At 34.8% G+C, this 106,065-nt stretch overlaps 5 protein-coding genes, 1 long non-coding RNA gene and 5 pseudogenes across 7 annotated transcripts; 5 read left to right on the forward strand and 6 right to left on the reverse strand.

Moving 5' to 3' along the window:
• Positions 1–5,217: 5,217 nt before the first annotated feature.
• Positions 5,218–8,947, forward strand: LOC120142999 (syntaxin-21-like). 2 transcript variants are annotated; one of them, XM_039157431.1, is made up of 7 exons: positions 5,218–5,525; positions 6,188–6,281; positions 6,639–6,778; positions 7,305–7,376; positions 8,128–8,285; positions 8,399–8,499; positions 8,628–8,947. In XM_039157431.1, the coding sequence occupies exons 1-7, from the start codon at positions 5,308–5,310 to the stop codon at positions 8,691–8,693; spliced, it is 849 nt and encodes a 282-aa protein (XP_039013362.1). In that variant the 5' UTR covers positions 5,218–5,307; the 3' UTR covers positions 8,694–8,947. The 2 variants fall into 2 exon arrangements, with proteins under 2 accessions (XP_039013362.1, XP_039013363.1); XM_039157432.1 differs by having other exon boundaries at positions 5,219–5,525; positions 6,188–6,275.
• LOC120143001 lies at positions 6,230–6,486 on the reverse strand. The gene is made up of 3 exons (XR_005517905.1): positions 6,460–6,486; positions 6,389–6,408; positions 6,230–6,350 (listed from the first exon to the last, which is right to left on the reverse strand). It is a non-coding gene; the product is annotated as an uncharacterized LOC120143001 (long non-coding RNA).
• A 2,067-nt stretch (positions 8,948–11,014) lies between the features above and the next one.
• Positions 11,015–17,146, reverse strand: LOC120142998 (annotated as a pseudogene).
• On the forward strand, positions 15,071–16,017 carry LOC120143105 (proliferating cell nuclear antigen-like). The gene is made up of 2 exons (XM_039157517.1): positions 15,071–15,254; positions 15,344–16,017. The coding sequence occupies exons 1-2, from the start codon at positions 15,071–15,073 to the stop codon at positions 16,015–16,017; spliced, it is 858 nt and encodes a 285-aa protein (XP_039013448.1).
• Positions 17,147–21,483: 4,337 nt separating the features above from the next.
• LOC120143156 lies at positions 21,484–33,931 on the reverse strand (annotated as a pseudogene).
• Positions 33,932–49,528: 15,597 nt separating this feature from the next.
• On the forward strand, positions 49,529–56,457 carry LOC120143008 (annotated as a pseudogene).
• Positions 56,458–57,363: 906 nt separating this feature from the next.
• Positions 57,364–61,148, reverse strand: LOC120143157. The gene is made up of 4 exons (XM_039157549.1): positions 61,069–61,148; positions 60,452–60,461; positions 58,736–58,938; positions 57,364–57,812 (listed from the first exon to the last, which is right to left on the reverse strand). The coding sequence occupies exons 1-4, from the start codon at positions 61,146–61,148 to the stop codon at positions 57,476–57,478; spliced, it is 630 nt and encodes a 209-aa protein (XP_039013480.1). The 3' UTR covers positions 57,364–57,475.
• Positions 61,149–63,611: 2,463 nt separating this feature from the next.
• On the forward strand, positions 63,612–65,653 carry LOC120143010 (late embryogenesis abundant protein At5g17165-like). Its single transcript, XM_039157440.1, has 2 exons — positions 63,612–63,897; positions 65,144–65,653. Exons 1-2 carry the CDS (start codon positions 63,791–63,793, stop codon positions 65,409–65,411), a joined length of 375 nt encoding a protein of 124 aa, XP_039013371.1. The 5' UTR covers positions 63,612–63,790; the 3' UTR covers positions 65,412–65,653.
• Positions 65,654–70,612: 4,959 nt separating this feature from the next.
• LOC120143007 lies at positions 70,613–81,283 on the forward strand (annotated as a pseudogene).
• A 371-nt stretch (positions 81,284–81,654) lies between these two features.
• On the reverse strand, positions 81,655–90,837 carry LOC120143158 (annotated as a pseudogene).
• Positions 90,838–91,934: 1,097 nt separating this feature from the next.
• On the reverse strand, positions 91,935–94,140 carry LOC120143009 (putative F-box protein PP2-B12). Its single transcript, XM_039157439.1, has 4 exons — positions 93,835–94,140; positions 93,331–93,449; positions 92,163–92,615; positions 91,935–92,055 (listed from the first exon to the last, which is right to left on the reverse strand). Exons 1-4 carry the CDS (start codon positions 94,123–94,125, stop codon positions 91,950–91,952), a joined length of 969 nt encoding a protein of 322 aa, XP_039013370.1. The 5' UTR covers positions 94,126–94,140; the 3' UTR covers positions 91,935–91,949.
• Between the last annotated feature and the right edge of the window lie 11,925 nt (positions 94,141–106,065).

The following is a 106,065-nucleotide window of genomic DNA, read 5'->3' on the forward strand; positions in this document are numbered from 1 at the left end:
GAGATATAATAAAATCTGATCTTATAACTATTTTTGATGTATTTTGTAGACAGACTATTTATTTACATTATGTCATCAAATCAATGCTTGAAAGCAAACAATGTCAATAAACATCATTAAAATATAATTTTTATTGTATTTTATCAATAGATTAACGTTCAATTCAAATACCTTTAATTTATTAACATAAAATAATATGTTTAAAATATATGAATAGTTAAATAACTTTTTCATAACTTTCAATAATTAAAGTATTCAACAAAATAATATCATATAATTAAACTATCTTTGATAACTTTTATAATCCTTTCTGATGCAGCGTCGATGTCCGAGGGTATGATTGGAATATTGGTGCAAGTGATGTAAAGATTTAGGTAGATCCGGGTGTAGATGATTTGAAGAGGCGTGGGCGTTGACGTGTAAATGGACGTGGTCATGAAATTTTCATTTTGGGTCATCTCGGTTTGCTCGAGGTTAAATCTATATCGTAGTAGTTAAGTAATTTCAATGTAATATATAAAAAAATAATTAAGAAACTGTTTGATGTAAGAAAATATATTTATTTTTTTAATAATTATTGTCCATTTTTTATAATAACTAATATCTGATTTATTGATAAATTATTTTGAATCGGATACTACAAAGATAAGAACTACACTTTCAACACAATTTACTCTATTTGCAATCGTCAAGATTCGAACTCCTGATCTTGCTTAAGAATCTAGTGTTTGTACTCATCCCATTTAAAAAATTTATATTATTAATATTTATTTTAAATGCTCTCAATCATTTGACAATGAACGCTCAATCACCCTGCTACAGTCGTTGGTGTTCGAACTCATGATCACTAGGAACAATAACGATTCTTTTAACCATTGAGGTAAGATGATTCGTGAAATAATTTTATAAAACTAAACATTCATTTATTATTGTAACCCCCTATACCCGGCCTATGTATTACGATCAGATCTAGCGGATTACAATAAAAAATTTCTAAAAACATTCTTTAATAACTTAAAATCTGAATTATAATTATACATCTTTAAAAATATATTTTATAGCATCAAAATTTAAATTCAGTAAATTAAAGTCGAAAAAATAAAATATTTCAAAATCAGTATCGAAGCAAATCTAGCATCAGTAACAAAAGTAGTATTTTCAAAATATATACACATGTAACCCAAATTAACTACAGCTCGAAAGATAAAAACATAACGAAAAGTCACTGTAGTAATGAATTAAGATGACATTTTGGTTATTTAAGGGAGGAAATGAATTTAAAATTCATTTCCTTATTAGGTATTGTTTTAAAGGAAATTTGGAAAGTTAAGTCAACAAAATCATATATTTTTCTTCTTCTTCCCCGTGTTAAGGCTTTCCTTCATAGCCAAAGGTAAGGTTTAATTTGGCTAGCTTTTCTTTTCGTTTTTTGTTGGTTTTTGAATCATTGAGTATTATAGAGGCTTAATGAGGGGTTAAATAAGATTAAAACTAAGATATGGATAAAATATTTGAGATTTAAGAAAATGAGTTTTTGAATTATATGTTAAGATATGAGTTTTTATTGATGTTTACTGGTATATTTGACTTGTCAAAGAAGTAAATAAGAGATTAGAATCCATGGATGGGTTTAAAAACATGTTAGAAAAAGTGGTATGATTCTTGAATTAAAATGTTCTTTGGAGAGTATATATTTTATAAGAAGCTAAATGAAGGAAAGTTAGTTGTGATAAGTGAAGAAGAGTTTGATAGTATTGTTGGAGGTAAAAATAAGGGAAATTGACCAAATATGGGTAAAAAATCGGGCTGAAAATGGAAAATCTGGATAAGGGTATCGGTACTGGAAGAACAATACCGATAATATAGGTTTAATTTTGGAAGAAATCAGATGAACAATATCGATACTAATGCGATTAGTATCAATACTGATGTGGGTATCGATACTATGAGGAAGGTATCGATACCATTGATTCCAAAATGTAGAAATGGTATCGATACTGTAAGGGGAGTATCGGTACCACAATATAGAAGTATCGATACCATGGTAGGGGTATTGATACTATTGAGCCATGAATTTTAAGATAGGCTGAGATTGTTATAGAAAATTAAAAAAATAGTACTTTTGAGTATTGTTAAAGTATAAATGTTAGGGAATATACTAACATTTGGTATGATATGTGTCTTTAATGGATGTTTGAGTAGATCGCAATCAAGCTCCCGAGTCAAGCAAAACGAAAGGCAACGATAAAGTCGCTGAGTAGTCAGATTTGCGTTTTGGATATAATAGCGAGGCAAGTCAGGTGAGTGCAGTTCTTATGTACTTATATGTTATGGTAGTCATAGATGCATGTTGCTTAATGTATGTATTGTAATTTCCGTATTGGCACCGTGTGTGCGACATAAGAAATTCATAATAAGTTTATGAATTTTCGTATTAGCATTGTGTGTGCAACCTAATAAATTTATAATAAGTCACTATGTGTGTAACTTAAGAAATTCATAATAAGTTTATGAATTTCTGTATTGACACTGTGTGTGTAACCTAAGAAATTCATAATAAATTTATGAACTTTCGTATTGACACTGTATGTGCAACTTAAGAAATTCATAATAAGATTATGAATTTTCGTATTGACATTGAGTATACAAACCACTTAATTTATAGTAAGTTGTGAATTACCGTATTGACACTACAGTTGTAAACTATAGAGTTTATAATGAATTGAAAGAGTTAATTGATATCAGAATTGTTATGATATACTCGTGTTTAGAATTTTTCTTATGATTACTTATGCCTCACTAAGACATTACTTAGCGTGTATGAATATACACGTTCAATATTAAATGGTTGAGAGTTATCTTTGAACATATATTATCTTGTACTTATTCATATTACTTTAGAAATATTAAAGATATTATAATAAATCAAGCATTCATTATGAGATTCGAATGAATGGCTAATAATTGAGGCTATACTTATTTAAATTGGATAAATGTCTAATGGCATTTTTTATTCTTCAACTTTAGAAAATATTTTAGTATTTAATTGTTTTGTCTACTCTTACCTTTATATCTCCATTTTTGTTTAATTGAATCAGATAATAAAATTTGTTGAGATAATGTTTAATTAATTGTTATTTTTTGTTTAAAAATAAAAATAAAAATAAAAATAAAATAATAGTATATGTATTATTATTTGATTAATTTAATTTAAAAATAATAAGATTTCAAGAATTAAAAAATTTGAAAGAGAAAATATTATTCAATCAAGAATACTGCATATGATATGCAATCACCTAATCATTGACAAAAAAAATTATATCATTGATCATTTAATTATTTAATCATTTTATTTTTATCGCCGATCTTTTAGTTTTATTAATCAGATTACCTAATTATATAATTGTTGTCAATTAAGCCACTAACAATTAACAATTGACGGAAATATTGATGTGACAATTAAAAAATAATATAATTATACATTTAGTCATTAATATTTATATATTATATCAGTTTGGTCATAATTTAAATTTAATTTAATAAATTAATCATTCAATCAGGAATCGACATGATTCAGATCATGAAACGTGTCGTTAATGACACATGTCACCACCTGATTTAAAGATTTTATCTATTTATTTTAATTTAGTTAATAAATTAAATTTTTTATCCAATCAAATGGTGACACGTGTCATCATCCGGTTGGAGGAAAATTAAGTTACAAAGAAAGTATAAATGGAAGGGTTTGGGAGGAAAATTAAGTTAATAACGATATAAAATACATATATTTCTTTATATTTTTTAATATGTAATATACATATATCATACAAAGTCGATGGACTCGGCCAAAACTTTAAAATTAATTTACTAATTGCTAAAAAAATTGAATTATTCAAGTTACTAATTGAGTTGTTCGAGTTGTATTCCACAACTCAATTTGAACTTAAAATTTTTCGAGTCAAGTCGAGTTTATGAAAGTACAACTCGAAATCAATTCGAATTAATTTTTTTCAAGTCAAATCGAGTCGAAAAAATTAATTTTTTAAGTCAAATCGATTCTTGCTGAATTCAGTGATGGTAAAGAATTGTTAGTAATGCTTACATTGTTAGTGTTATAATAATTGAATACGGTGTGATTATATGCAAAATTACAAGGGAATGTATATTTGCAATAACTAAAAGGAAAGAAATAGTTGCAAAGGGTAGAAAATGGCCATGTTAGGTGGTGGGGAACTCATCAAAACAAATTGATTGGAGGTTAAATTTTCTAAAATTATGTTAAATTAAGATTATATTAATTTAACGTGTAAATAAGAAAGGTTAAGATTATTATTATTCTAATTAAAAATAATATTCTTTAAAAATTATTGATGAATGAAAAAACATATAATCTAAATTTTCTTTTTAGTAGTATGTGGTAATTATGAAATAATATATGTTCATAATATCTTTTAATTATCGACAACACACACATTTTACATATATAATTGTTTGAACCTAGAACTTTAAGGGATAACAACACTCATTTTAAACACTGAGACCACTCAATGAGTTCATTAACATTTGAGTTAATTGCATTATATGTCCCCAAACACTATGGCTCTCATTTTAAATTAGTCCATAAACTTTTAGATATTTTAATTTAATCCCCAAACTATGACTCTCATTTTAAATTAGTCCTTAAACTTTTGAACATTCTATTTTTATCCCTAAATTATGACCCTTTTTCTAAATTAATCCCTAAACTTTTGAATATTCTAATTTTATCCCAAAACCCAAAACTCGTCCAAATATGTGATTAGTTTCAATCATATTTAACCTAAATTTTGCTTTTCTTCAAACATATAATAATATAACTTGGACTAACGATTTTATTATCAAGGAATGTGATTAGTATATACGTATAATTTGAGATGAAATTAGAATGCTCAAAAAAGTTTGGGGACTAATTTAGAATGATGGTCACAATTTAAGAATGAAATTAAAATATTAAGAAGTTTACAGATAAATTTAAGGATCAGTTTAAGGACATATGATGCGATTAACTCAATACGTGAAATTTTAATTTTTGTATAAAATCCGAAATGGAATCCAAATTGAGTTTTGACTTCTTGTTCAACTTGAACAACTGCTACACCAAACAAGTTTTATTTTTCCTTTTTATGTTATTATATATATATATATAAAGACTTGGACGCTGTTTCGTACGGTATTTTGGCTTTTGGGTTCCTTCAACTTCCCCTCTTCTTCCTTCGTCTTCCTTCAACCTAACCCATCTTCCTCCCGAATCAAACAAAACCAAAAGATATGAGTTTTCAGGATCTTGAAGCGGGTCTTGCAAGGCCACACCCAAACAATTACTTGAATTCTTCTCAGCGAAAGCCAACGCAAGATACAGAACACGCTTCGGCTTCGCAGTCGGTGGCGGCTGGGATTTTCAAAATACGAACCGCTATTTTGGCCTTTGATCGCCTTGTTAATTCCCTCGGTACCCTTAAAGACACCGTTGAATTACGCAGCAAGTTGTAAGTTCTCTTGGTTTTTTTTCAATTTGGAAAATTTTGGGTGTTTGAAACTTAAATTCGACCATATAAATTCTAGGCTATGAATGAATTTGACTTTTGATTTTAATTGGAGCTTGGTTTTCGAAATCGAATCGAAAGAATATATATTTGGGCTTTCGTTCTGGATTTCGTGAACCTCTATGATCTCTACCCATTAATTTACTCTACAAATCCCCCTTTTTTTGTAAATTGGATCCGTGTTTTCTATTTTTACTATCGGGAGAATTTAACTTGATTTACTTTTCTTAGTGCTCTGTTTTTTCATATAAACTTAAAATTGACCGTATAGTTATGGAGCAAGAAAGTGTTTGGCTCTTGGTTTTTTAAGCATATTTCAAGATTGAATTAAAGAACATAAATTTGGACCTCCTTTCTGTATCTTTGAACTTCTGTATCTAATAGGGTAAAATTTTAGCCATATACAACTAACAAATAATCGAATGAATGAACGAATACATGATTGATCTATTTTGCCCTTCATGTCGCTGCAATTATAACCTGGGGCACAACATAGATATCTTGGACATGAATCTTTGAATAGATCAGATGGAATTTATGGAATTAATGCAATCAATGACCATGCTTCCTCATCGGCCCTTAATTCTTTTTGTTATCATTGTCAGGCATAAGACAAGGCTACATATTGGGCAGCTGGTCAAAGAGACTTCAGCTAAACTAAGGGAAGCAAGTGAAGCTGATCAAGATGCAGAAGTTAGTGTAAGATAATCTGCTTTTTGTTTAAATATGTTGGTGAAAAAAAATTATGGCATGCAGATGCAAGCCAGTCTTTGTTTTTGGGGGTGCGGTGCGGAGGGTTCAAAGACACTTCTATTGTGTGTTTAGCCTCTCATCACCCATCAGCACTTCATTTCACCCTTTGGTGACACGGGTTTACTTGTTGGTTTCCCCTTCATTCTCTGCTTATGATTTTGTCCTCACATCTTTTGACTAGATTGGTTTCTGGAAATGTTTTTTACTTCCTCTTATAGTTTTTGCTCTCATTTTATAGCTTGTGTTAGAATGAGGGTGGCGGTCTAGATTTCTCACCTGAGTTTCTGTTTTGTTAAACTGCAGCCCTTGAAGAAAATTGCTGATGCTAAGCTTGCGAAAGATTTTCAAGCAGCTCTTAAAGACTTTCAAAAGGCTCAAAGGCTTGCAGCTGAGAGGGAGACAGCATATTCACCTTCTGTTCCCAAAGAAGTTCTTCCTTCCAGGTACTATCACCGAAATTTCTCTTATGTGCATACGGCTGCATAAATGCACATTTTCTGTTGCTTCTAAAGATGGTCATGCATTTCTGAAACTGTCAACACTCGATATAGACATCCATATGTGCATGTTCAATGTGATTCCGATTGTTTATGCCCTGGCCCTTGGTACAAACATCTTGTCTTTTTTTAATGGAGTGGAAAGTTAATCAACCATTTTATGGGTTTTCAAATTGCATTTTGAACACATATAGCAACAATAAAATGTGAAGATTCAAGCATATTACTTTGAAGAGTACTGAGAAATGACTTAGAAACGTTTCTAGTAACCATTTTATAGTCTCAATTGTTGTTGAAGTATATGAAAGATGAAATTGGAATGTAAGTGTGACTCACAAGAGGTGTTGATATTACATTTGGTGTCCTGCAAGCTTCTTTGAGCTACTTTTAGATGGTACAGAGTTGACCATACTGTGTAATTTAATTACTGCCGAGCTGTTATCATTTCTACAAGACTGTTGAACATATGCAGTTATGATGCCTATGAGGTGGAGAAGAATTCATCTAAGAGTCTAGAACACCAACAGCTTCTGGTTACAAAAGGGTGAGCTTTATTTACATTGTATGTCGATGCTATAACCTACTTTTGTGACGCTTGCCTTTTTGCAACGGCTTTCTGGATTTTACTTAATGTTTTCTATTGGTGTGGTTGAGAAGCGTGAGTATTGTGATGGCATAACCTTATTATTTTCATCTTCTTGCTTTAAAAAAATGTTCTCTCCATTGTGCACTGAAATTCATTATTTTGAAGTGGCAACTTTTATCCTGCTTTATATTATTAGAAACTTTGACCAATTGAGAAATTCTTTAGCTTAACTCTGTGAATGATGTTGATGATTCTCAAGAAATCCTATTTGATGGTTTCTAATTCCATAATTGTTACTTCTGTTCTTGCCGATTCTAGAAGCTAATCTGTCACTTCCCAAACTGATCAGCCTTATTTATGTTTATAAAAGTTGCTAATGTACGAGACTCATTTTAATGGTTTCTTTAGCATTGTGGGTGAAACTTTTGCACTGGATTTCTCCAGTAGCATTCTTGGAGGCTTTAAATGATGGAAGCCCGACTTCAAATATATTCTCTTTTTTATTCATGCGATTTGTTTACTTTGTTGGTGTAACAAGCATTCAAGGGGAAAAGCTATTTTCTTATATTGTTTCTCTTTTCTCTTCAATTTTTCATCAATTGACTTTCTTAAGTTTCCATATTGAGAAAAAAAGATATATTCACAACCTTTGTAATTTGCTTTCCTGGAAATGTTTATAACTGTCTTCTTTTTTTTCTCCTGCTAACAGACAAGAAGTTGTACTGTTGGAAAATGAAATCACATTTAATGAAGCTATTATTGAAGAGCGAGAACAGGGGATCAAAGAAGTTCAGCAAGAGATAAGTGAAGTGAACGAGATCTTCAAAGATCTAGCAGTTTTGGTCCATGAGCAAGGAGCCATGATTGGTAAAACTTGTGTCCTTAATATACTTTGGTTCGAATGGTTCTCTTTCTCGCTCAGTATTCTCCAAGCTTTGCCTGCTAACTTCCCAAGCTGTTGTAATTTTATTTCCTCGCAGATGACATTGGTTCGAATGTTGAGAATTCCCATGCAGCAACTGTTCAAGCTACTTATCATCTTAAAAAGGCATCCAAGATCCAGAGAGCAAATTCATCAACAGTAAGTTCGATATATCCAAATCATTTTCCCACAACTCTCTTCCAATATCGATAATTTGTTTGCATGTTTTAAGCAAATCTGTGACATTAAAGATAAAACATGATAATACCTCAACCTTTTCCTTGCAGAGGTGTTTGCTGGTGTTAATCTTTGGGATCATTCTCCTTATTTTCATCGTAGTTGTTGTAGCATAAGCTATGAACGCATTCAGTTGGGGTACTATCCAAACTATACAGTCGTACGTCATCTGTGTTACTAAATTCTTTATGCTGCAAGTAAGATCATCCATGGAGGTTCTTAGTTTGCAGCAAAGCATGTAAAATAGATTTCTCCGTTTGCCTGATTCAATAAAAATTTCGAAGTGAACATGTATATTCGAATAACAGGGTGATGGTTTTATCCGTAGTAATACTGGCAAAAAACAACTCCCATTTGTCTTAGCCTGTAATTTTCTTGTTTTCAATAAGGTTTTGTTGTCGAGATATTACCCATGGTATGCAAATTTTGTTATAACAAAAGCACAAAATGGAACTCATTTTTCGATGGATTCAATGCATCTCATCCAGATATATATCGAGTGGCTTTTAAGTTATTAGGTGCCTCAAGCATCTACACTAATTATTTGGATATTGAGAGGTTTATAAGTTATCACATGCTCACTAGAGCTGTGGGATGTGGATTGCTATAATTATTTTGTTCTTGGTGATGGTACATATTGGTTTAAATCATACTCTATTGAATTAAGGGTAAAGTATATTAATGGTCTGTTTCTTTCTTTGTTGAGTTGCAAAATGATCTTTGGCTATTAAAAATTACAGAAGGTCTCTCAACTATTTACATGTATCAAAATTATACAACTCTATGTTCTTTTTTGAATATTTTGACGATCTTGGGGTAAATAGGATCCTAACGTTCGATTGATTAATCATTTTAACCATTTTTTTAAAGAGTATTTTGACGTCTAACATTTAATTTTAAAGAAAAAAAGATTAATTTTTTAACGTTAATCATTCATTGACTAATAATTTTCATTCTTTTTGTTCCAACATAAAACATAAATGACCAAAATATTCTAAAATAAATTCATATTCAAATTCTGGAGATCTTTTGATACTATACGAAAGTGATCATGGCGATAGAAATCTATGTTGAATTATTTAAGCTCAGCCACAGTGAATATATCACGAGACTACTTTATAATGGACCGAGGGGCATGGGATTAGGGTTTGGGACCACTGCCTCCATCGCCTTTACTTTCCTCGAGATCTGCATATCTAATCCTCAGTATTTGTCTTATCTAACCGCTCATATGGATTTTAGGGATTCAGCTCACAACAGTGTAACTTAATTACGTCCGTGTTAAAAAATAATAATAATTATTTTTTAGAGATCATGAATTTTATCATCAACGATTATAATAATATAATAAAATATTACTATTAAATGATTAAGGATATATAGAATAAATATTTCTTTGTAATCATTTTAATTTATAAAATAATTTAATTTAATTTTTTAAGATTAACTACATGATTGATCACTTATGTTTGTGTTTGTCAATTTTTTCTCATTGATTTTAAAAAAATTATATATGATTTCTTTTATTTTTATTTAATTAAGATATGATTATCGCAACTTTAATTAAATAAACTAAAATTTACATCATTTCCACGTAGATTAGGTTATCACTTAGATTCGAATTTTATCTACTTTTCCTCATTGATTTTAAAAAACATAATACATACGATTACTTTCGCTTTTATTTAATTAAGATGTAGTCACCACATGTTAACTATCATTAGACTATTAACGATTTACTGAGTTGATATGATAATTAAGTAAAATAATAAAGACATTATTTCCACGTAAATTATACGTGGATTAAGCTTTAAGAAAAATAATCGATATAAACATGAAATAAGATGTCATCAACCATCTCTTTTCTTCAAATCCCTACAACAGTCTCCTTTGAAATACTTTTCTTCAAATCCCTAAAACAACACCCTTCTGATATCCCTAACAGACCTTAAAATCTTAAGAAGGAGAAAAAGACAAGCCGACAAAGAAAAATATTATGAAATCAAGCAATGACGATTTTAATTCGTTCTCCACAACCACAAGACAAACACATGATCTTATGCTAAGAGGGTAAATTCATAAAATTATAGGTGTGAAAATAGATTATTAATTGAAAATAAAAAAAAACTAAAATAAATATAATTTTAAAATTTTCAAGAGAGCAATTACCCCACTTCAGTCCATCCTAGCAAGATCAATCAATTTTTTTTATATAAAAAAACAAAGTAAAGGGAGATATTAGAAATAGAAGATGTCCTTCAGTCAACCTAATTCAACCTATCAATCTTTCATTTAGTCAAACCTCTAAAATGGGAAAAAAAAAAGACATTGTTAAAACCATGGTTCACTTTTCTCAGTTCTTGCAGGATAATAGTTCGGGGATGGCTTTTAAGGTTTTGCATAGATTTCCAATATCAAGCAAGAAAAAAGGCAGAAGGAAGCAATACCCAAATATTCTCTTGTGATTTGCATTTCAAGTGAATCTACATTCTAAAATTCATCATGGCTAAAAGTGGTATTCCACAACATACCTGATATATGCATATATTTGTACTATTGCGTATGTTTCATTGGATAACAGCCGTTTGGATATCATATTGTTATGCTACTAGTAAAATAGCATTGAAGATAACTCCTTTTAGCAACAAAAGTTTATCATTAAACAAAAGATTTTATTGCCAGCTTCGTAGATCATCATAATCATCAGCATTAACCCCTGCAAAACCATGGAATAAATTGAGAACACAAAAATGATTTGTTTCTTTCAAGTTGTGCTGATAACAAATTCAAGATTGCAAAAAAGGGGGCATTTTGCACAAGACCTTGTCTAAGTAAGAATGAAAAGTTTAGGATAGGATTGAATTATTAAAAATGAAAAATACATAACAATAAATTCAGGTCGTAAGGGCACTATTATTTTTTAAGGAAGACTTGATATGCATTTCAACAGAAGTTAAATATGATGCAGAGCATTATTAATTATTTTAAAAGAACATATCACGATGCCCGGGGGATAGGTGCAAGAATTAGTACTATGTATAGCACTCCAGGTCATAGCTAAATATGGTAGATAGATTGTTTGAAGATTTACCTCACAACAGCAAGAAACACATTTACACAATTTCTAGGTCATCAACCTCTCTGGCTATTTGATGTAAGAAGGCCCATTTGCTCCGTAAGATGATTCATATGTTGAATCCCATCCCATCCATTATCCTCCCCTACGAGTAATTCATGTTCACCGGTTGCACCATTTTCGGGAGAACAAGAGTTAATTTCATCTGTGTCTCCACTGGGGGGACTTGTTGTAAGAAACTGTTCCCAGAAAACATCACTAATTGCCGGAAGCTTAGGGGTTCCATCCAGCAAGATGTCCATATCATGATCAGTAGAAAGCTCACCCGTTTCTATAGATTTTGCACAATTCAAAATGGCTGACACTGGATCAGCATACTCTGCATTCCCTCTCTCAGACCCTCCTCCCAAACTTGCATCAGTAAAGCCAATATTATTATCACTATCAGGCACAATTGCTTGCATTTGAGGGATGTTTGGAAAAACTGCATCATTTTGTGATTTATGCAGATTTATGTCCAACATTTTACCTACCTCAGTATGCTCACAAGCGTCAGGAAAACTTGATTCTGCTTGCAGATAAGATTGTCCAGAAGGTGGAGGGACTTCTGAAAGTGTCACTCCAGAAATCCGACTGGAGCAGCTCCCACTGTCTAGTGCATTGGAAGAAGGAATACCATCAATCATGAAAGCACCAGAGTTATCTATCGAAGGTTCCAGTCTAGGTGATGTGTTCATCTTCAATATCTGGTGCAGCATTGCCTTTGCTGCCTCATTAAGTGAAGGTTGAAACTTTACAATCTGTCCTTTGGGAGATATGGTGCCATTTTCATCAGTTATGTCTTCCTCATCCTGCCTGGGGAGTCTCCTCTTTTTGTTTCCACCAGTAAGCTGCCTGTTGCTTTCATTCTGATTTTGTACAAGCTGGTTTAAGAAACCTGGACTTTGCATGGCCTTCGCAAGAAAAGACATCATTTGCTGCTGTCTCTGCTCCATCACCTGTACACGCTGTCCTACAGCTTGCAGCTGGTTATCTGTGGCTTGTTGCTGCTGTCTCAGCCTAACAAGTTCCTGCATGAGAACATTCTTGTCCCTCTTCAGCCTTTCAACCTCCTCTTCGAGTCCAAACTTCCCTACCTCAATGCAAGCTCCAACTGTTGAGCTCTGTACTTGAGGTTGTTGATTACTATGGACATTAGTAGGTTTTCGCCTGCTGATAGTTTTCAGGAGTTGCTTCTGACCTCTTAGGAACCCCTCATTTGCAAATTCCAACGGTCTGGGTCAACTTTCCTAAAACCCTAAAGGAAAAAAAATTATGATGATCAACGACAAGAGTAATCACATATATTTGCCAAATAGAATGTAGGAAGCCCACATATGCGTAAAGCAGGATTGAATTTTAATATCTAATTGAATCACATATCATCCATCTTGTTTGAGCTTCAACGCCTGACCACAATCAGTTAATAATTACAAGCATATACTTAAACCTGCAGATAACAAACACAATTACAACTAGATGAGTTCTTCAGATCAAGAAAAAGAAGAGGTCAGAACAATTCAATCCATAACATCCTCCCTCTCAAATGAATTAATTTCAAATTACAACCCATGGGCCATGTGCTTACAAATAATATTCTCCTAGTTTCTCCTTCAGGCTTTTGCTCACTTGTTGGCTAAAATGCATTTTCAGTGTCAGAAGACATTGAAAAAAAGAAGAAAAGCTAATCTGAGAAAATCGGGAAATCAATTTTTGATTTAGCCAATCCCCTGAATTTATTATCTTTCTCAGAAAATCCTTAAACTTAATGTAAGCTTAAGATGCCTCTTGACTTATACTAAGTAAACAAATATAGTTAGATCAAACATGGCAAGAATATAGAAAAAGAATAAACTTGGTCAAAAGCATGGAATATAAATGCATCTCCAGAATTTATAGTATTTAACTGAAAAACATCATTAAGGACGTTTAGAATTTGTTCCAGGATCGTGAAATCAATATAAAAAGCCATAAGGAAGAAAAGTAAAAGGCACCTCTGTTCCTGATCTGAGAGCAAAAAAATCATACATGAATAACTAAAGTACTTTATCTACTTCAAATTCAACAGAAAAGATTAGTACGAAATAACTGCAATTAGTATAATTCTTTTGATAGTAAAGTTGGTCAAAATATATAAATGGCTAGTTAGCCATATGCTCAATGGTACATTAACTGCAAATGTAGTCATATAAAAAAGCAAGCTAGTAACTACTACAACAGGATTCCTGCAGCTATGAAGTTAGAATGTGAAACTAGACTTCATCGCCATTACCACGGGGAAGGTAGAAAGTAATAAGTTTAGTGCACTCAAGTTTGTAATGCTATGTGCATCGATCACAACCAACTCAAACAATGTTATTGCTAAACAAAGATGGAATATAATCTCTCCTTCAAGAGAACAATTAAGTGTGAGGATGAACCAAGAGATGCTCACTACAAAAACCATTGAACTCGGACAAGAAGTTTATTTGCTTTTTCCAGCTTTATTTTTTATAGGAATATGCATTCAATGGACTAAGTACCAAACAATAAAACCTCCAAAGTAGCATTAGAAGTCAATACTTTTAGCCACAACCCTCATACCAAAATTTCCGAAGTTAGCCCCAGCAACAGACAGATAAAGAGTTTATCAGTTTTTACTGTTTACATTTCATCTCAATTCTTCCAGGTTGTATTCCATGGTAAACAGTTTTCAACCAAACATCTCTATACCATCGCCAATTCTACATGATAATAGGAACTGCATCGATTATCAAATTTCAAAATGCACAAAGGAATAATCTTGTTGTTACTAATCCTATACAACATAACCAGCATATTATGATTGAAATTCCCTTAGTTTATTTTAACAGATCAACATCCCCGTTCAATTCAGCTTACACAATTACTATACCATAAATTCATGATCCAGCAGCAATATGGGTTCTAAAATCTCTCCTCCAAAGGCAACTCCATCATTAAAACTATTCACGGTTAACGTCAATCTCATTTACACACACACACAAAGCAATATAATAACAACAACCCAAATTCCCAAATGTTGAGTGAATGATGTAAGCTCACGTGAATGAAGAGTGCTTGTGTAATGTCATACATGGGAGCAGGATTGTAGCTGATGGATATAGCTTGCATACCTGTCAAGTCTGTTAGGAAACTATTCTAGAAGTTGTTAGTTTGTTAAAGTTTGTTATGAATTTACTATAAGTAATTAGCTTAGGTGATGTATAATGCAAGCTTAATGAAAATACTTCTGATATTCTGTTTGATTCGAGCTTTGTTTTCTGCAATACTCAACATGGTATCTTTCGCCAAAATCCTGGGAATTTTGGTTTCACGCTTCTAAACTGCCAACCTGGAACTGGCAAAACTGCCATCGCCATGGGCATCACAAAGTTCCTTGGCCTTGAAACCCCTTTCTCTGTGCTCTATGGCAGTGAAATCTTCTCTCTGGAAATGTCGAAAACAGAAGCTCTAATGCAAGCGTTTCGAAAGTCCATCGACGTAAGAGTCAAGGAAGAAATCGAAGTGATCGAAGGCGAAGTTTTTGAAATCCAAATAGACGGTCCGTCAGTTTCTGGGGTGGCTTCAAAAACTGGGAAATTGACTCTTAAAACGACGGATATGGATACTGTTTATGATTTGGGGGCGAAGATGATCGAGGCATTAGGGAAAGAAAAGTGCAGAGTGGGGATGTGAACTTCGACTGTTCGGCGACTGGATTCTTGTTACAGGCGATGGGTTCGAGCCAAGTGGCGTTGGTGGCTCTGTTGCTCAGATCGGAAGGGTTCGAGCACTATCGCTGCGATAGGAACCTCTCAATGGGGACTATTGCTTTCATGTTCAAGAACCCAAAACAAGATAAGATAGCGGTTTTTGAGTTGAAGCTAATTGATATTGATGGCGAGCACCTTGGAATTCCAGATGTTGAATACCAAGCTATTGTTAGGATGCCTTCATCTGAGTTTGCAAGGGTTTGTAAAGATCTTGCTAGCCTTGGTGATACTGTTGTTATCTCTGTAACCAAAGAAGGTGTTAAGTTTTCCACAGCTGGTGATATTGGGACTGCAAATATTGTTCTCAGGCAAAACACCAGTGTAGATAAACCAGAAGAAGCGACAATCATAGAGATAAACAATCCAGTATTGTTGACGTTTGCATTGAGGTACATGAATTCATTTACAAAGGCTACCCTGTTGTCGAATACAATGTCAATCAGCCTGTCTCCAGAACTGCCTGTTGTGGTTGAGTACAAGATTGCTGAGATGGGTTATATCAGGCTTTACTTGGCACCTAAGATTGAAGATGAAATGGATGGATTAGACTAATCCATTAGCTAATCATGCAGTAGATAAGTTTAGAATAGATAAAAGAAGGTGAATAAGAAGAACGAAAGAATGCATCGCACTTCCGATCAAGTCGAACGGAAGGAAGTATTGACACTTCCGATTCAAGTCGAACGGAGAAAAGCGTCGGCACTCCCAATTCAAGTCGAACGGAGGGAAGCATCGGCACTTCCGATTCAAGTCGAACGGAAGGAAGCATCAGCACTTCCGATTCAAGCTGAACGGAAGGATGTATCGCACTTTCGATTCGAGTGTTCTTTTCATCAAGAAGGTTGAGAAAGTAGGGAGAATGTTGAGTGAATGATGTAAGCTCACGTGAATGAAGAGTGCTTGTGTAATGTCATACATGGGAGCAGGATTGTAGCTGATGGATATAGCTTGCATACCTGTCAAGTCTGTTAGGAAACTATTCTAGAAGTTGTTAGTTTGTTAAAGTTTGTTATGAATTTACTATAAGTAATTAGCTTAGGTGATGTATAATGCAAGCTTAATGAAAATACTTCTGATATTCTGTTTGATTCGAGCTTTGTTTTCTGCAATACTCAACACCAAACATTCCAAAAACAAAAAGCAGAGCATGAAAATTTAAACGAATCCAGAAACCCTTTAAACTTCAAAAATTGTAATTCTCCTCCAGGAATCACACCATAATGGTCTTAGGATCGAATTCTTAACATGAGAACTAAAAAGCTAAAGATCAAATCAGCCTACAGATGTTCAAAGAATTGCAATTCTAAAAAAGAAAGAGAACCAAACAAGAAAAAACATAAAATCAAAGAAATACCCACATATGTATTGAGCTGTCTGACAAAGCTGGAGAAGTTATTATGCTTGAAATACTTGGGCAGAAGGTCCCTTGAAAACTCCGGTACTTTCCATACAACGAAACTGTTGTTACCACTACCCCACGAAATGACCGAGTTCGTGGAAGGGTCATCCACCACATCGTAGGTTTTGCTCAGAAACGGCGGCACCGTGTTGCCGTTGGCGGCGGCGGTGGTGTTTGCTGCTGAAATTGATTCGTGAAGAGAATCCATTTATTATCTTTTTAATAAAAAGAGAAATCAAAGAAGAATTGGAACACAAGTATTCCAAAATAGTGGGTTTAAGATGAGATTTGTAGACAGATAAAAGGGAAATGGGGATGGTCGCTTTTAGGGTAGTTTTCATTTTATTGTTTGGATAAAGAGAAAAGAAACAGAAAATGAAAAAAAAAACTGACTGACACGTAGCTGTTTTGATAAAAAAAATTGATTTTCGATCGTTGCAATTATTAAAAATTAATAAACTATTTTGTTGAGTCATCAATTGTTAAAACTTATAAAATGGTCCTTTAATTATAAGGATTATCGTTGATACTTTCAATCATTAAAAATTATAAAATTATCAACTATTAATATATTCTAAATTCGTTATTTTTATTAAAAATTTGACGATCGTCTGAGTTGGACGTTAATCTGTTGATTGAGATATAATAAAATTTAATCCTAAAACCGTTTGAATAGTTTAGTCGTTGAGATTATATGATCAAATTTTATCACATATGAATTATAAGGTTATCCAAAGTTAATCTAATCTCTCATCCATTGACAGTACAATAGATTTTACCAATCTCCCCACTCATTGACAGTACAATAGATTTCATCTAGATAATAGGAATTGAATTTTCTTGATGATTGGAGCTCATACAGTTGGAAATCTAGGCAAGGAAAACGCAACGAAAATTACACAACCTAGATTCATCCTAGGATTTTATGTATATCACACTAGTTACGGTAAAATAAATCATGACATTACTTTAATCTTTGGTTTAAAAATCCTTCTATGTTATCTTTGATTTTATTTCAATTTTTAAAGGTATTTTATTTCTAAAAGACGATAACCCTCTACAAGTATCCACACACGAACGAAGCATTTTTATAGAATGCTAGTTCTAATATGTTTTTTTTTCAAAAACAATTTTTATGGTTTTGATTTTGGGCAGTTATAAAGAGTGATTGACCTTACCCTCGTGTGTGTGTGTGTATATGTGACTTAAGTAGGGTTAGGCTGAACCCTTTGTTTTTAATTAATTAATTTAAAACTCCTTTTAAATTAAAAAACAATTAAATCATATCCGTTATTTGATAAGAAATTTAATTTCAACCAAAACTTAATAAACATGTTTTTAATAGTTTTTCTGAATCAAAAAGAAATATAATAAAAAATATTTTGTCAAAATAATAGAAATTTAACTTCTTAAATTTGAATAAGAAATAAACCTTATAAATATAATTTAAAATAATCTCATTATCTTAAACTATTAGGTAAAAAGGCACCACGGTCCCTAAACTTTAAAAGATATCAATGTGGCCCTCCAACTTGATAAAAGAACCCAATGTGGGCATTTGACCAATATTTTCTGTCATTGATCATTGGTTCCTTTTATTCTTTTTGGGTAAATTCACAATTCATCACTGAACTATTTTCTTATCTTTTATTTTGGTCACTAAACTATAAAAGTTTTTAATTTCAAAAATCCTAGAGACTTCAGGGGACTAAGGCTGTAGTTAACCCATTTTACCCCATTTCTCTAACTCCTTCACTCTGCTTCTCGCCGCCGCCGCATTATTGCTCCTAGGTTTTTATCAGAAAACCCAGATCAAATAACTCCTGCGTTTTCATCATAAGAAGGTAGAAGAACAATGTTTAATTGGCCAATATTCAAGATTCCACTTTTTTAAACAATAATAGGGGAAAAGAAAACAGAATCCATGAACTCCACAGAGATGAAATTAGAGGCGGATTACCGGATATGATGATGAAGAAAGGGGGGGGAACAGAATCCATGAAGAAATGGAGCTTAGCAGGAGGCTAGGCCTAGAGGGAAACCAAATAAAATTTTGGTTTCAAAACAGGAGAACTCAGATGAAGTGGATGATCTTATTTTGTTTTACTGTACAATATTGATGGTTGAATTGATCTACACTCGTGTTTGAAATTCTAGACCCAATTGGAACGCCATGAAAATGTAATTGTTAGGCAAGAAAACGATAAACTCCGTGCCGATAATGACTTGTTGAAGCAGGCCATGACTACTCCTGTATGCAACGGTTGTGGTGGTCATGCAGTGCCCGATGAAATATCTTATGAACAACACCGGCTTAGGATCGAGAATGCTCGATTAAAAGACAAACTTAGCCGGACATGTGCTCTATTAAACAAGTTATTAGGCAGTCTGAAAACATGGAAACAGGGGAAGCGGTTTGGGGAAGAAAACATACGAAAAAAAAGGGAGAAATTGATATTGTTTTCCAAATTATTTTAGATTTACAAAAAAATACTCATGATTAGTAATTTATCTTTAAATAAAAGTGACAGAAAATAGTTGAGTGATGAATAGTATAATTTATCCAACATGAATTAACGGAATCATTGACCAATGACAGAAAACGTTGATTAAAGGGTCACATTGAGTTCTTTTTTCGAGTTGGAGGGTCACATTAATCCAAAAAGTAGGATAAGAGCTACATTGGGTTTTTTTTTTAAATTGTCTTTTTACCTTAATTATTATTGATAGTAATAACCAAAATCATTCTTAATTTGTGACCCTATATGTTCAATTAACGTTGACAGTATATAAAATCACATTTGATCCTACATGTCATAAGTAACCTCTAGCAACACATTATGATTATCCAAGTTAAATGAAAAGCTCATGATCTGAGACAACCTTAACAGAGTTCATGTCATAATCCTTATCTCATGATATTTTGATAGAATATAAGACATGAAAAATTTCAACATTATATCACTCCATCTTCAGTTTATCGATACTTAATTAAACTAATTAAACAAATAACATTGATCTCTATCAATTCATTTGAGTACGATCATGTATTTCTTAGTTTCAATCATTAAGAGACCCTGAGATATCTCTTTTACAATAAGAGGGATAAATTTCATCTTAATAACTTATATCTCACTACATGATTCATATCATGTTCAAACATAAACTTTATACTTGTCCGATTAAAAACAACGTTTGATTATGTCAAAACATAATAATCATCATGTTAAGAACCGTAGTAATTTCAAGTCTAATACTTTAATGACATAACAATTTAAAATTAATATATAATTTAATTCATGTATTAATCTTAAAACAAATCGTTCCGATACTTATTCTCAACAAATGATATGTTTGAAATACAATATGAGAATTGCCTCTGCCTATAGAGAAACTGGAAAACGTACCCTCTTGAACTGTCTTACTGAGCATGACATTTAACGATTCTTCAATGATGTTGAACAGAAGATACGATAACGGGCACCTTTGTCAGATACTTCTCGGTGTTGAATCTCTCGGTAGGAACACAATTAACAAGAAATAAAATATTTTCATTTAATAATTTTGTAATAAATTTATATTTTTCCTTCAATCAAATTTTTTAGCACGAATAATTTAACGCAATTTTTAGTTTTGTCCGTAATATTTATATTTTTTTAAAGTCAATTGGGATAGGACTTAAAAGGGTAAAGAAGACTCGTGTTGGGAATGATTCTTTAAACGACTTTTTTTAATAAACTTTTTAAACGTAAAAACATCACTTTTTGAACTTTTTGGGTTGAATCAATAATTACTTTTCAAACATAATTTTTTAACTGAAAATGAGGTGTTTAAAATCGATTTTACGTTTCAAACAAATTTTTGGATCAAAAACACTTCCATAAACATTCTCAGACAAAAATTCAAACTTCACTTGAAATAAAAAATAATTCCACTTTTAATAAAACATTAACTACTAATTTCACTTGCACCTTGGGGGTGTAACTCATCTGGTAGAGCGCTCGCTTCGCATGCAAGAGGCACTCCACAGCTCATCTTACTTCCTTGAGCTCAAAGCTAAACCAGCTAAAGTTGTTTGCATGGTTCGTCTCATTTTTCTGGCTCTAAAGGGGTAAATAGACGCTTTGCTTGGCTTCCATTTTCTTTGTTGTATTTTCCAATGTTTCAATCCCATATGACATGATTTTGTAGTACTTCCGGATTGTGCTACATATGGGATGCCTATTGCCATTGTTGAATTGATCTGAAGTGGTCATTTTTCTGGGACGTATTTGGTTCGATCGGCCATTGGCTCGTGCCTCTTCACCTTAGTGGTTATTATTCTCTCTGCTGCCTACTCTTCGTATTTTCAGTTGGAGGGTGGTACACGAAGCTTTCTTTTCGGGTGTGGTTGGAGATGATGATAATAGGTTCCTTATCCGGATACGTTCGGGTACTTCTTTTAACCAAATGGATGCGGCAGGTTAGGCTGGAAACAGGGTTGTTCGAATAGCCCAAAAGACGGCATTGAACTTGAAATATGAGTACGGTTAGAAAGTGATGATCTATATTTAACAAAGTTCATTACCATCACTCGAGGCCGATGTTTAAAACAAAAGACATGCACTGTAACCAAACAGTGTCTGAAACACAAATAATGGCATTCAACTTTAATCAAATCCCAGAAAAATAAAACAAAAGCAGAAGAAAAATATTCTGCACAACCCTTCGAGTTAGTATTCCCTTTTCAACCTGTAGGATGAACCAACATAATTCAAAACAAGTCATCAGCTACCAATCACGTCAAACACCTACATATTCTACACATCCGCCGGTAATGACATGCAGTCGGTCCCCCTGTGTGCAGCCCACCCTTTTTGACAAAAATAGAAAACCTTGGGAAAGTTGACAAACAATGGTGACAAATGTTGCTGTGTATCTGATCTGATTACATTCAGGGATACTTACTGGTCATAAAACAAAAGGATGCAACCCTCAACTCCCGAGTCAAAATTAAACAACTAGCTTTCCGTACACGAAATTAGCCACATCTATGAGTCCAACATTTCATCTTGTATCTCATTTGGGGCAATGAGCCCAGGGATAGAACGCATCCGCTGTCGCTCTCTTTCCCTCTGTACAGCCGCTTCTTCTGCATACAGATCTTTATTGTCCTGCAGGAAGTAGAACAACTACATGATCAGACACTTCATCCATCAAATCAAAGCAAACTCCATACACAGGCGATAAATTTCAACTAAAATTAACAGTAGATACAAACTCCAATTATAAACATTGACCCTTTTTCTTTCAAAGCTTTACCTGAGCTGAAATTCTTTCGATTGCACAAGGAAGTCCCTAATGTGATTTTTAAAAGTGGACAAATCGTTTCTCGACTCAATAATCCATTCACAAATTGAGTGACCTGAAACCCAAATTAGATCAGTGATGCTCAGTAAATAAAGGAAAAACTGATTGATTGGAAGTGAAACTTTTATTATACCTCAGCTGCAGTCATGTTGGGGAATGATGTACTTAGAAGTTTTATTGTGTATTCACGAACAAACATTCCATTATTTGGATATTGATATGGAACCGTTGCAGCATCCCATAAGGGCTCAGTCAACAAACCACTCTCAACCTGCAAATAACATGCCAAAGACTAAAGATTAAACCAATGCAAATCAGAGCAATCGAGGCACAGTAAAATACTTTACCAGGCAGAACAGATGCTGTAAAATCAAGACATGCAACTTGAAGCCGGGTTTGTGAAATGTGTCTGTCAAGACCACAAATATTTCTTGCTCAATTGACAAGAAATACGTTGGTAGAACTGGTTGCAAAATCGGAAGCCTGTCACAAGGTGCCAAAACCAATACCTCAGCATCTTTATAAACACAGTTATCAACCATGAAAACTCCAATATCATCTCACCTGAAAGTTTTTCAGCATCTCCAATAGAAGATTAAGACCAGTTTCTGCAATATTCCTCTCTGTATGCCGGAATGCCCAAATGAATCCATAACTAGCTTTAATTGCTAAGGCAGATGCAAGGAGAAAATGATAAACAACAATTGCCTCTAAACTCTTTCAAACACCCAAATAATAATAATAGCTGGCATTAGATAGTTTTATTGAGAAAGTAAAAGCTTACACCAACAATGAATTTAAACATTTCATGCTCTTATTAAACAACAGCTACAAGAAATTAGAAAGAAAGAAACTCAACACCAACCTGACTTGATAACCGAATAAGTGCAGGAAAGCAATGAGTGGCAATGGCACGAAGAAGTGAAAAGAATTTGAGGCGATGCTCTGGGTAGTCTTCAAATTTTTAGTTATCATCTGCAAGGATCGACGAGAAAAAATTATAGGCAAAGTAGTACCACGTCCTAAGCTTTAAAGCGGGCAGACACAACACCATCTCCCCCATCCCCATGAGAAAGATTCCTCCTCTCAATAATACATGCATAACATAAATATAGAGATCAAAGACTCGCCTCCAGTGTGCACTGAAACGCAGCTTCAAATATACGGGGAACATCATCTATCATTGCAGCTTTATACCTTCATGCATAAATACAGAACCAAAAAAAAGATTTGTTATTAAATATAACAACAAAAAACATAAGGGGAAAAGCATTATTTCAGCAAGAACCAGTATGATAACAGAAGGTAAAATACTTCTATGTTTTAGAACAGAACAATGTACTAATCATTGAAGCTGAGAAGAGCTCCAGTACGTCACCAACACAGGTATTATAAATGAACCATTCTCATTTATAAGGGAACAAGACAAATATAGCTCTTTCAGCAGCAGAAATAGCAAGAAAATGTGAAAATCAGGCTTTCACATATCATTTTAGCCAAGCTTAGAAGAAATATCAACATCAAACGAGCATGATTCTTTGGTAAAATAAGCAGTAGTCAATAAATCCATCCAACCCTCAATATTTGATTTAAATACTCAACAAATTGCAATTGTATCATATGTACCATATGCATTCATCACCATACTTGTTTATTATTGTGGCAAAAAGGGAGAGAACTTCAGATTCTCTAGCATCAGGCAAATTCCTAGCATAATCACCAAGAACTGGATCCATCATCGGGGGCACAAATTGCTTCCCGTTGTGGTTGATCTTCGGCCTTGTCCAAAAATGTCTCAATGAGTTTTAGAGTCTCCCTCTTAACAGATCTGCTTCATAAAACAAGTTAAATAAACAAGTTTTTAATCAAATAAAACCAACAAAAGCAAATCCACAAAATCAGTCGCACCGTAGAAGTTTCACATAGGATGTTTTGAAGCAAAAGGTCCACCTTCTGCAATGCTACTCGATATAAGCTCACTGTACATTCTGTCCAATTTATTACAGTACCATAACAAACCATATAGCAAGAAGAAAACTATCAAATTTCCATGCTCAAACTAGCAATTTGAACCACTAAATCAGATTTACCTGTATACATTAAGCATGTCCAGGAAGATCAAAGAAATCTGAGATAAGAAATATGTTCCAAGAGACTGGCAACACTAGTATTTGTCTGCAAAGTGAAAAAACTCACTTAAATTTCACTAAATACCAATAAGCATGAATTATAACTACAGCATGTAAATCTGAAATACAGATCTTCAAGGAAAGAAGCACCAGTCCAACAAAGAATCCAGTCATCAGATACATGGACATAATGCATTAAGTTTCAAAGCCAATAAGGATCTTTCCCTCCATGTAATGCAAAACTTCTGAGAACAACCCTTCTAAATTTCCACTATTTAATTTGCACAATGAATACAAACAGAACAGAAAGTATAGTATATCTTTCAGCAAAAGTAGGCCACTGCATACAATGAGAAAAATTAAGTGTATTACAGACAATAAATGCTAACACATATATGAAGAAAATGCCTCATGAAAATAAAGATACCTGCAATATTTTCAGCACAGTTCTTATCACATCCTGGTCTTTAAGGAAGTCAACACTTTGGCGTGCCTGCCCATAATTTCACCCCATTTCTGCATAACCAGCAACATCATAAGAAACAGGGATCCACAACACCTCACCATATTATCATGCAATGGCACACATGCATACAGATGCGAGAAAAAAAAAAAGGAAACCGTTCCTCTATCAATGAAAACCTGATTGGGGAGTTCCATCAGTCTCTGCAAGTACTCATCCCTCTTATGGGGATCGGACTCTGCTTGAATCATATGACCAACCTGAAATATAAAATAAAAAATAATAGGGAAAATAAGCTCATCCAGCAACATAAAAGACATGCAAAGATCTAATAGTACAGGCATAGAAAAGTAACATACAGATTCATAAAATGAATGAATCTGGTGAGGCTCTAGATCAGTGACTGTTGTTGCAAGAGCAGATAGAAGTTCAGACACAAATGGTTCATTTTCTCCAACCTAAATTTACAGATACAGATCAGCAATATAACAGTTATCGACCTATATAATAAGTTAACAACCATAGAAGCGAAATATTAAAAGTCAATACCTGCACAATCACAAATTTCCGCTTGCACTTCTGAACAATTTTCAAGAATGTATCACAGGCCATATCCTGAAAGCACTCAACTTGTTATATTACGATATTATGGTATGAATACTAGTTACAATCTTGATTATCATTGGCAGCAAAACTATAACCCAATGAGATGATACCCAAAAAAAAAAGAAATACAGCAAAACTCAACCTTATTGCATATTTTCAGTTACAATTTGCAACCATCCTACAAATTACAAACATATACTAAAATATTGAGCACATCAGCGCATTAAATGCACAAGTGCTGTAAACACAAATATTTACACTCCCAGAAGATAAAAATTTAGTTAAGATAAGAAGTTTTAAAATATAGCACTAAGAAAACAAGCATCAGGTAAGTTCCATCACACATTCTGAGCCACCAAAGCACGTCATAGTGTGGCCAAAAATAGCCATGTCATTCACATAAAATCACATGTCAAAAAATGCAAAAAACGATGTAGACAATCCACAAATACTCTAGATATATGTTCTTACATAATGTTGCTAGCAATGACAGCTTTATTGTCTTTCCCCTTAGTGATTTCACATAAACTCAGCAAATCACGAATGACCAACACAAGACCTGTTTTCCTGCCATGAACACCAAACATGTTAAAATAATATAAGCAAAAGAATGCAAGGGAAGAGGTGGCAACTCAATGCAAGTACACAAATGACCACATTACAATGACCATCTGACTAACATTTCTTGGTGTAGATAGAAGGATACCTGTCTTCCATCATGGAACCAGAAATAGATCCTATTGCCCAACATAATGTGTTCAGTTGTTCCAAGTCCAATCCTCGCCGCTTAATTGCTTACTTAATTCCTAAGCATCTGCATTACATAGATAATTAAACAAATCCATATTGAATTTACGAGTTAAAAATCTGCCATGAAGTAAAAGAAAAGAATGAACATAAATCGATTATGCAAAAGATTCCAAGTGAAAGTGAAAACTAAAATCCAAGAATGAACTATTTTTTTTAATAAGAGTTGAAGGTCTCGTTAAAAGCCCCCTTCATGCTTTTCAAAATACTGTCAAGTATCCAAAAAGTAGCAGGAGGAGGAAAGAGTACCTCGGATTTTATTACAACATGAAATCAATACAAGGATATCAAGTACAACATAGATTCATTCTCTTCCAAGAATGAACTATCATAGAAGAGGAGTGCTTCGTTCTCCATAGATTCACAACATTTGAGAATTGACTTCTTTTTTACCATCCATATGCAACAGAATATCTAAATGGCATATTGTTTCAATTGTTTAAAGATAAAGAAATGTCATTTTTCTAAGTGAACTCGGGAAAGTTACATAAAACATAATTAAATGATTTAACTTCCAGAAAAACCAATTATAAATGTCTTGTAGTTCCTTACCTGCTTTTCAGTATCCTCATGATCCAAGTGAGACAAATAGATCAATGTCTCCCTAATCTGCAGCATATAACTTGTTAACAAAGAAATCCAGAAGATGATAACAAACTCAAAAAAAAAAGATTATCCAAGACATAGACTTCAAAACAAAATATTATTATTAAAGATTTTTAAGTTTTTGCGCTAATACGAAGAGCAACATCATTCAGACAACAAAGAAATTTAATCTACAGGCATATAAAATACTAACATGAAAAAATGAATCTTACTAGCTGAAGTTACAAATAAATGCAAAGACCACACTAAAACCACCGTATGAATAATCACAACATATCATTCAATCCAATTAGCCATAATAGTAAATACATTTTTAGGGTGGTATAATCGTAAAAGTATGATGCCTTCTGACTAATCGTAATGGTAAACCACCTATGAATAAATCACAACATATCATTCAATCCAATTAGCCAAAATAGTAAATACATTTTTAGGCTGGTATAATCAAGGATATGCCTTCTGACTAAGAATTGGATTTGGTAATCTAAATTAAGCATCGTATTTAATATTGGTTTATCACCTTATATTGAACAGAACATCGTTATCTTTCAACGTCTCTCGAACTATTGCCATTTTCATCTTCAACTATCAGAACCTCCTCAGGCTTAGCCATACGGCAAATCATGAGCTCTCAACTTCGACATTGTACCAGCATAAAGTTGTCTTCGTTGCAGAAGCTGGGCACCAAGGCCATCAACCATGCCAGGGAGCACAGGCACTGCCAGATTCAATTCATGACAAGAAATGACTGATCCTTTCACAGTAACCAAGAAGTGGCAAATCTTCTAGCAATTCATCAACATTCACAAACTACAAGCAACACCTACTCACAAAAATAATCACGAAAAGGATACGCACATCTACAGTTAGCAATCCCAATTTCACATCAACTTCCACATATATGTAGAAATCATTCCAAACAAAATAAAAAAAAATGGGTGAAAATTATCATATCTAGCAATTCATCCAAAATATTAGCAAAAAATAAGGTCACTATGAGCTCAATAAGATTTTCCACATATATTTATAATATATAATTGTTGGATGTGAAGCCACTAATCTAGCAATTCATCCAAATTAGCAAAAAATAAGGTCACTATGAGCTCAATAAGATTTTCCACATATTATTTTATAATACATATAATTGTTGGATGTGAAGCCACTAATAGTTGTGTCCATTTGTTTCCAGTTGCACTCTCAGAAACCATGAAAAGTACCAACACTTTTTCCCAAAATGGTTGCTAAAATAAAAGAGTTGCAAGATGTGCTGCGCATAGAAGTGAGAAAAGTTGAGCTGTAATGGAATCACAGTAGTTTTGTACATACCAAATCCATTAAAAATGGATTTAAAACTAACATAATTTATCACAATACGTAGTCCCATCATGTTTGCAGTTACAGCAGGATTATCCATGTTATGACTTGCATCAAATAGCTCCAAAACCATGGAGTTTCCAATAGTCCAAGCAACCTTTTAACAAGATAAGAAAAATAAAATACTTTAAACCAACTTCTGAGAGGTTAAGAAAGGAACAAGCAGATAGAAAAAAATCTAGTATATCAAATTGCCATGATACCTTAAAGACTTCGGTATCATCAACATAAGATATGTTGATAAGGTATTCCAGACCCAGTAATAGTGGAGAAATATGTTCTTGCATTGTCTCTAGCACCCGAATGTGAAACTGAAAACAAAGAATTTAGCAAACATAATCATCAAAACCAAGTAAAACTAAGCTACCAAGTAAATAATCATTTTATGCTTGACCAATACATTTAACGAGCTTAATCAAAGAAAAAGAATCAACTGCAATAATCACGTTTAGGACAATAATATTAGTAATTCAGATTTTTCTTTTCATCAAATGCATTAGGGAGCTCGTCAAACACGTCAGGTTTAGGACTTAGTGGGCACTAAACCAACCCTATCTCATTACCATTTTCCACGTTATGAACGGGAAAGCTTTGTTGATTTTATAGGCAACTTGCCTTGTAGAATGAATGAGGAATAGTGCCAAATTCTGAATGAACGCCTGAAGCAACAACATGATAGAATAGTTGACACAAGAAAATCTTGAAGTAAATAGAAGTGCACATTAGAAGGAACCATCTGACTAGAAACATACCTGTTCTTCACTGGTTCCATGTGCATAAGCCTCAGGGATGTCAGTAGTGGGTGGGAGAATAGCTAAAAACATCCCAGAAAGCATTGTCATATTAACAGAGGAAAAAGGAAAGAATGAAAAGCAACAAAAAATATAAATATCACCAAATAAACTAAAACAGTGAGTTCTGCAGACAAAAGTTCTAACTGCAAAAATAAACAACTTTAGAAGTACATGTTGACAAACCTGCAACTGAACCATGAATACTTGTACATGTTAACATATTGCGCATTATAGTAGTCCCCAAAATTTAATGCAGCAACCTGCAAGCATCCACAAATAAGGAATAAACTTCCACATTCTTAGAGTGAAAACAATATTAGTTTATAACAATATTAGTTTATAACATCTACGAAAAATATTCTTTAAAAAAGTTTTACCTCTGTTAGACATTGGAGGGTGAGATTCCGGTATGACGGCACAGGGAAAAATTTTAAGCGTCTCCAGCTGTAAAGTAAATAAAAACAGCATGAGAGGTGAAATATTAACAGAATAAATAATAATCTCATCTGAAAAAATTGCATGTACAATACATTGAAACCCAAGTAATTTGAGAAACCAAGAACTGATTACCAGTGTTGATTCAAATATATAGCCGAGGGGAATCCACGAAAGAAATGCATGCAAGGTGGATAATGTAGCCCCGTATAAGCTCTGTTCTTTGAGATGCTGATAGAACGTATAAGCATAACTCATGAATGAGTTGAAACTCACTGTTAAAAACAAACAGACCGTTTAGCAAGAAGACTTGCACAGATAACAAACATATATCAAAGACATAAACCTAGCTGGAAGAATAAATTATCATCTATGAGACCTCCAATTGCTTAACACATCAGAGCAAGATAAATAATATAATTAATAATAGTTAATGAGAGACCTTCAGCCCTCCTTTTCTTTGTGCCAATAAAAAGAGATCTTCAATTTATAGTTCATTTAACAGATTTACAAGTAAATTATATATATATATATCCATATCAGGTAACTAAAAGGATAACTTGATATTTAATGGACTGTGGACGGAAGTCATTTTGGTCCTGTTCCTTAACAGACCAGTTCTTTACTTCAGTTAGAAATATCTCAGATCTTGTTGCCTATTTAATGTGAAAACTCACATCATATGTCGACATGTGAAATACAAAATCATGAAGGGGGAGGGGACACTATCAATTCAAGAATAGATATCTTATAGAACTGGAAGAATGTACAAACAGAGATCGTACAAAAGAAAATTCGAGAACAGTATAGAATGCCAACATTAATAAAACAGAAAGATATTCACAAAAGTATAACATTAATAGCTCAAAATTTGTAAAATAGTTCCACCTGTTTAGAGATTGTTTAAGCTCCTTGATCTTCTGTTGAGTCATTTCACCTCTCGAGAAATCAAAAACTTCTTCGCTTAGAAGCTGATCACAGAAGAGCTCATATTAACATCCAAAATTCTGCAAGCAGTTTACAAAGAAATAACTATAGTACAAAAACTTACTTTCAGTATCGCCATGCAATTTTCACAAATTGTTTCACTAGTTTTTGCTGCTGCAACAAGATCAGGAATGAAGCTTCGCCATCTAGCCGGCCAATCATGTTTGAGGATCTAGAAATTCAATAGGCATGTAACTTTCTATACAATAATAACAGAATCTAATGTAGCCATCAATTTCCTCTCATTTTGGATTCAAGTAGTGCTTGAAACCATTTAAGGAGAAACTCACAAGAAGGTTAAACAAGAGGCACATATATAAAGAAAAAGAATACTCTTTGGCGTTATACTTATAGCAATTGTGATTAATAAAGAAAAAGTACACTACGAGGTAAGCACCAGCCACTACTTGCCTAATTTGTTACACGCTCAATGAACTCTAAAGCAAGTCTGTCCCTCGTGTATGAAATAATGTTTCTTGAGGCATATAAATTATACCTGAACCAATATGATATTTAGCTTGTTGACATATAGCCTTTCTGCTCGAAAGGATGCCTCGTTGCTCGACAACTAGAACATTAGAAACCATATGTAAGAATGAATGTTCAAAGAAGAGAATAAAAGGTATTAAAATATATTTTTTTTTGGCAAAATACTACAGACCTAAAGAAGAATAAAAAAGTACTCTCTTTACCTGTACAATGACTTCAGAAATGTAATTTTTCATTCCATCTCGCTGCTCAACAGGCAAGGCATTCCATCTATACTTTATAACACCTTCAAGAACCTGAAAATGCATAAAATAGGATCCACAAAATCAGGAGAATTGACTCAACTTCAATTATTTAGCAATAGTCAAGTTATTTGTTAGGAAAAGTCGACCCAGAGCATTAATCATCTAGGCAGCTATTTTTTTTTGATAAGAATGACAGGCCTCCTTAAAAACCTCCTTCTTGATCAAAGAAGGAGGAAAAGAGTGCCTTAGAAACTTTATTACTCCTCCGAAATTACATAAGATTTACATAAACACATACTGAAAAAACACACAGACTAGCTACTCAACAGAACCAAAAACCTAAACTCAAACGATAAAACGCACTGGAAACGACTAAACATCAACCAATTCCCATCTTTGCTAAACTATCAGCCTCCCCATCTAGGCAGCTATAAGGTCAAGATCAACTTACAGATAAAAGCACAATAGACCATACACAACAGAGGAATGTGAACTATAAATCATTTCATTACCTGCAAGGCAAAGAACTTGGTATTAAGGCTTTGTTTGTTGCAGGATGTGAACAACTTGAAGCCACATATCAGGATTATTTTGCAGGTCTCGCAAGATCTGATCAGCTTGTGCTCTCTGTAAATTGATGTACAATTTAGGAAAGGAAATTTCAAAAACATGTAAAGATAAAATGAAGACAACATATAATTATTGAGTTATGAGGCACGACTTATATGGGAACAGAAAACCAGAATAAGACGTGCAGCTAGAAATCTCTAACCATGTTGACTTCAGAAAGGCCAGTTAATTAAGGGGATAAAATACAAGGGACGCTGTTTTTCATTACTTCTATCATAATTATCTATCTGAATGGAAGAAATGTATCAAACCAAGAGGAATAAATTCAAATGTAAAAGGCCAATCCTAAACCAGGAAAAACATTAGCTAAAAAGCTTTAACCTTTATTTTCTAATAGCTTGAAAGAATCTTCAAACTTATCAGTTACAATACGAAAAAGGATGATTTAAAATTAGCCAGAATTGAAATATAAAGTTTTGCATAGTATGGAACTTCCCAAAGGCAACAATCCGACCATTAAACTCCTTAATTACGCCTAACTCCGGTATCCTAAACCACTACCATATTTTGACACATTTAGCCGCAAAATCAGAAAGAAATTTCGAATCTATTTTAAGAAGTGCATTCACATTGTCACTGACATTAAACCCTATAAATCAAAACCATCCCACATTTCACGGGGGTAATCTTCGCTTCGAAGTAAATGCCCAACCATGCTAAAACCCAGGAAAACAAAATCCTCCACACACACACCCTTAACCAAACAGAAATCACTTAAAATAACTATATTTCCTAGTTTAGTGCCGTAAAAGGCAGCAACGGTAGTCAAGTAAGGAGACATCAATCGGCTGACTCATCAAATCACCCTTTCAGCCGCCATAACTAAAATAATTCACTCACTCACTCTCCCAACAAAATGAAAATCCAACACTAAACCTCTTCGACTAAAAATGTTAGTGAAAACGAAAACCCTAGGACTGCACCAAGCCAAACCCTAAAACGAGAAGTATGACAAATACCACAAAACAAACAGGGAAAAACAAAACTTCTAGAAAGGAGAGGAGCGGAGAGGAGGTTTTGAATAATATTAGAGAAAATGAAATTTTATATATAAATGAGAGAGGAAAAAAAGAAGATAGCTTAAAATTGAAGCAGCGCGTAAAGAAAGAGGGAGTGAGGCGGACGGAACTTGGAATAGGTTTGAATTTTTTCTATTACGGTAAACTAAGTATTTAATCACTAATTATTTGAACGGTTCCGTTTAGTCACTAAATTATTATTTTTTAAATTGTATCTAACGTTACGTTTTAGTTCATTTTAATAATCCACCATTGAAAAAATTAACGGTGATACTGACATGTCACCATAAGATAATGTCACATTATTATTATTATTATTATACAACAACAACAACAAAACCATATTCTCATATATGCAATGGGGTAAGAGGAGGTATGGTAGTAGGCCCTAACGCCAGGTTGAGAGCAGCTTCCGTGGAAGACATCCGGCAGTCAGAAAATTTAAAAATAAATATAAAATGCAATGCATGTATAAATAAATACTAGTTGAACAGTTTTCATATGCAGACTTCTTATGGCGTCTGTAATGGGAAGTAATCCCTGCAAATAAATCCCTGCGTAAAAATCTCTGCATATAGACAGAAAAGTAAGGCTCGACTAAATTTAAAAGAGGAAACATGAAGAGAATGATACACAGGAGTCAACGATAACCACTAAACTAAGGCAACACTATAACCATAGTTCTAAGCCATAAATTCAATGACAGATATAAAAAGTAGAAGTCATGGAAATTACTACAAAGGCATAAAAGAAGAGATGATACCTATGGATGTGACCCGCACTACCGGCAACCTGGTATTAAGTCTCCATATTTCTATCAGAGGCTATGTCCTCGGTAAGGGCTAAATCTTTCAAATCAGATCTCAAGCAGTCTTCCCTTCCGCTTTGGTCGTCTTCTCCTTTTGGCACCGTCGACTGAATTGACTCTACCCTTTGACCACATATGACAGTTATCGCCTAAGGACACCAAACCACCGTAGTCCCTACCTCATTTTTCGGATACAAGCACCACCCCAAGGACATCTTAATACCAGAGTTGGTGTCATGTCCACATAGTCCTACCACATGCCATCGAAGCATCTCATTTATGCGGCCTTCATCCTCTTTACGTGATCCTTCTTGTTTGCCCAACATTCTTATCCATACAGTAGCGCTTGTCTTATTGCCATTCTATAAAATTTTCCCTTAAGTTTAGAGGCACTTTCTTGTCACACAAAAACTCCAGTAGCAACCTCCACTTTAGCCATACCGCCTTTATATGGTGTGTAACGTCATCATCCACACCCCATCTTTATATCATAGACCCTAGGTACTTGAAACAATACTTTGAGGGGAGAACGTGTCCTTCTATGATATACTTCTACATGTTCATCATTTTGGTTCCCACTGAAGTTTGAACATAAATACTCTGTCTTTTCAATATTGATCCTTAGACCTTTTTCTTTCAAAGCAGTCTTCCAGGTAGCCAATCTACTATTCAGCTCAGTTTTTGTTTCAGCAACTAAGATAATGTTCTCAATTATCTAGAATGGGGAGAAAAATGATTTCATTAATCCATCTCGAGGTCTCCGTCAAGGTGACCCTATTTCACCATATTTTTTGTCTTTTGTATGGAAAGATTGGGACATCTGATCCAACATGAGGTGGATGTCGGGCATTGGAAACCTATAAGACTTGGTAAAGATGGTCCTAGAATCTCACATTTATTTTTTACAGATGACCTGTTTATGTTTGGGAAGGCTTGGGAATCTTAAGCTCTTGTTATCAAACGAGGTCTTGAATGTTTTTGTAATACTTAAGGAGCCAAAGTAAAATACGAGAAGTCCAAGTATTTTATTTCTCCTAAATCTCGGGTTCACGTTGGACGAAATTTTGGATGTACCCTCTAAATGGGTTATACCAATGATATGGGTACGTACCTTGGGGCGCCTTTGATATATGGTTGTTTTACTAAGAATACGTACCGTGAAGTTATTGATAAAGTTAGTTTGAAGTTAAGTGGATGGAAATCGAAGTCCCTCAACATCGCGAGGAGACCGACTCTAATTAATTTGGTCACGTCTGTTGTAACACCCCCAACCTGTATACCAACCCGGATACGAGTCAGAGTGTAACACCCCCAACCCGTATCCGACCCGGATACGAGTCCGAAGTGTCACATTGACTTTTTAAACCTTGACTCTTAAGAAAAATCCCGGGAAATTTAAAACTTTATTTAAAACAAAATACAGACTTTCAGAGTGCTCGTACTTAATGACTTATTACATGCCAACACTTTATACATAACCAAAAACATACTTTGTAAAATATTTCTGATCTGATCTTTTGGTAAGGAAAACTGACCTGTCTTGCCCCGCATCACTCCTTACTCTTCTCGAAACCTACGTGTGAAACAATCACACGCTAAGTCGAAAGACTTAGTGAGGCATAACAACTATAATGCACTTTAAAACCTATATTGATACATGCAGTTCTGTTCTATCATGTTACAGCAATTTCATGTATTTTTCATATCGTTATAATCATATCAGATTAATTGCAGTAATACATGCATACACATAATTCATCATTAACAGTTTATCATATAATCACATACTATTTCAATCAAACACTATACACACACAACATCATATCATTTCTATAGCATTTATCATACCACTAACTTATATTTGTTCATATCTCTGGATTAGCCCATGTACATATGTGAGAACTATCGATATGTGAGTCTATAGAGGTTGTGCACTATGCTGTCACCACAGCTCGTATAAATGCACCGAAGTGCCCCGTAGAATGCACCGAGTGCCGTAGAATTGCACCGTAGTGCCCGAGAATGATGTCCATAAGGACCACGTAGAATTCCTTAAGAATCATATACATATGCTAGGGATCAAGTATGTGTCTTTCGAGACTTCACACAGTTCCAAAGAATATACATATGTCCTAAAGAACCGAGTAGACCCTCGACTCTTGGCATGCCAACTATACCCCTAGCTCTCATGACATAACATGGGCGTTATCATTTATTTCATTTCAAATATTCCACATAAACTTGTAATTCACTTTCACATATCACGTATCACATAGCTTCTTTTCATATGATCACATAGTCCCGTAGTTTCACTTACACGTAGATCATTTCCATATAATTCACATGTCACATATGTCATGTTTCATATAATTTCTATCATTTTCACCCAATCACCTTATTCATATAACATACTTATCATATCTTCACATAAGATCATACTTCATATAATATATCGAAACACCTAGAACACTTTCACGTAGCTGATAGTCATAAGTCTTATCTCATACATATATTTGTTTTCACATATATATATTTCATATCATTTCTTATACCATCACATAATTCATTTACATCCATAACTATTATGTCATTATAATAGAAATATATAAGTCCATATCACTTAGAGCACATATATACTTATAGTCGCATTGCTTATATCTTAATCTTAGCCTTCTCTTAGACCTATATATATATTCACATGTTCAGGTAATCCACCATTTCATCACATAATTATGTATTCATATAACTCATTTCATTTCATTTCATATCTATATATATATATATATATCCTCAAGATTTATCCTAATATAAATCATATAGCACTCTTATAATTCATTTCATATTCATCTATGTCAGACTTATAAAACATCTCACTTCTATATTCTTGTATATCTAATTTGTTTACTTAATATTGTATTCATATAACTCATTTCATTTCATTTCATATCTATATATATATATATCCTCAAGATTTATCCTAATATAAATCATATAGCACTCTTATAATTCATATTCATATTCATCTATGTCAGACTTAAACACATCTCACTTCTTATTTCTTTCTGTATAATCTAATTTGTTTACTTAATTCATTTCATATAACTCGTATAATCTTCTCATATACTTCACAAATTTCTATCATTCAACCTATGTGTTATAGCTTTATTAACATATGAATCTTTCCCATCTAGCTTATCTTATGTTCATCTTATCATTTATGTTCAAATCTCCTAGTTAGTGTACTATTCTCACTTCATCATATAGATCAATATTATCCAGTTTATTCACTTATCATATAATATAATTATATTTTACTATGATCACATAGTTTACATCTCATCTAATTCATAACCTTTCTTATGTAATTACTTATACTTTATCATCTAACACATAAAAGAACATATCGATCCATATAATCAAGCATACATACATGCATATTCAACTCATGTCTTTAATCATGCATTCATGTGTAACACTTCAGGAAATAGACCATCGCAAGTCTATTCCCATCGCACATCATATACTATTGATATGCACTCACCTGGCCTCACGAGTCAATTCCAATCTCTTATCTTTCCCTTGATCGATCTTACTTGCCAAACGTTCCGGAATTGCTTTATGCGTAGAATCTACATAAATGTACATTTCGAGACCATCATTAGATACCTACACCTTGTAATTGGATACTAGCAACTTCAACTAACTTATTAAACCCATATTCCCAATTTTCCTTTAGGGGGAATCGGTTCCCCCCTATGGGGGTATCGGTTCCCCCATGACATACTGGAAATTCTTGTTCGTTTGAAGGGGTATCGGTTCCCCTTGAATGGGTACCGATTCCCCTTGCCCAGAAATCATATTTTGAGCTCGAAAATCCTTCATTTTCAGCTCAACATCATACTTCATTCCCTTTATATTCCTAACTTTCATACACATACTTAAACTCATTTCTACTCCATAATCACTTCTTTAAACTCAAAATTCTATCTTCCATATAAGATTCAAAAATCATACCCAAATTTTCAATGTGTTCTAATTCCAATTCTAACACTTCCTACTTCTTAATTAGATTGATGACAAGTCAAATTCATCCATAAAACTTCAACAACCATACCATATCAAAATTTCATCTTAAAACTCATTTTTCTTAATTTCTCATAACTTGTTAATCGTTGAGGTTTAAGCCACTTAAAGCTTTCCTTAATCTTTCTTAATATCCCAAGAATCAAAACAAGCTTTAAAACGAAAGAATTAACCAACTAAAGACCCACTTACCTTATACCAAGCTTCACGGTTGAGAGGAGGAAGAAGACTGAAGAATGCTCTGGACTCTTCTTCCTCCGTGCTTATTACCCTTTAAAAAAATTATAAAAAATCTTTCTGGTCAAATGACCATAATACCCTTAATTTCCTTTAATAAATACCAAATAACTTTCAATATATATATATATATATTCAAATAATCATTGAATTCTTTCATTCTTCTACTTTAGTCACCAAATTCTGAAACTTTACAATTTGGTCACTAACCCGGTATTGCGGATGTTACACAGAGATATTACATTGACTTTTAAAACACCACACATTACAAATAATAGTAAAATACTTGAACTTATATTACGAAAATACAATAATATACATATGGTACTATAAGTTTACTAAAATATTCAGAGCATACACAGCTTAACTTTTTAATTACATGCCAACATCCATTTTCTTAACAAAATGACCTACTGATTAAGTTGCTTCTGATCTGATGGTTGCATGAGTAATGATGTCAAGCTGCTTAACTTGTCTCGTCTACTTTCTCGGATCCTACGTGTGAAACACCCACACGCTAAGTCATCGACTTAGTGAGGCAATGTAATAATAATAACAAGGCAATGTAATGAAAATGTCGTAATGAAAATGTCATAATGATATGAAATGAGATGAAAGCTTATACTTAATCAAGGTAGTTTACATCACCATTATCCTTACATGTAAGCATATTACTTTAACATTCATGAATTTGTACTAATGAGTTTATTGGCCCATGATATCATATTGAGAACCTAAGGTATCTGAGTATTGTGAGGTTGTGCACTATGCTATCACCACAACTCGTATAAATGCACCGAAGTGCCGCGTAGAATTGCACTATAGTGCCATATAATAATGTCCATAAGGACCACATAGAATTCCTTAAGAATCATATACATATGCTAGGGATCAAGTATGTGTCTCACCAGACTTCACACATGTTCCAAAGAATATATATATATATCCCGAATGACCGCGTAGAATTTTGTCCCGAAGGACCGCGTAGACCCTCTACCTTTGGCATGCCAACTATACCTATAGTTCTCATCTACATGACATGGGCTTTTACATTTCACGTAGTCTATATCGCGTAGACATGTAAATTCTTACCTTTTCACATAGCTCATAACTTTTCCTGCATATTCATGTCATAAAATGCATTTTATATGAATTCATGTCATGTCTCATAATACAGAATATGCTCATGTACCAAGATATAAAATCTAGACTTATCACAAGTCTAGAATTGAGTATATTTCTATAATTATGCTATGCATATGAACTTACTTATATTTCTTTGCCTTTTCCTCGATCGATCCTACTTGTAGATTGTTCCAGAACTCGTGTAGGCTCAGTATCTACATAAACATAATTTTCAAGATGATTATCAGATGTCTATGTCTTGAAATTAATCTTTAATAGCCTACCAATTTAAGGAATTAATAGTTTAGTATTTCTTCTTTTTTTCTTCTTCTTCTTTTCTTCTTTTTTTTTATATGGGGGAATCGGTTCCCCCCTGGGGGTATCGATTCCCCTCTAGCATTCTGGAAATTCATATTTGTTGAGGGGGTATCGATTCCCCTTGAATGGGTACCGATTCCCTAGCCCAGAATCCTATTTTGAGCTCGAAAATCATCTCATTTCAGCTCAAACATTCATATTTCACTCCCTTTAATACTCTTAACTTTCATACACTTACTTAAACTAATTATTATCCATTCAATACCTCTAAAACTAAAAAAACTAATCATCCATATAGAATTTAAGAATCTTACTCAAATTCCAACTTGTTCTAATTTTAATTCTATCACCTCATACTTCTTAATTAGCTTGATGACAAGTCAAATCCAGCTTCTAATTCTTATTATGACCTTTAATCTAAGATTTCCTTTAATGGCTCCCAACCTTTAATCTCCCTTAACTTACAATTCTTTGAGTTCTAGGATCCTTTTCTCTCCATCATATTTCCTAAATTCATTAACCAAACCCATGCTTAACTCAAGAATTAATCCAAACGAAGACAACTCATCTTTGCTTGCAAGCTTCACAATTAGAGAAGAAGAAGAAAAATTAATTTTTCTTCTTTATAATTCAATCCTACCAAATAACTAAAATAGGGCTCTCCATCATTTACTTAAATCACCAAATGTTAAAACTTTGCAAATTAATCACTAACCCGGCATGGAGGATGTTACAAATCTCCCTCCCTTAAGAAAATTCGTCCTCGAATTTTCAATAAGAAAGAGATGGGGTATATTCCCTCATATCCTCATCACGCTCCCATGTTGCTCCTCTACTTTGGATTCTTCCATAAACTTTAACCAATGGAATAGTCTTGTCCTCAATTGCTTAACCTCATGAGCTACATTGAATCGGTTATTCCTCTAAGTCATATCTGGTGTACCGCGATCTCTTCTGGATTTACGATATGGGGGATCCGATCGATATCTTCGAAGCATTGAGACATGGAATACATTGTGAATCTTTTCCATTTCTGGTGGTAAAGTCAATTGGTATGCTACGGGTCCCACCCTTTTTACAATCTCATATGGTCCATAACCGGGGACTTAACTTTCCTTTCCGACCAAACCTCAACACATTCTTCCATGGAGATACCTTTAAAAAACACTTTATCCCCACTTCAAATTCAATCTCCTTTCTTTTAAGATCAGAATAGGACTTTTGCCGATCAGAGGCCACTTTGAGGTTATGTTGAATTTCTCGAACTTTATGTTCTACTCTTGAATTAAATCGGACCAGAACACTTCGGTCTTTGAGTTCATACCAATTTAATGGAGTACGATATTTCTTCCATATAAGCTTCATATGGGGCCATCTTTATACTAGACTGATAATATTGTTGTAAGCGAACTCTGCCAGCGGTAAATACTTTTCCCATGATCCTTTAAATTCCATTACGCATGCTCTCAACATATCTTCCAATATAAATAGTTCTCTCTGATTGCCCATCAGTCTGAGGATGAAAAGCCGTACTAAAGTTTAAACGAGTCCCTAACGCTCCATGCAAAGATTTCCAGAATCTAGAAGTGAATCAAGGGTCTCGATCAGAGACTATGGAAACAGGTACTCCATGCAATCTAATAACTTCTCTAATACAGCTCTGCATACTTTTCCATAGAGAATCCGTTCTAACCGGAAGGAAATGCGCTGACTTAGTTAATCGATCAACAATTACCCAGATTGATTCTCTTTTGTTCGGAGTCAAGGGTAACCCCGAAACAAAAATCCATCATAACATTTTCCATTTCCATTGAGGAATGAAAAGCGGTTGCAATAATCCTGATGGAACTTGATGCTCGGCTTGACTTGTGACAATCAAATACTTAGACACAAATTCAGTGATGCTCGTTTCATCCCTGACCACCAAAATCGATCCTTCAAATCCATATACATCTTGGTTCCACCCGGGTGCATCGTTAACGGACTGCAATGAGCCTCTGATATATTCTTTCTTCAAGTCGTCATTGTCGGGTATTACAATTCTTCCTTTACATATAGATTTCCATCTGACTTAATCTCAAAGTCTTTAATCTCTTTGTTCTTTACTGTTCAATTCTTTTCAAACACACTTCATCTTTACTTTGCAATTTTCCTATTCGTTCCAACCATGCTGGTTTAAGGGTTAATTCTGCACAAAGACCATCGTCTCCCGATAAAGATAATCTTGCATCCATAGCTCGTAAAGCTGCAAACGTCTTTCTACTCAAAGCATCTGCTACCACATTAGCCTTTCCGGGATGATAGTCAATTATCACATCATAATCCTTTAAGAACTCTACCCATCTACGTTGCCTCAAATTCAATTCTTTTTGAGTCATCAGGTACTTCAGGCTCTTATGATCCGTATATAAGTAACAACGCTCCCCATAAAGATAATGACGCCAAATCCTGAGAGCGAATACTACAGCAGCCATTTCTAATCATGAGTGGGGTAATTCCTTTCATGTGGTTCAACTATCTCGATGCATACGCTACACCTTTCCTTCTTGCATTAATACACACCCCAAACCCGTTATGGGATGCGTCACTGTATACTACAAAATTCTTGCCAGATTCCGGTTGAACCAATATCGGAGTTTCCGTCAGAATCTCTTTAAAACTTCGAAACTTTCTTGACATTCAGAAGTCCAAACAATGGTACGTTTCTCATTAACTTTGTTAGAGGCAGCACAATCTTCGAAAAATTCTTAACGAATCTTCGATAGTAACCGGCAAGTCCAAGAAAACTCCGAACTTCAGACACATTCTTAGGAACTTCCCAATCCATTATAGCTTTAACCTTCTGAGAGTCTACTCTAATCCCAACTGCCGAGATCACATGCCCCAAGAAAATTACTTCGTTTAGCCAAAATTCACATTTGGACAATTTCGCATAGAGATTTTTATCCCTGAGAATTTGCAAAACTAGCCTCAGATGTGCGCTGTGCTCTTCAATGGACTTCGAGTAAACCAGTATGTCATCAATAAAGACAACAACAAACTGGTCCAGATAGGGCTGAAAAATCCTGTTCATGAGATCCATGAAAGCAGCAGGTGCATTCGTTACTCCGAATGGCATTACGATGAATTCATAATGACCATATCTCGTTCTGAAAGCCGTCTTCGGAATATCTTCTCCTGGATATTCAATTGATGATAACCCGAACGTAGATCGATCTTCGAAAATACCAAAGCTCCTTTTAGTTGATCAAACAAGTCATCAATGCGCGGAAAAGTACCTACTATAATATCAGGGTTATCACGGTCTTCACTTGTCTTTAGATTGTACACCCGTGCGGTTGATCGAACTTCAGGTTGAGCAGAGAATTCAGACGGGTTCCTTCCTCTGCCTCTTCCTCGTCCTCTTTGTGAGGAAGAACCAACTCTTCCAGATGGTGCAGGTTCACCAACAATCAATGGACAATCCCGGATAAAATGTCCGGTATCTCCGCATCGAAAACAAGTCCCAGCAGCCATCCGACAAGCCCCATAATGGTTTTCCCACAGTGCTGACACTGTCTCACTTGACTAGGAGTAGATCTCCCAGCACCAGATTTCACTGACTGCGTCTGTCTAGGTCTTGCCTGACTTGCTCCCCTAGCAGACGATGCAACTGATTCTGATCTAGCTTGTGATCGAAATCCCGAGTCTCTTCCCCTTTTTGATGGTACTGAGCTAGAAAAAGCACCCGTTCTCTTTGATGTTTGAACTCTAAAATCCCCGAATCTCTCATTCTAAGCTCTTTCAAGAGCCATGGCGCGATTGAACACCTCTTGGAACGAGGACAAATTCAACACTATCAACATCTCTTTCAATCTAGGGCGTAAGCCCTCCACGAACCATTCGCAAGCCTCTTTTTCGGTAGGCACAAGCTCGGATGCAAACCTACTCAGCTTGTTGAACTCACATTCATACTCATATACAGAGTGGTTCAAATGTTTCAAATTCAAAAACTCCTGCTTCATTTGCAGAATGAACTGTTCTCCTATGTACTTGTTTTTGAATTCATCTAAGAATAAAGACCAAGTCAACTGGTCACTGGGCATCCTTATGGTGACATTCGTCCACCATATCCTCGCCTGACCCCTCAATAAAGATACAGCTCCATCTAACTTCACCACCTCAGAACAGTGGAGACCATCTAACATGATTTTCAAATCATTCAATCAAAGATCCGCTGACACTGTACCTTCCTCAGCTTCTCCCTTAAATTCAGGAGCTCCTAAGCCTCTCAACTCTTTTGCTACATTTATTCTTTGAGTTAGTGGAGCAGAAGGTTGAAGACGCGCCAGAATAGCGTCTAACGTTCTAAAGAACATATCTTGATCTTGCACAGGCACTCCTTGAGATGCCTGTTCTTCACCTTGCCTAGCCAGGGCAGTGAATTACTGCTTTCAGCATGCCTATCTTCTCCCGCTTCACTTCGGGAGCTATTATGTCCGGACATCTAATAAGAATAAACACATTGTTCTATTAGCAAAACAACATACTCATACTATACCAGATCAGAAGTTCTCACTATTTATTGGCATGTATTCCATTTAAAGACTCTATAGACTCTGGTTTATGCCTAGAATCGGCTAAACCATAGCTCTGATACCATTAAATGTAACACCCCCAACCCGTATACCAACCCAGATACGAGTCAGAGATATTACATTGACTTTTAAAACACCACACATTACAAATAATAGTAAAATACTTGAACTTATGTTACGAAAATACAATAATATACATATGGTACTATAAGTTTACTAAAATATTCAGAGCATACACAACTTAACTTTTTAATTACATGCCAACATCCATTTTCTTAACAAAATGACCTACTGATTAAGTTGCTTCTGATCTGATAGTTGCAGGAGTAATGCTGTCAAGCTGCTTAACCTCTCTCATCTACTTTCTCGGATCCTACGTGTGAAACACTCACACGCTAAGTCATCGACTTAGTGAGGAAATGTAATAATAATAACAAGGCAATGTAATGAAAATGTCATAATGATATGAAATGAGATGAAAGCTTATACTTAATCAAGGTAGTTTACATCACCATTCCTTACCTGTAAGCATATTACTTTAACATTCATGAATTTGTATTAATGAGTTTATTGGCCCATGATATCATATTGAGAACCTAAGGTATCTGAGTATTGTGAGGTTGTGCACTATGCTGTCACCACAGCTCGTATAAATGCACCGAAGTGCCGCGTAGAATTGCACTATAGTGCCATATAATAATGTCCATAAGGACCACATAGAATTCCTTAAGAATCATATACATATGCTAGGGATCAAGTATGTGTCTCACCAGACTTCACACATGTTCCAAAGAATATATATATATCCTGAAAGACCGCGTAGAATTTTGTCCCGAAGGACCGCGTAGACCCTCTACCCTTGGCATGCCAACTATACCTATAGTTCTCATCTACATAACATGGACTTTTACATTTCACGTAGTCTATATCGCGTAGACATGTAAATTCTTACCTTTTCACATAGCTCATAACTTTTCCTGCATATTCATGTCATATAATGCATTTTATATGAATTCATGTCATGTCTCATAATACAGAATATGCTCATGTACCAAGATATAAAATCTAGACTTATCACAAGTCTAGAATTGAGTATATTTCTATAATTATGCTATGCATATGCACTTACCTATATTTTTTTGCCTTTTCCTCGATCGATCCTACTTGTAGATTGTTCCAGAACTCGTGTAGGCTCAGTATCTACATAAACATAATTTTCAAGATGATTATCAGATGTCTATGTCTTGAAATTAATCTTTAATAGCCTACCAATTTAAGGAATTAATAGTTTAGTCTTTCTCTTTTTTTCTTCTTTTTTCTTCTTCTTTTTTTATATGGGGGAATCGGTTCCCCCCTGGGGGTATCGATTCCCCTCTAGCATTCTGGAAATTCATATTCGTTGAGGGGGCATCGATTCCCCTTGAACGGGTACCGATTCCCCTAGCCCATAAATCCTATTTTGAGCTCGAAAATCATCTCATTTCAGCTCAAACATTCATATTTCACTCCCTTTAATACTCTTAACTTTCATACACTTAAACTAATTATTATCCATTCAATACCTCTAAAACTATAAAAACTAATCATCCATATAGAATTTAAGAATCTACTCAATTCCAACTTGTTCTAATTTAATTCTATCACCTCATACTTCTTAATTAGCTTGATGACAAGTCAAATCCAGCTTCTAATTCTTATTATGACCTTTAATCTAAGATTTCATTCAATGGCTCCCAACCTTTAATCTCCCTTAACTTACAATTCTTTGAGTTCTAGGATCCTTGTTTCTCTCCATCATATTTCCTAAATCTTCATTAACTAAACCCATGCTTAACTCATAAGAATTAATCCAAAAGAAGACATACCTTTGCTTGCAAGCTTCACGGTTGGAGAAGAAGAAGAGAAATGTCTGGAACCTTATTTATCTCAAATGCTTCCCACGTGATTTATAAAATCACCTTAAGGAATATTTAATTATTTCACTTACTAAATTACTTTTTTGCCCTCTTAATTTTCCTTCTTTATAATTCAATCCTACACCAAATAACTCAAATAGGTCATTGAACTCTTCCATCATTTTACTTAAATCACCAAATGTTGAAACTTTGCAAATTAATCACTAACCCGACATGGAGGATGTTACATCTGTAATCCCTATGAATACATTGATGACTTCAAAACTTCTGGGGTCATGGTGGAAGGTATTGATCGTATAAATCGGAGGTTCTTACGGGGTGGTTCTGATGAGCGGAGAGCTCCGCATTTAGTTGCTTGGGAGGTCTATTTTAAACCGAATAGATACGGTGGTATGGGTATCCACAAGATGAATTTGCATAACTCTGTGTTGTAAACCGACTCTATAGTCGAATGATCATTTTGTAACTTTTAATAGTAGAGATACTTAATAAAACAATATCTTATAGTCGATACCCTATAATCAAGGGACCATTTGTGTACTTTACCCTTATTATTTTCACTTTTTTAGCCATGTAATATCTATAATTAAATTATAAATATATATAAAAAGTTCAACTACAATAAAAAACTTAAAACACAACATGTGTTCGATTTATTGTGCATACAAAAAATCTATGTTGGAGAATTTACTCAGTAAAATCAGATGTAACTATCTAGGTTAATCATGACAAAACTCTGAAATCGGTGAGAAAAAATAGTAATTGTTCAAAAAAGATAATGAATTTAGATGAGATAAACTAACGAAGAACATGATATCTTGAGAAAAATTAGTTGACATATAACTTTAAATGATTGATTGATGCAACATTGTTAGGGACAATGTTACAAATCATTCAATTTCTCTAGCTAACTTTTTTTTATCAACCTTTCTTTAGCTAACATTCAAAGTCCTTTGCAAACTAATCAAAAAACAATTCCTTAACAAAATTAAAATTACTTTACTAACAAAATATTACAATTTTTATTCAAAATAAATTACAAATTAATTTACATAAATATTACAACTCGTAACTAAATAAAACTTTATTTTCGAGTGTGCAAGTACTTCTACAAGTAGCACAATATCCCAAAAGTCAAGGGCCAAAATGCTTGAATATTATGGTGAAAATATTATACATATATATGTTATAAAAAAAGGGTAAATTACACCGTTATTCATTGAACTTTACTCTCTCTTATTTTTTCACCATACTTTCAAAAAAAATTAATTTGCTCACTGAACTTTACAAATTGAATCATTTTGCTCACTTTGTCATTAACTTTTTAACGGTATTATGACATGGCACAAACATTAAAACGACGTCATTTTTAAAAACTCAAATATACACCAAAACGTCGTTTCGAATCATCTTCTTTCCCCTCCATTTTCTCTCTACTTTGCAAATAGGGCGACCAATTGTCGTCGTCGGCCACCACATCATTTTTCATTTCGACCACTGTCTACCATCATTAATAGTGGCCATTTGGTCTCAAAATTCATGGGCCGGTTCATATCTACCCCTGAGTCCAAATCTGGTGGTTGCTCACCAAATGTAAAAAATCGTGAATCTTGACTTAAACGTTCGACTTTCTCATTTTTACTCTTTAATTCGTGGACTTCGGAGCAAGTTCAAACAAAATGAAGGTCGGATTCGAACTCAAGGTGTCAACGCAAAGCGACCCATGAAATATGGGATCGAATAACTACCATCTACGCCGATTGACAGTGGCCTGCAGTGGTATCTGACCACCTTATATTTTTATTTTTAGTTGCGTGAGCAAATAATAAAGGAAGTAAAGTTCACTGAGGACCAATGTATTTTACCCTTTATATTTTCAATTATTTATATTAATAATAATACAAAATGACATGTTATCACAACGTTAGAGAGATAATAGAGGAGTGAGCAAAATGATTCAATCTGTAAAGTTTAATGAGTAAATTACAAAATTAAAAGTACGATGAATAAAATATGAGAGAAAATAAAGTTCAACGAGGAACGATGTAATTACCCTCAAAAGATGAGATATGCATAATTTGATAGAGGAGTTGGGACTAAAGCAACGATTGGGCAACCTACGTATTAGAATGCACAATTAATTATTTGATTTATCGATCGAATTGAACTATTTAACATTGATTAATCAAATGTTTTCATCTTTAATTGTTAATCGAATCAAATAATTAAAAAAAATCCGAACCAAACAATGTTGGTTAATTTGATAATTTTTTATTTTATTATAACTCTTTTTGTTGCCATTTCGATTTCAAAGATTCGTCTTAACTAATTCAGACGGACATGCGTCGTACACTTGACTTTGGTGAGTGAGTCCCCTAGCGAGGATTATATTATTACACAATGACTCGAACCTGAGACTTTACTTAAATGATATCGAAATGATTACCACTTGAACTAACACTGTTGATAATTTTATTATAATTAAAAAATAAACTAACTTATTTCAATGTTTAAAAGATTATTGTTGACTTCAATAGGGTAATTAAGCCTTCATAATCAAATTATTAAAAGTATTTATGATCGATGTCACTTTATAATCACTTTAGTTTAATAAAAAATAATTGTCACTAAAATAATTTTCTAGAGACAGAAGAAAATTGTACAGAAAAGGAAAAAAACAAAGGGGTGTTTTGCAAACAACTTTTTAAGAGATTTTAATTTATTTATAAGTAGCTGATTGGTAGTCAAACATTATATTTTTAGTGTTTGGTAAACACATTTTTGAAAGAGTTTATTGTGCAAAATAAGCTGAAAATGAAAACGCTGAAAAATTCAACGGTTTGAAAGAGCTGATTGCAAAATAAGATGCTAAATGACATATTTGACCTTATTTTTTCCATAATACATCCTTACCATAAAACTTAATATAATGAAATAATTTCATCCTAATATATTTAAGCTGAAATTTATTTTTTATTATATTTTTAATTGTAGATTTTTAATATATTTAGTTAAAAAATATAACAAAACATGAAAGTAAAAAATTGTAGTATTGATATTTTATACAAAGTTAATAGTATGTATCAATCTCACAAGGTTAATATTTATAAATATTAAATTTTAAAAAATATTCAAAATTTTCAAAAATATTTACTAATTTCTTAATGAATTTTAATTCCTTATCAAAAACATTTTATCCGAAAAATTTCACTCCAATAAAGACTAAAGTATATAAAATATATATGTATTTAACAACTAAATGTATTGTACCCTTATTAATCATTTTACCCTTATTAGTTATTAGTTAAATTTTATCAAACACTTTTATATAAATAATTAATCAAATTAATTTATCAAATAACTAATTAAATTAATTAATCAAACCAACTATTAAATTAACTATAAGCTATGAGTTGTTAGACAAACATCCCAATTCCACCCCCAAAAAAAAAACTTTAAAAAATTATTAGAAATGCACGAAATCCCCAATTCTAATTTCTGAATGGAAACCCTAACCCTAACCCGAATTCCTCTGACCGGATCCAAAGCTCTCTCCCCCTTCCAGAATCTCCGTTTCTCCTTTTTCTTCGCCGGAGGTTGAAACATCTACCCTAGGCCTTCAATTTAAATTTTATTATTTTTTACTTTCGTTTCTGTTAGTTTTTTTTAAGAGATATAGATATCTGAAACCAGAGAAAGAAGGATAGTGATATAGATAGGAATAGAGATAGAGAAAGAGTTTAGGAAGGAAGAGATGGAAAGTGGGCCAGGATCAGATGTAGGAGGAGTCGGGTCTATAGTATGGGTACGTCGGAGGAACGGTTCATGGTGGCCGGGGAAGATACTGGCCCTGAAGATTTATCAACTTCTCACCTTATGTCTCCTCCGGAACTCCGGTCAACTTCTTGGCAGAGATGCCAGTGTGTAAGTCTCTCCTTTTTTTCTTCTTATTTGTGAATTTTATTGTCTTCATTCATTTTAGCATTGCAAGAAAGAAAATTTTCAAGTAATTTTCAATGTAACAAATATAGAACTTTTATCTTAATGTTAATACGGATAGAGCAGTCTCGGATTCAGGATAGAATTGAACTAGTGGAGAATAGAGAAGAATGAGATTTACGTAAATTTTAGTAGAATTTAGGGAAAATAAAGTCAGGATGTGGACGTCCTGAATCTTCCGAGATTAACATTCCAACATGTTGACGTTTAACTGAGCTTTAGATGGAATGTGAGAACGGCAACTATAAGGCATGAAGTATTTTGATGATGCACTATGAATCTATGATACGATTTCAGTTCTGATTTATCTTTAGTTTGCTTAGGATGTTGCGAATGATCAATGATTTACTCCAGAATCTAGTCCTTTGTCACCCTGCAAAACGTTCTGTGAAGAACTAAATTCTAGATATAGGAATTTGTTGCTCCATCTTGTATGATTTATAGGGTTTGGATGACATATATCAGTACTTATTATCTTCAATTAAAAGAGAATAATAGGCGGAAGACTATTCCGAACTTCAATTAAAAACTTTTATGCATCTATACTTAAGGTTATTCGACAAACACTAGGACTGGTACCACCACACACACCGATGCTCTTTTTATTTTCTTGATGGTACATTATATGTTTATCTTGCTCTATGAAAGGTGATGTAATGCTTTGACATCATTCATGTCCTTACATAATGTTTGGACTATTATTTTAGTTAGAATGCCAAAAGGGAGATGACTTCACCCTGTGTATACATTGTTCTTGTTGAAGTTCTATTGCCCTATCTATGGCCCTCTAAACCTTATTTGAGCAGGGGAACCTAAAATATTTGTATCTCATTTGATTCCTTATTTTTTAGCCATGTTAGAATAAGAGGTTCCATGGTGATGTATTCTACATTTCCTTGAAATATATAAACCAAAACTAATTTTGAGAAGTTTGAGCAAATTGTGCAGTAATACTGCATGCAATAAAGGTGAGCAGGTTCCCTTTTTTAGTTTTAGTCATCAAATAACTTTGGTATCCACTAGCATATCTGAAATCTATTAGAAGAGTACCATATTAGAGGCAACTTTGACTTTTAGTTATTCTCATTTCACTGTTAATCGACTGAGAATCTGAATACTGCCATTCATTTGCTTTGTAAATGCTTTCAGCACTTTTTCGCTGTCTTAAACAATCTCTGGTCCAAGAATAGTACTAAGTTTAATAGTCAATTTGCATCACATTTCCTAGCGGATTCTTCTTTTATGAAAACAATATCATCTTCCCTTTCCTTTATTCCCCCTTTGCATATTAATATCTTTTCCTATCCAGGCTGTTTTCCACTTTTCCTTAGTAGCCATTCTCTCATTCTGGTAAATTGATGCGGAAAATGTGGAAATAACTCGGAAGAATAAACATTTTAGACTTGCATTATTTTCCATCATTTTGCAACTTTTTTTGCGTCATCTTAATTGGAGGGCATTTCTGGGACATCCTTTTGCTTTATTGCCTCCCATTTTGTGTATTATATTTTATGGATATAGTCTTTATGTCATGGCTATTTTTTTTCTTTTACCTCATTTTGACTAGAACATTTATGATTATATTTTCTGTTCTCTTTAACTTTATTTTGCATGTAACATTTTTTTTCATTCTTTTTTTCTCTTTTCAGTGATTGGTACAATCTAGAGAAGTCTAAGCGTGTGAAGGCATTTCGATGTGGGGAGTTTGACGATTGCATTGAAAGGGCAGAATCTTCACAAGGTATGCCACCCAAGAAAAGAGAAATATGCTCGACGGGAAGATGCTATCCTTCATGCACTTGATCTTGAAAAGGAATTGCTGAAAAAACAAGGAAAATTTGACAGGCCTTCCTATGCAAAACGTAAATCTTCTGGTTCTGCTAAAAAGGATTCTGGAGGTTTGGATATGAGTAATGGAAAACCTGGGAACTCAAAATTAAATCAATCCAAGAGTCCAGATATTTCCACCAAGGGTGAGACAGTGAGTGGCACTGTACACTCGAAAGAGCAAGCGGAAAATCAGCCAAGTTGGAAAAATAATTCTATTGAAAATTTACCGAGGATGAGAGGATTGCAGGACTTAGGGCTCAAAACTGCATATGCAAAACAAAAAAATACATCTTTTGGTGTTATGGATGTTGATGAGACTCCTTCAAGCATGGTTTCCATCATGGGAAGAACCAATCATATTAATGGTAAATCTTGTTTAGATGAAATGAAAGGTTACTCGAGGGATTTATTGAACTTTTTTTCATTAATAGATGTAGCAGGAGGTACCCTTTTGTTCAAGTCTTGCTGAATACTTCAAAATTAGAATTCTCTCATCTTTATGCATCTTGACATTTGTGTTGTTTCTATTATTTCAGGAGAGCGGAGGCGAGGTGTTTCTCGAGCAAAGAGAAGCAGATGCATATACTTCCCATCTGAGTCATTTGGTGCTTTGGATTATAAAGAAATTCCTCCAAACCAGATTGTGATGTCACCTCCTCAATATGTGGAATGCGATTCTTATCCTTTTCCTAGTCACATGGTTGAAGATAATACTTGTGAGTTCTTGGAAGATTATGAATCTGGTTCTTCTGAATCATCTTCCTCTGAATCTGAGTCAGAGTCTGATTCATCTGAGACTGAACCAGATATGGATGAGGATATGACTTCACACTCAGGTTAACTAATCTTATTCTTAATTCTAGTTTCATGTTTTATGTTGGGATGATAATCTTGTACCCTAGAAAAATTTTATTTCTCCTTTAGGATTGAGCATCTCCTGCTGAGATGCAATCCTTCTGTTGCTGTTACTTGACATGATAACATTATGTTTCACATACTGTTTTCTATTATCTATGTTACTCAAACTCAAATACAGGTTTTGGGTGTCGGTATGTGCAAAAGTGTTTAATTCATCAATTTCCTTAAATCAAAGACTTGTGGATACAGCTAAAATGGATCTAAAACTAAGATACAGGCGTGGGGCCTCTTTATAAATTATGGTGGTCTATGTTTATCAAATTATAATGGACATTTTGTTTGTTGAATCATAAATGGGCAGTCAAATATTATTGTACATTTCAATTTTCTAAAATGGCTTCTGACTTTAAAACCTTTAGAAAGCTTGCTGAGATTGAATACTCTAGTTAACCCCTCCTTGTTGGCCATAAACTGAATCCCAAATGTCCTAATTGACCTAAAACATGCAGAACACAAGCAAAATAAACCAAATGGATGGAAGAGGACATGTATGTTGGTGGAAAAAACAAGATAAAATTACTCTCGTGATTGACCTTGGACTTTTGACTTTTAACTACAGTTTTGAACCCCAAAATTTTGATTATTTTCTGTTCTTTTTCTTGTGTGAATTTCGATGCTTCTCTAATCTTCCTTCTCATGTTATTTCATTCTCTTTCTTCCATCCTTCTCTGTCATCACCTTAGAGGATCCAACCGATATCCTAGACTGATATCCCTGTCGAGTCATATTGACACGAGTGCCCCACTTAATATGACGTGTCTGAACAACAGAGCTTTGTACGATATTAATGGTGTTTCTTTAGTTCTATACATGTAATTGTTGATTGTTAAGTAATATTTGAAATCCTGTTTTATATAAAAAATGTAATTACTGTTATAAATTTTGCTCATGATGTATGTATTGATTGTAATTAAAATGAATTGGAGTAAAGTGGTCAAATTTCATAGTTGAAAAATAATGCTAGACCTAATCAATAGCTGAGATCTTGAATGAAATTTGAAAGTTCTTCTATTGGCTACATATGAAATAAAATTTCTCCTTGTTTTTACATTTCTAGTGGCTGAGCCAAGTTATATTAAGTTTGGACGCCAACATTAAAGTATGCATGGAAATAACATATATAATAAATTTGTAATATAAGATTAACAGTCTTCAGGGCCTATATGTGTGCGTATAATCTTCTGAATTTGACTTAATTTGCAAGACCAAAATGTAGGAATTTGAAAACTTATGGGCCTGTGGCCCCTGATGGTCTTTACTTCCATCCATTGCTGCTCTTTTGATTACCCTAGGAATTTGATGTTTAGTCAAGAAAGCATCATGGCTTCACTAACTTTTTGTGTTATTTATCTCTGTTGCTCGGGCTCAGCATATTAAATCGTGTTGATAGAACATGACACATATGTGTGGGTATGGGATATGATTTGTATTTTCCTGTGTTGTTTGTGGAGATGGCTAAGAAAGATGGTCGAAAGAGAATGAAGGAAACATGTGAAGATTGGAGAAAACATTCAAAATGCACGAGAAAGAGGAGGGAAAATAATAACTATTTTGGGGATTAGGGTTTAGGGTTTAGGGAAAAAATAATCTTTTCGTTTTGTTTTATCCATTTGGTTTAATTTCACTTGGATTTTGCATGCTGTGGTTCAATTAGGGGACTTACACTTCAGTTTATCAACTTTTGTGGGCCAACGAATAGGTTGATAGTATGTTTAGAGGATTTGGGTCCAGAAAAGTTTTAAATTCAACAATGATTTTCAAAAATTGACTGTACAATGTTATTTGAAAGCCCATTCATGATTCGATAAAAAAAAACCCATTATAATGGAATAAACATATTCTATTATATTCAAGTTATTTCGAGCCTCAGCATCTGTACTTTAGTTTTGAATTTATTTTGGTGGTATCCTCATGTCCTAGATATCAGACAATTAATGAATCACATGCATATATGGATACTTGCACTTGAGTCTGAGAAACATAGGTATTGGTTGCCCAATGGATTTGATGTTCAGTTCAGGAAGCATCATGGTGTGCATAACTATTGGTATATTTTGGTAACTGGTTATTCCTCTCATTATATCCTTATTTTCTTTATTCAGGTGCTACTGCATGTAAGGATGTCCGGTTAGGTGCCTTCCAAAGACCCAACACACTAGGAAGTGGAAGCACGGTCCAGGGAGATTCTGATGATTCATCTCTTTCTGGTGAGATGTCTCACTTTTACAGTCACGATCATTTTTCTATGAACGAAGCTGTTTCCAAATGGCAGCTAAAAGGGAAAAGGAACATGCGGAATCTGACAAAAAGATCCATGGATGCAGCAGAGGTAAGAGGTTATGATGCATCTGCTCATGGGATATATCATGACGAAAGGGGAGCTTTTCGAAGAAGGCCATTAGGTCATAGTTCTCATTTAAATCATGACTTTGACGATGATGATGTAACTGATTTGAGTGCAAAAGATTTTGGGACCCAAATGGTTGTATTGATGATAGAAGACATTTGCATACACCAAGGGATACATCCAGAAGGAGATTTAGTTTCAATCATAACATCACTGATTGGGAAGGCATGCCTTGGGAGAACCATGCTTATGTAGAAAGAGAGTGGGAGGACAAAGTGTGGCACTTTGATCCGATATTTGCTGCCCATCGTAATTTCCGTGGGAAAAGATCTATGTTGATGGATGTGGATTTGAAAGTCCAAGCAAGCTATCAGAAACAACCGGTACCTATTTTTTCATTGATAAGCAAGTTGGATGGGAAGGCCATAATAGGGCATCCCATTCAAATTGAAGCTCTAGAAGACAGTTCAACTGAGACCCTTCTCCCCACTAATGGTTGTTTTAGTAATGGACTAAATAACCATGATGGAAACACTTCACTTCCGCCTGCATGGAGGACTGCCAAGAGGACCAATTTTAGGGTCCCACGGCCTCACCCGCCATTTGCATTGGGTAGTTATGTAGGTGCTGAATATCAATCCTTGGACCATGAAGGCCCCCCTTTCAAGAAATACAATATAGGAAGTTCCGAGTATGAGGTAGGCCTAGTCAAAACAGCATACCTCACGTTCCACACTCTCCGACTGACAGGAAGTTCCAAAAGAAGTTACCGAAGAAGGTAAGCTTATTTTCTGGCCAGAAAACAAGAGCTCTGTCATCAATTGGTATAGAACGAAATCTCAGTATGAAGCCTATACATGATAGTGATAACCCCCAAATGGATGGATTAATCAAACCAGAGTGTTCTGGACCTACAACAGTGGCTTGCATACCTGTCAAACTAGCATTCAGTAGGTTACTTGAAAAGATCAACAGGCCACCATCCAAAGCAGCTAGTAAAGTGATTTTCTCCACTAGTGATGCGGTAAGAGATCCGTCGTAGATCACATTGTACATTGATATGATGAAACGTTAAATACTGTTAGCAGAATAAGCCTTGCTAATTTCCTTTTTTTTTTTGACAAAAGCATGCCCTCCAAACACTGCATTGTTAACTTTGTCAAGTTGAGGTGTCTTCTTCTTTCCAATAATTAGATGGACCAGATACTTAGCATCGAAACTAAGTTACATATGATGAGTATATTCATCACTTGTAGCGTTTTTAGGGGGTTCACTTTTGCTGGACATTTTTCTGAGAAATCAATGGAACAAAGGTATATCGTCACGTAGCAAAGAGGAGGAAAGCAAGCTGATTGGAATTTGCATAAAATCTGGTTTACCTTGGTGAAGTTACAGGTTCTGTACTCGTTTCAAGTAATCAGGAAAAGGATGTCTAGTTTTACCAATGTAGGTACATTTTGACTGTCAAAGTTGGCATTTTATGGGAATTTATTTATGGTAGGGGAAATGGAAAAAAAAGAAAGATAGCTGATGGAATCTTTTATTATTCTTTTTAGTTTTACCCTATATGTATACTTCATGTGTTAAAATATACTTTTATCTAGAGGCTTTTTTTACCATCAACAATGAAAGATATAGCAATGCCATTCATTTTACACCCTCAACATTCTTGGTGCAAAAACCGGGATCTCAATAAATAATATTTTCTTTATCACCAAGATTATTTGTGCTGAAATGGGTAAGTCTAGATAACTGTTCTATTCCTTCCATTTTCCATATATATTCTGAAAATACTTTTGAAGTGGCATGAGGTTTGTTAAATAGAACCCCCAACTTTTGTAAATAGGGTAACAATAAATAAATGAGTAAACTACTTGATCACATGCCTATTACTTAATTTTTTATTTTGGTTATTCAATTATCAATATTTTAAAAATTATACTTAATATTATGGTTCTATTTCAATAACCCGTCATTAAAAAAGATAATGGTGATACTTATGTGTCATTATAAGTTAAAACTACGCCAATATTGAAAAATAATAAAAATACTACATTAGTATACTATTAATTTTTTAACGGCAAGAAACAAAAATGTTGGAAAAATAATAATTGAGCGATCAAACTAAAACAAAGTAATATGTAGGTGATCAAATAGATAACTTACCCTAAATAATAGAAAAGGTAAGGTTTTGGCTCGAATAATGAAAAAAAGAAGATGAATGATTAAAATTTTTTATTAACGAAAATTCCCATCTGAAGTTTTAATCATTCATACTAAGCAGAGCCAAAAACAGATGGTACAAAAAAATAATATAACTACAATATTTTCACGATATAGTAAGAGCATATAAATTTAGCTGATCTTCATGCAAAGCTTGATCTCTATTTAACTATATAAAGAATCCCTACCTGAAACAAGTTTATATTGGCACTCTAGTAAAATTAGCTACAATATAAGCAATGCATGCAGCTACAATAAAATCTTATACGATTCACGAGTGTTACCGAAATTTTCCGATCAAGTGAACTGCCGCCTGTTATAAGTATCTTCGTGTACAAAAACAGGATCTTGTGAGGTCTGGTGGGGTGGGAACTGAGGTTGTCCCATGGCTATGCCACCTTGATTCGGAACAGCTGCAGTGCCCCAAGGACCACTTGTGTCCTTCGTGGTGTTTGAGGTGAGATAATATAAGATCCCAGACACTACGCTCGCAATGGCTAACGCAGATCCCCCGGCAAAGACTCCGGCAATGACGTAGCAGTAGTAGTAGCCAAAGTACACGCTCTCTTCACCGTGTTGATCGTTGAGTGCAGAACCAGTTAGCAAGAGAAGGAAAGCTATAACGAATGTGAACCTGCAAGACCATGGAGTAAGCATTTAATTATTTACTTGAAAAGAGAGTTGGCACAGTACAAGCAACAGCCAGCCTATAATAAACAAGATGAAAGCAATCTCTACATCACTATCGAGCATAAGACATGGAATCCGCAAGAAAAACCATAAACATCTAGAAAAGTATTCCTACTCTGTCGACTATTTAGCGTTCTTTCTCGAGGCAATTTAACAGTCCCAAGACTACTCATTCTCAACATATAAACTTTGGCTCAAGAAACTGGCACTCAGTGAAAAACATGCTGGACCGAAAAACAACTAAACACTGATATATTGACATTTTAGTCCTATGCTTCGTAAATGAAATAATTCTCTCACAGTTGCATTCAACATTCATGCGATAGCCTGTAAAGCATCCGTCCTAAAATCAATATACAATAGGTAACTACTCCGATCTGTAGGCCTAATGCCAACTGAAATCAATGGGGAATACATGCAGACTACAAATATAAATCAACAAACACCTGCCCTCAGGCTTTGATGTTGTGCTAAGCACCTCAAAGAGCAGAAAGAAGCCCAAGTCGAGTATAAGATCACAATAGACTTCTAGCTGAACTACTGTGATAGCACCGCTTGATATGGTGTTCGGAAAAATATGCATTTATAGCCATCGTGACATACTGTTTTCAGTCTTGGAATAAATTTCTTCCAAACGACTGTTTACGAAGCATAGGACTAAAATGTCAATGTATGAGTGTTTAGTAAATAATTCTCATATATTTACTAGCACGGGTATAGGTTTCTAATCCTATGAAGAAAGCACAAGATCTAGGTTCCAGATTTTAGTCCCTAGTCCTTACCAATAATACCAAGGAAACAAAAAACATATAATGTAAAAAAAGAAGGAAAAATATGTTCTATCAACAAGTTATGCTCGAGAATCACCAAGAAACAACATAGAAGATAAGGGCTTTTGTCCAGTTAGAGTTCCAATTTTGACTGGTTCTTTTGCAGCAAATACACCCTGTTGTAACATTAATGATTATATGAGCTACCAGAAGTGCTGCTGAAGCAGTTAAGCCAAGACCAAGTGCAGAACTCCGAGGATAAGAACATTGTGTATTGGAGACAAATTTAACATCCGAAGCCTAAGAGAGAGAGAGAGAGAGAAAAAAGAACAACTGGACATCATAAGAATTCCAGAAAGTCCATATCCGAGTAAACAAACTTAACGCATGGAAGGAACAGTAGTAGCATATTATTCAGATTCTCATTTTCACAAGCTCCAATTCGAAATAGATACAAAAAATTCTTTGGAGCAGGTAATTCGGTTAAAATATATGAACCAAACGTCTGAGAGGGGAAAAGAAAACATAAAATGTAGGTGCTCCGACCAAAGCTTACTGTTTCAGAATTGTGTGCGTGTGGCTTTTGGATATATTCATAAACATATTTTTATATTATTTCTTGAATAAAATAATTAGTATTAGGGTAACTTTACCTATTTAATATTTAACTTATCAGTTTCAATCATTTTAATATTTAAATTTTAAATTTTTTAAATCACACTTAAAATTTAATTTTTATTTTATTTTAATACCCATTATTAAAGTTTTATTTATTTATTTTAGTAACCTTTAAAATTTAACATTAGGTTTTGTAAAATTTGAAAGCTTATATATTAAAACGGACTAAAAATGATAGTTTATGCATTAAATGCGTTAAGATTTTACGGGGTACTGAAATAAAATGGAAACTAAACATTATGTATGGTTTTAAAAAAATTGAAAATTTAGGTACTAAAATGAACCAAAAGTGATAGTTTATTAAAACAGACCAACACTAATAGTTTAGATATTAAAATAAATTAAAACTAATAGTTTAAATACTAAATACATAATTTACCCATAAAATAATTATTATTTTAAAATAATTTTGAATTTATTTATATAAAATACTTTGTTAATATCTAATTCCAACTTCTCGGTTTAAGCTTTGTTAGTAAGAAAATAAATAATATGATAAATGATCTAACCATGTCATTCCCTTATTATTTTATTTTTATTTTGATCATTAATTATTTTCTGTTAAGAATACATCTAACATTACATTTTGTTTATATTTTAGTTATCCATCATTAAAAAATTAATGATTGTAGTGACATAATATTTGACAAATTATTTTCTATTAACCTATTAATAAAATAACAACACATATCATTAGAGGTGGTCAAAATACCCGAACTCGACCCGACCCTATAAGGGTTTTTTTTTTTAATTTTGGGTTCAGGGTGGCTTAGGGCTAGGCGGGTTATATAATAGATAGGTTCTAGGTTGGACAGAGTTGGGTTTAAGGTGAAAAATCACTTACCCGACCCGACCCGGTTTATATATATTTAATAATTTTAATAATTTTATTTTTATAATGTTAAAATATATTATTTAATTATTAAAATTATAATAAATAATTATAAATATATTATTATAAAATGTATTATTTTAATTATTTTAAACTATTGATATATTCGGGTCTGGTCGGGGTCAGGATTTTAATCTAAACACCGGGATAGATTCGGGGTGGGAGAGAAGCTAAAAACTATAGGGTCGAGTCAGGTGTAGACAATATATTTTTGGATTGGGGTCAGAGCGACCAAAAAACTACCTGCCCTACCCTGTACCCATCCCTAAATGTCATCACCTTATAACAACAAAACTTTTAAGGATAACAAGACTAGGACCTACTCACCGGTTAGACATTGTAATTATGTTAATTTCATCGTATATTGTATTTAAATTATAAAATTAAATCCAAGAAATTTTCAAATAAAGGATAACATGATTTTCATGGACATAAGCAGCACATGAAGCATCTGAATTGCTGAAACGAAAACTGTGCACTGCTCCAGTGCTCTATCAGGAAGAATGCTACAGCTATAATGGCTTCAACTATTTGGGGGTTTATTCATACGAGTGTCATTCTAGTTTTCTTTTGCTTGTACTAACTTCATTAAAACCGATATATGCCGAGTTCTCAACGTTCAATTGAGACGTTTCGAGATGCATTAGAAAGGTTATTGAAAGATGATTCATACGCAAAGAGACATCTCAATTAAAAAATACCCAAAATTATTATTATTTAAGTTAAATCTCAACAATAACCTACGCAGCTCGCGCATGTAGATCTATTGTCATTTTCGATACGTCTCCGAAAATTTTAGTAAACCCAAGCTTATTTGCAGGCAAGAGTTCATCCCCAAAGAAACAGCTAGTCTCAAGTACCTGATCCAAGCCTTTGCCGCATTCCCACCACCATCAACAGGCCTTGGGAGGCGATTTTCTATACGTGCATGGACCACCATCGTAATTCAATGTAACACTCGCAAACTCAATAATATGATAAACTCGAATTTTAGGGGTGTTACAAAATTTTATGATTTTTTTGTTGTATGAATAACTTTCGATACTTGGTATTGTAAAGTATCGAATTTCAGTATCAATTATAGCGCTAAACTTTGATTTTCATTTATATCATTAAACTTTTAATTTTTTTCAATTATAGATCTGAATTTTGATTTTCGTTTCGATTATACTATTGAACTGTTAACTCGTTAACGACACGATGACGTGCCTGCCGACTGCCGATACCTCACCAAAACGACGTTGTTTTGATTCGACTGTTAACAGTTTAACGACTTAGGTATAATTGAAATGAAAATCAAAATTTAGTGCTATAACTGCTAAAATTAGAAGTTCAATAGTATAAACAATACAATACTTAGGGGTTGTTTGTTTACTTCAGAATGATTAAGTGTTTAATGATTCAAATGCTGAATGATTCAGAGGCTCTGGATGAATTAGCTCTGAATGTGACATGTTGTTTGTTTACTGGCTTTGAATCATTCATAATGTATTTCTGTGCTGAATCATTTTATACTGTTTTGCTGAATCAGTCAGCACTGAATCATTCAGAGGTGCAAAAAAAATGAGCTGGATGTTGAACCTGAATAGTTCCATTAAGAGGTAAACAAACAGCCCCTTAAAGTTCGATGATATATAATTTAGTTTACTCTTAATATTATTATCTAAAAATAAAATTATTATATCTTTTCATTTTAGTTAACACCGAATTTACAATGATATCAATTCAATCGAGAGTACTATAATTATGATAAGATGTACAAATCAAGAGTGCTATAATTATAAGAATATAATTATGATAAGGTGTGTACGAACTAAATAATTTTGATGGTTAATGGATTTTTTTGTTATATTTTTTGAGGTTTTAGATTTGAGCAGCGTAGAGTATGAATATTTATTGTCAAATAATTGAATTTTATATGGGTAAATTACGCATTTAATACTTAACTTATTATTTTTGGTCCGTTTTAGTATTTAAACTTTTAATTTTTTTTCAAAATCATATATGGAGTTTAGTTTTTGTTTCATTTTAGTACACCACCGTTAAAAACTTTAGTTTTTGTTTTATTTTAGTACCACATTCAAAATTTAACGTTAAATTTTGAAAAAAACAAAAGTTTAGGTACTAAAACGGGTCAAAACTGATAGTTTAGATACTAAACACGTTAAGTTTTATTTTAACGGCGGAATACTAAGATGAAATGAAAACTAAATGTTACGTATAATTTTGAAAAATTGAAAGTTTAGGTACTAAAACAGACCAAAACTGATAATTTATGTACTAAATGCGTAGTTTATCTTTTTTTAAATTTTGATGTATGATTTGGGTTGAAGGCTTGAAACATGCCTTGGTTATGTGGTATTATATCAGTGAGATTTCCACTCCCATTTTAAAGGATAAAGGCTTGAATCATGCATTCCCAATTCCTCTTTAGTTTACAACTGGCATAGAGATCCATAATTGATAATGATAAATTAAAAATTTTGATCGGAGATTGAATTGATGGAGACCCACATAAAGTGTCGTTTTATACCATCACAGGCTTTACTCATATCAAGTTTTAGAATAAAATGATTTTCTAACTCTCTTCTTTTGAAAAACGATGTGTGTGATGAACTATTTATTCCTTTTGAAACCATATTCTTTTTCTTTTTTAAAACATTTACACAAAGAATAAAATCATGATGATTTATAAATAAAGGGCCTCGATTTAAAATAAAATAAAATAATTAATTAAAATATTATAAGTTAAATCATTTTCAAATTATAAACTTTACAGACCCATCAAATCGTCATCACTATATTCTAATACTCATTTAAGACTACTCTAACGATATCATTATCCCTTTACACTCCACATAACATGTAACATACGAATAAAAATATATTCCGAACGTTAAACTCACGTACATTCATAACATAGGATACCATTAAGTATGGTCAAAGAAACAGTATTAACAAAACCATCAATGCTATCTATTCAGTGCATATCAATATCATAATTGAAATTATCACGTAACATGAACTAAATGGCTATTTTGATAAAACTTTAGTCTTTTTACAAAAATATCCCCGAAATAGTTGCTTGGCTTTACGGCATTTTGAGGAATAGTTCCACCTGGCCTTCTATCAAAAAACGAGGAAATGACCGTACCTACTCAAGTACTACAAAATTATTGTAAAGGACAAAAGAATCATTTCACTTAAACGGCGTTTCTTTTAACGGACTACTAACGCCGTCAAGCAGACCACCTAACAATCCAAAAATCTGTTTACCATAAATGACCAAAAGTTAATGAGTTCAAAGTTGAGTGATGATTTGAGTAGTTTATCCTTATATTAATTAAAACCCCCACTGTAAGACTAGAGTTCCGTGATGACGGTTGAGTGAAAAGAGAACGGACAGTCGTGTGTGGGTGGGGTTAGCGGTTAGGTGCGGTGGTAGGCCGGTGAAATGGGCATCAACGTCCCTTTATAAATACCTACACTCCTTAGTGCAAACGCAAAACATATTCCCTTCAACCGTAGCCTTTTTGTTCCCTATCTCCCAGAATTTTCGCTCTCTTTTATCCCCTCACTTGTATGGCAGCCAATTTCAGGAGTGGTGGAGGGATCGCCAGCTTGGGGAAGCGCCTTCTTAACCGCACCGCCACGCCCACTCCTTCACCTGCTGCCGCTGCAGCTATCAGGTTCTTTCTTGCTTCCTCTTAGTTTCGTCGGCAGTCTTTTCTTCGATTTTTAGTTGATGTGATTTTTCATGCTGAATTTCGTAGCATTATTAAGTTTTAGGATTGATTTCTATGTTATACAAGTTGAGAAGATTTCACCGAAGGACGAGTCTCTCATTCAGGAGTTTGATCATATCATGCGAATGATGGAATTATTTTCATCATTTTAGTAACATAAACATGAGTTTTAAGAGAGGAATTTATTGATTTTGATTTTTTTCCTTCTTTTAATTTTGAACTGTACTTTATTAAATTAAGCATATGTTTTTAATTACATAAAAAGAAAGAAAATAAAAAAAGGGGGAATCGTTTGTTGATATAATCGAGAAATATGGGGGGGGGGGGGTGCCGTACTCAGTCGAGGGTGGTGGTGGGGAAGGCTAAGTGGACAAGGACGCACCTTCCCTCTCCTCTCCTTTTAGACACGTGTCTGCCAATCATCGTTTTCAACGCTAATCCAAATTCTTCTTCAATTTACAACCACAGTAATATTAATATATATATATCTATAAATTTTAAATTAGAAATGCTCTTAATGAACTTAAAATCTATTATCTAAAGAAATAAAAGGGAATATAGATAAATAATTTAATTAATCGATCTAATATATTTAGTTGAATTAGTATATGATTTTTAATTTAAGTTACTAAAAATAAAATAATGAATAATTATAGTTTTTATTTGAAACTTAGAACCAGGGATGAGTCGTCCTTTCTAATTAAATTAATATAAAATTGAAATAATAATTTATTTGTAATCCTAAAAATTTATTTTATCCTAAAATTTAGAACATAAAATTCTACCTCATACATAAAATATGGAGTGTTGGCGTGCAAATTACGTTAGATGGATTTTTTTTTAATTCTGATCGTTTACTTGGTGTGTATTTATAATTTTAATTTATGAAAATTAATAAATTGAACTTAAAATCTCATCATTTATATATTTTTTTAATAAAATAAACTTGAAATTGATCTGTTGGGCTTTCTTAATTTTCTTATTACAGAACAGATATTATTTTTGTCGTCGATGCTGTTTTAACAGTCCACTGTTTTGCGGAGTATCTTGACCCATACTTTTTGATGCCCTAATATTTTATTGATCTTAGGGTCGAACAGGGATGTGTGTCGACAATAACTATGAATATATATTAACTTATAATCGTCTCAAATTATTTAAAATAATAGTAATTTTATTGTATACGCAGGAGTGCTCACTCATCGGCATATGACAAGAACCTGGATGATCAGGTCCATGCAAGTGCGGTTCCCGATGATGTGATCCAGCTTCAATCAGACAAGTACTGGGCTCCGAACCCTCAGACCGGGGTGTTTGGCCCTGCTGCCGGGCAGCTTAACGCATCTGGTGGTGGGGAGCAAGGCATCCGTTCCGGTGGCGAGAACTCGGTCCTCGAGGAAAAGGCCTGGTTCCGCCCTACGAGTATCGAGGACCTGGAGAAGCCGCACCATCAGTAAACTCACTTGTTATGAGCCGACTGTTATATCGTCTATATGAGACAAACAAAGGTGTGGTTTTAAAGTGGATCAAATAAGTTGGAAAACGTTTCCTTGGTATTAGGCGGTAGAACATTATAGTTGGGGGACTTGTTTACATGGGAATTTGCAAATCTAGTCACTGTGAACTCTGTAACACAACAACTTTTGTTTCTGATGCTTGCGTGCTATATTACTATAGAACTCTTGGGTTATTTTGTGTTTGCTGAATTTGCAAATTTGGTATACTTAGGACGAGTTTCTAAAAATCTAAAGATTGAAATGTATGATGTTTCAAAATTCTCAAGGATGATTATCTATTTCTGCTTCTCTTGATCCATCCTTAGGATGTGACCTAGTTAAATGGATGATGCAGCTGATAATTTAGGATGTGTCCTAGTTAAATGCACGATGCAGCTGATAATTTAGTGGCATGTATAAATCGTGACTTAAAAGGAGTGGTGGCCACCCAATTGAGCAGGACCTATTGGGGGGCAGGGGGGGGGCATAGTCGGTGAAAAATTTGTGTGGCTTTGGGCAGATATTATTTGGGGTTTTCTCTGTAGTTTCATGTTTGCTGTATGTTTTAACACGTATACATACTTCCCACATCAGAGATAGATCGAAGAAGAATAGGTGGAGAAGATATCGTTCATTTAATGTTTTAAAATCAAAGTAGATGGACCGAAGAAGAATGAGTGAAGAAGATATCGTTCATTTAATATTTTAAAAATCAAATCAAATGAAAAAAAAGCATTAAACGTTTATTGTCTGAGAATATTTAAAATATATATTACTTTATAATCACCTAAATGGGTCTTATATATATATGCACATGGTAGATAAAAGTATATTGGATTTTGTAATTATGTAAAGTATCTGAATTGTGTGTAGATTTTTAAGCCATCAAGTCAGATACCTACAAACATAAATACATTATGATATTGAGCCCATGTTATAACCGTTGTTAAAAACTCTGTTAAGTAACACACATCATATTTTGATAATTTTTATTTTTTCAAAAATTAAAATATTTTTAATTAAAAAATCAATTTAAAAAATTAAAAAAACCCCAAAACTTTAAAAAAAAAATCCTAATTTCAACCCTATACTCACGTCGCTCGTTGCTTTTTCCGTCGTTGTCGTCAACCAAGCCTACCCCTGAATGTGCCTCCACCCGACGGTCATTTACCCCCGAACAGTCACCCAAAAACCATACCTCGATGATAAAATCGACGATAAACTTGACGAATGACAGACTTTGAAAACAATTGGAATTCGCGACATGTGATGACTCCGATAACAATATCGACGACAAGGCTGATAACAACAAACAAGGGAGATGGAAAGAATGGCGTCGGCGACCAGCTGGCCGTGGTTGGCAAGGGAGAATGTAAGTGTAGGGTTAGTGATTTTAGGCTTTATTTTAGGGATTTGTGTGTTTTTTTGGTAATTTTAGAAAAATTACGATTTTTTAAATATAATAATATTTTTAAGTTTTTTTAATCAAAATTACTAGAACATGACACATGTGACTTAACGGAGTTTTTTTAATGATGGTTACGGTCCGAGTACCTAAAATGGTAACATTTGTAATGTTAGGCATTTGGATTGACCGAAAGAAAGTTTAGACTCCTATTTGGAAAACAAAGTATAGTTTGGGTACATATTTTTATATTAAGCCTTAAATTTATTAAATAGAATTAAAACCATGACCAATTTGATAGAATGTATAAGTATTAAAAGACTAAATTTGTAACCATACTAATTCTTTTAACAACCACATCAGTTCTTCCGTTGAATGTTAACGCATTGTGACTTGATTGCAATATTTAAGTAGTCAAGTGATCTGATTAATAAAATTAAAAGAAATCAGTAGTTAAAATAAAAAGAAACAATAGTTAAGTAAATGATCATGTTAGACCTTATATTATAAAACTTAAGATTATTAATTCGATACTATCATGAATATGCACACCAAATTCTTTGGTATAATTTTGGTTGAACTGCCCCATGAATCTGCACATTCTCTTTAAGGGCACTCCTTAACTTTCACAACTTGATCGATATTTTAGTTTTTCCTTCGCCCCATCCATCTCTGCCCATGTTTCTGTTATAAGATTGAGATAATTCTTTCTCGATAGTCAGACATACGTTATAATATCATACTATTGGAAAAATAAATAAACACGATCAAAAAAGAAAAATAAATACCACAATTTACGTATAAAACTCAAAAGGGAAAACCAAGGGAAAATGAGAAAAATTTTACTAACATGAAGGAAGAAAATACTAGAGGATATTGGAGAAAGAAAAACTTGATATATAACTATTACCCTTAGTATATATTTGTAAGGATAAATACTTGATTACAAAAGAAATCAAATAAAGTAAAAAACTATTTTAATAAAGTTCTATATTTTTAGTCAAACTAGGTTTACTAATTTCCGAATTAAATTATGACACTTTAAATTTGAGCCAAATTTTAGTAAATCTTTACCTTGACATAAATTTTGAAATTGCAAAGGATTCGAGACAAAAAACCCAAATTCGATAAGACACCTAAACTCAACAAAAAATAATTATTTACTTTAACGAACAAGTTCTCCACCTCATCCACAACCCTTGAAGGAGTAATCTTCAGTAATGGACGCCGGTCGAATCCAATCTTTTCCTAAGCTTGAGTTTAGTCTTCACATCGACATAGTTATCATAAGTGCCAACTTTGCTCACAAATGTATCACCATGAGCAATATCATGTACAATATGATCCCAATCATCGATGATAATTCTATCTTCAAATTCGTTATGCCCATGATATTGAACTCTTTTTTGCTTCATATAACCGTTTTACCCACGATTATCTTGTTCAACAAAAATTATTCTTTTGCTTAATTTAGTAAAAATATTTTTACTAGTAACAACGTCATTCGACAAGGAGAAGGAAACACTAGCTGCATTATTTAAAACTGTTGAATCATGCAGAACATAAAACTTGGTAGTATTTCTCTACCATTTCATCACAACAAGAGAGCCATTGTAAATTTCCATAGCTCCACCTTCACTAGAGAATTTGTACCCTTTTGAATCTAGGGTACATAACGAAATTATATTTCTACTCAAATTTGGAACATGCCTCACTATATCAAGTGTTCGAACAATCCCATCAAATATCTTAATCTTAATTGAGTCAATACCTATGATTTTACAAGGTACATTATTTCCTAAAATGTATCACATGTGGATATAACTTTATATGCCGCAAACTAGTCACGATTGAGACTCATATGAAAACTGTTACTAGAGTCAAGTATCCACTCATTATTAGTTATAAAGTTGTCGGTAGCCGCAATTAAGAGTTCTCCATCATCGTACTCCTTCACTACACCGACCTCACCAGATTTTTTTTCAGATTTCCGCTCTTTAGCTTCTCTTTTGATTTTATTCTGTAACTTGTAACACTTTGTTTTAACATGACATTTCTTTTTACAAAAGTGACAAATTTTTCTTTAGTTGGAAGATTTTGATATGCCTTTTCCTATACTATTAGAAGAATGCTCGTATTTTCTTCCACGATCTGAGCTAGTCGATCTATACACTATGAGACCCTCTGCATAGGACTTGGAACTAAATACAAGATGTTTCAAATGAGCATAGGCCATGTACACTTCTTCGAAAAAAGTGGTGACGGTACATATATCTCTGAAAGATGAGTAGGAAGGAGAGATCGAACATAGAAGGATCAATCTTAAGTCTTCTTAGTCATACTTTACTTCTAAAATCTCTAGATCAAAGACGACGACAACAACAACAACACCCTATTCCCATATGCAATGGGGTAAGGGGAAGTAGGGTAGTAGGCTGCCCCCAACGCCAGGTTGAGAGCAACTTCCGTGGAAGACCTCCGGCAGTCAGAAAATTAAAAATAAAGATAAAATGCAATGCATGTATAAATAAATAAATAAATAAATACATAGTTGAAACAATCTTCATATGCAGACTACATATGCGCGTCTGTAATGGAAATTAATCCCTGTAAATAAATCCCTGCGTAAAAAGACTCTGCATATAGACAGAAACGTAAGACCCGACTAAAATTAAAAAGAGGAATATCAACGATAGCAAGCAACGAGAAGGAATAAAGCCAAATGGGTTAAAACCTAAACTAAGGCAACACTTCTCCGCTACCCTAGTTCTAAGCCTTCAAAAATTCCAATGACAGAAACGTATAAAAAGTAGAAGTCATGGAAATTTCTACAAAGACATTAAAAGAAGAAAGAGATGATACACCCTATGGATGTGACCTGCACTACTCGGCTACCCTGGTCTTAAGTCTCCATACTTTCCTATTAGAGGTCATGTCGTCGGTAAGGGCTAAATCCTTCAAATCAGATCTCAAGCAGTCTTCCTACTTCCTCCTTGGTCATCCTCTTCTTCTGGCACTGTCGACTGTAATCGACTCTACCCTCCTGATCGCATTTGACAGTTGTCGCCTAAGGACATGCCCAAACCACCGTAGTCTTCCCTCCCTCAATTTTTCGGATACATGCACCACCCCAAGGACATCCTAATAGCAGAGTTTGGTGTCATATCCCACAGAGTCCTACCACATGCCCATCGAAGCATTCTCATTTCTGCGACCTCCATTCTCCTTACGTGATCCTTCTTGATTGCCCAACATTCTGATCCATACAGTAGCGCTGGTCTTATTGTCATTCTATAGAATTTTCCCTTAAGTTTTAGAGGCACTTCCTTGTCACACAAAACTCCGGTAGCAACCCTCCACTTTAGCCATCCCGCCTTTATACGGTGTGTAACGTCATCATCCACACCCCCATCTTTGTGTATCATAGACCCTAGGTACTTGAAACAATCCTTTGAGGGGAGAACGTGTCATTCTATGCATACCTCTACATCTTCATCATTTTGGTTCCCACTGAAGTTTGAACATAAATACTTTGTCTTTGCAATATTGATCCTTAGACTTTTTTCTTTAAGTGTTCTTTTAAAAAACGAACTTTCCATTAATTTGACCGAATAAAGACATTGCTTTCGGATTTCATTGCGGAAAGTAATAACTTTAATTATTTAATTTTGTGATGTTACTTATCCGTTTTGGATTTGATTTTCATATATGGGTTGTGTGAGCCCAAGTCATCGGAGGCAGGTTGTGCAGATGGATATTGTATGCGCCTAAGTCTTTGGCAAGCAACTCCGTACCCCCACCAAATTTGACGGAGCATAAAACTATATTTTTTATCTGGTTTTCTTCTGCAACAATCGACTTGAACTTTTAGAAGACGAAGTCATTTGGCCATGGCCATGGCCATGTCTTGCAATGGAGGACTTGTCATCACCTTTGCATCTCCCACTTCAAAGGTAAACACAAACACCTCTATCTCCTGCACTTCTTCTTTATCAAATGAACACCCAAATGACAGTGATAACAATAACAACAAATTTAGCTATAGCAGAGCCTCCCCATCTGAGAGATGGCCTCATCTTCAACTCCAATTAGCTGAAACCTACCCTTCAAGCCGAACCCATTTTTCAGTCACTTCTGAACTTACCCCTGTAGTTAAGGAAGCTGAATTGTCTTTGAAATCCCCAAAGATTGAAACTTTGGAAGTGAACGATGAGACCCAGGAGAAGTTGGGGAGAGTAAGTAAGACTAGGGTTAAAAAAATGACTAAACTTGCATTGAAAAGGGCCAAAGATTGGAGGGAAAGAGTGAAGCTTTTGATCGACAAGATTTTGGGGTTGGAACAAGACCAGTTTGTTGCTGATGTTTTGGATGATAGGAAAGTTCAGATGACGCCGACCGATTTTTGCTTCCTGGTGAAGTATGTTGGTCAGGAGAACTGACACCGTGCCCTGGAAGTTTATGAGTGGTTAAATTTGAAGCACTGGTATTCCCCTAATGCCAGGATGCTTGCTACTATCTTGGCTGTGCTTGGGAGGGCCAATCAGGAGATTTTAGCTGTTGAAATCTTTACCAGGGTCGAGCCTGCCGTTGGGAACACAGTCCAGGTTTATAATGCCATGATGGGTGTTTATTCACGAAGTGGAAGGTTTCAGAAAGTCCAGGAACTGCTCGATTTGATGTGTGAGCGAGGGTGTGAGCCTGACCTCGTGAGCTTCAATACTTTGATAAATGCTAGGCTGAAAGCTGGAGCTATGTTGCCTGATTTAGCTATCGAGCTTTTGAATGAGGTGAGGAGGTCCGGTCTTAGGCCGAATATAATAACATATAATACTCTTATTAGTGCTTGTTCTAGGGAATCAAACTTGGAGGAGGCAATGAAGGTTTTTGATGATATGGATAGCTGTAATTGTCAACCTGATTTATGGACTTATAATGCTATGATTTCGGTGTACGGGAGATGTGGAATGGCGTATAAAGCTGAGAAGCTATTTAGGGATTTGGAGTCTAAAGGGTTTTTCCGGATGATGTGACATATAATACATTGCTATATGCTTTTGCAAGAGAAGGAAATGTGGACAAGGTAAAATAGATTTGTGATGAAATGGTTGAGATGGGGTTCGGTAGAGATGAGATGACCTATAATACAATTATTCACATGTATGGGAAGCAGGGCTATCATGAATTGGGATTGCAGCTTTACAAGGACATGAAATTGTTGGGGCGGAATCCAGATGTGGTAACATATACAATCTTGATTGATTCCCTAGGGAAAATGAATAAGATAAATGAGGCTTCTAATTTGATGTTTGAGATGTTGGATGCAGGTGTTAAACCTACTGTGCGGACTTATAGTGCTTTGATTTGTGGGTATGCCAAGGTCGGAATGGCCGTGGAGGCTGAGGAGACATTCAATTACATGCGCAAGTCGGGGATTAGACCTGATTTCCTGGCATATTCTGTCATGTTAGATATCCTCTTCAGATGTAATGAGATAACAAAGGCATGGGTGATGTACAGGGAAATGGTTCGTGATGGTTTTACGCCTGACCATATACTTTACGAGGTAATGCTTCAGGCACTAAGAAAGGAAAACAAAGTGGAAGAAATTAAAATGATGATCAGAGACATGAAAGAACTTTGTGGCATGAATCCTCAGACTATTTCTTCTTTCCTTGTCAAGGGTGAATGCTATGACCTGGCTGCATAGATGCTGATTTTAGGCATAAGTAATGGTGATGCACTAGATGAGGAGAATTTTTTTGTCTATTTTGAGTTCATACAGTTCATCTGGAAGGCACAAAGAAGCATGTGAATTACTTGAGTTCCTGAAAGAACGCTTTCAAGGGCCTAATAAACTGATAACTGAAGCTCTAGTTGTCGTACTCTGTGAGGTTTGCCAGCTAGATGATGCCTTGAAGGAGTATGACAATGCTAGGGAATCTGGTTTGTTTAGTAGGAGTTCTACCATGTACGAGTCCCTTATTAGATGTTGTGAAGAAAGTGAACTTCTAGCTGAAGCCTCTCATATTTTTACTGAAATGAGGTTCTGTGGTGTTGAACCTTCTGAATGTGTTCTGAAATGTATGATTAGTGTATACTGTAAAATGGGCTTCCCTGAGACAGCACATTGTTTGATTAATCAAGCTGAATCGAAAGGTTTTCTGCTCAACAATCATGTTGTTTATGTGGACGTTATCGCAGCGTATGGAAAAGTGAAGCTGTGGCAAAAAGCCGAAAGTGTGGTGAGGAATGTTAGACAGAGATCTAATGTGGATCGTAAGATCTGGAATGCCTTAATACAAGCTTATGCTGCAAGTGGTTGCTATGAATGAGCTAGAGCTGTTTTTAATACAATGACGAGAGATGGTCCTTCGCCAACAGTAGAATTCATTAATGGTCTTTTGGAAGCATTAGTTGTCGATGGAAGATTGACTGAGATTTATGTGGTAATCCAGGAATTGCAAGATATGGGCTTTAAAATAAGCAAGAGTTCTATTCTTCTGATGCTTGATGCATTTGCACAAGTTGGAAACCTCTTTGAGGTGAAGAAGATATACAATGGAATGAAAGCTGCAGGTTATTTCCCCACAATGCATCTGTACATGATTATGATTCGACTGTTCTGCAAGGGGAAACGAGTGAGGGATGTTGAAGCCATGGTCTCTAAAATGGAAGAAGTAGGATTTAAGCCTGATCTTTCAATTTGGAATGCTATGCTAAAGTGGTACTCGGGAATTGAGGATTACAAAATGACAGCTCAAATTTATCAGAAGATTATAGAAGCTGGACTCAAACCAGATGAAGAAACTTACAACACTTTGATTATAATGTACTGTAGAGATCGTAGAACTGAAGAGGGATTGTCTCTGATGTATGAAATGAGGAAAGTAGGATTAGAACCGAAATTAGACACCTTTAAAAGTCTGATTTCCTCATTTGGCAGGCAGCAACAGCCGGAACAAGCTGAGGGATTATTCAAAGAGTTGCTTTCAAAAGGCTATAAATTGGACCGCTCTTTCTATCATACTATGATGAAAATATATAGAAATTCCAGAAACCATTCCAAAGCTGAAAGCCTGTTAAGTATGATGAAAGAAGCAGGAGTGGAACCCACAATTGCTACAATGCACTTGCTTATGGTTTCTTATGGAAGCTCTGGACAGCCAGAGCAAGCAGAAAAAGTTCTTACTAATTTGAAAGAAATGGGATTGAATATGACTACGCTACCATACAGTTTAGTCATTAATGCTTATCTTAAGAACGGGGATTATAATGCTGGAATCAAAAGCTTATGGAGATGAAGACGGAGGGATTGGAAATAGACCATAGAATATGGACGTGCTTTATCAGGGCTGCAAGTTTGTCCCAGCACACAAGTGAAGCAATTATCCTCTTAAATGCAATTAAAGATGTCGGATTTGATCTTCCTATCAGGTATATGTTTTTCATTTTACGAACAAGACAATGGTATTCAAAACATATTATCTTCCCCTTAGTTTCATTGCTTACAATTATTGATTATAATTGTTGTAATCTAGGCTTCTGAAAGAAAACTCCAAGTTGTTATTTTCAGAGTTTTAGGCGTTAGTGAGAGAAGCTCCTCATTCTCTCTAAAAATCAGGTGTTTTCAAATATTTTCTTTCTTTTTCCCTTTTTTATATCTCTTCGATGTCGAGTAAGGTGAGAAGATCTGTTGGGAAAAATTGCTTTACAATGATCATTTTCAATAACCCAGAGTATCTTCATCATCATGGTCTTAGGTTATTTTTTGATAAATATGACGATGTGGTTGATTCTTTCATCCCTATTAAAAGAAGCATGGGAGGAAGTAGGTTTGGCTTTGTTCACTTCACTAGAGTGGAGGACGCGAGGAAGGCTATTAACTGGGCTGATAGATCTTGGTTTCAAGGTTTTAAAATTAGAGTTTTCATGGCGAGATTTCAACCTCGTGAAGAATTCTGGAGAAATAAGTTTTCTGGTCCAAAACTAGTCGAGGTCAAGAGCAAAGTGGAGGTTGATACTCATTCAGAGGCTCCCATAGTCGGTGTTGTTGACGAGGATAAGCCCTTAGCTCTCAAAAATAGCTTGGTAGGTTGGTGCAGAAAATTTTTAAAAATGAAAGAGTTGGCTACTCTTTTGCATAAGGAAGGCATGTTTGGTCCCAAAATTATGAGGCTAAGTGGTTTAGCAATTTTAATCATTTTTGAAGATGAAGAGAGTAGGGATTTTGCTCTTAATAATCAGATTGGGGCATTGAGAAACTGCTTCGACAAAGTGGATGTGTGGTCGGAAAAGTTTCAGTGCAGCAGCCGTCAGGCATGGCTTTCGTGCAAAGGAATTCCTTCATTTGTATGGAGCTATTCCACCTTCAGAAACATTGCTGGCAAATGGGGAGAACTTATCTCCATTGAGGAAGGGACCTTCAACCCCGACTCGTTTGATAGAGCATTATTGCAAATAACCACGAACTACCAAGCTCGAGTGGAAGATTTCTTAGATTTGAAAGTCGGAGATCAGATCTATACAGTTTATGTTTCTGAGTTTGGACCTTGTTTTAAACCAGAATCTGTCTGGGTAGATTCATCCATGATGAAAAAGGTAGTTGCCTACCCGTTATCCACGGTGAGGGAACTCGATGGTGATTCGCCAGTGAAGATTTCTGAGGTGAAGGAATGCGCTGAGGAAGCAGGTAGAAGCATGGACTCTTCGGAGGTCAATAATTCCAAGCGGTGTTCTGAGGAAGAAGATATTCTTTTATGTTGTTTGGGGAATAGAACTAGAGGCAACACCGTGTCGGGTGAGGTTGAGGAGGAAAGAAATATATGAGAGAAATTATTCTCGGGACTGTCGATTATTGTTGCTGGTCAGGGGATGGTTCAATCGAAAATTGAGGGAGTAGTGGAACACGAGAATATGCTGGTTCACGTGGAGAAAGAGGCAGAAAACGACAAGAGGAAAAGTAGTGTCACTGCACGTGGTTTTGAGGGTATGAAGGATTATTTTATTGAATTCCCCATGTTGAATGGTAGGGTAGAGACAAAGGTAGTGGAGGGTGAGAATATTGTGGGCCTGACAAATAATTCTGCATTCATTAATTCCAAAGGAGTGGACAGGGAGAACTGGACAACAAAGGATGAGAATAATAATAATTTAAGCTCTCTCCATTCAGCTCTTGGAAAACATTCGACTCAACACTGGAAGTCTAGAGAATGCCTTAGGAAGTTTAATCATAGTAAGGTGCAGCGTGTGGAAGGATTGCCTGAACTTGAAGGTACGACTCAACACTGGAAGTCTAGAGAATGCCGTAGGAAGTTTAATCACAATAAGGTGCAACGTGTGGAAGGATTACCTGAACTTAAAGGTAGAATACTTTATGATTCTGATTTTCATGCAAGGCGGCAGAGACATAACAAGGATGCGAAAGAATCCCTTCAGATCGGGGAAGATTCGGATTTTGAATCTAAAAGCTCACGAGTGTTCTTGATTTCAGAACATTTTAGCGATGAACGTATTGAAAGATACAATATGTGGTGTGTAGATGCTCGTTTTGTCCGGGCTTATAGCAGATTAAACAATTCGAATCGAGCCCAACATGATATTTAACCCAACCCGTGCTCAGTTGGATTAGGCCACTAAGACAGGCAGTTTTGAGCAGGAAAAGAGAGGGAACGGTTTGTAGAGAGTGGGGGGTATTTTGAGTGATCAAAAAATGTAAATGAAAAGAAGAGAGGGGGAGGAAAAAATCACAGACAAAAAACGAAAAAAGGAGAGAACACGAAAGGAAGGAAAGCATTTCGAAAGGAAAGTATACTAGCTATCAGTAATTTTACAAGTGCAAAAAGAGTGCCAAAGGAAATACTATTGTAATCTTACAATTGAAAAACAAATAACGCAATAAAGGTATGTTTCTCGAGAAATCATTCTTCAATTTCTTTATTTTCCAGTTCATTTTTTTTGTGTTTTTTAAATGTATGTGTGATTGTGGTTTAAAACTAAAATTTGAGAGAGATTAGGACTTACCTGGATTGCCCGAACACCAATGATGTCTTATTGATCCCATTTATTCTATGTGTTGGTTCCATTGTCAAGGAAAAGGTGAGATTTAATTTAGCAAAACCAGAATAATATAAAAAGAAGAGCGAAAGTGAGGATTTACCTTGGCCGAGCGTCGGGGCTGCTGTCGGGGTTGAAGAGGGAAGCGTGAAGAGACTGTGTATGTTCTGTGTAAATTCATATTAGTCTTGGAGGTTTTACATGTAGATAGAGGTCTTATTTTGAATTTGGAGGCTCGGTTTTGGGTGTGGTCGAAGGAAGGAGCAGGTTCGGGAGAGTAAACAGTGGAGTTGGGGTCACCGACCTCTCATTGGAGTTTAGTTATAAGGCCGATTCAAGGCATTTCGAGCGGTGGAGGGAGTGTTGTGTTTGGGTTTTGGTTGAATTTTTGTTAGAAGCGTGAAAAAGCTGAAGTTTTGGTCCGGTGGTGGTTTGGTTCTGTGCGTTTTCGGTGAGGATTTGTGGTGGTTCGGGTAAGAATGGTAGCCGGTCTCCTTTGCTGGTAAGCCGCGTGAGTGGAGAGACTAGAAAGGTGAGCTGGGGAGTGTGGCGTGAGGTTGGGTATGTTCTGTGTGTAATTAGGTTAGTTTTTTTACTTAGTTTAGGTTTTATTTATTAATAGTTTTGGGTTAATTAATTTCCAGCCACCTAAATTTTAGGATAATTTGCTCTCCTTGTACTTTAGCCTCATATTTACACTGTAGTCACTTTTAGGATTGCTTTCAAATTTAACCTTTTGTGTTTGTTCTGATTTCGCTATTTTTCCAGTTTTAATTTTAGTTGTAATTTCGTTAGATTATTTATGTTAAAATCCCTTATATTTATGTGTGTTTTTATTTATGTCCCTTGTTTAATTTTCAATTTGTATGTTTAATTTTATATATATTTAAATTTAGTCATTTTTTTAACATGTATATATATACGCTTTTTAAATTTATAGTTTAGTTTGTTATGTTTTTTTCTTTTTTATATTTAAGTCACATTTGTACATTATATATTAATATGCATAATTTATAATTTTTAATTAAAATATACGTATATAATTTTTTGTATGTCACGTTGTATGATATTTTTAATTTTGATTAATTAATTTTGGCATGGCATCCTTTTTTGCACGATTCGCATGGTAACCTCATTTGCATAACTCGACATATTACATAATTGGATTAAGGGTAATGCACTTTTAATTTAAAATTATTTTAAGAGGGTTGTCATAACGTATTTGAGATCCGCTTTTAATGATTTTAAAATAAAAGTGTATCCCGAAAGTGAAACCTAAAAAAATCGATTATTCACCTAAAATTTGGGAATGGAAGAAAAAGAAATGTTCGGCTATTTAAATTTATCGAGAAAAGGTTGTTATAGCTTTTAAGATCTGATATCGATATTTGTAAATAATCGAACATTCTTTATCTTTCTAAAATGACTTGGTAATTTTAATTTAATTCATTTAAGTGCTTTTGAATGTTTTTGAATTTACATCTTTGTTTTATGGGATCAAAAATCAAATTAAATTAGAATTTGTAAAGTTCATTGCAAAGACATTAATTAATCGACTAGGTACCATTTTAGGGCGTTGTGGGGGTGCTAATCCTTCCCTGCACGTAACCGACTCCTGAACTCGGATTTTGGTAACGCATACCTTAATTTGTTGTTTTAATTAAAATTAATTTTTATTTAAAATAACAAACATTTTTGGGTGCCCAATCACACCCTAATCAAAGATTGGTGGCGACTCTTTGAACCGTATTTTTTCGATCGTAAAGGAAATTCAAATTTTTTTCGAAACGAAAGGTTTTTAAATCGCATTTGTTTTTAAATTAAATCAATTGAAAGATGTAAATTAAAAATTAATGTGGTTTTCAAAATCTCACCTTTAAGGAAAAATCGTTTCGACATGGTGATTTTTTTTCCAGGGAATCGATGTTGATTTTGGATTTTGGAGCTGGAGTTTCGGTTGGTCACCGATGTCATGTCCATTATTAGGTGCAGAATGGCGGACAGAGTTTTTTCGAAGTTTCAGGTTTCTTCACTTATCGTGTGGAAGCTCATGGCTTTAATGTCCGAATTTGGTTTTTATGGTTTGTGTCAGCTGTTATGTGGCTTTTCTATAGTTGTTCTGTGTTGTGCTGTGTTTCGGGCCAAGTTCTGGTTATCCTCTTGGAGTTGTTGTAGCTGAGGTGATTAGGCAGTTAGTGTTGTTGTGAAGGGTTGTTTTTGGTTGTTTTCTGGTTCTTTATTTTTGGTGGGAGTACTATAAGTTTGTATCTTATGTAATTTCTTTTATTTAATAAAATCTTAAGGCACTCTTTTCCTCCTTCCTCTGATTAAGGAGCTCGTTTACAAGCTTCTTTAATCAAGAAAGGATTTTTTAATGAGGTCTTCAAATCCTATAAAAAAAAAAGCTAGAAAGTTGTCTTGAGAAGCTAGAACCTGTAAAGGACAACGCAGCCTTTAACTTTATCAATGCCTTGGAGGATCTACTATGGGCATTTGAGCAGCGGGCCACTGCCTCATGGCTTTTCCAATTGGCAGTCAAGAAGAACATTTTTCGACATGATGTTTTCAGGTATATTCTTGCAGCGATAGGTTCAGTTGTTGTCGCCTTTATTCGTAACTTTTTTGAATTATATTCTGACATCAATAAAGTTGTTAAAGCTAGTCCAAGAAAAGAGGGTTTTCAGAATGATTATTGTATTTATAATTTTTTGCTATATTTTTAATGTTATCAACTTATTGCATTCACATTAAGTTACTCGATTTCAGTGTAGCTTGATAATTTCTGATTATGCTAGAAATTTGATGGAATATCAAAATTTTATTAGATCTTCAAAAGTAGCTTTAGTTAGTTTCCAAGGACTGAAACTTCAAAGGAACTTTGCTGCAAATGTGGATTGGACTATTTTAAAGAGGACTATTCTAAGCGTATGTATAATCATAGATAGAAACTAAATGCAAGATCAGACTATGATTATTATGATATTTGTATTTATTTCCCTTATCATTATAGCATCTCTGATTCAGGGTAGCTAATAAAGATTGGGGTGCTGATTTTCGAAAGTTATCAGCTGGTTCTGCTCTTTTTGCTCTCACTCTGTGGCTTGATCATATGCAGGTGAGTTCTCTGAACCTTTATCTTAGTTTCCTTTTGAAATTTTGAAAACGGCCAGGTGTAGTGTAGTTCCATCAAGCTAGACCCATTTATAATAAGGTGCGTATGTGTACAATGTCATATTTAGTCCTTCGAAAAAATGAAATGAAAATTCATGTAAAATAGGTTGCAATATGATACCTGGTTTGTGAAGTTTCTAATGTGCCTGTCACCAAAAATGCCTTGTAACAAGATGAAAACTTTTGAACGTGTACAATAGCTGCTACACAGTGCGGATCCCCGTTTTCCATGGGTGAATTTATATGCAAAATCAAAGTCGAAGCACTACATTGTATATTTTTATCTTCTTCAGTTAACTATTATATTGGATGCTTTCTTTGAGTTTTTTAACTGTTGAGTGCGACATAACTTAAAAATGTAGGGTTTATTGATTATCAGCCTGTTAATGATTCTAAATTGTACCATGAACAGAAAACTAGTGCTAGGGTTGAAACGTGAGGGTCACCTTCATTTGAGTTTATTGCAGAAAGATCAAGGACATTAAGGAGATTGATTTAGTTTAATGCTTTTTGTTCTGTTTCTCGTGATTTAGTTTAATGCTTTTTGTTCTGTTTCTCGATCCCTGCTTATATGCATGTCCTGTTCTCCGCTCGGGTTTTTCTTTTATCACTATCGTATTTTGAACTTAGCATTTTTTTTTGTCATATGGAAGGATGCTTCACTACAAGGGTATCCAGAGTCTCCGAAATCGGTTGTTCTAATAACCGGGACAGCAGAGTACAACATGGTTTCCCTTAACAACACATTGAAGGCATGCCTTTGGGAGATGGGTTCCCCGTTTCTTTCTTGCAAAACACGCAGTGGCCTCCTCGTAGCCAAGGCTCACTCCCTTAGGATGTGGTTGAAGGACTCACCGTTCTGTTTGGACCTCGAATTGAAGGATGCCCCATCTCTTCCGGTGCTCAACTCGATGCAACTGATGGAAGGATGTTTCATTAGACGCGGTCTCTTACCGGCATTCAAGGATATAACCGAGAGGCTTGGATTGGTGAGGCCAAAGAAATTTGCAAGACTGGCTTTGCTATCCGATGAGAAAAGAGAGAGCTATTGAAGCAGATATAGAGGGAGCTAAAGAAAAGTTAGAGAAGGTGAAGTCAAAAGTTGGGTACAAAAGAGCTAGGGTGATGAGAATGAGAAAATTTATAAGGAGACCTCTGTCCAATCATAATTAAAAAAATGGAGATTAGAGAAGAAAACATTGTGTAAATTCTGTATGAGAAAAAAAGAAGAAGACTTTACTAAATTATTTTTGGAATTTTTCTTTATTTATTATCTTGAGTTTTGAAGTGAGCATTGTAAATACATATTCTTCTGTAATAAGAATTAATCTTGGAGAAATCATAGTCACTGTAATGCATTACTGGTCGAGCCAATAGAATAACATTATGCAATTTTAGTAAAGTTAATGGAAGTTCTTTTTATGTCATTTCTGAACTGAAATGATTAACCTCTGGAAGAAATACTAGAGCTTTATTCAAAGAATACTCGATACAAAGAATGAAGCGTATAGGCATATATGTATGTCTGCATGGATCAGTCCAAAAATGAGCAACTGTGATCACAATGTATGGCCTTCATCCTGCAGGCTTAAGCTCATCTTCACTCTCCATCTATTGAAATGTCAACCCCCAATCGTATGAGATCTCGGCGTAGTAATTCCGAGTTCTTAAATTGAAGACCAGTAATGCCAACTCCTACAGCAGCCTCCATGTTATTTTATCCTGCGCATGTCGGTAAGCAAAAACGACCAATGCACAAGTCTCTGAATATATATATATATATATATACCAAGCCGGTGAAGGGAGTTATATAAAATTTGTTGGTCTAAATTAAGTAGAGAAAGATGAAAGTTTCCTTCAAAGCAAAGCCTGCGATGACTGAAGATAATACAATGTCTTCGGATCACACCGGCACTTCAATCCCAAATGGTTTCACTCATGTTTAGAATTTGGGACTTATAGGATGTGAAATGGTTTATCTCCCTTTTTGGCTAGTCAAAGGCCTTCACATGAGCCCCCAATAATGTTGCACGTAGAAATTAGGCCAAAACCAATGGTCAACGTGTATTGAACGTGAATACAAGAGAAAACCACAAAGGAAACTTCCATCCAAACCGTAGAGGCACATGAGGGCATGCGGCTTCCAGACAACACATGCATCCATATCAGTTGATTTGACAGCATCATTTTCTTTTAACACAAGGTGCAGCATCTAGTTTTTCTCTTATTTAACCCTCGAAACCAGGGTTTGTGCCCTCTACTACTATTTGCTTTGAGATCCGATTACAAGAGCTTCCTCAGTGGAAAATAGGCAAAGATGGTACCTGTCATCAATGAATATACAGCTTGCTGGATTAACTTGAAGATGTTCTACGACAGCCAAAAAGAAATCAGGATCAGGCTTCCTCTTCCCTGGATGCACAAAAGAGAGAATCATTCACTATAGCAGAAAGAGATATAGGAATGCAGAAAGCAGTTAACATTCTCCCGATATACATATTTGCTGATCTGCTCAAGAACACAATCACTGATAGCTGTACAGTGTGAAATAACATTGAAACACTTATGTGTTGCGGAAGACAGCTATCGGATAGAGCAAAATCGCAACTGATAATTTGAGAAAATAAAAATGAAGATAAAGAAGACACAAAATTTACGTGGAAAACCCCTAAATAATATAGGGTAAAAACCACGGGCAACGGTAGAAGAATTTCACTATGAGAAAATAGGAATTACAACCTCTCGATCTACCAAGGAGAAAACAATGATAATTCTCTCTTGATAAAAAAAGGAGAAAACAACTCTCAAGAAACTCTCTAAATTCTCTCTAGTATTGGAAGAAAGCTAGAATGCTTTGGGATGATTTTGAAGCTAAATGAGCTAGGATATTTATAGTTGAAGCTTTAAGGACTAATCTTATAAATACCCTAAAGTGCAATGACTAAATTAAATTATCCCATTTAATATTTAAATAAAAAATTTCCATGCACCTTTCGGTGCATTAATTCTTGAAAATAATGTTGCCAACTTGCTTGGCACTTTCGGTGGTGCATGCATTTTCAACAATCTCCCACTTGAAGATTTGATTGGAATAATCATATCTTCACACCATTCTTTCTACCTTGTACCATCATGTTGCTTACGTCTCTGACAGGCCACAAGAGGATAGACACCAGGTAAATTTATCAGCATTGATCGCCTTCGTCATGAAATCTGCTATGTTGTCTTTGGTATGGATCTTCTGCATATCTACTGTCCCTTCTTCCACCTTTTCACGAATAAAATGGTATTGAACTCGTATGTGCTTTGTCCTTGAATGAAATGCTGGATTCCTTGCTAGATGCAAGGTGCTTTGACTGTCACAAAACAGAGATACATACTCTTGATTATGCCCAAGCTCCTCCAATAGCATCTTTAACCAAATTGCTTCTTTACTGGCTTGTGTAGCTGCTACATATTCTGCTTCTGTTGTGGATGTAGCCACAACTGACTGCAATTTTGAAACTCAGCTTACAGCTCCATTAGCAATTTTGAACACATATCCTGTCGTAGATTTACTTTTATCCAAATCCCCTGCATAGTCAGAATCTACATATCCATTGATTAGTAAGTTTGATCCTCCGTAACATAATGCAACATTTGAGGTCCCTTTGATGTATCTCAGGATCCTCTTTACTGCATTCCAATGCTCTTTGCCTGGATTCGCCATGTACCGACTAACCACTCCCACTGCTTGTGCAATGTCTGGTCTTGTGCATATCATAACGAACATTAAACTTCTCACTGCTGATGCATACGGTACTTGAGACATCTCCATCCTCTCTTCTTCACTGCTAGGACTCATACTGGAGGATAATTTGAAATTAATAGGAAGAGGGGTAGAAATTGGCTTACAATCTTGCATGTTGAATCGTGACAAGATCTTTTTCAAGTAATTCTTTTGTGAAAGCCAAATCTTCCTATTACTTCTGTCTCGGTGAATTTGCATCCCTAGAATCTTGTTTGTTGATCCCAAGTCCTTCATTTCAAATTCCCTGGCCAATTGTGCCTTCAATTCTTCAATATGATCTTTGTTGGGTCCTACAACCAACATGTCATCCACATACAATAGTAATATAACAGAATCGTTATCACCAGACCTCTTCAAATAAGCACAAGGGTCTGCATTAAGTCTGTTGTATCCAAGGCACATAATGAAGGAATCAAATCTCTTATACCAACACCTCGGCGCCTGCTTTAGACCGTACAGAGATTTGTTCAACTTGCAAACCAAGTTCTTCTTTTCTTTTTCTTCAAAACCTTCAGGCTGGAGCATGTAAATCTCTTCTTCAAGATTTCCATAAAGAAAAGCTGTTTTAACATCTAGCTGCTCTAGATGTAAGTTCAATGTAGCACACATTGCCAAAACTACTAGAACTGTTGTTAGTCGAACCACAGGAGAAAAAATTTCATTAAAATCAATACCTTCTTTTTGAGCATATCATTTGACCACCAGTCTTGCACGAAACCTCTCAACTTGATCGTCACTAGTTCGCTTGATTTTGAAGACCCATTTGTTAGCAATTGGCTTCCTTCCTTGTGGTAGTGACACAAGGTCCCATGTATTATTTTTATGAAGGGCTTCAATTTCTTCTTGCATCGCCATCATCCATAGTGAAGCATCTGAGCTGTTTATTGCCTCCTGGTATGTTGATGGCTCACCGTCCTCTGTTAAAAGGTAGTATGCAACATTTCATTCTATAACATAATCTAAGTGCCAATTGGGACGTCTTCTCACACGATCTGATTGACGAGTTGTTGGAGCTTCAGAACTCTCTGGTTCTTGTTCATCATGTGCTGGTTCTGCTTCAGAAGAATCTCCTTGTTCAACCTCCTTTTCCACATGTATCTGAGTAGTCTCTGACTTTTCAGCACTATCATCATATTCTTTTCTTTGTAGCTTATCTTCTACAAAGATAACATCCATGCTGATGATCACTTTGCGGGCAGTGGGATCCCATAATCGATACCCCTTGACTCCATTAGCATACCCCAAGAATTTGCATTTCCTGGATTTTGGATACAGCTTTGAAATTTCTTGGGAGTTGTACATCACGTACACAGTACTTCCAAATACATGGAGGTTTGAATAATCAGTTGGTTTACCAGTCCACATCTCCATTGGTGTCTTCAGCTCTATTGTAGTTGATGGAGCTCGATTCACCAAATAACAGGCGGTATTGACTGCTTCTGCCCAGAATGATTTTTCTAGGCATGCATCCCTCAACATTGCTCTTGTTCTTTCTAACAAGGTTCTGTTCATCCGTTCTGCCACTCCATTTTTTCGAGGAGTGTTCGCCACTGTGAACTGTCTTTTGATGCATTCTTTCCTGCAAAAGTCATCAAATTCTTCGCTTGTGTATTCTCTTCCATTATCTGTTCTGAAACACTTGATCTTATTTCCAGAATCAAGTTCCACCCGCGCTTTGAAGTTTTTAAAAGTTGAAAACACATCTGACTTCTTCTTAATAGGGTACACCCAACATCTCCTGGAGTAGTCATCAATAAATGAGACAAAGTATTTTGCTCCGCCTAGGGATGTAACTGGTGCTTGCCATACGTCAGAGTGAACTAATTCTAGAACACTTTTGCCTCTAGAATTTGATGTGTTGAATTTCAACCGGTGCTGCTTACTTGTTATGCAATGCTCACACAAAGGAAGTGATACATTTGTTAAGCCTGGAAGTAACTTTTGTTCCACAAGAACTTTCATTCCTTGTTCTGACATGTGTCCAAGTTTCTGATGCCATAACATTGCAGAATATGAACTACATGAGGCAACAGAGGCTTCTGCTTCTAGCAAAGTCTCTCCCTTCAACATGTGCAAGTTTGCTGCTATCTTTTCGCCTTTCAGCACAACAAGCGCTCCACAGAACACCTTCATTATTCCTTTCCGTGTTTCAATCTTGCTTGCATTATTATCCAACAATCCGTAGGATAATAAATTTTTCTTCAGGCCTTTCACGTGCCACACATCTCGAACAACTTTAATCGTTCCATCATACATCTTCAATTTGATGGTTCCCACGTCGATGATCTCTAAGGCATGATCATTGCAACTATACACAGATCCTCCTGAGACAGGTTCATAATGATGGAACCATTCTCTTCTTGAGGTCATGTGATATGTTGCTCCCGAATCAATGAGCCATATGTCTGCATATCTCCTTCTACCTTCCACGGTGGTTGACGCTTCACAGCATAGAGCATCTCCATCATCTGAAGTGTTTGCGGTATTACCTTGTGGATTGGATTTTTTATTTAGACTCCAACAATCCTTCTTCAAGTGACCCTTCTTTCCACAGTTGTAACACTTTAAATTCTTCTTGCTCCTCGACTTCGATCTACCATGTTTGTGACTGCTTCTTTGGCCACGTTCTGTTGATCTCCCTCTCATCGTTGTCATCGTTGTCAACGCTTCTTCTTGTTGTAGATTTACTTGTATGTCTTCCTTGTTCTTGCGTCGATTTTCTTCTTGTAGAACAGCAGCTGCAACGTCATCGAAGACTAAACTGGTGACATTACTGTTTGTCAAGTTGATGATGAGTTGATCATACGAATCCGGTAGGCTTTGAAGTAGAAGTTCAGCACGTTCTTGTTCTCCTATTTTACAGCTTAAGGATGTAAGCTGAGAAAATAAAGTGTTCAGTGTATTTAAGTGCTCCGTCACTGAAGTAGATTCTGACATCCGGAGAGTATACAATTTCCTCTTAAGGAAAATTTTATTGTACAACGATGTGGCCTCGTACAATTTGGTGAGATGATCCCATATCTCCTTAGCTGTCTTCTTCTCCTCGATGCTTGACAATACTTCATCTGCTAATGCTAGATGAAAGTTTGCCATAGCATTCCCGTCCATCTCGTTCCATTTGTTGTCATCTGTGAAATCTACCAGCCTTTCATTGATTGCTGCTAGACAACCGTCTTTCCTCATGATGGCCTTCATCTTCAATTTCCACAATGAGAAATTTCTCCCATTGAATTTTTCAATATCAAATTTCGTTGCCATAGCTTCTTTTACGGATAGCTCTCACTATTTCACTATCGTGAATAGTTATCTGGAACCTTTAAAGAGTGGATAATAACTTCTTACTTTCTTATATTGGAGGATCCACCTTTTGGTGGCAACCACAAAGACAATAAGCAAATATTACACTCAAATCTGACTCGGATACCAATTGTTGCGGAAGACAGCTATCGGATAGAGCAAAATCGCAACTGATAATTTGAGAAAATAAAAATGAAGATAAAGAAGACACCAAATTTATGTGAAAAACCCCTAAATAATATAGGGTAAAAACCACGGGCAACGGTAGAAGAATTTTACTATGAGAAAATAGGAATTACAACATCTCTCGATCTACCAAGGAGAAAACAATGATAATTCTCTCTTGATAAAAAAAGGAGAAAACAACTCTCAATAAACTCTCTAAATTCTCTCTAGTATTGGAAGAAAGCTAGAATGCTTTGGGATGATTTTGAAGCTAAATGAGCTATGGTATTTATAGTTGAAGCTTTAAGGACTAATCTTATAAATACCCTAAAGTACAATGACTAAATTAAATTATCCCATTTAATATTTAAATAAAAAATTTCCATGCACCTTTCGGTGCATTAATTCTTGAAAATAATGTTGCCAACTTGCTTGGCACTTTCGGTGGTGCATGCATTTTCAACATTATGAAGGTTGAAAAAAAGAAAAGCAAAATATTATGACGGATAGATGTTTTCGTTTCATTTCTCTTCGAATGTGAAGTCAGAAGCAACATAACTGATCACTTGCTTCTGCAAGCAGTAATAATGAACTGGAAAGAGTTTAACCATTTCTTAGGAAGTTAAAAAGAAAAAAAGAGGTATTTTGGATTTACAATCATAACAAAAAAACAAAGGTTCCAAGCAACATTAACTGTTACTTCATGCTCAATGAGGTAAACAAAATGGGAACAGTGTGTAACCAACTGGAAGTGGGAATTTGACGTCCATATCTGGGATGCTCTTTGTGCAGACGGTCATTTTCATGGCCGTGAGACATTCACATGATCAACTCCTAAAGTAGAAAGACTTGATCAATATCAGTTAGAATGTTACAATCTTGTGTTTGGGATTGATAAATCAGCTCGTCAAAGGGAGACTGAAACCTTAGAACTCGTCAAGGGAGATTCTAGACCTCAGAATCGACAGGGAGAATCTTAAATCATGTAAAGTTAAAATAAAGTTTTTTTTTCTTTTTCTTTTGAAAGTCAGGCTATGGTCTCTGTTCTACCAAAAAATAGTGCATGGAATCACCCTTCTGCATTACTGTTTAGAGGATATAATGTGAAATGAGGGAATGTATTTAGGGACTAGAAACTAAAAAAATAGAACTGAAATTCTCCATTCGGTTGAAATCAGAGATCCTTACGAGAGAATTACTTTTAATTGGAAAGAGATAAGGTCCTTGAACATACCATACATGCATGAACACAATGTCCATGACAAATACTTTGAAATGTTTAACTTTTCCTCGATTATTTTGTACCTGAAGATTGAAGAAACACACACATGTAAATATTCAATTAATAAACTACTGAATCAGAAGGAACAGCCAGATCCTACCAGATGGGGTAGTTTGCAAAAGCGTGCATTTCATAATTGTTTTGCTTCAAGGCTTGAAGCAACTCTTCAACTCCTTCTATGTAGTATAACCTCTTCTCATACTATTTTTGAGGCCTGAAAAATAAGTCAGTGCAATTAACACCTAAAGACAAGTAGGAAGGCCAACATAGGCAGGCATATTACAAATGAAATACAAAGATTTTTTGAAGATCTATCGGAATGCCACCATAGTTGCCTCTTGCATCCCACAAATGCAAAATATTGCTCAAAGCCTGACTGGAAATAAACTTGTAACAGCATATCTGATTCCACCTTCCGTGTCATGGGTAAAACAAATGCAAGCACAATCCTGAGTTTTACATATATTAGTTTATTAATTTCTAATTACAACAACAATTATTCATCTTGACAATTAAAAACATCATATTCAATTTGCAAATCCATATTCTCTTAATATTACTCGTAAATGTGTAGCGCAAACCACAGATCTATTAGATATACTTTCATTATTTCAAATACTGGTGAATACTATATTCGTTGGGATCAGGACAACATTAGCATTGATCTTTCAAATTATTGGAGACTAGAAGGTCTGACATTTTGTACAAGTTCTTGCTCTGTCTTTATGAATTCACATTCTTTCCCACTCTCTCAAGATCACTTAGGAATGTAATCTCTTCTTTCGTTCAATCCTATTATGATTATACCAACATAACCAACTAAAACTGAAAATAGCATAAATTAATTTTGGTCACTTTCTACATGATGCCATAGGTTTCCACATGTCTTTGTGACCGGTTAACTTAAACCATATTGTTTCAAAGAATTTTTTCCCCTTTTTCACAAAGCTAAAATGCTAAAAAGTACATGCTAATTAAATGTAAATCCTAATTTCATTGGAGGAAGATTTGACAAAGTAAGTTTCAGGATGCACGTGCCTATGAAACACAAACATAAGTGCAAACTCTCTTTAACTCTTTGTCTCACTCAATTGAGGCATGATCCAGAAATTCACTAGAACACATAATAGCATCAACATGCAGCTTATCTATGGAAACACCACAAATCCACTCATCCATCCAGTTAGATATCCAATGCATTATACCAACTTAGACAATCATATTTAATGGCCTAAATCCTCTTTGAAGAGTACAACAGACTCAGGACCACAAACCATGACGGTTTAGCTCTTTTTTTCAGTCATAATATACATCCCTAAAATAGCCCCGAGAACTATATTTGACACTCTTGCTTTTTAGAAAACACAAATCATTTCTTCTGTACCTTCTCTAGCATCAAAACTCCCATGCTTCTCTAGCATCAAATCAGTTTCTTCTGCATTCCAGACAGCGGTTGAACAAACTTCTTAGTTAGCAGTCTCATCTCCAAAGCCCTCCTTGTTAATATGAGTGAATTTTTAAACCTTTTTCTTTACAGTAGCAATAAAAGTTTCTATAATTAGCAAGTTAGATTTCCTGACCAGTACCATCAAAATTAGCACTGTGGTACTAAAGATAACAGAAAAAGGAATCTCTACGTCATTTGAAACAAAAAGAAGAAAAACGACACGTTGCAACACGTCTTCCCCAATCAATTCAGAGAATTTATACTATCATCAAGCACATTTTGAATATCGCTATTGAAGATGTAAAGCAGCATAAAAATGGACTGAAAGTAAAGAAAACAAACACAAAACCAACCTTGCAAATCAAAAGGCTTTCTATCTTTGAAGAATTTTGCTTCTAGCTCCTCCTGAAAGGAGAGAAGATTTTCTCACACTCCATACCAGTGGGTAAACATCAATGCAATTAAATCAGGAGAAAAGCAACGTCTTAAAAGATGAGCTGATACTGCAATTAAGAGATCTATAAGTATGAAGGAATAAGTGAGGAAAAGGTGGGGGTAAAAACATAGACTAAAGGCATCGGATTTTCACATGTTCTCAGTTCCAAATTATATTGATAAAATATGTTGCAGAAAGTACAGTGATAAAATATAAATACAAAAGTTCCAGATAAATGAATCCTCTAGTGGTATATTTCTGGTCGACTGGAAATTTACAAGTGCCAAAAGGTTTCTGTCAAAGGAGCAACTATATGGCTCAATAACAGAGAGGCTTGTCATGTTTCGGTTGTGCACACAAGCTTCATTTATAAATACATGCAGAAAAGAATTAGTTATTCGAATCAGATACTATTTCAGCTACTGTATTCACTTATAAGAAAGCTGACAGTATATCAGAGACAGTAAAAGGATTACAAAGGGCTAGTTTTTTGTTTGGCCAATGAGGGCTAGTTCATTTTGTTTTTAGCAGAAAAAAACGATATTTATGAAGGAGATGTAAGAGAAAAAATGTGTCATAGAGGCAGAGTTGTTAAAAATTAAAAAACAAGTGAAATGGAGCGATTTAGAAAAATAAGAGAAAACAAAAAATACTGACTATCAACAATTTGCACCAAGACTGATGTCATCGACGGCCAACTATTTTGACGTAATTAAATACATTTAAAAATAAAAAATTTAATAATATAATTGTTGCATATGTAATAATTAAATGTAAAATTGTTTCATGCAGAAAATGACATTAATGGTTTATAAAGATTAAATCAAAACAAAATTTTCATTGATACATCTATGCAAAATTAAAGTTTATTTTTCGTATGTAATTTTAATAATCTCTCATTGTTTGTATCCTTAAACTTGTTTGGGTTGATTTTCTATATACCATTTGGGAGGAACGTAATTGCAGATAGTTTAGGGGTTACTCGCTCAACTGATGATATTGTTAATTGTATAATAGATGTTTTTACGGCGGAATACCAAAATGAAATCCAAACTAAACGTTATTTTGAGAAGAAAATAAAATTCGAGTACCAAAATGAAAAAAAATAATAGTTTAGGTATTAAACGTGTAGTTTACCCACTAATCAATAATGTTAATACTAAATCATATATAAAAAGATACCAAATCATATAATGTTAGGTATTATTTTAAAAATCAAGATTCTCATGTCCGGTAATCCAAATGTACTTTGGAGAATCACTTTTAGAAATCACATTTTCATCGTACTATTTTAAAATCACCAAACTGGCCAATGTGTGAACTGTTAATTTTAAAAAAAATATGATTAAATGAACTAATTATGTAAATATTAAAGTCCACATTGTTATTTAAATAATTTGATTAATACTTTAGTAGAAGATAATTAAAAGAGAATAAAGATATAAATCTAAACTCAGACGCATACATGTTTAAATCTGGTATATTGATTAATTTTGTCTAACATTTTAAGCAGTAAGATGATTAGAATTGAAACTAAAACATGATTCAATTTGGTGTATTGATTACTATAAACCAAAAGTATTCATAATTAAAATCAAATGAAACCAAATTCTTGATCTGCAACCGAAAACGTAACCGTGGTCCAAATGGGAGGGCTCATAGTGATGGATTAGGGGTGATGGCCCTGATTTCAATCCCTTGGATGATGAGACCGCCCTTCCAGTTACCGCCCTCGACCTCCAAAGCACTCATTTCCAGATCCCCATCATCCATGCATCCCTCAGTGAAGAAATCCCCCAACTCCACCTCCAACCACCCGTCTGGTCTAGCCTTTGGGAGCCGATCATCATAGCTGGGCGTAGGCAGTTGGTACTCTTCAATCTGCCAATCATGTAGCCTCTGCCCTCTTTCAGGGTCCAAATAAGCAGCTCTCTTTCTAACTTCACCGCCAGCAAATCCAACACTAAGCTGTACAGGGTAGAATTCGAATCCGTAAACGTCATGCACTTTGTAAACAAGGTAAGCCTTGTACAGCGTCAATGGTGAAAGCATGAAGATACTGATCTTCCCACGGATTTCAAACCAACACACACTCAGAAGCTCCGGTATCTCTTTGAACCTATTTTAAGATCAAAATGTTTTACATGTTAACAACAATAATAGAGAAGGCATTGCTAAAGAGTGTTAAAGAGTACCACAACTCTCATCCATTAAAGTTAGATCTGACAAACTTGATCTGAATCTGGTTACTTGAACCAATTTACCTAACCCGACACTTGATATAGGCCTAAAATGATGACTCAAATTTGATTCGAAATTCGATCAGAAAGTAATCCGAACCGAATTTTAATTGGACCGATACAACTGAAAATAATCCAAATCAAAAACAATCCTAACCGAAAATAACACAAACCAAAAGTAACCGAATTCAATATTGACTTGAACCAAAAATTGACCCGAGCCGACTTACCATAGACTCAAATTAAATCCAAACCAGATTCGATCTGGTTTGAATCAACCTGAACCAAAAACAATAATACAACCCGAAAAAACTCAGCCCGAACCTGATTCAAAAGACTTGTTTGCCACCTCCAACTAAAGTCATGTTAGAAACTTTGAATCCTAGGAAACAACCAAATGGACCTAACTAGAAATGACAGCGGATCAAATATTTGTAACTTCTATAATATTTGAATTCGAATTCATATAGTTATTGCATTAAATCCAAATATTATTATGCATATCTTAATCCAATTTTCATAACATAGTTGTTGAGATACATGAATCTGCCAAGAATCCAAATTAACATCCCATGGGAAGGAGAAGAGTAATACCTGGACTCGGGTATAGAAATCCATGTCCAATAAGATGGGGTGTCGCTCCATACGATGTGGAGCTCCCTGGGTGACACCATGTAACATTTCTTCCCGCTCAATCTTTCCAGCGACAAACTCTGTTTCATCCAAACAAATTGTTGAGAAAAATATTCAAGCACCAAAGTCGTGGCATATTTTATTATTAATCACTCAAAAGTTTCTTCTAAGCCTCTTTTTACTTCATCAAAAACTAAATCCGATTTGATGAAATATGAACAAGCATGAGACATAAGTTTATATACAGGTTGAAATCTCATATCTTGTTAATTCAATCACTTAAATTTGTTATTGTTTTATCCCAATACACTTCCAGATTTCAAAAGTTAAAAGGCAAAAATCAAAATCACAATGATTTTCAACTTGTACATCCCAAAAGGAAACTAAATCACATAGCAATGCAACGGAATTCTTAATTACAAATTAAAAAAGAATTAACCGTAGACAGTGAAAGAATGAAATTACCATTCGTCCACCATCGATGAGGACAGGGTTTTCACAGAGGCTGAGATAAAGCTGTTTCTTGGAAGGGAAAGAGACAGACGAGGGGATCAAATCCTGGTATCGGGACGGCAAGAAGGATTCCCAAACGGCATCGGAATCGGCGACCGATTTAAAGGTGGTTGAAACAAGCGACAATCTACAGGCATCTCGAGGTGAGGTAAAAGAAATTATGACGGCGATACAATCTTGCGGGAGAGCATTCAGATTGAAACTGCAACATCCAACCTCTTCCTCTCCTTCTCCTCCTTTCATATCAGAAACCACTCAGTATTACAATGGTTTTTGTGAATTAATGGCGATAATATGTGTTTGTGCGTGTATATATATAGATTGGAAAACAGGGCAGGGGTGAAGCGCTAAGCTTAGCGGTTAAGTCATTGACTTTTTTTGTTATAAATTAATTGACAAATTGAAAGGTGCGGCGTGGCAATAGATCCTAAAGCGCTAAAAGGAGCTATTCTTTATTGAGAAAATAATCTCAGTGATCGAAAATGTCTTATAATATACGATTTTGACCAATTTTTTTTCGATTTGCCAAAATGACCAACAAAATCGTAATACGATCTCTAAATCGCAATGTGATCTCCAGTATCGCAAATCAATTTCCAGATTCGCAACGCGATTTTGACTATCGCATTGCGATTTTGCAAAATCGCAATACGAATATGTAAATCGCAACGCGAATATGTAAATCGCAACACGATTCTGACTATCGCAACGCGATAATACAAAATCGCAATGCGATTTTCAAAGCGTCATTAGTATCGCAACGCGTATTTTATTTTCAAATTCCAAACACGAATATTAATATATCGCAACACAAATGTAAACAGTATATCCCGTAATCGCAACTCATAACCTAAAACCCTAAATCAAAACTCAGTCCCATCTCCATCTCTCACTCTCTACGGCGACATCCGTCCTCATCTCCGACGAAATCCGTCCCCATCTCTGGCGAAATCCGTCTATCTCCATCTCTCAGAGCCACCCTCACATTCATTCACAGTCAGAAATGGAAAATCAACTAAATCAACCACCGAGGGTTAGTTTTTTTAATTATTTTTATTTTGAAATTTTTGCATTATTATTAGGTTTTTCATATTGAAATTGATGATAAGTTTACTGGTAATTTCAATAATAGATTAACCATTTCACTTAGATTACTTATTAAATTCATTCGATTGCTGCCAATACTGCTAAACTGTTTAGTCTTTAACCCTGTGAAGTTAGTATTTGTTTTTGTTTTGTCTTTTGGTTGAAGTAATGCAATTCATTCAAGTTTCAATTTTAGACAATGACTATTTAAAACCGAGAATCGCAACGCGAAATGAAAATCGCAACGCGATTTTAGTTTCGCGTTGCGATTTTCTCGTTGCGATTTTCATTTCGCGTTGCGATTCTCTCGTTGCGATAGTCAAATTCGCGTTGCGATAGTCATTTTCGTGTTGCGATTTTCATTTTCGTGTTGCGATTTTAAGTTTCAGAAACTATTATTCTTCTGCAAATTGAAACTTGAATGAATTGCATTACTTCAACAAAAAAACAAAGACAAATACGAAATTCACAGTGTTGCAAATTTAAGTTTGAAGAATAAACTACTACTCTTTATGTTTATTATTGTTTTTGGTATATATTCACAGTGTAGTTTTTGGTATATCTAACTTGGTATGTTTATTGTTTTTGTAGAACTTTTTTCCGGCTCAATTGACCTTAAGGAATAAAATAAGCCTAGTCACTACAATTGCGTCGAAGCTTTCACCTGTACAAAGAAAATTGTTTGAGGATACTTGCTTCGGGACATGGCTGAAAGTACAACATCCGGGTGGAGATGCTATGTTGACCCATTTGTGGCTTCAGACCATGACTAGCGATCTACCCGAGAGTATAAAACGTGGTAATGAAGAGATATGGTTTCATTTTCCACCGGCGTATACGTGTTTTGGGCGGGAGGAGTTTTGCTTAATCACTGGTCTACGCTTCGGACACGATGATGTAGGTCGATACACTAGTCATATTACCCGCCCATCATGGTTATCCCGAGTTTTTTCTGAGCTGTCAATGGAGAAGCCGAATTTACACGTCGACGACTTGAAGATATTATTTAATAAGAAAGATGGTTTTACTCGGATGGATGACGTCGATGTTGTCCGAGTATGCCTTTTAGTACTTTTGCATGCCGGCTTTTTAGGCAGAGAGGCCAGACAACCTATTCCTAAGGACCTAATATTATTGGTAGATGACTTAAATGCATGGAACCTGTTTCCGTGGGGTTCGTATCTATGGAAAGCTACCTGGAATAAGTTGTCGTCTGCCTTTGATGACCGAAAAAGTTTGCGTGGCGATGGTTCCAAATACACTTTGTCAGGCTTTATTTGGGCCTTTAAGGTAAGAATTTATATATAATGTTTACAAAATTATAATTAATTATTTAACAATTACTAATGTTTGTGTATTATATTGTTTGTAGATTTGGATATTTGAGGCTTTTCCCGGCATGCAGACATATGCATTAAAAACTTCAAATGATATTCCTAGGGCTATTTCCTGGAAGAGGAAACGACGGCTGTTGGATTGGGAAGAGTTACTACGGTATACGACAATAAATGATGTAAGTTAACACAAATACTACCATATATAAACAAGTTATTACTAGTACACGTTTAACTTTGTTTGAGCTTTTATATTGTTAGGAGGCCAACACTCCATTACAGAGGCTGACACCCACGGATGATGAGCAACCTCCACTTCGAGAGCCATCACCTCACCCAGAGCCATCACCTGATCGACCACACTATACAACTCTACAACGAGAGCCATCACCTATTCCGTCACATCATCGAGCCTCTTATCCACCATCACCTCATGATAGGCGACCGATAAAGATGCTACAACATTTATCTCCCTGTTCTCCACCTCCACCTCCACGGGATGAGTTAGGGGAGTTACGTGATGAGGTTAATGCCTTGCGTGAGGAGGTCGATACTTTACGCGATGACAATGGTGCATGGCGTGATGAGGTATCTACTTTACGTGGTGAGGTAGCCGCTCTACGTGAGATGGTAGCATCGTTGCAGAATGAGGTTCATACTCTACGCAACGAGGTAAGTTTAATATTTTTCATATTTAACATGATTTACTCGTAATTTCACTTAGATTAACCATTTCACTTAGATTGCTTAGTAAATTCATTCGGTTGCTGCCAATACTGCTAAACAGTTCTAAAATAACCATGTGAAGTTAGTATTTGTCTTTGTTTTGTCTTTTGGTTGAAGTAATGCAATCCATTCAAGTTTCAATTTACAGAAGAAGAATAGTCGCAACACGAAACTTAAAATCCCAACGCGAAAATGACTATCACAACGCGAAAATGACTATCGCAACGCGAATTTGACTATCGCAACGGGAGAATCGTAATGCGAAATAAAAATCGCAACGTGAAAATCGCAATGCGAAAATGAAAATCGCAACGCGAATTTAGTTTCGCGTTGCGATTTTGGTTTCGCGTTGCGATTTTCACGTTGCGATTTTTATTTCACATTGCGATTCTCCCGTTGCGATAGTCAAATTCACGTTGCGATAGTCATTTCCGCGTTGCGATAGTCATTTTCGCATTGCGATTTTAAGTTTCGTGTTGCGATTTTAAGTTTCAAAAACTATTATTCTTCTGCAAATTGAAACTTGAATGGATTGCATTACTTCAACCAAAAGACAAAGACAAATACTAACTTCACAGTGTTGCAAATTTAAGTTTCAAGAATAAACTACTACTCTTTATGTTGTCCTTGAACATGCACTAAACCTATATGTTGTCCTTTTAAATGTTTATATAAGTGCTTACTTCAGGAATGTTATCTGATGCATTTTGTGAACTATGATAGAATAATGACTTGGGTGAATACCGTGCAAGTTTGAAACATATTTGTCTTTGTTTTCACTGTTTAATATCATGTCTGTTTATTTACTGATTTATTTATTAATTTATTTTTAGCGGCTCGATAAGGTGAATGCTTTACGTCGGGTTTTTCTTGCACGACGGGGTTTACGCATCAGACGGCGTGCACGTGCCATTACGTCTCTGTTCACCCCAATAGTACGAAGACTCCGTAAGAAGAAGCCCGACTCACCTGTCATCGTTCAAGAGGCCTCTCCTATCATTCAAGAGGCCCCTATCATCCCTCAAGAGTCCCCTCCCACCGTTCAAGAGGCCCCTGTCATCGTTGAAGAGGTCCCTCCCACCATTCAAGAGCCCGATTCACATGGCGTAATTTGTCGAATTATTGAGAAACCCTCTCACGTACCAGACATGATGGATGAGTGTTGGCTTTCGTATGAGTTACCGGCCAGTACCATTCCGGTATCTGAAGTGGAGATGAGAAAACTACCGGAAATAATTCTGGATAATACCCTTTGGGCTAAGACCGCAGTTGATTTTTATCTACATGAGCGGAGCCATGGGTGTTACGCTGACATATATAAACTCAACGATGATATGTATTTGTTGCTTGATCGGTCTTAGTGGGGTGTGTTATTAGGGGTTGAAGACAATGACTATTTCGATGGGGGGGTAAGTCTTATATTTTTCTTATATTTCATTTTGATTATATTTTTTTTAAATTTATGTAATTCACTAATATATGTCTTTTTTTTGTAAAACAACATATTGATGCATGGGTGTCACGTCTTCTAATAATAAGGAAAATGAGGAAAAAAAAATACGCGATATACAATTATGCCGACGTCTTTTCACGTAGTTCACTTGAAGAATCAACGAGATGAATCATATGTGTTGGGTAATGGACAAGCTAAACTTTATCCTGCATGGTGGGAGGTCGATAAGGTTAGTATTTATTTTTTAAATATTTTAAAGGTGTTCATAAATAAGTGTGCAATTGAATTATTACTTATGATTGCAGGTGTTTATCCCTGTTTTGGAACGTCGTCATTGGCTTCTCGTCGAGCTTCAGCTCCCATCCTTGAAGACAATAGTATATGACAACATGATACATTATATATCATTGTCTGATTTGAGAGATATTATTAAGGGATGGAGCTCTCATTTGGCTAAATTCTTGGATGCGATTAATTACTGGACTTATTCTGGAAACAAGAAGCTAAAGAAGTTCAATGTTACAGTTATCAGAGATGAGACCGCGCTACAACAAACGCAGGGAGCCAGAGGGGATTGTGGTCCTCTCGTATGCATGTGCTTGGAGCGTTTGACGACAGGTAGTATACAGTTTCTACCTCCCATCGATAGAGATAGAGGTGCAGTAGGCTTGTGGTTTCGACATTTTATGGCTAGAGCGATATATGCGAGCGTTATTAAAGTGTCCATAAATAATTGGTAAGTCAAATGCAAGTGTTGTTAAGTACCTAGAATTCAATAATTTGCTGTTTGTTGGTTTTAGATGTGTAGAAAGTGTTGTTTGAGCAAATGTTTGGTTTCTGCAGGTTAATCCTGAAGTGAGCTGCGTGAAATTGATGTAAGGGTGCATAAACAACTCTCTGGGGTACACTTTTTTTGATTGTTTAATTGATTCTTAAAAGTTGATTTTTGTTTAATTGATGAGGAAAATAAGAATTATTATTATTTTTTGCTTGTTTAATTGATTTGAAAAAGTTGATTTGTAAAAGTTGATTTGTTTAATTGATGTGTAAATAATTCTTATTTGTGCTTGTTTAATTGATTGAAATGTAAAAGTTGATTTCCCGATTTCAATATGCATCATATTTGTTGATTTCGCGTTGCGAAAGTCAATTCGCGTTGCGATAGTCAAATACGCTTTGCGATTTTCTCGTTGCGATAGTCAAATTCCCATTGCGATAATCAAATTCGCGTTACGATAGTCAAATTCGCGTTGCGATAGTCAAATTTGTGTTGCGATTTTCACGTTGCGAAAGTCAAATCGCGTTGCGATAGTCAAATACGCTTTGTGATAGTCAAATTCCCGTTGCGATAATCAAATTCACGTTGCGATAGTCAAATTCGCGTTGCGATAGTCAAATAATTGTGTAATAAGTGATAACAACTAAACAGATCATAGCAATGTTCAAACTCAAGTTACTAATACATGCCTAACTGAAAATGTTAAAAGTTTGCACATAAAATACACATAATACAACATTTGCATTTAAAAATCACCTAAGTTAATAGTCCCAAAAGGTGAAGCCGATTGTGATTGGGATTTTGATTTTGATTGCGATTTTGATTGCCTTTTGCTTGACACCATATGAGCTTTGGATTTTGATGAGGATCCATATTTTGGTAGAGGAAAAGATGATTGTGATGGCACTAGTGATCCACATGTCAACCTTGTATGACCACTTTCCTTGCACCGACTACATGTCGATCTCTTCTTCTCTTCACCCTTAGACGGTATACGATCGTGACTTTTTGGTCGGACATGTAGCCTTCTGTCCATGGTTGGTGGCAAAACTGTTTGTAAGTCATTTGGTATGTCCCACTCAGAAAGATGTGGAATAGGGTAGATAATCTCGGCATAAGTCTGTCGATATACTTCTGTAGTGTAGCAATCCATAGCGTATGCGCCTGAATCATCTTGGTTTAGATGAAGAGTAACTTTTATAACATGGCCACACGGATAACCAGATGTTTGCCATTTCATACAACTACACATCTTTGCATTTATATCGACAAGCTCATTTAAGTTATTATCTAGTACTTCAAACAAAGTGTTTGAACATGGTTCAACTCTCCATGACGTTGACTTCACAACACATTTCGTTATCTTTTTTTCAGTCCATGGTGTAACACGATGTTCCAATGTTCCTGTAAATTTAAATAAATAATACTTAGTAAAATATATGATAAGTTACGAATTTAAAGAAATAATACCTGCATCTTTTCTTGTAGTACCATTGTTGAATATAGGCTCGAAAAAACTCCATTAACATAGTAATGGGTAATTTCCGGGAATGACGACTTAGAGCGTTGATTGATTCTGCACTATTAGACGTCATGAAACCATATCTTGCTCCAAGTTGATGTACTATTGACCATCTTTCAAACCCGACATCTTCTAGTGTTTGAGCACACTGAGGCAAAACACGTCTTAAACAATTTATATGCTTATTAAGATCCACTTCCCGATAAGCTTTTACAGCCTTCCAGTATGTCCATTTGTGATTTTTTATACCAACAGACCTTGATTTTAGATTTCTATACAAATGAACACCACAAAGTCCATGAAAAGCATTTGGGAAACACCTTCTAACAGTGTTGTCAATTGAGTTTGCCCTATCGGATATGATTGTCAGATTGCTAATAGGACCTATGCAATCCCTAAGATGCCCCATAAACCATGTCCATGAATCAGAGGTTTCAGATTTGCCAACCCCGTAAGCTATTGACAATATCACATTGTTAGCATCCATGACTAATGCTAATAAGTTTACTCCAAGGTATCGACCTTTCAAATGTGCTCTGTCAACTATAATAACTGGACGCATGCAAGTAATAAACGAACGAATCTACAAAATAATATACACAAAAAATATAATCATTTAAATGTGAAATGCATGTAACTAACAAAAATGAGTCAACAAAATTATATTGATTTACTAACCGCAGCACCAATGGCGATAAACAACAACTCAAAGTGTCCATCTCTATCTGTTTTGATATGAGTTATCGACCCAGGATTTTTCAGCTTTAAATTGGGACAATAAGCCGACAGTTGGGCAAACGATGCTTCTGGCGACCCCCTCAACAATTCCAAGGAATAACATTTGGCTCTCCAAGCTTGAGAATATGAGATACTAATCTTGAACCGAGCATTCATGTCAGTCATAATTTTATGTCCCCGATATACCCTGCCATTCAAAAACATTAACTCAGCCAGAAAACCACCCAACACCTTTTTGTTTGCCTGTCTATGGTGAGGAAAAACTTGGGTTCTTGAACATGCATGTTTATCAATAAAAGTCCTAACTTGAAACATTTCGCAATCTTTTATCCTCTTTGCAATCATACGCCACGTACAATTTTTGTCAATCATACACCTTGTTTCGAAACGATATTTGCTTGATTTGTTAACTTTTAGTTGATAGCCATCTTCCACACATTTCGTATACAAAGCTATCTTCAAGTCTTCCTTTGTATCAAAACAATCTTCTTTCTTGATACGAATATTTTTTGTGTAACAATCAACTGCTATCTTTACCAACTCTTCTTCCAGTATCTGAAGTAATTCTGGCATATTCCAGTTATACTCCCGTGGGATTTTCTTCGGGGACTTTTCTTCGGGGATTTCTTCTTCTTCTTTTTCTTCTTCAGGGTTATATTAATTACAGAATGGATGTTCAACATGTTCATTCACAGTCTTAACTTCCTCTTCATTATCATCAACAACATCTTCCTCGGCAGCGGCTGTTTCATCATCAAAATTCGGGTATTGACCAATATCAAAACCATTACACGCAGGGTATGTTTCTTCTTCTGAAACATCATCAAAATCCGAGTATTGACCAAGATCAAAGTCCGGGTATTGACTAGTACTCACAATTTTTTCTGTTGGCTCATTATCGTCTAACTGGTCAATACGAAAACCGGAATTTGGTGTTGAAAGTTGATTGGGATTTGGATTAGGGAAAGGTTGTGGGTTTTGAGATTGTGTTTGGTATTGGAAATGTGGTGAAACAAAATTTGCTTGGTGATGAAATTGTGGTGGAACCATTAAATTTTGAGCACCATAAACTGGGGTTGAAAAACTTAGTTGATTACTACCCGCTACTGACCCAACTTTACTACTTCTAGGTTCAACAACATACAATGTAACATCATCTTGCGAAACACTAATGTAAGCAATGAATCGTTCAACATCTTCATTGTCGGTTAACAAATAAACTTTACCTTTTCTCTGATAAGATAGCCTAAATCCACTTAGGGGCTCTAAATTCAATTTATTTGCAACACGTAACATTAGAGTTTTATAAGTTAACTTTTTTAATGATAATTTTAGTTGAAGATTCATGGGTAAAGGCATATATTGTAAAACACCATGAACATTCTCCCATGACCCTCCAAAACACAAATCTATCCAAACATGATCAACATTAGATGATTTCATTATTGTAAATTAATTTACTAAACAAACGAGCTGCGAAACTAAAACCTGTTACCGAATGGGGAAGGATGTCGTTGGATATAGGATGCCGTTGGATATAGGAACGGATGTCGCCGGAGAGAGTGATAGATGGAGATGGAATGAGTTGCGATTTAGGGATTTAGGTTATGAGTTGTTGTTGCTGCGTAGTTATATACCCAAAACATTTGTGTTGCGAAACTAAAACCTGTTGCGAATTCAGAAATCGAGTTGCGATAGTCAGAATCGCGTTGCGATTTACATATTCGCGTTGCGATTTTGGAAAATCGCAACGCGAATTTTAAAAATCGCAATGCGATAGTCAAAATCGCGTTGCGAATATGGAAACTGATTTGCGTACTGGAGATCGCGTTGCGATTTTGTTGGTCATTTTGGCAAATCGAAAAAAAGTTGGTCAAAATCGTATATTATAAAGCATTTTCGGTCGCTGAGGTTATTTTCTCTTCTTTATTAGGTTATACATCATAAATCATTAAGGCATAATGCCAAAAATAGCCACCAATGTTTATCAATGTGATCATTTTAGCCCCCATTCTTTTTTTTTGGAGCATTTTGGCCCCCAATGTTTCCCTTTGGGGGGAAAGCCCCCTCTATAAAATAAGGTTTTTTTAACCAAAAATGAAACTCTGAGGGCTAAAATGCTCTAGAAAAATAGAGTAAGGGTTAAAGCGATTATTCTGTCAAATGTTAGGGACCTTTTTTTCCTAAAATGAAATGTTAGGAGGCCAAAATAACTAGTTTGGTACTGTTGGGGGGTTAATTTTAGTATTATGCCAATCATTAAATTATGTTTAAATTACCGTTTTGGTTATTAAACTTTGAAAGATTATAAAATGATTATTTATTAAGTTTATTGAATTGTTAATAGTCAATGCACACTATAATAATTTTAAAAGTTTGATAAATTTTATGAATACATTATAATATTTTAATAAAATTTGATGATTATTTTGTAATAATTCTATAAATTTTAATGATCATTTATATTTTTTTGATAAATTTAGTGAACATTTTATAACTTTTGAAAGTTTAATATCTTAAACAATCATCTAAACAAAGTTTAATGGCCTATTATATACTTAACTCTATTTATTATTAATATATGTGTTTTTCTTATTATTTTAGGGTGATTAGAAGTTATAATATCTATTTTAAAGACTCAATCATTTGACAATGAACACATAAATACATATATTCGCTAGTGCTCGAATGTAAAACCTCTACGATAATATTTATCCGTTTAACCACTGAGATTACTTTTTTTTTTCTGAAAAATTAATGGGCCTCATTAAAAACCCTTTATACCAACAAAAGTTGGGGTCTTGTAAGGAAAAAAGAGTACCCCATTAATCAAGATGGAAACAAATTGTTCTTTACAGATTGCAAAATAAACTCTGGACATTCCAAGCCAAAATAATAAGAAGCATCAGAACGTATAGATGTCGTAGCAGGCAAATAGGCCACGCCATTTGTCGTACGATTTACGTAAACTACTTAACAATAGGAAAACTTAATACAGCCCGACTGAATGGGATCCATATGTGCTCCAAGAGTGGATACATCCGAGTCCTCCCTTTTGAATTTGTTTACCATGGAATCTAGTTCAAAAATGACAGACTGCCATCGTTCCACAATAGCAATTAACAACTGCAGCGAGACCATGAACTTCTGCCAGCCCGCATCAAAACAACCCGTAGAGGTAGAAGCAAGTCCACCGAAAACCTGGCCCTGGTCATTACGACCACTGTGATTACTTGACTGATGCATTAGTACCGTATGTTTTAAGTATTCGTAACATGTATTCTAAAACTTAATAATTAAGTTTGGATTTTTGTTAGTTGTAGTATTTTATATTCGGGTAATTTACACTGCTTCTTATTAAACTTTATTCTCTATCCTATTTTACTCACCGTATTTTCAATTTTTTTAATTTCTCACTAAACTTTACATATTGAATCATTTTGCTCACCCTGCCGTTAATTTTTCAACGGTGTTATGACATAACACAATTATCAAAATGATGTCGTTTCAAATCCTCTTCTCCTCCCCATTTTCTCTGTACTTTGTAAATAAGGTGACCAGTTGCTGTCATCAGCCACCATGCCATTTTTCATTCCGACCACCATCTACCGTCGTTGATGGTGGTCATTCGGTCTTAAAATTCATGGGTCGATTCGTTTTGACTCCCTGAGTCTGAATCTGGTGGTTGTTTCACCGAAAAATATCTCAAAATTCATGAATCTTGATTGAAACGTTTCGACTTTCTCACTTTCAATCTCCAATTTGTGGACTTCGGAGCAAATTTCGACAAAATGAAGGTCGGATTCGGTTTTAAGGTGTCGACGCAAAGTGACTCATGAAATTTGGGACCGAACGACCACTATCTACGATGGTCACTGGTGGTTGGCGGTGGCGTCCGACCACCTTTTGTTTTTATTTTATAGTTTGGTGAGCAAAATATGTGAGAGAGTAAATTTTAGTGAGGAACGATGTAATTTACCCTTTATATTTTCAATTATTTTTAATAAAAAATGAGATGTCAACAAAACAACGTTAGAGAGAGAACAAAAGAGCGAGCAAAATGATTTAATCTGTAAAGTTTAGTGAGCAAATTAAAAAAATTGAAAGTACGTTGAGTAAAATAGGAGAGTGAGTAAAGTTCAACAAGGAACCTTGAATTTACCCTTTATATTTAATATTGAATAAACTATATTAATGATCTTTTTTCTTTTTTGTCTATCTTTATGTAGTTAATAATTTTGAAAAAATTACATTCATGTCACTTTGGCTTAACTCTAGTTAATTTGATGAAATTGTATATTTTCAAAAATGGTTAAATTTTAACTTGGCCTTTAAATTTTAGAGAATACTAATTTGACACTAAACTTTAAATTAAATATTAATTTAACCCTTAAAATTTAGATAAAATATCAATTTAATCTCTAAATCCAGTTAAAATAAAAGCTAACAGTCAACCCTCATCTTTTTCATTGATAACCATTGATTGTTGTCAGCAGTCACAGTCAAGCAATGTTGTCGACAATAATTGTATCCCAAAATTTTAAGT

Source organism: Hibiscus syriacus, unplaced genomic scaffold (genome assembly GCF_006381635.1).
Source record: "Hibiscus syriacus cultivar Baekdansim isolate YM2019G1 unplaced genomic scaffold, ASM638163v2 tig00110833_pilon, whole genome shotgun sequence".
Classification (NCBI taxonomy): domain Eukaryota; kingdom Viridiplantae; phylum Streptophyta; class Magnoliopsida; order Malvales; family Malvaceae; genus Hibiscus; species Hibiscus syriacus.

Bases quoted from the DNA above. Each gene is read 5' to 3' on its own strand.
- LOC120142999 (XM_039157431.1), top strand. From the start codon at position 5,308: ATGAGTTTTCAGGATCTTGAAGCGGGTCTTGCAAGGCCACACCCAAAC. The intron at 6,282-6,638 runs GTAAGATAATCT...GTTAAACTGCAG, and splicing joins ATCAAGATGCAGAAGTTAGT to CCCTTGAAGAAAATTGCTGA. The intron at 6,779-7,304 runs GTACTATCACCG...GAACATATGCAG, and splicing joins AAAGAAGTTCTTCCTTCCAG to TTATGATGCCTATGAGGTGG.
- LOC120143009 (XM_039157439.1), bottom strand. From the start codon at position 94,125: ATGAAAGGAGGAGAAGGAGAGGAAGAGGTTGGATGTTGCAGTTTCAAT. The intron at 93,450-93,834 runs GTAATTTCATTC...TGGATGAAACAG, and splicing joins TCATCGATGGTGGACGAATG to AGTTTGTCGCTGGAAAGATT. The intron at 92,056-92,162 runs ATCACTATGAGC...TTATAGTAATCA, and splicing joins AGGGCCATCACCCCTAATCC to ATACACCAAATTGAATCATG.
- LOC120143157 (XM_039157549.1), bottom strand. From the start codon at position 61,148: ATGGTGGTCCATGCACGTATAGAAAATCGCCTCCCAAGGCCTGTTGAT. The intron at 57,813-58,735 runs GTGATTCTCGAG...ATGGTCTTGCAG, and splicing joins ATCTTCTATGTTGTTTCTTG to GTTCACATTCGTTATAGCTT.
- LOC120143010 (XM_039157440.1), top strand. From the start codon at position 63,791: ATGGCAGCCAATTTCAGGAGTGGTGGAGGGATCGCCAGCTTGGGGAAG. The intron at 63,898-65,143 runs GTTCTTTCTTGC...TTGTATACGCAG, and splicing joins GCTGCCGCTGCAGCTATCAG to GAGTGCTCACTCATCGGCAT.
- LOC120143105 (XM_039157517.1), top strand. From the start codon at position 15,071: ATGGGCATCACAAAGTTCCTTGGCCTTGAAACCCCTTTCTCTGTGCTC. The intron at 15,255-15,343 runs GTCCGTCAGTTT...TTGGGGGCGAAG, and splicing joins TTTTGAAATCCAAATAGACG to ATGATCGAGGCATTAGGGAA.